At 43.6% G+C, this 144,179-nt stretch overlaps 3 protein-coding genes and 1 long non-coding RNA gene across 5 annotated transcripts in view; 3 read left to right on the forward strand and 1 right to left on the reverse strand.

Moving 5' to 3' along the window:
* LOC106573218 (alpha-parvin) overlaps positions 1–16,814 on the forward strand; it is a 21,021-nt gene extending 4,207 nt beyond the window's left edge. The window contains exons 2-12 of the mRNA XM_014148057.3: positions 2,349–2,438; positions 2,539–2,712; positions 2,912–3,052; positions 5,709–5,824; positions 6,151–6,209; positions 9,827–9,846; positions 10,023–10,084; positions 10,165–10,233; positions 11,914–12,015; positions 13,046–13,118; positions 13,794–16,814. Coding sequence (XP_014003532.1) covers positions 2,349–2,438; positions 2,539–2,712; positions 2,912–3,052; positions 5,709–5,824; positions 6,151–6,209; positions 9,827–9,846; positions 10,023–10,084; positions 10,165–10,233; positions 11,914–12,015; positions 13,046–13,118; positions 13,794–13,870 — 983 coding nt within the window. The 3' untranslated portion in view covers positions 13,871–16,814. The remainder of the gene's footprint in view (positions 1–2,348; positions 2,439–2,538; positions 2,713–2,911; positions 3,053–5,708; positions 5,825–6,150; positions 6,210–9,826; positions 9,847–10,022; positions 10,085–10,164; positions 10,234–11,913; positions 12,016–13,045; positions 13,119–13,793) is intronic.
* Positions 16,815–21,580: 4,766 nt separating this feature from the next.
* On the forward strand, positions 21,581–64,596 carry LOC106573217 (transcriptional enhancer factor TEF-1). 2 transcript variants are annotated; one of them, XM_014148054.3, is made up of 14 exons: positions 21,581–21,747; positions 22,172–22,278; positions 36,720–36,974; positions 49,986–50,050; positions 50,414–50,476; positions 51,292–51,303; positions 53,611–53,745; positions 53,853–53,899; positions 55,236–55,297; positions 55,530–55,654; positions 56,365–56,538; positions 57,890–58,030; positions 59,311–59,463; positions 59,610–64,596. In XM_014148054.3, exons 3-14 carry the CDS (start codon positions 36,752–36,754, stop codon positions 59,721–59,723), a joined length of 1,314 nt encoding a protein of 437 aa, XP_014003529.2. In that variant the 5' UTR covers positions 21,581–21,747; positions 22,172–22,278; positions 36,720–36,751; the 3' UTR covers positions 59,724–64,596. The 2 variants fall into 2 exon arrangements, with proteins under 2 accessions (XP_014003529.2, XP_014003530.2); XM_014148055.3 differs by lacking the exon at positions 51,292–51,303.
* Positions 64,597–65,821: 1,225 nt separating this feature from the next.
* On the forward strand, positions 65,822–68,034 carry LOC106573216 (ras association domain-containing protein 10). Its single transcript, XM_014148053.3, has one exon. It carries the CDS (start codon positions 66,214–66,216, stop codon positions 67,609–67,611), a length of 1,398 nt encoding a protein of 465 aa, XP_014003528.1. The 5' UTR covers positions 65,822–66,213; the 3' UTR covers positions 67,612–68,034.
* Positions 68,035–89,609: 21,575 nt separating this feature from the next.
* On the reverse strand, positions 89,610–105,192 carry LOC145861064 (uncharacterized). The gene is made up of 4 exons (XR_014380816.1): positions 104,675–105,192; positions 100,002–100,170; positions 89,994–90,199; positions 89,610–89,815 (listed from the first exon to the last, which is right to left on the reverse strand). It is a non-coding gene; the product is annotated as an uncharacterized LOC145861064 (long non-coding RNA).
* Between the last annotated feature and the right edge of the window lie 38,987 nt (positions 105,193–144,179).

Genomic DNA, 144,179 nt, shown 5'->3' on the forward strand with positions numbered 1-144,179 from the left:
TACGTTCGTTCAAACATGTCAAACGTTGTATAGCATAAATCATTAGGGCCTTTTTTAACCAGAACATGAATAATATTCAAGGTGGACGAATGCATTCTCTTTTAAAACGTTTTGGAACGAGGGTACCCAACATGACCTCGCGCGCCAGAGTCTAATCGGCCATCACCGTTCCAAGGCTCTTGTTCGGTCAGATCTCATAGTAGAAGATTCAAAACACTTTGTAAAGGCTGGTGACATCTAGTGGAAGCAATAGGAAAACAAGCAAAACATTAATCAGCCCCTGTGTGTTTCAATGGCATAGGCTTAAAGGTAATTCAACACATCAGGTATCCACTTCCTGTCAGAAAATGTCTCAGGGTTTTGCCTGCCAAATGAGTTCTGTTATACTCACAGACACCATTCAAACAGTTTTAGAAACTTTTTAGGGTGTTTTCTATCCATATATAATAAGTATATGCATATTCTAGTTACTGGGTAGGATTAGTAACCAGATTAAATCGGGTACGTTTTTTTATCCAGCCGTGAAAATACTGCCCCCTAGCCCCAACAGGTTAAGTACTTTACACCACTGTTCAAAAATATGGAGAGTGGTACTCAGTAATGTTATATTGGATTTGCCCCAAACATAACACTTTGTATTCAGGAAAAAAAGTGAATTGCTTTGCCACATTTTTTGCAGTATTACTTTAGTGCCTTGTTGCAGACAGGTTAACTGTTTTGGAATATTTGTATTCTGTACAGGCTTCCTTCTTTTCACTCTGTCAATTAGGTTAATATTGCAGAGTAACTAAAATGTTGATCCATCCTCAGTTTTCTCCCTTCACAGCCATTAAACTCTCACGGGTTTTAAAGTCTCCATTGGCCTCATTGTGAAATCCCTTAGCGGTTTCCTTCCTCTCCAGCAACTGAATTGGGAAGGACGTCTGTATCATTGTAGTGACTGGGTGAATTGATATACTATCCAAAGTGTAATGAATAACTTCAACATGCTCAAAGGGATATTCCATGTCTGCTTTTTTTTTTCTCTTCCCCCCATCTACTGATGGGTGCCCTTCTTTGCGAGGCATTGGAAAACCTCCCTGGTCTTTGTTGTTGAATCTGTTTTTGAAAATCAAGCCTCGACTGATGGACCTTACAGATAATTGTATGTCCATTAATCAATTTTAAATTCAGGCTGTAACACAATAAAATCTGGAAAGAGTGAATACTTTCTGAAGGCACTGTATGTCGTGCTGTCAAGACACAGGATATTCTCCTTAGTCTTGATATGATGCTACACAGGCGGTCAGAATTAGGGCTGCTGATGGTGTTGATTAAGAGGATGTCATCCTCGCTGGGAAGGAAGGCTGAGAAATCTAGCACAGGATGTTCACACCACTACAGGTGTCACTGAAACTGACACGAAGCAGTATAGTGAAACGCATGCTTGGGCAGGGCAGGGGTTGATGGGGAAACCAGGAAGTTCTGTGTGATAAATAGGCTACTAACTGGTGGGGAAAGTATATTGTCTTGGTTAACTGAGAAAAGTGTCAGATCAGATAAGCTGATTTAGGAACGGTGACACAGAAAGCTGAGGTGGTGCAGTGATCTAAGGAGAAAACGTGATATTGATTAAGAATCAATTGTAGCTGCTGCTATTGATTTAAGAATCATCCCCTTTAGAACACGTCTTCTCTGTTGTGAGATATAGCCTAGGGAGGAGGAGTGTACGGATGAGGGCCAATAAGTAGTAGACTATGAGGAAATGTCTGTCCGGAGGACAGAAGGCCATTACCTGGACTTGAGATAAAATTGCTGTGTTTTTCCAATGAGCAGCAGCTTCTAAGAAAATATTCCTTGCCGAGTGAAACCACTTACAGAAATAACCGCTACACCTCAATAATATACCATATTAGACATGATAAAGAAGGCAAAGCCCGGCGCTGTGTTAGCGCTAGGCTATTTTGACCAAATAGCTGTGGTAGTAGTTAGCTAGTGTGTGAGTGGTGTGGGAACACTATTACAGTGCTATCATGTGCTGGTCCCAATCCTAGTAGTTGACCCCCGCCTTAACAACAACCTCTCATTTCCCCTGACCGTCCGTGCTTATATCTGCTGGATTGGCCATACTGGCAAAGCTTAACTGATGCTAAGAGCAGCAAAGTACTGAGCAACAAGAAACGTGTAGTAGCCTAAATTGTAGAAAGCGTTTTTTTGTTGTTGAATTATCACAGTTAAAAAGGAGGCACAAACAGTAAGCCACTTACAACCTACGTGAATTTATAGCTGTTGCACTGAAAGATGGCAGTTTGAGAGGAGGCCTTGTGAGTGACGTGAAGTGCTCTCTCTTGCGTCTTCCCTCCCTACAGTGTCTGAGCTCCAGGAAGAAGGGATGAACGCCATCAACCTGCCCTTGAGCCCCACCCAATACGAACTGGACCCAGAAGACACCATGCTAGGTAAGTGCAGTACAGTACTGTCCCCATCTGAGATCCCTGGCCATAGAAGATGAGACGCCTTGACACTGGCTATACCTAATCTAGCTTTCTGTTCCTACAGAGGAGAATGAGGTCCGCACCATGGTCGACCCCAACTCCAAGAACGACCTGAAACTACAGGAACTCCAGAAGGTGTTGATTGACTGGATCAATGATGTGTTGGTGGGGGAGAGGATCATCGTGAAGGACCTGGCTGAGGATCTATACGACGGGCAGGTTCTGCAGAAACTCTTTGGTGAGGAACAAGTCCATTTAATAGTTTTCCATCAAACTTAAGGGATCACTACTACCAATCACCTTCTCCCTCTGACCATTTTCTCTCAGGCCTTTCTCTCATTGACAGGAATGGCTCTTGTGCAAATGCCTGTATTTATGCTAAAGAAGACCCCTGACCAAATTTAACACATGCCGTTTTCTTTATATATGTGTTTCAGAGAAGCTGGAGGGGGAGAAGCTAAATGTAGCTGAGGTGACCCAGTCGGAGATTGCCCAGAAACAGAAACTGCAGACGGTGCTGGAGAGGATCAACGACTCCATCAAGGTCTCTGCCAGGAGCATCAAATGGAACGTGGACTGTAAGTAGAGGCTGAGAACTTGGTCGTATTAATTAGGCACACCGTAGCAGGACATTACGCAATGAAAAATGATAACAAGCGTTCTTATTGGACAGTCCCTCCATGTTTCAGTCCATTTTCCTCTTTGGTGAGAGAGACTCAGCATACAATAGTTGAGTGAGCCGAGTGGTCAGACAGGTGGAATACATACAGTGAGGGAAAAAAGTAATTGATCCCCTGCTGATTTTGTACGTTTTCCCACTGACAAAGAAATGATCAGTCTATAATTTTAATGGTAGGTTTATTTGAACAGTGAGAGACAGAATAACAACAAAAAAATCCAGAAAAACACATGTCAAAAATGTTATAAATTGATTTGCATTTTAATGAGGGAAATAAGTATTTGACCCCTCTGCAAAACATGACTTAGTACTTGGTGGCAAAACCCTTGTTAGCAATCAGAGGTCAGACGTTTCTTGTAGTTGGCCACCAGGTTTGCACACATCTCAGGAGGGATTTTGTCTCACTCGTCATTGCAGATCTTCTCCGTCATTAAGGTTTCGAGGCTGACGTTTGGCAACTTGAACCTTCAGCTCCCTCCACAGATTTTCTATGGGATTAAGGTCTGGAGACTGGCTAGGCCACTCCAGGACCTTAATGTGCTTCTTCTTGAGCCACTCCTTTGTTGCCTTGGCTGTGTTTTGGGTCATTGTCATGCTGGAATACCCATCCACGACCCATTTTCAATGCCCTGGCTGAGGGAATGAGGTTCTCACCCAAGATTTGACAGTAGATGGCCCCGTCCATCATCCTTTTGATGCTGTGAAATTGTCCTGTCCCCTTAGCAGAAAAACACCCCCAAAGCATAATGTTTCCACCTCCATGTTTGACGGTGGGGATGGTGTTCTTGGGGTCATAGGCAGCATTCCTCCTCCTCCAAACATGGCGAGTTGAGTTAATGCCAAAGAGCTCCATTTTGGTATCATCTGACCACAACACTTTCACCCAGTTGTCCTCTGAATCCTTCAGATGTTCATTGGCAAACTTCAGACGGGCATGTATATGTGCTTTCTTGAGCAGGGGGACGTTGCGGGCGCTGCAGGATTTCAGTCCTTCACGGCGTAGTGTGTTACCAATTGTTTTCTTGGTGACTATGGTCCCAGCTGCCTTGAGATCATTGACCCGTGTAGTTCTTGGCTGATTCCTTTCACCGTTCTCATGATCATTGCAACTCCACGAGGTGAGATCTTGCATGGAGCCCCAGGCCGACGGAGATTGACAGTTCTTTTGTGTTTCTTCCATTTGCGAATAATCGCACCAACTGTTGTCACCTTCTCACCAAGCTGCTTGGCGATGGTCTTGTAGCCCATTCCAGCCTTGTGTAGGTCTACAATCTTGTCCCTGACATCCTTGGAGAGCTCTTTGGTCTTGGCCATGGTGGAGAGTTTGGAATCTGATTGATTGATTGCTTCTGTGGACAGGTGTCTTTTATACAGGTAACAAACTGAGATTAGGAGCACTCCCTTTAAGAGTGTGCTCCTAATCTCAGCCCGTTACCTGTATAAAAGACACCTGGGAGCCATAAATCTTTCTGATTGAGAGGGGGTCAAATACTTATTTCCCTCATTAAAATGCAAATCAATTTATAACATTTTTGACATGCGTTTTTCTGGATTTTTTTGTTGTTATTCTGTCTCTCACTGTTCAAATAAACCTTCCATTAAAATTATAGACTGATCATTTCTTTGTCAGTGGGCAAACGTACAAAATCAGCAGGGGATCAAATACTTTTTTCCCTCACTGTAGGGGCTTCAGCTTGATACGAGTCCGTCCACTGGTCGTCGAGTTCTCTGCTTCCCATTGATCCGTCTCTAATGGAGAAGGAATGTCTGTCCATACAGTACATTTCAGTAAAAGCACTTTAGGTTTGCCTTGATGTCTCTATTTTATGAGGCTTTTAACAAGAATATGATAAACTGGTGATGGCATTCTAACTTGGGTTGTATGAGAAAAGGAAAGGGAGTTGTAGCAATGAATTGATTTGAGGGAAGTAGTCCAGAAATAGACATATTCATTAAAGTTGGAATCTGTAGCGGTGAAACTGCCACGTCTGTTTGCAATATTCCAAACATAAAAATACGTGACTTAAAACGACAAGCACTGTTTTAATCAGGGCACATCGTGGCACGTGATAGAACAGCAGAGTATGTACACTGTATTATTTTAGAATTTTTTTGTATTACTTTGCTTTCCAAAAACCATAACAAATGGGCCTGGGGCAGCCAGTGGCGCTAATGTGGATCTCTGCTTACGGTAAGAGGTATATTAATGACTACATCACGAGAGAGGAACACTTGAATGATATGGTGTTTTTTGATTGAATTTACTTCAGATTTCTGTCACCCAAGCGTTAACCAAATCAATGCGTTGTTCCCTGCTTTCAACCTTTTTTCTTTTTAAGCTGAAGAAAACACCTAAGGGAGATGTAACGCACACTTCTGTTCTGATCCTCTTAGGCTAAGAGGATCAGGCCGATATCAGAGGGCTTTTAGATACCTCTCCTTTAATTTAGCTTATTTTTATTAGGCAGGAATCAAAACATTCTTTCCTTCATTGATTGTTCTTCCAACCAATGAAAACTAAAGCAAATCCCCATTTCTGTCGGTCTCTTGCCCAGCGGTCCATGCTAAGAGTATAGTGGCCATTCTTCACCTCTTGGTGGCGCTGTCTCAGCACTTCAGAGCACCAATCAGACTTCCTGATCACGTGTCCATCCAAGTAGTGGTGGTTCAGGTACTGTAAATCCTCTTATTTTGCTTGGTGCATAGTACACATGAATGAAACTTGATATAAGTCTCTGAGGTCATATACATGTTTTGTTACATGTTATAATAACTTCGTTATACATGCTTATAAATGCTGTTTTACGATAAATTGCAGTACTACATTACTTTATGTCAAATTATACAATGGGTGGGTCTAATCCTGAATGCTGATTGGTTAAAAGCGCATTCCAGCCGGTGTCTATTCCACAAGTTACCACCGGCTAAATCTATGACGTTAAAATGCCTATTTACTCTGTTCCTTTTCCTGTTTCTTTTTTCTTTATTTTCTCTCAGAAAAGGGAGGGGATTCTGCAATCTCGCCAGATCCAGGAGGAGATCACGGGCAATACAGAGTAGGTCGCTTTTTCTCTGATGGGATGAACCAGTCATTGAGAGAACACACTCCTCCTCACTCCGTGTTAGAGCTCTGTTATGCCAGAAACAGGGATAGGTTCACCACAGCAGTAAACCACATACCACTGTCTTCCCCAAAACACAATGCAATCTCCTATTTACAATATGAAGTACTTTAATATAGATTTGTATCTCTCAGATGCAATCCCCTCTGTAGCCTTTATGAAATAACTGCATCCTATGAATAGGTTTTCAAGCACAATTATTTCACCAGTGTGTATGAGCACAGTCGACCATTGTATAAACAGGGATGTGATGGTTCCTTGCCAGTGTAGCGTTGCTGAGGTTGGAGCGGTCCAGCAGGTCCAGAGTAGCTGGGGAGATTAGTGGGTGAGCGAAGCCCTCATATCATGGTCACGGTCACAGGGCTGTTATCATATGACCAGGACCGTTGCCCTGCCACTGCCATCAGGGATTACATCACGAAGAGAACGGGTGCCGTATGGCCATTCCTTGTTGGCCCTCTTGTGTGTGATAGCTGATGGGATGTGGCAGCAGCCCCTTGACTCAACGTGTGACAATGCCTAGTGGCCCATTTTGTTCATGTTCAGTAAGGTTAATCGCTTGTGTACTCCAACAATATTACCGTATTCACCACCAACATTCCTCTGCATCAGGTTGATATGAATGTATCAATAGTATTTTTATTTATTTTTTATTTAACCTTTATTTAACTAGGCAAGTCAGTTAAGAGCAAATTCTTATTTACAATGACGGCCTGCCAAAAGGCCTCCTACGGGGGCCTGGGATTAAAAATAAGTACACATAAATATAGGACAAGAGAGACAACACTATGTAAAGAGAGACCTAAGACGACAACATAGTAAGGCAACAACACATAACAACACAGCACGGTAGCAACACAACATAACAACAACATGGTAGCAGCACAAAACATGGTACAAACATTATTGGGCACAGACAACAGCACAAAGGGCAAGAAGGTAGAGACAACAATACATCGCACAAAGCAGCCACAACTGTCAGTAAGAGTGTCCATGATTGAGTCTTTAAATGAAGATATTGAGATAAAACTGTCCAGTTTGAGTGTTAGTTGCAGCTCGTTCCAGTCGCTAGCTGCAGCGAACTGAAAAGACCAGCGACCCAGGGATGTGTGTGCTTTGGGGACCTTAACAGAATGTGACTGGCAGAATGGGTGTTGTATGTGGAGGATGAGGGCTGCAGTAGGGGGAGTGAGGCCTAAGAGGGTTTTATAAATGAGCATCAACCAGTGGGTCTTGCGACAGTTATACAGAGATGACCCGTTTACAGAGGAGTATAGAGTGCAGTGATGTGTCCTATAAGGAGCATTGGTGGCAAATCTGATGGCCGAATGGTAAAGAACATCTAGCCGCTCGAGAGCACCCTTACCTGTCGATCTATCTATTATGTCTCTGTAAAATAGCATGGGTAGGATGGTCATCTGAATCAGGGTTAGTTTGGCAGCTGGGGTGAAAGAGGAGCGATTACGATAGAGGAAACCAAGTCTAGATTTAACCTTAGCCTTTGATATGTGGTGAGAGAAGGACAGTGTACCGTGTAGCAATACTCCCAAATACTTGTATGATGTGACTACCTCAAGCTCTAAACCCTCAGAGGTAGTAATCACACCTGTGGGAAGAGGGGCGTTCTTCTTAACAAACTAGATGACCTTTGTTTAGGAGGTGTTCAGAACAAGGTTAAAGGTAGTGAAAGCTTGTTGGACACTAAGAAAGCTTTGTTTTAGAGCTTTTAACACAAAATCCGGGGATGGGCCAGCTGAGTAGAAGACTGTACCATCTGTATATAAATGGATGAGAGCACTTCCTACTGCCTGAGCTATGTTGATGTAAATTGAGAAGTGCGGGGTCCTAGGATCAGGCCTTGGGGTACTCTTGGTGACAGGCAGTGGCTGAGACAGCAGAATTTGACTTTATGCACTGCACTCTTTGAGAGGTAGTTGGCAAACCAGGCCAAAGACCCATCAGAGACGCCAATACTCCTTAGCCGGCCCACAAGAATGGAATGGTCTACCGTATCAAAAGCTTAGGCCAAGTCAATAAAAATAGCAGCACAACATTGCTTAGAATCAAGGGCAATGGTGACATCATTGAGGACCTTTAAGGTTGCAGTTACACATCCATAACCTGAGCGGAAACCAGATTGCATACATGAAAGAATACTGTCGACATCAAGAAAGCCAGTCAGTTGATTATTGACAAGTTTTTCCAACACTTTTGATAAACAGGGCAAAATAGAAATAGGCCTATAACAGTTAGGATCAGCTTGATCTCCCCCCTTTTAAATAAAGGATGAACTGTGGCTGCCTTCCAAGCAATGGGAACCTCCCCAGAAAGGAGAGACAGGCTTGGCAATGATAGGGGCAGCAACGTTAAAGAATAAAGAGGCTAAACCATCTGACCCAGATGTTTTTTGGGGGTCAAGTTTAAGGTGCTCCTTCAGCACCTCTGACTCAGTGACTGCCTGCAGGGAGAAACTTTGTAGCGGGGCAGGGGAAAAAGAGGGAGAAGCATCGGGGATAGTCGCATTAGAAGGGGTGGGAGATGAGGAAATGATGGACGGGCAAGGAGGCATGGCTGAGTCAAATACGAATCCTGACTTAATGAAGTGGTGATTTAAAGAGCTCAGCCATATGCTTCTTGTCAGTAACAACCACATTAACATTAAGGGACATGGGCAACTGTGAGGAGGAGGGTTTATTCTCCAGGTCTTTAACCATTTTCCAGATTTTCTTGGGGTTACAGAGAGAGCGAGAGAGAGAGTTACTTTAAGGAACAGTTAACTTTGGCCTTCCGGATAGCCTAAGTGCACTTATTTCTCATTTGCCTGAATGAGAAAAAGTCAGCCGGAGTATGCGCGAGCCGAGCCTGTTGCCAAATGCAATTCTTGAGGTGGAGTAACTCTGCAAGATCCCAGTCGAACCAGGGGCTGAACCTGTTTTTAATTCTCATTTTCTATATGTTTGCGTGTTTGTTAACAATACCACTGAAAATATCAAGAAAAGAAGGTCCAAATGTCTTCGACAGAGCTGATTCTATACCCTTTTAGAGGCCAGTTTATGAAGGAAGTCTTGCGCATTTAAAGTTTTTTTAGCAAGTGTCTATGACAATCAGGACAGGTTGTTTCACTGAGCAGCCATTACAAACACAGTCTGTAAAACAGTGATCACGAAGGTCATTACAGAAAACACCAGACTGATGCCTATCAAGAATATTTGTGAGGATTACATTCAGGAGAGTTGCCTTTTCTAGATGTTTGGAGTCATAACTTGTAGGCTTGGTAATAATTTGAGAAAGACTTAGTAGTTGTAGAATAGCTCACTTCGTAAAGCAAGGCGCTTGCAACGCCAGGGTTGTGGGTTCGATTCCCATGGGGGACCAGTATGAAAATGTACTCACTCAGTACTGTAATTCGCTCTGGACAAGAGCGTCAGTCTGCTAAATTACTAAAATGTAAAGTAGGCTAATATGGACATTTTAATTAAGTTCTTTGTGAGTTGTCCTTGTAGACCAAATGGCGCTTTTATATCTTGTTTTGTCTTTCTCTTTTCCCTCAGGGCTTTATCTGGAAGACATGGTATGTGTTCTACTGGGTTTGTTCTCTCCATTTTGTTAATCAGTCGCAGTAAATTTCACAGTTTTAAAAATATATATATTTTTAAATGTAATAGCTGTTTTCAGTATATGACAACCTTGATGCTTTTTACCTCGTTTCTGTGAGTAACGGTATGACTGTTCTCTCCGTCCATTAAGAGCGAGATGCTTTCGACACCCTGTTTGATCATGCTCCAGACAAGCTCAATGTGGTAAAAAAGGTAGTGTGTGTTAATACTAGTAGTAGAGTTTTCTGTTGTACTGTTGGCGTGCCTCACAGAAATGACTGCTTTTGCCACAGACTCTCATCACCTTTGTGAACAAACACTTGAACAAGCTCAATCTGGAGGTGGCTGAACTGGACACACAGGTACAGTATGAACTAGAATTACAGTTGAAGTCGGAAGTTTACATACACCTTAGCGAAATACATTTAAACTCAGTCTTTCACAATTCCTGACATTTAATCCTAGTAAACATTCCCTGTATTATGTCAGTTAGGATCACCACTTTATTTAAAAAATGTGAAATGTCAGAATAATAGTAGACAGAATGATTTATTTCAGCTTGTATTTCTTTCATCACATTCCCAGTGGGTCAGAAGTTTACATACACTCAGTAAGTATTTGGTAGCATTGCCTTTAAATTATTTAACTTGGGTCAAACATTTCGGGAAGCCTTCCCACCATAAGTTGGGTGAATTTTGGCCCATTCCTCCTGACAGAGCTGGTGTAACTGAGTCAGGTTTGTGGGCCTCCTTGCTCGCACACACTTTTTCAGTTCTGCCCACAAGTGTTCTATAGGATTGAGGTCAGGGCTTTGTGATGGCCACTCCAATACCTTGACTTTGTTGTCCTTAAGCCATGTTGCCACAACTTTGGAGGTATGCTTGGGGTCGTTGTCCATTTGGAAAACACATTTGCGACCAAGATTTAACTTCCTGACTAATGTCTTGAGATGTTGCTTCAATATATCCACATAGTTTTCCTACCTCATGATGCCATCTAATTTGTGAAGTGCACCAGTCCCTCCTGTAGCAAAGCACCCCCACAACATGATGCTGCCACCCCCATGCTTCACGGTTGAGATGGTGTTCTTCGGCTTGCAAGCCTCCCCCTTTTTCCTCCAAACACAACGGTGATCATTATGGCCAAACAGTTCTATTTTTGTTTCATCAGACCAGAGGACTTTTCTCCAAAAAGTATGATCTTTGTCCCCATGTGTAGTTGCAAACCATAGTCTGGCTTTTTTTATGGCGGTTTTGGAGCAGTGGCTTCTTCCTTGCTGAGCGGCCTTTCAGGTTATGTCGATATAGGACTCGTTTTACTGTGGATATAGATACTTTTGTACCTGTTTCCTCCAGCATCTTCACAAGGCCCTTTGCTGTTGTTCTGGGATTGATTTTCACTTTTCGCACCAAAGTAGGTTCATCTCTAGGAGATAGAACGCGTCTCCTTCCTGAGCGGTATGACGGCTGTGTGGTCCTATGGTGTTTATACTTGCGTACTATTGTTTGTACACATGAACGTGGTACCTTCAGGCGTTTGGAAATTGCTCCCAAGGATGAATCAGACTTGTGGAGGTCTACAATTGATTTATTTTGATTTTCCGATGATGTCAAGCAGAGGCACTGAGTTTGAATGTAGGCCTTGAAATACATCCACAGGTACACCTCCAATTGACTCAAATGATGTCAATTAGCCTATCAGAAGCTTCTAAAGCCATGACATCCTTTTCTGGAATTTTCCAAGCTGTTTAAAGGCACAGTCAAGTTAGTGTATGTAAACTTCTGACCCACTGGAATTGAGATTAAGTGAAATAATCTGTCTGTAAACAATTGTTGGAAAAATTACTTGTCATGCACAAAGTAGATGTCATAACCAACTTGCCAAAACTCTAGTTTGTTAATAAGAAATTTGTGGAGTGGTTGAAAAACGAGTTTTAATGACTCCAACCTAAGTGTATGTAAACTTCCGACTTCAACTGTATCTAATTACAATCATACGTCTTGAATATTGATATGAATAAGCATGGTTTTTTTATTCTTTAGTTTGCAGACGGTGTGTACCTTGTTCTGCTGATGGGATTGCTGGAGGGCTACTTTGTTCCACTCTATAATTTCTTCCTGACTCCTGAGAACTTTGAACAACAGGTATGTTGACATTTACTCTCCATTTTTCCAAATTCTATCTTTGCTTTGTGTGGTACACTTTAATGACAGTGAACACACTAGTCTTTGTTTTGTTCCGTTTCATACATTTCCAGCAAATTATTGTATTTTCAGGCCCTAATTGTTAAATTCAATCATTTGCATCATTGTTAAATTCAAGATGGCTAATCCCTCGGTGATTATCTATATTTGCTGATATTAGTATTTATCATGAAGATTATTCCATATTGTCAAACAGACAATGTGCAACCCAAAGCCTCTTGACGGCTATTCTTAGCAGGCTTTCTAACGGGACGCCCTGTCAGGCCTGAGACTGGGTCCTCTCCAGCAGGCTGTGCTGTGCCAGGCAGTGGGCACCCGGCAGGCAGCATCTGTAATCTGCTCCTGCACAGAAAATCAATAAGTGGCCAGGAGATTAGCGCTAATGCAGGGAGAGGAGGGGGGGGGGGGGGGGGACGACAAGGGGTATTTTCAGGGACAGCTGCTATATAGGAGTCCCTGGTACTCGCCTGAAGGAATCCTCCAATGGTCAGTCTCGGTATTGCTTGATTTTTAACTCTCTTGTTCTTCCTTCCCTTTCGCTCTCTCACTCTTTCTTCTCTGTCTCAAGCTCTCTCTTTCTCTTAAGCTTTGGCTACTAATTATCCACTCCATATTTCCTAAATTGCCTTCACCTCCTAGCTGATCTGTTCTAAGGCTTCCCACATTCTGTACTGACACTCGGTACCACACTTTTACATAAACCAAAACCACAACCAAATTCTGATAGAACCCCCCTCCTCCTCCTTTTTGCCTGGTGCCGAGTGACTGTTTGTCCAGCTGTAAAGAGCTTATGGGTTTATTGAGCTGATGTTTACACACCTAGGAACCTGTGGTAGGGGAACTGTAATGACTTGTGTGAATTGTATAGGTGTGATATGGTTTGGGAGCTGTTTCCTCATACTCTTGGCCTACCTGTGTGTGGCTTGCTCTTCTGCTGTGTAATGTTGCTGTCATTGACTTTCTCATGCAGGTGCACAACGTGTCCTTCTCTTTTGAGCTGATGCAAGACGGAGGTTTGGAGAGACCAAAACCTAGACCTGAAGGTAGGTGTTCTCGTTCAGGATGCTGTTTATATAGTTCCCATGGACAATTATGTTTTGTATTACTTTTACTTTTTTGTTGTTGTCCTTTTTCTTATCTTTAAGAAAACTGATTCTGGAAATTTGGTGCAAAACCATGATGGCGCAATACATTTGCCTCCTAATTTAAAGTCAGTATTTTTTGGGTGAAAATTCCATCAGGCAATAAGCCCTGACAGCAACATTCTCACATAAAGCAAAACTTATCTTCCATTCGAACTGTTCCAAGATAATTGTCTATATGCTCTTCTACTGTACAAATCCATTCAGTGAATCTTAAATGCCACACTTTGCTAAAGTAAAAGCACTACACACCAAGCCCCTTTGTGGATATGTTTACTTGTTGGGGTTTGTGTGTGTTTACGTGACGTCTTTGTTAGTTTGTCCTTAGTATTATGTAGTAGTGTGTCTGTGAATGCGTGTTGCAACACATTCATGGTCGGTGTACCTTTTTCATTGGCGGTGTTGTACCTGAATCATTTCTCATGGTCAAAACATTTCCTTTATACCGCATATCCTGCTAGAATTTAATAAAAAAATAATATTTTTTACTGGTATTGACTCTATCAAAACATTTCTTTTTTTGGAGAGATTGCTGTCTGTGTTTATTCAAACGTTATTAATTCCCTTGTTTCCCAGATATCGTGAACTGTGACCTCAAGTCAACCCTGAGGGTGCTGTACAACCTCTTCACCAGGTACAGAAATGTGGAGTGAATATGCAGTGTTGGGGGTGACTCATTTTATTGGGTACCACATTCAAGTTTCAAGCATTTTTTTTCCCCCAATTACATGCTTCAAAGGAAGTTGTCCCTTGCAAAGAACAGTACGAACCAATTCAGGACATTCAGCATTGGTATTATCAATATTTTTTTATAGATTCCATTATTCCAAATATTTTATGTGCTATAATAATAACTTCTACTATTGTTTGCCATTTTAAAATACACTACATACTGTATCTATTTTTGTTTCTTAAATGAATGCATATTAGTCTAAGTAAAAACAGTCATTGTATGATTGGTATTTGAATGAGATTTTTTTTATTGATGATAAATTCAAAAAAAATTCTTCTTAATGTCATATTTCAAAAGGTTGATTATAGTGATGACATTTCTTCATGTTTCCATCGCTAAAGCTCGTTTCATTTATTTACTAAACAAATGTTTGTTAACCTATATTTCTAGTGCTTTTGTGTACACCTGACCTTCTTATTCACTTAGCTGTTTTCTACTTTCACTAGTAGATGAGTGCCTTTTTAAATAAAAATACTGTACTGCATGCCGTCATTAGGAAGACACCACTTAAAGTGCTGACTGTGATTTGAATATGCTCTTTTACTTTATTCTCAAAAATGCTTTGCATGTATCATATATGTTAAATGTTTTAATAACCCCCGAACTGAAATTCCTAAAATGTTGGAACGTTAAAACAATCTTGTAAAGAAACGGAAGGTCTCCCTCATGGTAACACTTTGTTTGGATAGTCCATCTGTAGATGCTCTAGCAGTGGTCACCAACCTTTTTTGGAGTCCATCAGTTTCTGAGTCAAAATGCAAGCCGTTTTACATAACTTAAACGTAAGCCTATGCAACATGACCCTATTAAAAACAGCACTGTATTAATGAGGTTTGTACAGAACATGATCACTGCATATTGGCTTTGCTTGAATTGCCCTGCCAATGCATTGTTATTCTTCTCAGACCATTAAAGAACAATATATATATATAATGTAGGCTACAGGATCACACCAATAAAAGCTCAGTTGTTGTATTACTTGTGAAGCACAGCTGAGTGAGTGTACATTTTAAATAATTCACATTTTTTCTGTTTACTGGTCTGACGGTGCCTGCATCTGATGGTCAGTCTCAGCGGAGGGAGAGAGCAGCAGACTGAGGGTCCGTCTCTCAACATCCCTCTGCTCTCCCTTTCCACCACTGACACTGACCAAAAAGGGCCACCGTCTTCCAGCTGATGGCGAAACTCGAGTCGCACCACATTATTTCTGCCTCATGCACAAATTCATGTTGTAACTCCTATGAACAGAGAAAGTGAAATATTCCTTGATATCCACTAATAATAACGCAAGCCTATCGATACACTTTCCTTCTCGTTCATTGCAGCTGTTTGGCGATAGACTAGGAATGCCTTGGAGATCACTGCTCTATAGACTATCAGTAGCATTTCCACTACAGTGCATTCGGAAAGTATTCAGACCCCTTGACTTTTTCCACATTTTGATATGTTACAGCCTTATTCCGAAAATGGATTAAATAATTTTTCCCCCTCATCAATCTATACACAATACCCCATAATGACAAAGAAAAAACAGGTTTTTAGAATTATCACATTTACATAAGTATTCAGAACCTTTACTCAGTATTTTGTTGAAGCACCTTTTGCAGCGATCACAGACTCAAGTCTTCTTGGATATGATGCTACAAGCTTGGCACACTTGTATTTCGGGACTTTCTACCATTCTATGCAGATCCTCTCAAGCGCTGTCAGGGTGGAGGGTAGTGTCACTGCACAGCTATTTTCAGGTCTACAGAGATGTTCGATCGTGTTCAAGTCCGGGCTCTGTCTGGGCCACTCAAGGACATTCAGAGACTTGTCCCGAAGCCACTCTTGCGTTGTCATGGCTGTGTGCTTAGGTTGTTGTCCTGTTGGAAGGTGAACCTTTGCCCCCAGTCTGAGGTCCTGAGCGCTCTGGGGCAGGTTTTCATCAAGGATCTCTTTTGTACTTTGCTCCGTTCATCTTTCCCTTGATCCTGACTAGTCTCCCAGTCCCTGCCGCTGAAAAACATCCCCAGAGCATGACGCTGACACCACCATAATTCACCGTAGGGATGGTACCAGGTGAATGATGGAGTCCACTTTGTTCTTGGGGACCTTCAATGCTGCAGACTTTTTTTGTTCTACCCTTCCCCAGATGTGTGCCTCGACACAATCCTGTCTCGGAGCTCTACGGACAATTTCTTCAACCTCATGCATGACTTGGTTTTGCTCTGACATGCATTGTCAACTGTGGGACCTTACATAGACAGGTGTGTACCTTTCCAAATCATGTTCAATCAATTGAATTTACCACACGTGGACTCCAATTTCAATCTTGAGGATGATAAATGGAAACAGGATGCACCTGAGCTCAATTTCGAGTCTCATAGTAAAGGGTCTGAATAGTTATGTAAATAAGGGATTACTGTTTTATTTTTAATACATTTGCAAAAATGTCTAAACCTGTTTTCGCTTTGTCATTATGGAGTATTGTGTGTAGATTGAGGGAACAAATGTAATCCATTTTTAGAAAAAGGCTAACATAACAAAATGTGAAAAAAGGGAAGGGGTCTGAATCCTTCCCGAATGCACTGTACCTACTAATTATATCCTTAACCCTGACACTTATTCTTAACCGTAACCTTATCAACAAATAGTCATACTATCTGTAGAGCATCTACAGATGGATAATCCGGACTATCCAAATAAAGTGTGACCTCGCTCACTAATGCAGAGGTCTTAAAGATTTGTAAAATGTGTGAGAATTGGGGTCTGTGCAAACACTTTCAAATGATATACACTATAAGCTTTTTGTATTTTGAGTTAATTCATCCGTAGTTTGTAGTACTCATCTGTTAATTCTGAAATAAAACATTGTCTGTGGATATTATAGTGATTGAATGTTATTCCATTACTGCGATGTTACCAGTGGCCTCACTTCCCTCTTCAGAATAGGATATGATATTTTGGAACGCTGAGGTTTGGATCAGAGCAGTATTTGTAGCGGGTCTCAGCCTTTCCTGTCATATATTTCTACAATAGAGCTGAGTGACCTCTACAATACTATTAAAGATTGTCAGCTCTGCAATACTATCAAAGATTGGGAGGAGGTGGTCACTGTTGGGAAAACGGCAGAAAAACAAGGTTCTTTCTGTATTTGATCATTTAAAGGTTAAAGTAAACCAATGTACTAGGTCATGTCTGTTAGTGTAACCTATATGATATTTGGTTGTCCCTGTAAAGAATAGGGTAGAGCTGTGCTTTATTTCTCAGTTGAAGCGAGATGGCAGTCCGGCTAGTATGAAGCCACCATAATAACGTTAGTTTCCAATTGCTCTGCCTCTGACACATTCACTACTGACCTATTATCACTAAAGCTAAGGGAGAGAGCTTTCAGTACATTTGAGTACACTTCCACCCTATAGAGAGAAAATAACAGAAAACGACAGCAGAGTAATTGACTGGTCGTGCAAGGTGCCCTGACTGCTGAATACTAGTGTTATCCCCATTAGAGGGTAATTACCCCTATCTCTCTCCCTCTACATCCCTCTCCCCTTTATTCCTTTCATTACTTTTCCTCACAGCAGAGCTAGTGTTTGTGCATCTGCCGAGTCTGCCTCTCGTACCTCACCTTTTAGCGGGCGTAAGAGTGTAGAGAGTACGGCAGAGAAGGGACCATTGGCAGAGATGTGAAGAAGATAATTTGATACCTTTGGCCTCCTTTATTTGCATGTGAGGATTGATCATTCATTTTTGGAAAAAGTTGAACACATGTAGGCTAAACACCATAATAACTCCATAGAAACACACACAATGTCTGCTCTGTTAAGCCCGTTTCGCTAGGGGTCATGTAACCTGGCTGCCCTCTCTCCAAGTGTTGGGATTTTCACATGCTGCTAAGAAAGCAGGGCCACATCAAAGGCTGAGGCATTCACCCGTAACATCACAAGCAGCCCTGTGGACTATGAATCTGAGAGACGATTGGTGCACAAACATTCATGTATTTACTGTGCATTTGGAAAGTATTCAGACCCCTTGACTTTTTCCACATTTTGATATGTTACAGCCTTTTTCTAAAATGGATAAAAACATTTTCCTCAGCAATCTACACACAATACCCTATAATGACAAAGCGAAAACTGTTTTTAATTTATTAAAAATAAAAAGTACCTTACATAAATATTCAGACCCATTGCTATGAGACTTGAAATTGAACTCCTGTTTCCATTGATCATCCTTGATGTTTCTACAACTTGATTGGAGCCCAACTGTGGTAAATTCAATTGATTGGATATGATTTGGAAAGGCCCACACCTGTCTATATAAGAACCCCCAGTTGACAGTGCATGTCAGAGCAAAAACCAAGCCATGAGGTTGAAGGAATTGTCTGTAGAGCTCCGAGACAGGATTGTGTCAAGGCACAGATTGGGGGAAGGGTACCAGAAAATTTCAGCAGCATTAGAGGTCCCCAAGAACACAGTAGCCTCCATCGTTCTTAAATGGAAGTCGTTTGGAACCACCAACACTCTTCTTAGAGCTGGCCGCCCGGCCAAACTGAGCAATCGGGAGAAGGGCCTTGGTCAGGGAGGTGACCAAGAACCCGATGGTCACTCTGACAGAGTTTCTCTGTGGAGATGGGAGAACCTTCCAGAAGGAAAGCCATCTCTGCAGCACTCCACCGCTCAGGCCTTAATGGCAAGACGGAAGCCACTCCTCAGTAAAAGGCACACGACCACCTGCTTGGAGTTTTCCAAAAGTCACCTAAAGGACTCAGACCATGAGAAATGAGATTCTCTGGTCTGATGAAACCAAGATTGAATGCTTTGGCCTGGAGGAAACCTGGCACCATCCTTACGGTGAAATGTGGTGGCAGCATCATGCTGTGGGGATGTTTTCTCAGTGGCAGGGACTGGGAGACTAGTCAGGATTGAGGGGAAAGACGAACAGAGCAAAGTACAGAGAGATCCTTGACGAAAACCTGCTCCAGAGCTCTCAGGACCTCTGACTGGGGTGAAGGTTCACCTTACAACAATACGACGACTCTAAGCACACATCGAAAACAACACAGGAGTGGCTTCGGGACAAGTCTCTGAATGTCCTTGAGTGGCCAGCCAGAGCCTGGACTTGAACCCGATTTAACATCTCTGGAGAGACCTGAAAATAGCTGTGCAGTGACGCTCCCCATCCAACCTGACAAAGCATGAGAGGATCTGCAGAGAAGAATGGAAGAAACACCCGAAATACAGGTGTGCCAAGCTTGTAGCGTCATACCCAAGAATACTTGAGTCTGTAATTGCTGCCAAAGGTGCTTCAACAAAGTACTGAGTAAAGGGTCTGAATAAGTATGTAAATATGATATTTCATACATTTTCTTGCAAAAAAAATACTAAAACGGTTTTTGCTTTGTCATTATGGGGTATTGTCTGTAGATTAATGAGGGGGGGACAAATTAATCAATTTTAGTGAATAAGCCTTTAACGTAACAACGTGGAAAAAGTTAAGGGGTCTCAATACATTCCGAATGCACTGTATGTGTATAGTGACATCAACCCCTTGAAATGTCCCATTGAAAAGGCCTGCATCTAACCAGTTATTCTGTAACACAATCCACTAGAAGAACCACAGTCATCCAGTGAATGTACATACCCTTCAATGAGGTACACTTAATTTATCAGACCATTTGATATACATGGATGTGAATCGTGAATGCAGGTGCCATCTAAGTTCTAGGACGAGTGGATTATATGATCAATTTAAAACAATTAACCTGAAGTCCTGTTTAGTCCACACTGAGCTTTAAATGTCATCAAATCTGCTCCCGTTGACAACTGTCATATGTTTGTCCCGTCAGATGACCTTGTGGTATAACGACAGTGATGAAGTGAATTTATGCTGCCTGGAAAAAATAAGAAGTTAAACTATGCTCAATCACTGTATTGTTCAAATTCAAATGACTGTCCCAGAGGCTCAATTGCCAATGACCTGAAAGCATTTGGATGCTCAGGCATCGCCGCATCCCTTCCTGGCATTCTATTTACCCCGATCAACACTGCTTTCTTCTGACCACAAGATGGCGACTGCTCACATGCTGAGATCTAATCTACCAGCTCTTCTGTCGAAGGAAAATGATGTTCAAAACAAGTAGCCAGTTCATGATACTGCAGCCAAGGGACTGTCACGGGCTGAGGCAGAGAAGACGAAATGAAGGCAGAGCACCTTAGCATTTTTATTTTATACAATATAACGTTTATTATACAATGTATAATGTTCTCCATGTGTTTCTTCCCCTGTCCGTCCCCCTAAGTATTAAACTCCCAGGATCTATTATATTGGTGGCTGTTCTGGGAGATGGATTAGGAGAGATCATACGTCACCGGTATAGGGTAGTAAATCAGGCCAATTTAACCTCTGACCTCAGGGTGAGAGGGGTCGATTTAAGCCAGCAGAGACATTAAACATCAACACACTTATGATGGAGAGGCAAGCGTTTCTCTACTTAATCATGACAGTTTTTAGTCATGTTTCTGGTTTCCGTGAAAATTGCTCTGCATGTGTATTATATTGACAATGCAGCGTCCTATCCTCTGTGCCCGTGTGTGTGTGTCCGTGCGGCGCGTTTCTATTTGCGTGTGTGTGTGAGCGTGATTGTGTGCATGCGTGTATTGCTGAGCGATTTGAGAAATGGGGAGGACAATCTTATCTGTCCCCTGCTGTGGATAAAGAGACTGGCTCTGAGAGGGGTCAGGATGCCCTGGTGTCAGGTTGTGGCTGCTGACTCAGGTCATGACCCAGAAATACCTCTTGGCTTTGTGCCAAGACCCTCCTCATCTGAAGACATGGCTTAAGAGCCCCAGGGCTGAAACCTGAGCTGGGATGAGTTTCAAAAAAACAACTCCTTAAAAGTCCGTGGCAGTGCTGCAAGGGTGCCTATTCATTCATAAATGTTGGTATGATTAGATAGAGGTATAAACGTTTAACTATTAAAACATGTCCTTCATCTATTGTGATGACTTATCTCCTTGAAAGATGAGTTGGCTTTTACACGTTTGCAAACAAGTGGTTGTGAAACACTCCCTCTCTGTTTATGACCTTACAGCTTTTTGTAATGGTCAAAAGTAACGATTTGGTCATCAGGTCAGCTGTAGGTACAGTTCCATCCACATGCTGCAGGATGGAAGGTTATAGACTTGACACCAACAGACAATTCAGGTGCATTGCTGGGCAGCTTGAAAATCAGCTTTTGATGGGAACATTCTCTTTTCTGCTACATAATAAATACCTACAGCTGTTTTTTTTTGTTAAAGTTTTTTTTATAATGTATATTTGGAAAGAAAGTTATCCTATTGATCGTATAAAGCCAACCGACAGTCTTATTAGTTCGTGGATCATTCTTGGAATCTATGTTGTGTTTTTTGTTGTTGTTTTCTAAACAGAAATATCAAAGAAAGTTAGTGGATAGTCTACGTATAATATGCACAGATTTTTCGTTTTGTCTTTGAAGGAAGTTTGGGCGCACTACTGTTCTTTTGTTGAGTGTGTACAGTCCCTCCCACCCGTCTGGCTCAATGGCTTCAGAGTTTACAATGACGCCACTCACGCCCCGCCCCGAAAACTCAATCTTTGCGTTCATTTCATTCCTGCTCCCATTCCGCGCATACTTCGCATCCCTGTAGATACGCGGCGAATTTTACGCACTAGCCGGCTGGTCTGGAGGAAAAAAAACCTTGTCAGTTCTGAAAAAAAAAACATCTCAGTTCTTACAGCAAAATCGTAAAACAGCGTAAATTGTGACAATTAACCATAATAGAGGTGTTTAAGGTAAGTTTCCAACTACTTTGTATGATAACTTATTGTGATGCGTTAGTAGGCAACTGGAAAATCGGTGGTCAGATTTAATTGGAAAATATTTCAGGATGACTATAGTATATATATAAAAATGTGTAGCCTATCAAATAGAAGTAGGCCACTGGTGAAATAGATTGTAGAAACTGCAAGCGTGTTATATTGGCTGGATGAACTAGCATACATCGGAGATCCGTCGCTTTCACTTTGTGCATAGACGTCGTCCGACGTTGCATGAAAACCTTTGACATTTAAAAATAAAAAGAATCATCTGAAGACTCCTTTGTATACTGCGACGGCGCCACAGTACATCGTCGTATAATTACTGTAGAACACATATTGTTGCTTTTCCATGATATAAGTTATTCAGACACTTTTGATTGTGTTTTCCCCCCAACAGGGAGGGAGTTGCCGTCAAGGATATTTTGTTTTCCTAGCGCAAAAAAAAAGCATACAAGTCAAGAGGACTTGTTGCATTTCGGGTTTTCATTTGGCCCTTTGACATCTGTAAGTACACATTTTATTCGTACAATATAACATGTCGATGATGTAATATTGTATCCTAATCAGTAACTTATTACCAGGGGGAATTATTGTTGTGTGATATCTTTCTGTTTACAGTAGTGTTTGGATGTGTATCACCGAATGATTTTTCCTTAGAAGTTATTTTGAGATTTTCATATAAAAAAACATATATTTTCATAATTTTAACTATCTGGTACATTATGTGTGAAGGAGAAAGTCTATATTACAGAGGGCCTTTGCCTTTGTTAATGATTCATTCGACTAGGTACAAGTGTGTAATACAGTCTCTAACCCTCCTGTGATTTCATGAGTCCAAGAAGCAAATGAAAATCTTTTGTAATTTGGTTTATGAATGCTATGATAAGTACAGTGTTTCATTTAATTTAATCACCATTCTCTCATCAAAGAAAATATGCCTGCAATTATTCCATGAGCCCATGGATTAGATTAGAAGTTTGTTTTGATCATGCGTAATCACATTTTAATAACCTGCTAATTTTGAAAGAATAATGTGAAACATCTAATCGCAATTAGATAATTAACAGATATCTTTAGTGAAATACTGACTTGAGTCAAATGTTCAAGTATTCAGCTTTACTTGTCTTGATTTTTTTTCCACATGATATGTTATGAAACTGTTTTTCAATCTGACCATTGCTATGTCACTAAAGTTAATGTTGTTATCACTTTCCTAAAAGTGGGCTTAGTTATTAGATTGAAAATAAAGCTTGAAATAAATATTTTGTCTAGCCAAGAGGGACTTCAACCCGCTTCTGAAATCAGAGGGGTGGGGGGAGGTGCAAAACTCACCAGTTACTTCTGGGAGTGGAGGACTGTGGGTAACTTTGAAAGAGGGGAGGGATGGATGGAGGGAAATAGGGTATTTTATTATCTTTGCTGGGTTCAGGCTGTGAGTATATGAACAGTGGCGTAGCGCAGTTTCGCGGGGCCCCCGGAAGGTTGGAGCAACACATTTTTATTTTTTATTTTTGCCATGTGGCAGAGACAAACATTTGCAGTTTAATAGCTAATCTCATGTTATTTTACACATTTTTCCATGCGTCTGTAATTCTAAATATTTTTTGGGGGGCCCCAACCCCAAAGGCTCGTGGGCCCCCCGTCTTGTGTGGGCTGCAGGGATTGTGTGCTACGCCTGTGCGTATGAAACTGTTGAATCCCCATGGGCAAACAGTCCTACTCTCCTACTCCGTTGACATCTGGTTTAGTACTTCATGCACCTGTAGAGAAAAAAAAAAATGCAAATCCAGACGTTTGGTTTTACCCCTCCCTGCTGTGGAAATGTGGACTAACGACCATTTGTTCGGCTGTGTTTGCCCCTCACTGTCTAGGCCAGCCTATTGTTATGCCTGCAACAGGCAGTAGAGGCACCATATGGCTCCTGTGTGCCTAGTCGGTGCTATCTGCTTAATTTAGCTTATAAATGGCATTACAATATGGTAGATTTTTGGAGTCGCCAGCTATTTTCTCCTTGTTATTCTGTCTTTGTATGGGGAAAAGGGGAAGGCCTGAAACACCGAAGCATCCACAGCCTTAGAAAGTCACTTGGATAACCTGGCTCCGTAAATTACAGTAGCCTATGTTAAATACCTGGACTTTATTCCAAACAACAACATATTAAATTGACATGTCTTTTAAGAACCATTGGTCTCGTCAACATGTTATAAAATCAACAGGTGATTTACCTTCTGAATGTGGGAATGATAGGCCTACACTGCTTTGTGTAACAACAATCTCTCACGATTTCATCTGATTGCAAATCATCATCCCTCTACTATTCTAAAATAGATTTTGTCTAAAATGGCCATTTTAAACATTAGAAGTGACCATCTTAACTAAAAGCCATGGAAACTAAATAAGTTGTCAGTGGAAACAGTGTATCATTTGGTCCCTTTCTGTCATTCCCGTGTCTTATTCTCAGAGTAGTGAAAATTAATGCTGAGACAGATTGCCTGAGAGAAATATGTCTCATTTCTCTGGCCTGATAAGTTACCTTGTTATCTGATACTCGCAGGACACAAAATGTGAGGCGGCCACAGAGAAAGGCTGTATTTTGGGAGGGATAGCCAATTCAACAGAAAGTAAATGGAGTGTAAAAGAGAAGAAAGAAAATTCATATGTAATGACATTTGGGAGTGGGTTTGTTAGAGCAACAATGCATGGTGCGGTGGGCTGGTGTGTCACAGCACTGGGGCAGAGGCACGGGGGGCAGGCTTTGTTTGGTGAGCAGGGGAACAATGGGCGTCCTCCAGGGGCATGGCTGCCTGGCTGCAGGAGGGCTGGCCGCTCTGCTGGCCTGTTCCCCGGGCCTCCCTCCGTGCCCTGAGGTAAACCCTGTGTCACAAAGGGAGCGTTTCAGCACGGTCTGCTGCGCTGCACTTTCAGCCGCGCACGACCCCACAAAGCAGACGGTGGGTGCCACCAAAACCGTACAGCTGGCACTCAGCCAGTGACGTCATGGCAGTGCTAGCTGCAGCCGCGGGGAATCTCTGCCTGCCAGCTTCTTCTGGCTGCACTTTGGCCCTGTCCACCAACCATGGGACCACTGTAACTCTATGGTTAGGACACACAAGACCATAGGGTTAGGAATGTAAAGAGGGTGACAGACAAGGGTTCTTTCATTATCCCTTCGAAATTAGTACCAACAGCCCTCACAACAACAAAAGTTGTCCAAATGTAACAAGTTGAGGCGTGCCATCTATTTAATCAATGGGATTAAATATATTGCCCCATAAAGCTTTTTAAAAAATGTATACCATGTTATACCACTTAAATTACTTAAATATACAATCGCTGCATCAGCGATTAACAGCTTCGTAATTCAAACCATCTGACAGCTGAAATGCTATCTTCCTTTTTGTTTTAAGTCTCTCTTTTCCAAAATAAAAATCCTGATAGCTGTTTAGGCTACAGATGATGGGTCCTACAACGAATGTGTCATGACCGCAATATGCAACCCATCCGTCATTACATGAGTCAGAACCTGAAGCTCAAACAAACCTCCTCAGAGTTCTTGGCCTCAGCTGAAACAGGAAATTCAGGCTCCAACTACTTCCTTTCCCTGGACTGACTACAATACAGTAGTAGTGGCAACATGTACTGATTATACCACAAGAAAATAGAAATACCTTATTATAGCAGATTAATTGAGTACATTTGTTGGTTCTTACAATGTTATTTAGCATTTGGCACAATGCTACTACTTTACTTGGATTACTGTGATCTACTGCATCATTGGTTAAGTACTAACAGATATGTAGCCTAGTGGTTATTAGCGTTGGTCCAGTACCCGAAAGGCCGCTGGTTTGGATCCCTGAGCCGACTACGTGTCCTTGAGCAAGGCACTTTACCCTAGTTGCTCCTGAATGTCTCTGAATAAGAGCATCTGCTAAAATGAGAAATTTAACAGCTATAATACTTCAGTGAATATCTAGGCTCTTTTGACAAAAATATACTTTGCAAGAGGATTTAAATAAAAAATTCCCCCCATCACACTAGGTTACACTTTTGTCTGTAAATAAAAGGTGTCTGACTATTTCAATAGAAGAGAAGGAAAACACAATTTGGGCTAAATTGAGTTTGTACATTTCGTTAGGTGGAGCTGAAACGGCCTCTTTGTTGCGTCCTGAGCACCGTGACTGTTTTCTAACAGAGGTTGTATCAGTGGTTAGCCTAGGGACACACAGGGTTCACATCCCCCCTTTGAAACCACATGCTCCTATCCTGCGGAGAGTCAAGGAAGGATTATACACTTACACGCAGAAGGCTGCTCTGGAGTTCACACTTCTTGGAGCATGTTGATATTACTCCAACCCAGGCCTGTCTTTCCTGGTAGAGCCTGTTGTTGAGGGAGAGAGTGACGCCCCAGGAAGATGACAGATAACAGAGGGGTCTGACTCAGCAATATAGCCGCCTAAAAGGAAGAATAGGAGTTGCGCTTATAGGAAACACACCAGCAACACAATACCTGGAGGAAGTGGGCCTGCTCACAGATATATGGACAATACATGGGGGAAGTGGGCCTGCTCACAGATATATGGACAATACCTGGAGGAAGTGGACCTGCTCACAGATATATGGACAATACATGGGGGAAGTGGGCCTGCTCACAGATATATGGACAATACATGGGGGAAGTGGGCCTGCTCACAGATATATGGACAATACCTGGAGGAAGTGGGCCTGCTCACAGATATATGGACAATACATGGGGAAGTGGGCCTGCTCACAGATATATGGAAAATACCTGGGGGAAGTGGGCCTGCTCACAGATATATGGACAATACCTGGAGGAAGTGGGCCTGCTCACAGATATATGGACAATACATGGGGGAAGCGGAGTCTTTTTGGCTGCTACTACCATGTGTTGCTTAAAGCTGAAAATTGCAGGAGATAGTTTGGAATTCTCTGACAGAACATTAACTGTTCAGCATATATACGGGGTGACAGGTAGCCTAGTGGTTAGTGCGTTGGGCCAGTAACCGAAACAAAACCGTTTCCAGAGGGTTGCGTTTCACCTCCATGCCAGTAGCACTTAGGTGGGAGGGGACGACACTGCTGGAGGGGAGACAGACAAACAACAAGCGCTCTCCTGTCTTCCTCATGTAGTGGGACTAGTGAAGTGTCCCAGTACTGTAGCTGTCTATCGGGGCCTGAACGCTAACAGAGTTACGCTGCTGCCAGGTTAGCTTGGGTTTACTGATTACTCTTCCTCCAGAGCCCGATAGCTGGACATTGTCAACAGTTCAGAACTGTAGAAGGAGGCCAGAAGAACTGGATGGCTAGTGTAGGCACGAGTGGGGTATTTACATCTGAATTCGTATCTTATTTTCCCCCAACAAAATATTCTGGTTTTTACATAATTCTTTCATGAACCATTCATCAATTAAGTTGTTGCCTGGAAACAGCTACATGTTATTGCTTTAATGCAGTCAAAATTGATTTCCAATTTGTGTGTTGGGTTTGTTTTTATGAAAGATGCAGCACCCCAGTGTTTTGTATCATGATGTAGCAATAAGTAGGCCATTCAAATTGCTGGGTTTCCCTACTACATGTTTACATTATATTGCATCGCGAACAACAATTATTACATTTTTGTGGCATCCGTTTCATCCATTAAAGTAAAATGGTTCAGCACTGTGTGTTTGTTGGAAAATACAACATGTACATTTTTGAATCAATCTTTATATTGAGCACAAAATGAACACAGGATTTCTATTTGATATTTCTGTTCCCAGTTTTCCAGCGTACAATGAATGTATCTGAAGTTCTCACTTTTGTGCAGGCCACCTTGAACTGCATTGACTGAACTTGAACTGCATGACTCATCAGGGTAGAATTCAATTTAGCTCTATACAATGATAGACATCAGACTCCAAAAAGAAGCTACATGCTGTGACTAATATTTGTGAAATTCACTTAAATGGATTCGTCTTCAGAGTGACTGTCAATAGGTTGTGCATCCTTGCCTTATACTATGTTGGATCCTATATCATGCAGGGTCATAGCTTGAGCCCTTTCTAAACCCTGGGTCTCTCTATCTTTATGTCGCTAATAAGAGCATTTCCATGGCGTTCAGTCAGGGCTTGTGGTATGTAGTAATCTGCTCAGACTTGACTGTTGAATTGACGCTGGCATTTCCCCCTCTCACAGCCTGTGATAATTAGCTAGCGTGTTTTTGTATTCAATAGAAACCTCGGAGCACCACTCAGTGACTCTGTGAATAGCCTGGGTCTCAGCCTGTGTCTCTTATTAACAAGTGTGGCAACAGTCCACTGACACATCAATGACCATGTTACTGCTGTCTTGTTACTGCTGTCTTACAGGACAGAGCCACCTGGTTAGGACTGGGGTTGGTTGGTGCTCTCGGTGGTGTTGAGGCAAAAGCCGAGAGCTGCACCTCTGAGGATGGTGTTGTCATTTGTCATGTAATTTGGAGCTGTGATTGGACTGGAGTCTCATCCAGCCATTCTCACTAAGGACCAGTCTCTTCTGGTAATGAGGATGTCTCTCTCTGTCTGGTGTTGGGAGAAGGAGGGCATGCTCATTATGGTTCAATATTTTCCCCGGTATTTTCCAAATGTTCCATCCCGAGAATTTATCACTTTTCTCCCCGGTAACCCGGTTTTTCCCGCCAAAACCGGAAGTGTCGTTCAAAAGCATTATAAAGCATATAAATGTCTGGATTTGATAAGAGCTTTGATCAGCATGAAAATTCAAACCTGATGCTACCTGAGCCTGATGAGCCATATACAGGGCCTTCGGAAAGTATTCAGACCCCTTGACTTTTTCCACATTTTGTTACATTACAGGCTACAGCCTTATTCTAAAATTGATTAATCTACACAAAATACCCCATAATGACAAAGCGAAAACAGGGTTTTAAACAAAAATACCTTATTTACATAAGAATTCAGACCCTTTGCTATGAGACTCGAAATTGAGCTCAGGTGCATCCTGCTTCCATTGATCATCCTTGAGTTGTTTCTACAACTTGATTGGAGTCCACCAGTGGTAAATTCAATTGATTGGACATGATTTGGAAAGGCACACACCTGTCTATATAATGTCCCGCAGTTGACAGTGCATGTCAGAGCAAAAACCAAGCCATAAGGTCGAAGGAATTGTAGATCTGGGTAAGGGTACCAAAAAATGTCTGCAGCATTGAAGTTCCCCAAAAACACAATGGCCTCCATCATTATTTATTTTTATTTAACTAGGCAAGTCAGTTTTCAATGACGGCCTACCAGAAGGCCAAAGGCCTCCTGCGGGGACAGGAGCTGGGATTAAAAATACAAAATAAAAAGAGAGACCTAAGTTCGACAATATAGCATGGCAGCAACACATGAAAACAACATGGTAGCAACACAACATGGCAGCAGCACAACATGGTAGCAGCACAAAACATGGTACAAACATTATTGGGCACTGACAACAGCACAAATGGCAAGAAGGTAGAGACAACAATACATCACGCAAAGCAGCCACAACTGTCAGTAAGAGTGTCAATGATTGAGTCTTTGAATGAAGAGATGGAGATAAAACTGTCCAGTTTGAGTGTTTGTTGCAGCGAACTGAAAAGAAGAGCGACCCAGGGAAGTGTGTGCTTAGGGGACCTTTAACAGAATGTAACTGGCAGAATGGGTGTTGTATGTGGAGGATGAGGGCTTCTTAAATGGAAAAAGTTTGGAACCACCAAGACTCTCCCTACAGCTGGCCGCCCGGCCAAACTGAGCAATCAGGGGAGAAGGGCCTTGGTCACATGCGCCGAATACAACAGGTGAAATGCTTACTTACGAGCCCCTACCCAACAATGCAGTTAAAAAAATATAAGAATAAGAAATAAAAAGTAACAAGTAATTAAAGAGCAGCAGTAAAATAACAATAGCGAGACTATATACAGGGGGGTACCGGTACAGAGTCAATGTGCGGGGGCACCGGTTAGTCGAGGTAATTGAGGTAATATGTACATGTAGGGAGAGTTATTCAGAGAGGTGACCAAGAACCCGATGGTCACTCTGACAGAGCTCTAGAATTCCTCTGTGGAGATGGGAGAACCTTCCAGAAGAACAACCATCTCTGCAGCACTACACCAATCAGGCCTTTATGATAGAGTGGGCAGATGGAAGCCACTCCTCAGTTAAAGGCACATAACAGCCCGCCTGGAGTTTGTAAAAGGCACCTAAAGGAGTCAGACCATGAGAAACAAGATTCTCTGGTCTGATGAAACCAAGATCAAACTCTTTGGCCTGAATGCCAAGTGTCACTTCTGAAGGAAACCTGGCACCATCCCTAAGGTGAAGCATGGTGGTGTCAGCATCATGCTGTGGGGATGTTTTTCAGCAGCAAGGACTGGGAGTCTTGTCAGGATTGAGGGGAAGATGAACAGAGCAAAGTACAGAGAGATCCTTAATGAAAACCTGCTCCAGAGTGCTCAGGACCTCAGACTGGGGTGAAGGTTCACCTTCCAACAGGACAACGACCATAAGCACACAGCCAAGACAACGCAGGAGTGGCTTCGGGACAAGTCTCTGAATGTCCTTGAGTGGCCCAGCCAAAGCCCGGACTTGAACCCGATCAAACCTCTCTGGAGAGACCTGAAAATAGCTGTGCAGCAACACTCCCCATTCAACCTGACAGAGATTTAGAGGATCTGCATAGAATGGGAGAAACTCCCCAAATACAGGTGTGCCAAGCTTGTAGCGTCATACCCAAGAAGACTCGATGCTGTAATCGCTGCCAAAGGTGCTTCAACAAAGCACTGAGTAAAGGGTCTGAATAATTATCTAAATGTGATATTTCATTTTTTACATTTATTTTGTATTAGCAAAAATGTCTAAAAACCTGTTTTTGCTTATTCATTATGGGTTATTGTGTGCAGATTGATAAGGAGAAAAAAACGATTGAATCAATTTTAGAATAAGGCTGTTACGTAACAAAATGTGGAAAAAGTCAAGGGGTCTGAATACTTTCCCAAAGGCACTGTATTAAATTCATTTTATGAGCCCTACATTAACGACATTTAATGAGCCCAAGCCACAAAAAGCCCAAATGATTGTGCTGTTATCCATTACATATTGAATATAGGCACATTATGTACAACAGAATAACATAAAAGCCCATAGATGTAGCTAGCTATGCTCTCTTGGGTAAATAAATTAAACTAGCTCCAGTAGGCTAATCTATATTACTGTATTGTACTGTATTGTATTGTACTGGAATTACACACATCATTCAAACTATGATATAACAGAAGAGAGCATCCAATTTTGGTGCAGCACAAGTAGGCTATAGGCTAGCGAATTTGATTTTAATTTTGAAATATAATAGGGCCAATTTGTATAATTAGTAGGCTGACGCATATATACCTTAATATTTCCCCTAATGTTATTAGCCTACCTCCTCTGCCTCTCTCTATTGTTGCTTCATTCCTTCCTCGCTTTCAACAGTTAAGGACAACGAAACGTATTTCCATTTATCTTCATCGTTCTAATGACAACCTTGAATAATATAGCACTAGAATTAGATGCAGAAGGCTTTCACTTCTCTTCACGAGCATTGAATGGTTATGGGTCTGAATGAATAACTGCTATAACCTACCGCCATCGCGAGTTCGCTCTTCTTTCAAACTACCCGTGAGTTCTACTGGCTGCTGTATTTAACATTCAGCAACAAAGAGCTTGTGTCCCTCTTCCAATAGTCTATTGGTATAAGAAATGCAAAACAAATTATGTCCAGCAAGCTATTCTAGTCTAGCTTTTCCTGCATGGGACTCCAAGAGCTAAGGAGTGTTTTTAAAGGAGAGGCCAGCAGAACACAGATGTTTGCATATTGCGCAAGAGACAAGAGGCTATAAGTTAGAAGCTTATTATACATAACTTAGCTAAATGGAAGGCTTAATGGAAGGCTAATACTGTATTTAATGTATTACCTGAAAGAGGTAGGCTAGGGCATCTAAATATAGCGCTGTATATCAATCTAGAACAGGATGATCTATTTTTGGATACAATTTGAATGGAGTTGATGGAGAGAGAAAGACTGTGAGAGAGTGCTCGCGCATGCACTGATTTAAAGCAATGTGAGTGATCGGCTGTTTTAAAACTCTGCTGCTGCAATCAAAAGTTTTTGATTTACAATGAAAAAACAAGGTGGCCCCCGAAAGCCAGATGGAGATGGGTAAATTAGACGCGCATTCGGTCTTTATATTACTGTAGCGTAGGCTACGCTGCGGCAAATGCAGGCCTACCTGTCACAAGAAAAAAAAGTTACCATGATGGGTTAACAGTTCATATAAATCTTTTATTATAACTTACCGGTTTCTCTTAGTTATTTATCCCGGGAAAAGAGAGTGATTCTCTCGATAACCGTGTTCCTGCCATTCAACCCTAATGCTCAAATGTGTTTTTTTTTATGTTGTTGTATAGGATGAGGTCCCAAAACTTGCTATGAATGTATGTAATGTACATCTAATTACATCAACTCCACAGACTGCATAGCGAATTTAAATGTGGAGGCAGAAGTCAGCATTTCAGAAATATTCTAGATTTTTCCTCCTCTCCATTTTTACAATTATGACGGCGACAAAGGAGGTGCAAATGCTAATGCCGTAGTAGGGCAGTAAATAGACCCGTTCAGGTGGAGGGACTTTGAAATAATGTCATTATGCTGAGGCCCATCCAGAGAGATAAAGGAGCCATGTCTCACTTAGCCCAATGCTGAAATGACACACGGAAAAAAGATGGGCACACTCTTTCACTGATGCATCGTGCTATTGAAATGCAAAGAGATATCTGACAGAGACAGGCATGAAAGGAGGTGTTGTCAGCCTTTGAATTTGAATTTCCAGCCTTATAGACTCATAAACTAATAGCAGGGCTTAAGTAATTCATGTTATCAGTAGAAATGAACTGAACAGCAGGATAATAAAAGCCTTTTTTACTCAGCGATTTGCTTGTAAGATGTTGGGAAAGATCTAAGAGCATCATTTGATGGTTGCCTCTTGTAGATAATTAACCCTTTTGTATTAAATCTGTACTTATTCATACAGGTCTCATTTCATAATTACAAAATGCATAATTTTATTATGAATGGCCTTGTTAGTGCAGTTGTCAGAAATATGTTCAGGCTTTGTAACTGGCGTCTTTGTGTGCTTGTATGGTTACCTCCGAGTCCAGCTTTTGTTTAATGGTCAGGTTAATAGAGAAAAATCCCATGATACATCTCTCTCTCTTTGTAGGTTTCAGGCATGGCCATATCCATTTAGTAGTGTTGTGTAAAGGTGTTTTCACATTGCCCCTGTGGGGAACAGATTTCCTAGACATGGCAGAAGATTGGATGCCAGGGAGGTTCTGGTAAAACACAGTGTTTTGGCTGCATTTTAGACGGACGCAGCTTCCAAGAGAGAGAGAGAACATACCCACGAGGCAGAGGGGCAGAGGACCATGCCGCTGCTTGTGTTCACTGTTACCGTGATAACATGGTCAACCTCCTACCAACACAACCCCCTGGTGATGGAAGCGCTCATATATACATATCATTACATTTCAATACGACACACTGTCTGGTCGGCCTCCCTATTTCCCTCCCTGCAGCGATGCACATTGCAAACACAGAGGTAGCCCCAAAAGAGCTGGAATTAGAGCAGGGGAGAGAGAGAGCGGGAGAGAGAGAACGAGAGAGAGATATGCCTGGTGTGAATGTATGCCCCCTGTTTCTGTGGAATCGCATTCATGCCATGGCGTTTGTTTGGAAGGCTGTCCCTGCCTGGAGGATGAAGTGCAGTGTAAGTGTAGCCACAGTATATTGTTGCATGACTAATCTCCCTCTCCCATCTGCCACTGGGGCCTCGGACAAGCGGCCCCACTCCAGCATCTAGCACAGCCATATTGCACCAATCACAACATTCTGGCTTCCCTTGCCCCTCCCTCCTCCTCTACATTAGTACAGAATCAGTGGAGCAGAGAGGCTGCTTGAGCTGAGACATTGCCCCCGCATTGTACACAATCGCATAACATAACGGAGCAACCATGTCCAAACATCAGATCCAAATGAGTAAATCCAGATGATCTTCTTATTGTTTTTTGTTTTTTTTTTGTCGTTGAAAGAACTCAAGCATTTATACACTCGTCTACTATGTTATTGACAACTCCAAAAAAAAAGTACATTGACAAAATAAATGGATCAGGCTTATTATTAAAACTCACCCTCTTGTTGCTCATAAAAAGCATATTTGATGTATGCTAGAAATCAGGTTACCATTTTGATTAAATAGGGCCTAAGTATTGCTTCCGGATTCCTCTTTAATTTTGCAGCAGGTTTACATAATTGGGAAATGGGAATAAGGGTGGTGGTGGTGGGGGGGGGGGGGGGGGGGATGTATTTGTCTGCAAAGCCTTTTGTGATGTGGTTTGTATCGGGGTGCTTTAATCTTTCCCCGCGGCACACTCTAACAGGAAATAATCAAGGCTCTGGATGCAGATTAGGGAGGTGATACATTTAAACTCAACAGATGAGTTAATTATGCAGTTTTCACTGCAGTGGCTACGCTGATCGGATTCTGCTCTTTGCCAATTCAACACCACAATGCTAATCTGGAGGGATTTTCCTATTATCTCTACAGGGATACAGAAAACATCCCCGTGTTACACATGTCCCACGCTAATTCTCATTTTCCTCCTGAGTACCAAATGCATGCTGCTCATATGTTATACAAAACAGATTGAACAACATATAGGCAGTCATCACTGTCTGTGCCTAAATGTCTGTTTGTCGAACTTCGATGGACACTCTTAGTGCTGTAATATGTAGGTCTATGGTTGCCACACATGTCAGTACGGTTCAGTAAGTGCCACATATGCATGTGGCTGTGCCACAGGAAGAGCTTAATATTTCATCACGTTAGGTGCGGTGAGCCTCTTTCTACTTCCTAGAGAGATAGGTTCTGGGAACGCCACTTGTGGGAGTGTGGAGGAAAACCTCAGCGCCACAGATATCCTGCTGGGCAGTGGCAATTATAGTAGCTAGGCATCTCCAAAAACACTTCTGAGTGTCACTGTTGTCTTCGCTGTGAATCCATCTGCTGACAGATTCTGGATCGCCAAAGAGTCCCTTTTAGTAAACATAATTTTTTTTTTTGCCTTACTAGATCTGCCCCAATTATCTCTGCCATCTACTCCTCCAATCATGCTACTATGTCTCTAATAATGCTACTACTGTCTCTAATAATGCTAGTATGTCTCTAATAATGCTAGTATGTCTCTAATAATGCTACTATGTCTCTAATAATGCTAGTATGTCTCTAATAATGCTAGTATGTCTCTAATAATGCTACTATGTCTCTAATAATGCTAGTATGTCTCTAATAATGCTAGTATGTCTCTAATAATGCTAGTATGTCTCTAATAATGCTAGTATGTTTCTAATCATGCTACTATGTCTCTAATCATGCTACTATGTCTCTAATAATGCTACTATGTCTCTAATAATGCTACTATGTCGAAATAACTGAAGGAGAATGTATTTTACATGAAGATGCTGAATGAAGCCAAATTCATTCAAATTTGAATGACTCCTTTCTCCCTTCTGATAACCCACATTTATCAGCATGCTGTTAGTGATTACTAACTCAGTTCATAAATCAGTCGGGGGAGAGTCATTTAGTGGTTGGAATGGAACGTTTTCCCCCCTCCAATAGCAGTAGTTAGTTGTGCATTGTCAGCACTCAGCACACAAAAACCAAATTCAGTCAAAGCTACGCTTGCTCTGTGGCAGATTCTTTACCAGCAGCCCCCACCCCTGTCAACCACACACACACACACACACACACACACACACACACACACACACACACACACACACACACACACACACACACACACACACACACACACACACACACACAGACAGACAGATCCTCCAGTGTACTGACATTCTAGAGGAAACATATGCTGCTAGTCGCTCTTTACAACAAAGCGTGCTCCATGAATAGGATCTTGTTTGAGAGGAAGGAGTTGCTGCCCGGCAACTGGATGGGGAGGGGGGGAGGGGGAGGAGGGGGGGAGGGGGGGGGGCAGCTGTGCGGCCATCTCCACAAAGCCATGGGGAATAAAGTATATTCCAGCTGTACACTTTCTCTATAGGAAACGTTCTACTTGTTGGGGTGGGACGTCGTTTACCAAACTTAGACGACGAAGTAGCTGCATTTAGACGCGGAAGTGACAATGTCGTTTTTGAATGGGATATTGTGAACATAGACTCGTATTTCTGGAGCTCCACGAAGCCTTTGTACGCCGATCCCCCCCTATATGAACCCCAGCCATATTGAAGAGCTTGGTGACAGACTGCCTTTGAGTAGTGACTGACTATGATACTGGTTTCCAAGTAGATGGCAGCTGGTGTGGATGAATGCTACCCAAGGCCCCTCTTCTATTCGCTCTCGGCTTGTGGCTTCCTTCTACCATGTTCTTTTATAGCATTTGTATTGTATCTGGATGTTTGTTTTGGGATTGGATCACATTCTCTCACCAGGTGTATACAGCATTAACAATCTGTCCTGCTATATAATGTCTTGTTAAGCTGGGGAGAAATGTTGATAGGAATAATCCTCATGCCTAGGTCCTGGCGACAGTTTGAATGTTCTCAAACTTAGCACTTGTGTAAAAACGACAAGCAGGCATCGGCCTGCCAACTCTCTGGGCAAACATAGCAGTAGTTTCCCCTCGTTGTCTCGCTTGTGTTCGCTCCCTTCCCATGCTCTGCTGCTACCGCTGCTGCCCAGGCCAGAGTGAACCAGGTCTGCGCTTCTCTGTTTTGTGCTGCGCTCTGTGGTGGTGCTGGAGGCAGCTGGTTCACACTCTGCTCTGTAACTGACTAACTGACTGTTTGTTTATTCCTCTGCTGGTCTCCAGGTTTCTCCCCCTAGTGTGATCCGGGCCTGGGCATGGACGAGCGCACCGCCACTATGGACCCCAGCAGTTGGAGCGGCAGCGAGAGCCCCGCAGACGACATGGAGAGGATGAGCGACGGGGCCGAGAAGGGCATGGACGGGGACCCCGAGGGGGTGTGGAGCCCCGACATCGACCAGAGCTTCCAGGAGGCGCTGGCTATCTACCCGCCCTGTGGGCGGAGGAAGATCATCCTCTCAGACGAGGGCAAGATGTACGGTAAGTACAGAGGAAGGAGGAAGAGAAGAACTCCAAGAAAGGCTCCAGTTAGGTAGAACTGGGCTATTGTTCACAGAAGCGGACTATGTGGGAGGAATATTTATTTTGAATTATTAGAAACAACACATACTTCACAGTGGTGAGTTAGTGAGAGTGGTGAGTTAGTGAGAGTGGTGAGTTAGTGGTGAGTTAGTGAGAGTGGTGAGTTAGTGGTGAGATAGTGGTGAGATAGTGGTGAGTTAGTGAGAGTGTGAGAGTGGTGCGTTAGTGAGAGTGGTGAGATAGTGGTGAGTTAGTGAGAGTGGAAGAGTGGTGAGTTAGTCAGAGACATGACCAGTGAGGCTGCTGGAGGCCTGGAGTGCTGTGGGAGGGAGGGAGGGAGGCAGAGGTTTAGAACTAAAGCCAGTGTGAACCATTAGTGAGGAGCAGATGGTCGTGTGGCTGCCACCAGCTGCACCATACACTCTCCCCCCTCCCCCTTACCCTCTTTCTCACTCACACACACACACACACACACACTCCCTCACCCTCCCTCTCTTCTTGGGCTTGGCTGGTGATGTTGGGAGAGGGGGGACACCCTCCTCCTTCACTGAGTGTCATAGTTGCTCACAGCACACAACACAACATCCAATGAAAGTAGAGGTGAACCCCCCCCCCCTTCAAACATGACCAGTGTCTGCTCTCGTGCGACCTCACTACCCAAGCTGTGTAACAGTCTGTGTAAAAACTCAGGCCTCTTACCGAGTCAGAAAACTGATGTAAGAAAGATATTATATTCAGAAACTAGAAAAACATTTTTGAGTCGGATGCAACAGCACTGTGGCACTTTGGGAACTTATAGTGAACTTTTGCTGGTTATAAGTGTGTATATTTCTATATGTTGTTGTATGTCTTCAGGTTGTTTCTGAGACTCTTGACACACAAATAAGACCGTCTACAATGTTTGAGTTTATGTTTATTGAATATCGCCCTGACTAGATCAATCTCTGTCTGAGCGTGTTGACAGACGTGTTATCTCTGCTTGGTTGTGATGTATTGAGTGGGATCAGCACAGGGTCGGTCAGAGGTCCTCAGTATTTTAACAGTTTCCAGACTCAGCTGCTTGTTTCTTTACCTTCTCTAGAACATAGCAATGATCCCTCTGGGATTTTACTCAAAAACCACTTAAAGACCTGATTCTGTAGGTCTGACACTAACACACATCCATCGGCCAGAAACTGGCCTTGTGCATTTTTGTCATTGTAGTTTATTCGAATGTATTACACATCGCTACGCGTTACTCGTGGATGGGATCTGCATGTCAGCGTATCAGGTAGGGAGGACAAAAGAGGGGGGAGTGAGAGGCATGTGGAGTTGGAGTAATGAGCAGTGATTACTGGAACTGTGGAAAGATTCACTCCGACCTCTCTTCCCAGCCGTGGATCCACTGGGTCCTAGCGCTTGAACTGTGACTCACCGTGGACTCATGTAGCCTGTAGCACAACCTAATATCTCCCTTGTCTACAATTCATATCATCCGCATAGCAGACCATGGATTTGCCTTTACGAAACACTCAGATCCTGTTGGCCGCCACTGTGCTGTGGGCCCTCCCTCTCATCCCAAAGCTGATGAGAAACAGATAGAGAGGTGGTCCAGGCTGATTAAGTGGGCTGATTGCTAGAAATGCAATTGTTTGCATTAGTTAACACTGGAACCACACAGAGGGCCTGGATTCAATAACAACTTAATTTGCTGTCCGCCCGGGTCGCATCCTGACGAGACGACAGACAGTAGCTGAGCTTTCACGATGTGAGACAGACGTTTGACGAGGGACAGTGCGGTTTCCGCGTTGGGCGGCGTTGGCATCTGAGAGACTGGAGGAACGACGCAGAGCGACCTGGATTAGTCACTAGAGGAGGCGGAGTGAGGCAAGAGCAAGGCTCAGGTCCTCCTGAGTGGCCCTCTTCAGCCCTCTGCTCCCTCCACTCAATGCAGTTAATTAGCAACTGTCTCTATAGCAACTGCCTATTGCCTCTAAACAATGTCTATTTTTCCTGTTGCAGCGGAGCTTATCTCAGTGTTTACCTGTGGGGCTCTCGGGTGCTTTGAGTCTCAGTGGGGCCTGGCACGGTGCCCAGCCTGGCCTGGGGGGGATTGACTGGGGCTGGGGAGAGGCTCTTTCCTCTTTGTGGAGCGCCGGCTGCTCTACAGGAACTAGATTGAGCAGGTGGAAGGAAGGGACACGACCTCAGCCCGGCCCAAAAAAAGCCCACGTACTGACTGATCACAAAACATATAACTCCTCCACCACAACTTGTGCCATTGCTTGATGTTTCTCTCTAATGTCTCAATGTCTGCGAAGTTATCATCCACTTTGCACGTCTTTTATCCGAGCGATAAATTCTAGAGAGAAATCAGTGTTTTTTTTTTTAAATGGTATTGACAATCTCCATCTGGTTTTAGATGAGGAGCAGATAGGCCTCCGCGGTGGTTCCATTCTGCCACCATTTATCCTGTGAGTGGAGAGGCCTGTCATGATGCCTCATCATCATTAGACCGTAGCAATCTGCTGTCTCTCTGTTGGCCAGGCCAAATATCCCAGCGTGGCTTAGCTGGAGCAGAGACCAGAGCAGAGGCAGGCTAGAGTTTTGTAGCACCATTGCTAACATGGCCATTTCCCCTCTCTGCTTCAGGAGCAGGTAGTGACTGAGGTATAGGTAGTGGATCTTGGATCAGGTTTGGATTTGGCCCTTTGAAGTTCTATGATACATTGTCACTGTCACTAATGATTAGCCAACTTTCAATATTTTTTTTTTAAATGAAAGAAAAGGCTTTGTTAAATGAGTTATGGGAAGCTGTGTACCCGTGAGGATTGATTTGGTTTGCACGATATCTCGTCGCTGCCTTCTAGCTATTGTGGATAAGATCCTGTACATCCAAGCTGCCAACATGGCCGTATGAGATGAGACATATAGTCATCGTGCCCTCAGGGTAATGGTGAAGCATGCTGGGGTGGCTTGAGTCTGAGTCATCCTGGGGTCTGGGTCTCCCTCAGGCTGTCCTCCCTGTATGGTACATACAGTATCATGGAACGACAGTAATATGTGACAGTATGCTTCACTATATGACGGGTACAGTACAGAGCCTTGACTTCAGCTTCTAGCATTTATAGTTGTAGCCTCTATAGGTAATAATACAACTATAAATACTAGCTGCTGAAATTTACGAGTCTCGAAGAGATTGTTTAAAGTGACGTTACAAACCGCTAATGGACTACCTGTCTGTTAGTCAACGCTCCTACCAGCTCGCTCTCTACAGTACAGTACCGTGGTGTGGGCAGAGTTGGTATTGGCACTGAGCCACTGTCATTCTCCCTGGCGTGGACCTGTATGGCACCGTGGGAAAGACCCACCTCCTCCACAACTTGAGGAACAGCACCTCAGAGTTCTCCTCTGAACACTGTACGTTTTTCCCATCCATTGTATTGTGCCTCTTAGAGAGCAAAGATGATGCTTAGAGAGAGTTAAGAGTGTGACCTACACACGTTATCTTCAACGAAGGATGGAGACACACAGAAGTTGCACCTCTTCATTTTTTCAAACCATTCTGCTATGTATGGTTGCACAGGCTGTGGGTAAAAAAAAGGTATAGCCAGAAAACGTCATGTTCTTTGTATTTTCTGTATTAAGAGTAGTGGTCTTTTGTGGTGTGATTCTTTTTGGAAGGGTTTTTAGGTAGGTAGCTTTGATTTTACTACCTTAGAGTGGCGCGACATGACTTTGTCCTGTGAGGGAGGCCGGTTATAGACAATGCGTAACTGAGGTCTGGGAGTTTTTTTTTGAAGGTGTGTAAAGTAAATATGTAAAGTGCTCAGGAAATGTATGGAGAATTGTAAGGCAACAAAACTGTGTTGTTGTTTTTTACGTTTTCTTTTTTTCTTTATTTAACCTCTTACATCTAGACGTTCCGCTAGCGGAACACCTGCTCCAATATCCAATGATAGGCGTGGCGCGAATTACAAATTCCTCAAAAATCCCAAAAATTCCATTTTTCAAACATATGACTATTTTACACCATTTTAAAGACAAGACTCTCCTTTAACTAACCATACTGTCCGATTTCAAAAAGGCTTTACAGCGAAAGAAAAACATTAGATTATGTCAGCAGAGTACCCAGCCAGAAATAATCAGACACCCATTTTTCAAGCTAGCATATAATGTCACAAAAAACAAAACCACAGCTAAATGCAGCACTAACCTTTGATGATCTTCATCAGATGACAACCCTAGGACATTATGTTATACAATACATGCATGTTTTGTTCAATCAAGTTCATATTTATATCAAAAACCAGCTTTTTACATTAGCATGTGACGTTCAGAACTAGCATTCCCACCGAACACTTCCGGTGAATTTACTAAATTACTCACGATAAACGTTCACAAAAAATATAACAATTATTTTAAGAATTATAGATACAGAACTCCTTTATGCAATCGAGGTGTCCGATTTTAAAATAGCTTTTCGGTGAAAGCACATTTTGCAATATTCTGAGTAGATAGCTCGCCATCACAGGCTAGCTATTTTGACACCCACCAAGTTTGACCCTCACCAAAATCAGATTTACTATAAGAAAAATTGGATTACCTTTGTTGTTCTTCGTCAGAATGCACTCCCAGGACTTCTACTTCAATAACAAATGTTGGTTTGGTTCAAAATAATCCATAGTTATATCCAAATATTGGCGTTTTGTTTGTGCGTTCAAGACACTATCCAAGGGTAACGAAGGGTTACGCGCCCGACGCGTTTCGTGACAAAAAAAATCTAAATATTCCATTACCGTACTTCGAAGCATGTCAACCGCTGTTTAAAATCAATTTTTATGCTATTTTTCTCGTAAAAAAGCGATAATATTCCGACCGGGAGTCGTTGTTTTCGTTCAAAGACGAAAGAATAAAAACATGGGGTCGGCTCGTGCACGCACCTCAGTCTCATTGTACTCAGATCGACCACTATCAAAATGCGCTAATGTTTTTCAGCCAGGGGCTGCAAAGACATCATTCAGCTTTTTCCCGCCTTCTGAGAGCCTATGGGAGCCGTAGGAAGTGTCACGTTACAGCAGAGATCCTCAGTTTTCAATAAAGAGAGTCAAGAAGCCCAAGGAATGGTCAGAGAGGGCACTTCCTGTACAGAATCTTCTGTTATACTCACAGACACCATTCAAACAGTTTTAGAAACTTTGGAGTGTTTTCTATCCAAAGCTAATAATTATATGCATATTCTAGTTTCTGGGCAGGAGTAATAATCAGATTAAATCGGGTACGTTTTTTATCCGGCCGTGAAAATACTGCCCCCTATCCATAACAGGTTAAGCAGGGAATCACCATTGAGTCCAGGGTCTCTTTCACAAGGGAGCTCTGCATATCCAATTTCATAAGACAAAACTCTAAGTCAAATACAATATAAAACAAGTAAAATACAGCAAAACACAAATATTAAAGAAAAACAATTACATTCCTCAATAAGAAGGTCCCAAATCAATATTTGAAATTGCCCAAGCAACACCAGAACATCCAACTATAATTTATTTTGTAGTTGGTTCCAGCAATGAGGCGCTTTAAAAATACAGCGAATTCACCTAGTTCGGAGGAGACCCGAGGAACCTCAAGTTAACCAGCCTTGTGAACGAGTTTGGTATCTCACGTTTTTTAATATTTTTTACAGCGATGTTTAGGTAAGTGGGAAGCTTGTGTAGTAGAGCTTTGTAAACAAAGAGGGAATAGTGAAGTGATCTGCGGGACTTTAATGACGACCAGACAACGTTTTGACACACGATGCAGTGGCGAGTATCACAGCTGTCGCCTGTTATAAAGCGAAGGGTGCTACGGCAGACAGCATCCGAGGATTTAATAGTAGTAGCTGCTGTAACCTGATAAATGGTGTCACCATAGTGCGGAGCCCTGGAGAAGCATTATAACGGTCAGGATGTATTGTGGCAGTGGTTAAAACCTTTACCTTTCCAACCCTAATCAGAGAAACTCTTGACAGTCGAATTGCAGTTGCCAGTTGCTGTACTGTAACAAAGAATGTTCTTTTATAATGGATGTATTGCTGTTGTTGAATGAGGAATACGCTAAAGACCTCCGCTGTTTCTCGGTCTTCAAAACGAATGGCTATGGTGAAAGTGGGATGGTAGGAAATGTTCCAAGAGGATCGTTCCCCGGATGCTGCAGTAATGTGAGCCAGTGTGGCTCCAGAGGGGTGTGGGCATGCCTGTACCTGTCGTCACACACACACACACACACACACACACACACACACACACACACACACCACACACACACACACACACACACACACACACACAAAACAGAAATATCAATATCATGACATACAAAGACCTGCCATGTTTACATAACAGAATTAGAGATCTCCATACAATAACCATTGAAACAAAAGGCATAGAGATTATTATCCAGTGGTATTCCCTCTGTCTTCCTCTCAAGGTAAATGGGGTGAAAGAGGCTCTTGGCACATCTTTGTTTGTTAGTAATGACTCAGTGGCCTTCAGGGGTAGAACGTGTTCTTAACAGAGGCTCTCTCTTCGAGGGCATGTGTGTGTCTGGAGTGTTTGGTTCGTAACAGAGTACTAGGTGTTCATCTGTAGGTCGTTATGTTGCACTCCCTTCTGATGTCATTATTCCAGGAACAATTTGTTCCTTTGAAAGACATGATAGATTCATGGTGCTTTGTGTGAAGGCCCACACAGGGACAGAATGACAGAGGTAATGATGACCGAAAGTGTTGTCGAGATAGAAGGAGAATATGTGAGCGGTCACAACACTCAATGCTGTTTCTTTCTCTCTCGTTCTCTCTCTTTCTTTCTCTCTCACCATCACTGTACAGTATTTGTTTGGATTGACTAAACAATTCTGATGTACAGTACATTTTGCTTCACCCCATATTTTGGGGGACTAGGTTGAAGAAAATCTTGAAAGGTAAATACCTTCGTCAGGCAGCTTGAGGGCCTGTGGAGTTCAATTGAGGATATAAAAAAAATAAAGATTTCCAGCATGCTGGTGTAATGTCTCCATCCGGGCCTCTCTGTCAGAACTCTGAGAGGTCCGAACACACAGGTGAGCATGGCTAATTAGTCCCGTTAAAACCAACCAATGGCTGCAACCAACCAGCAACATTCACTCACACAGGCCGTGAGTATGCGTAGTGGGCCACAGTTTGGGATAGAGGGAATTGTGGTTCTTAGAGCGCCGTTCTGCTGTGTGTGTGTGTGTGTGTGTGTGTGTGTGTGTGTGTGTGTGTGTGTGTGTGTGTGTGTGTATGTATATATGTGTGTGTATATATATATATATATATATATATGTGTGTATGTATGAATGTATGTATGTATGTATATATATATATATATATATATATATATATATATATATATATATATATATATATACTTACACACACACACACACACTTAAACACACACACTGTGCCTTTTTAATTTCAAAAATTGCGATGAATGAATACAGTGGTCCTTTGCCAAACCGAGACGTGGTTGTTGTGGTCTGTGGACTCCTCGGTATACTCCAAGCTCATCAGAGACTGGGCTCAAGCTGATGTTTGGAGTCATTCTAAAACAACTGAAGTGCTTTGTGAGTCGAGGCAATCGGCATCGGGTATACATCAGCCTTCCATCCTGAACGTCATGCGTTGAGAAAATGTTTTTCTGACTTTGAAACCTTTGTGTTCTGGAAGTACCACTGAAATGGTTCTATAAACAAACTCAAAATCACTGCGGCATACTATGGGGTGCCTTAATCAAAATGTTGGATGTTTCTGCCGCTCATTTCACACGTGCATTACTGTGCAAAGATTTCCCCAAATTAGCAATTAGAGCAGCAAGTGATGTTTGATATTCCCTGATTGCTGTGTTTGGCTTTACCAGTGGCTCCTTTTGTATAATGAAGTGTGTTGTGATTGGTGGAGAGCTGGATACATCCATAGGGGAGGGCTGGAGGGGTATGTTGATAATGAGAAAAGCCATCGTCACGGCCTCAGACCATCTGACTTTGGCCTTGAAGTCTTTCTCTCTGGCCCATTCTCTAAATGGGAGTGGGGTGGGGAGGGGGGTCATAATGTACTGTGTTAAGCCATCTAGAATGGGCAGCTGGTCGGGGATGGAGTCAGATGTCAGCCTGCCAGGAGTGTGTACGTGTGAGTGTGTGAGGATTTATTTGTCAGGGGGAGTGACGGCCGCACCCATTGACTGCTCTGAGGGAAACACCTGCATTGGAGCTGTAGATCTTATCAGACTAAGCTCCCTATCTCCAAGCTAAGGGATGGGTCAGAACAGCACCATCTGGTTTAGGGACACAGGGCCAGGGCTAGATCTATTTCCATTCAACAGGTCCAGAAGTAATACAGTGTTTTTGTTTGTTTCTATCTGTGTGTTTTTATCTTGAAGTTTGTATGCCTGTGACATTGCAGCCTCTCTAGATACATTAAAGGTGCTACACGTGAATTTTTGCATTGAAATTTCAGAAAATGTCCATAATATACAGTATCTGCAGTAATAGTGGAATGATAATGTTTCATAGTATTTCTTACCCGCCAGTGTTGTGATTGGCTGTGATATTCGCCTATTGATTTCTCCCGCCGGAGCAGCATCTGTTGTCAAAATGGGAAAAGCTGTTTTGACTTTGTGGTTGTGTTATCTAGTGGAAATCGGGTCAAGTGGCCAATGTAGAAATCGTTATTTCCTGGTTGCTAAAATTCTACACTGTTCTCTCAATTTCAGTTTATGTGAGAAAACAAACACTGAATAGCGTAGGGAATCATTTTACCACCAAAATCTCTGTGAAATATCTTTTCAGTAACAAAAATCTAGGTTTTGGACCAAAGTAAAAGGCTCAAGCACGAGTCTCCACCATGTCACGGGGAAATGGGATGCGTGGGAGGAGGGAGTTTTGTTTTGAATACAGCCTAGTGCTGTTGCAATTCACCTAGCTTCCACATAGGGGCGAAATTCTAGGTGTAGTTGGTTTCTGGAGCTTTAAAGTTGGAATCCGAAGCGGTGAAACTGCCACGTCTGTTAACGATATTCCAACAACAAAGACATTACTTCAAACAACAAAAATCGTTTTTCCCCCTCTGACATCATGGCAAATCGTTGCACGCATGATAGAACAGCAGAGTGTGTCCTATGATATCATTATTTATTAAAACAAAAACAAATGCGCCTGGGGGCGACCAGTGGTGCTGTTTCACCAAATGCAGATCTCAGCTTTAAGGTTTAATCACTTGGATGGGGCTATTATTCCCATAACATACCCCAAGGTAGCCCTCTGTGTTTGTGTGGGACAATATGGAGGCTGGACCAGACAGAGCCCAGGGGAAGGAGCTGGAGTAAAGACACAGCAGCTCTAACCGTGGTAATGTTCCAGTGTGTAGTAGTTATAGGGCTTCTCTCCCGTCTCCCCAGCCAGCCAGGGGACCTCCCACTGAAAGGCTCCATATTGTTGGCTTAGGCCTTTGTGATGCTAATGTAGGCCTGAGACCCTTGAGTCATCCATCATGGCCGGCGGGACAGCCAGGCTATTGTCCAGAGGATTTGGGTCTCTCCTGCACTCACTCCGCTCCGCCGAGAGACAGGGGCTTGCCTGGGGCCCAGTGCATTCTGGGAAGGGGGAGTAAAGAGCGGAAAGGATTAGGGCGCCCGTCACAGTGTAAATATAAGCTAGTCAGAGGGCTATGAAAGGAGGGTGCCTGCGAAAAGTTTGAGCACTGGACCAAGAGACGAGGCATTTTGTTGTACGTGTGCATATTTTGTGAGATTTGTAATGTTGGGAGATGATACTTTTGATACGTTTTAAAGTTGCTAGCCTCACTACCTTGAACGCAACATGCAGGAAAATGAATAGAACTGTACAATACGGAGGGCAGCTTCTTTAACTGGTTCAAAATCATTTCATTGCCTATAAAGTGTTTGGTTTTTATTCCATTTCAGTGTTTCACAACTTTGGTAATGTCAAGAACAGGGCAAGTCACAGTTGTCTTTCCTTATGGCCGTGATTCACAATGACACTTGGAAATCATCTCTGAGAAAAGCCTTTAAATCCCTTGTTATGATGTTGGAAACAGCTCATATTGCCTGGCAATAGACATTTATTGGAGGAGCGTTTAATGGCAAAGCCACATGAAGAGTGCAGTGAGTGAGTGTATGAGTGATCCTCAGGTTGTCAGAATGCCAGAGTGTTCTCTAGGGTCTTCTGACATCACCCTGGATGCTGCAGTGCAGAGCCTTGTGGGGGTATGGTCAGTCCATCCTTAAAACGAGGGCCGGGAAAGGAAATGAGAGCTTTAAAAAGACCTCAGCTAAGAGACGTGCTGTTACACACACACACAACATTTCTTTTTAAAGCTGTTGTTACCAATACAAATCTTTCGACGTGTAACACGAAAACACTAACCTGCGTTCTCCTGGAATTTCAGTGTCAGTTGTCCGTTGGTGTCAGTGGAGGGTGCTAAACTACCTCTCTCACTGGTTATGTTGTGTGTACTGTGTGGTGTTGTGTCTCTGACCCCTGACCTCTAACCCCTGGCCTGGATCAGTAGGGCTGAGGGCCGGGTCACTGTGGGTCAGTGTCCTGCTCCATCCATCAGCCTGGTAAGTGGGAGCTGAAATGGGAACACAGAACTACCCACACACACTATCAGCTGTCAAGTAGCACTGTAGCAGTCTGCTGATCAGGCAAACCATAGCAATGAGAGCTCTAAGCACCAACTCTACATAGTCAGACATCTCCAACCCACTGAACTCTCAACTCCAATCTGTTCACCTTAACTCCGACCCTGCTCTAAACTCTGCTGTAGGCTGCATTATGTTCTCCATCATTTTTTATTATTTAAGGGACAGCCAATGAAAGGGGATATTGTTCAGTTTGCTTGAAGGATTTGCAAGGCATTTGAATAAGATGTTATTTCAGAGAGAACTCATTTGAATGTGTGTTTCTTGGCAAATGCAATAATGATATTAAAGAGTGACTGCTCCTAAAAAGAAACTTCGAATTTTGAAAACAGCCTATGTGGCATTGATGTTAGTCAGAAACATTTATTCTAGTGTCAAACTTGACTACAAAGTGTAAATAGGATAATTCTAGTCATAAAGTCAGTCTCATCCAAAACAGAGATTTGCGAGATGATAGGAAAAATGTCTATGTCATGGAATGAAGGGTGGTGTTACTACTGTAACAGTTTTCATTGGGTTTGGTTTATTTGAATCCTGCCCAAAGCTGGCAGCACCCAAGTAATCATCAATTCGGAGCGCAGCTGCAAGCGACCAGATCGTAATGCCCATGGTCAATTTGGTTTGACATTCCATACCCCTATGGGGTTAGATAGGGACCATCAGTAAATTACACAATGTAAACGATATTTTTTTAAATGTCAATAGCTCCAAATGTAACTCACTTAAAAACCTCAAACCAACTATAAATTATAGAAATGTATTTACAAATATTGAAAGCATTTATGAGCCAACTAAAAGATGTGCAACATGAAAATATTGTCCCATTTACATTGTATAATTTATTGATGGTCCCTAACTAGCCCCAGAGATAATCTATCCAATGTCAAACCAACTTTGCCACGGTTGCACACCAGCTGGCTGAAGCTAATTGGCGAAAGAAGTTGGCTAGCACTAGCTAGCCTCTGCAATTTCAAGACACAAGACCTGGTTAGACTGTTTCAAGTTTATCTAGAAGGGTGAGCAAATGTAACTGTGTACTGTTTTGGCAGAGTGAATGTACAAACGCTTGCCACGCGCTAACACACACAATCACAACACACTCTCGTTTGGCTTCAGTCATGGCCGCTGCATTTCTTAAAGACCAAGCTGAAAATGAGGCCAAATCAGGAAGTTCATCCCCCCTTAAATGGCTGGTTTTACAGAGACAACAAACAAAGCAGGAATCTGTGATGGAGCTGGTTTTAAATAAAAGTTAAGAAGAAATCTGAGGGAAATGGAGCAGTGTTACCTCTTTTGAAACTTAATGAGACATTTGACAATAATAATGTCCACCAGTGCAGAAACTTCTCTCTCTTGTCTCTCTTCTGGCAGTGCACTCTTTTTGTCTAGCTCTGGAAATAGATATTAGCTTACTCAACTCATAGTGGGCTAGTTTATGAGTATCATGGGGAGGGATTTCTTGGTTTGGTCTGTTAGGATGAGGGTCTTTAAACTTCTCTCTCTCTCGCTTTCTCTCTCCCTCACCCTCTCTCCCTCTCTTGCTCCATCCCTCCCTCTTTCAGTCTCTCCCTTTCTCTCTCTCACTCCCTCTCCCTCTTTCTTTCTCTCTGGCTCTCTCTCACCATCCCTCTTTCTGTCTCTCCCTTTCTCTCTCTCCCTCACCCCATCTCACTCCCTCCCTCCCTCACCCTCCCTCTCTCACCCTCCCTCTCTCTCTCTCCCTCACCCTCCCTCTCTCTCTCCCTTTCTCTCTTCCTCCCTCCCTCATCCTCCATCTCTCTCTCCCTCTCGCTCTGTAACTCTCCCTCTCGCTTGTTTAGTGCTCTTGCCAAGTCCCGCTGAGTGTGTTTGCAAGCTGGTGAAAATAATGAATTATTCAGCAGTAAGCATGCTTACAGCTGGCCGTTTGGGGGCCTTTGATCTGGGAATTGGGCGTCTGCATGAATGCCCGTATTGTCATGTTATGTGTACACAGTGTGTGAGTGATTGAGAGTAGGGAGGCCCCAGCATGGGCGGCGGGAGATTACAGTGCGGGCCTGCTGGGTGCAGGGTCACACCACTAAATCCCCCCAGATGCTGTTCTCTTCGGCCGAGGTCACATGTTATCCGCCAGTCCGTGTTGCCTTAACAAAATGGTCCCCTCCAAGTGAACAAGGGTTAGGGTTGGTATCACCCACCAGGCCCCCTCCACACACACACCTGTCTGGAGTGGACACGTAAGCCAGGAGGCCACTACCTTCCACAAACCTGAGTGATTTGTTTCTTCCCTCAGGTCGCAATGAGTTGATAGCGAGATACATCAAACTAAGAACGGGAAAGACAAGGACAAGAAAGCAGGTAAGAGGACTCATCAGATATGCTGTGCACTTGTAATGAAATCTAAACCACTCACGGGTCCAATCCCTAAGGTACACATATTGCCATTTTCTGGAGCCCTTAGAGGTTGCTGGAGGGCAGGTCCCCTGACACTACCGGCCAGGCGAAGACACTTTGACCTGTGTGGCCATGCGTAGGAGAATCAAAACAGGTCTCCTATTGCAGACCATTTTTGCATGATGCATAGCACTTTTCACTGTCAAACAGTGAAGGATACAAAGCGCTGGATGCAGTTGTCAAGGGAGGAGTGTGTGGCGGGCTTTAGGCCCTATTTCTTTTTCATCTCCATGGTAACCGTCTGTTCCCTTGTCTCCCTCCCAACAGGTCTCCAGTCACATTCAGGTTCTTGCCAGACGGAAATCTCGGGAGTTTCACACCAAGCTAAAGGTAAGAGCTACTGCCTTTTGGACCTCCAAGCGCTGTTTGTCTAGCTTCCTGTTTCTGTTGCGGTGGTTAATGGGTGGGATGCCTGATGCTGTGACTCCAGTATCCTAGATTCCACACATCCAATATTCCTGTTTAGCATTCGATGGGCTAGTCCCATGCTTCCCCCTGTTTGTTGCTCTGTTTCTTATTGCTTCCTGTGACTAACAAAAGTGTACACCCGCTCAGCGGAACTCGAATGGCTTTGCAAGGTGATAGTTCTACTCCCTCTTTCACTGATCAAGGATTGAATTGTATGTTCAGTTTCATAATATTTCATATTATATTTTACTCAAGAAAAATATCTTACATCAAACTTGCAAGAAAGCACTGTAACGTTTAAACGCTAATGTCATTTTTTTTTTTTAAATATCAATATCGATCCTGAAAGTAGATTGCACCTACAATATCTCCCTGCATGATGTTTGGACAGCAAGCCAATAAGAGAAGCATGCTGGCAAGACGTGTTCGCTGTTGATTGTATATGAGCAGCTTAGTGTTGGAGATAGCAGTCAGCCAGAAGCTATGACCTTATCATCGTTTAACACTGAAGCTGTTCTTTGTTTGTGTGTGTGTTTGTGTGTGTGCTCAACTTGCGGGGTTGGCTTGCATACAAAGTCATGTTTTACATACCACTGTCTATACCTCCCATGTCATCTCTAACAATCTGAACGTAATCATTCTATGTTGTAATACGGACAGTAGTTAGTTTTGTCCGGATAGCAAAGTGTGACGAGTGGGCTGTAAGAGTAAAACCACTCTCATCTCTTTGCATTCAGGTCACATGTATGGTAAGTACCACCCTCAAAATACTGTACTGTTGGCTGTGCTTCAGGCCCGTCTGTAAAGCTAGGTGTCCCTACTCTTAGATCCATAGTGTTGTGTCCTGCTGCTAAAGGCCCAAATACTGTGTAATGTACAGTACCAGTCAAACGTTTGGACACACCTACTCATTCAAGGGTTTTTCTTTATTTTGACTATGTTCTACATTGTAGAATAATAGTGAAGACGTCAAACTATGGAATAACACATATGGAATCATGTACTGTAGTAACCAAAAAAGTGTTCAACAAATCAAAACATATTTGAGGTTCTTCAAAGTAGCCACCCTTTGCCTTGATGACAGCTTTGCACACTCTTGGCATTCTCTCAACCAGCTTCATGATGTAGTGTCCTGCAATGCATTTCAATTAACAGGTGTGCCTTGTTAATTTGTGGAATTTCTTTCCTTCTTAATGCGTTTGAGCCAATCAGTTGGGTTGTGACAAGGTAGGTGTGGTATACAGAAGATAGGGCTATTTGGTAAAAGACCAAGTCCATATTATGGCAAGAACAGCTCAAATAAGCAAAGAGAAACAACAGTCCATCATTACTTTAAGACATGAAGGTCAGTCAATCCAAGGGCTCCCGAGTGGCGCAGCGGTCTAAGGCATTTCATCTCAGTGCTTGAGGCATCACTACAGACACCCTGGTTCTATTACAGGCTGTATCACAACCGGACATGATTGGGAGTCCCATACGGCGACACACAATTGACTCAGCGTCGTCCGGATTTGGCCGGTGTAGGCCGTCATTGTAAATAAGAATTTGTTCTGAACTGACTTGCCTAGTTAAATAAAGGTTAAATTAAAAAACCCGGAAAATGTTAAGAACTTTTATTCAAGTGCAGTCGCAAAAACCATCAAGCGCTATAATGACACTGTCTCTCATGAGGACCGCCACAGGAAAGGAAGACCCAGAGTTACCTCTGCTGCAGAGGATCAGTTCATTAGAGTTACCAGCCTCAGATTGCAGCCCAAATAAATGTTTCACAGGGTTCAAGTAACAGACACATCTCAACATCAACTGTTCAGAAGAGACTGAGTGAATCAGGTCATGGTTGAATTGCTGAAAAGAAACCACTACTAAAAGGCACCAATAATAATAAGAGCCTTGCTTGGGCCAAGAACCACGATCAATGGACATTATACTGGCGGAAAGCTGTCATCAAGGCAAAGGGTGCCTACTTTGAAGAATCTCAAATATAAAATATATTTTGATTTGTTTAACACTGTTTTGGTTACTACATGATTCCATATGTGTTATTTCATAGTTTTGATGTCTTCACTATTATTCTACAATGTAGAAAAATATATATATATATATTTTAAAAATGTGTAGGTGTGTCCAAACTTTTGACTGGTACTGTATGTCCTGTGTGTGTATCTATCACCAGCAACTACTGTGTATCCACTCCATCTCACTGTATCCACTCCATCACACTGTATCCACTCCATCTCACTGTATCCACTCCATCTCACTGTATCCACTCCATCTCACTGTATCCACTCCATCACACTGTATCCACTCCATCTCACTGTATCCACTCCATCTCAGTGTATTGTCTTTTCCAGCATGCTGGTCTTCTCCCAAGTCTTCTTTCACGCAAATGGCAGTGAGGCATTCCATTAACCCACGCTTGCACGAATTCACATGTTGTCCCGTGTGTCTCAGTCGGTAGAACATAGTGCTTGCAACACCCAAGGTTGTGGGTTCAATTCCCGCTGCGGCCACCCATAAGTAAAATGTATCATGACTGTCAGTCGCTTTGGGGAAAAAAACGTCTGCTAAATGGCATATATTACATATGCTTTTAAAATTGAACAGAAATGCTACTTAAATGACAGCATATCAGAGGATGACACTTAACAGAGAACTCAAGCACCAGAGTGTCTTTTTTTCCCCCAAAGTTCAGTGTACACTAGACTCTTGCCCTGATATCCTTGTTTGTTTTCATATAAGACAAACTCTGCCTTTAGAAGATAAATGCATGAAATGATCTGGTATTTAATTACAGGCTCAAAAACACCACAATGTGTATTCTGTGCTTGTATTCACCAGTCTGAGAGAGAAGTATGAAGAGCAATAGAAATCTGTACTCTTAATAGCACATTCCTTTCAGGTGTATAGGTGGTCTTGGTGTTCCTGTGGTCTTTTCAGATAATCCATGTCCTCGCCTGCTGGCATTGTAAAGAGTTCTGTTGTGTGTGTGTGTTTTTGGCTGTTGTTGTTTGGCCCACCACTCTCTGGCTTAGTCATTGTGTTTTTTTCTGCTGAAGGACCAGAGTGTGAAGGACAAGGCACTGCAGAGTATGGCCTCCATGTCCTCGGCTCAGATCGTCTCTGCCACCGCCATCCACAACAAGCTTGGCCTCCCAGGCTTCCAAAGACCCACCTTCCCTGGGGCGGCAGGGGTAAGACACCGTCACTAAACACACATCTCTCATAACAATTGACAAATGACTTTATGTGCGTTGTGCCATCCTGATTGTCCGTTCATTCATCTACTCCTTTTCCCTAGTTTTGGCAGGGTATGATATCCACTGGCCAGCCTGGATCCTCACAAGAGTAAGAAGTCCTAAGCTTGTCTTGTTATTCATAATAGAAGATGATTAAGTAATAACAAATGTGTTAGCTTGATGGTATAACTCAGTGGTCACCAACCGGTCGATCACGATCGACTTGTTGATCTCCAAGGCATTTCTAGTCGATCGTCGAACATTTCTGTAAAAAACCCAATGATAAAGCCTTGTGTTCCTATTTTTTTTTTTATTAGTCTCAGGCTGTTGGTGGTAGGTGCAGCCAATTCAGCTGCCCTGCACGCCGAGTAGGCAAACTGTTGCCATTTAATGTGTCTGAAGGTACAAACTCTGCCTTCCCGGTGGGCCTGGAGAGGAAATCAAGTGCACTATGCTACCGCTGGCCAATCAGATGGCTCATATTACCATGTCTGCAGTAACGTGGCAGGTATAAAAGAAAGCTACAGTAAAGTTGATACTGAGATATCAAAACATTTAAAACCATGACTAGAGAGAGACTGTCAACGAATACAGCAAAGAGCTGCTGTTTTTATGAGTGAGTTCATGTTTGTTTTTACTCAGCACTGTCAACACTTTGTATTCAACACTTTTATAACCCATCAAATGAGCATTCTTCCTATTTCCACCCAGCGCTACAACAAGCACTGCAGTAGTAATGAATGAGTAGGAAAGTGTATCTATAGGCTTGCGTTGTTGTTATTGTTAGCGGCTTGGGTCTCTTTTAATATCAAGGAATATTTCACTTCCTCTGTTCATAGGAGTTACAACATGAATTTGTGCGTGAGGCAGAAATAATGTGGTGCGACTCGAGTTTCACCATCAGCTGGAAGACGGTGGCCCTTTTTGGTCAGTGTCAGTGGTGGAAAGGGAGAGCGGAGGGACATTGAGAGGCGGACCCCCAGTCAGCTGCTCTCGCCCTCTGCTGAGACTGACCATCAGATGCAGGCACCGCCCAGTAAAATAAAAAGCAAATGATTTAAATGTATGCTCACTCAGCTGTGCCTCACAAGTAATACAACAATGGATCTATTACCTGTGTGATCATATAGCCTACCTCAAATTTTGAAATAGAATTAAAAAAAATGTCCTGAACAACACTGCATTGGCAGGTAAATTCAAGCAAAGCCAGTATGCGGTGATAATGTATTGGGCCTATAGCTTACTACACAACTCTCAATGCTACAGAGCTGTTTTTAATTGGTTAATGTTGCGTAGGCTTACATTTTTTTAAGTCATGTTAATAAAAAAATCAGAGCGATAGATGACCCAGAAAAAGGTTGGTGACCTGGTATGTAGCCAGTTCATTCTTTGTATTATTGCATTACCCAGGTCAACCTCCTGATTCTGTGTATTTTTGTCTTCAGCGTTAAGCCATTTGCCCAGCAGGCCTACCCCATCCAGACAGCTGTAACGACCACCATCTCAGGTGAGAGAACTTTTACCCTACCCACTCTATTTCTATCAGCTCATTTCAATTCCTCTCAGGCCAACGCTCAAAATAAACTCCAATGGCACCTATTTACCCGTACATTAATACTATTACATGGCCAATGCTACTATTGCTATAGCTAATGGCCATAACGTTAGTGAGGGGTGGGATGTTAGTGTCGGTAAACGGTGGATAGTGAATTGACGGTGTTGTATGTTACCCTGCTCAGCGTACGAGCCTCCCACAGCCCCCACGCCTACAGCCCCAGCCTGGCAGGGCCGCTCCATCGGGACCACCAAACTCAGACTGGTGGAGTTCTCTGCCTTCCTGGAGCAGCAGAGAGACCCTGACTCTGTGAGTACACACAGTAAAACACACCGGGGTAAACCAGTAGGTGTTTCTCAGACAGCATCCCAAAGCAGGTCAAACTAGTGCCAATTCCTGAGGTCAACCGTACTGCCTCAAACTGGGGCATGTCTTCACACACACTCACAGACAGAGAAGGTAAAACAAGGACAATAATGTCACAAGCAAAGCAGAATCCCTCCAAATACCAAAGTGACTCTGGAAAATCTATGTTTACCTTGGCACAGCCGATTTGTCATTTTGTCCCTATTTCTTAGCTATTGCTTTTTTTGCTTGTGTTTTATGACAGCATACATTTATCTTGGGATAGTGAGTTATCTGAGACCAGTATTTATGCTGCTATGCCTGTGCACATCTGTGACTTTAAAACAACCCTGAAAAGAAAACCGAATCTTCTGGAGAGGTTGTCAGATCATACATGACGCGATAAAATCATTTTGATATATTCATATAATCTTGATATGACGACCTTTGTCAAGAGATTGAGAATTTTTAGAGCCGGTTTCCCAGACATAGATTAACTCTAATCCTGGACTAAAATGCATTCTCAATGGAGATTAACTATTGAAAACATTTCTTAGTTCAGGACCAGGCTGAATCTGTGTCTGGGAATCTGGCCCTTAAGGTAATGGAGAAGTCATAAAAGAATGCCAATAGAAGGGACTTATTTAAACCTGTTGTTTTCTCTCTCTCCTCAGTACAACAAGCACCTGTTTGCCCACATCGGACAGACTAACTACTCGTACAGCGATGCCCTACTGGAGGCTGTGGACATCCGTCAGATCTACGATAAGTTCCCAGAGAAGAAGGGAGGACTGAAGGAGCTCTTTGGAAAGGGCCCTAACAACTCCTTTTTCCTGGTCAAGTTCTGGGTGAGTTTAATGGCACATGCACACGATGATGCTTTTTAAAAGGCGCAGTGTCGGCTGTCCAATGCGCTGCTCTATGTGTCTCCAATTGATTCCCGGCCTTTATTGTCCACACAATTTAGCGTCACAAAAAAACACCATTTGCATCTTAAAAACAGCTTTAATGATGCGTACATTCAAGTATATGCATCATGAGTGAAGCCGAGGATATGGTTTTGTGTTTGAGTGTGTGTGTGTGTGTGTGTGTGTGTGTGTGTGTGTGTGTGTGTGTGTGTGTGCGCGTTTCCCTAGGGTCTGATGTGGTAGCATTGAGGCTTTGTTTGAACACCTGCCTACCTCCTGACAGGTGTGAGAGATTGGGGCAAACTAAGGAGATTGCAGTAGCTCCCTACCAATGGAGTCTCTGTCTCTCATTTCTCTCTCTAAGCGCAAATATTTACTGGTACCATTCTCCACGGCTTTACTTACTATTACATCCTATATAGTCTATTGGCCCCAAGAAAGCTTTATTTGATTTACAATGTTACACCTGGAGTATAATGTCATCCTCAGCTCTGTTTCCTCTATGTTTGTTACATACATGCTGGTTCTCTATTAGCTTTGAGATACTCAGTAAAATCCCTTTATTTTGTTCAACACAAAAATATTTTCATAATCTATAACTAATAGGTTTTAAAACTTGACCATATTAATTCACGTCAACATGAATTCTATTCAGAATTCAAATGGGAAACGCAAACAAGACGGTGAGTCTCTCTTCAGACTTTAGTGAAGAGCCACTGCATCTGAATTTCAAACATGGACACTCACCCTCTAAACAATTGCCCTCCTCTGATCATTACAGGCCTTAATAACCAGCTGACTTAATGAAGGAGCTATTTATTCCTTTGTTCACATGATGAACTCGGTGTTCTCTGAAACAGACTGTCCCTTTCAGAGGATTCTATTTAAATAGTTTATTTTTACATCCATTCAGGCCATTTCTAATATCTGTCTTGTGCCATTTGGATATTTCGAAAGCCTCTTTCCGCCTCATTTGAGATGCAGAAGCACAAAATTATTGTACAACAGTGTTTACTGGTAGATAGCCGCCCAACTTATTCTCAGCATACAGACATGCCAAATACTATAATTGCAAGTATTGTCATGAGCCACTGGAGGGCCTCGCTGCCTTAGTAACCTTTACATCGAGTTGCTTTCCTCAAGTTAATCTTGACATTTTAAAGAAAATCCCTTTTTAATTTAAACATTTTCAGCATGTATTGTAAACATTTAGCTCATTGTTTTGCTGTTGTTAGTCAACATTTGCTTGACTATGTAGTTAAAACTCTGCTGTTATGTTGTCCTGATGCAGGCTGATCTGAACTGTAACATCCAGGATGACTCTGGGGCTTTCTACGGTGTGACCAGCCAGTATGAGAGCTCTGAGAACATGACCATCACCTGCTCCACCAAGGTGTGCTCCTTCGGCAAGCAGGTGGTTGAGAAGGTGGAGGTGAGTCCTAGTCCTGCACACACCACTGTGTGCTCGGTGGAGAAGCAACTATAAAACGACACAAATGACTCACAATTACCTACTTTTATATTTGTTTGTTTCTCACAATTGCATACATGTGTGTTTTAACACCTATTTGATCGTGGTGGACATGGTTTCCTCCTCATTTATACAGCGGGTGGGTCTAATCCTGAATGCTGATTGGTTAAAACCGCATTCCAGCCCGTGTCTATGACTTTAAAATGCCTATTTAATCTGTTCCATCTGACTGCATATTCCACTGTCTCATCAGCCCAGCCAGGCAATTTATAAACTTGATCTCCACTATAAAAAGCATCTAGACATTATCTCACATTTCTTTTAGGCTAACATGTAGTTTTCAACAGCAGAGATTTGTATCAACCTTGCTGTCTGCCTCTCCGATATTTGCAACATTGTTTCAATATTCAAATTGGATCTCCAACTGTCCCATAGTAATGAACAAGTAGGGGTCGGGAGTCGGGACGAGAGAGACAGGCAGGTAGCATTTCTCAACCTGTTGAAATTATGAGTCATTATAATTTTTATGGATATATACAAAGGTAAAACAAAACAAAGTGCAGCTAGTTTGCAGTCTTTCCAGCTTCAGTTTGAAGTGATGGTGTTAGCTGTGTTGTTGGCTAGCTCCTCTGAACAACAGTGTCCTGACGAGAGAGCACATTTTCTATGGCAGGCGAAATCATTAGCTCATTTTTATGGATGTATCCAAATAAATGTCACTAGAAAACAGCTTAAACAAATACAAATGCAGCTACTTTGTTGTTATTCTGGCTGCACTGTTTGATGTGACTGTGAGTTAGCTGTAGTTGGCTAGCCAGCAAGCAAGGGATAAGAACGTTGCAAGCCAGTATGACAAAAGAACATTTAGAACGAACGACTGGGTCGCATCCACAGATACAGAACAAAAAGACTTAACGACTGGGTCGCATCTCTGGCAACCGAACCGACCAGCCGGCTTGGGTAGCAACCCTAGATTTGTGTCGGGACTATGTCATGTAGAAGAATGAAATATAATGAATAAATTCAGCAAAGTAACCTTTTTTGTTGGTAACCCGTTGATTAACAGTGATACTGCCCGAGAAGCCGGAGTTTGGGGATATATTGGCACGGTTTGCCAGCCCTCGACGACACCCGTGCCAATATATACTTCAAATACCGGCTCCTTGGGCATTATCACTTAATTGTTTTCTTGTGAAGAGCTGCACTCAGTGATGTCTCTCTGCTCTCTTCCTCCCCCTCAGACGGAATATGCTCGCTTCGAGAACGGACGCTTTGTCTACAGGATAAGCCGCTCCCCCATGTGTGAATACATGATCAACTTCATCCACAAACTCAAACACCTGCCTGAGAAATACATGATGAACAGTGTCCTGGAGAACTTCACCATCCTATTGGTAAGGATGTCCTACTCAGAGTCATCAATCTGTTTGTATACTTATAACAAGTGTGTGTCTGTCTTGTCTGTCTTTCTCTCTGTGTATGTGTGTGTTTCCGCGCATGTGTTGTACGTGTCTCACATTGCATTTCTCTTGTGTTTCAGGTGGTGACCAACAGAGAGACACAGGAGACGCTGCTGTGCATGGCGTGTGTGTTTGAGGTGTCGAACAGCGACCACGGAGCTCAACATCACATCTACCGGCTAGTCAAGGAATAAGAGACTGAGGCCTAGATTCAATCAGATCGAACGTTAACCGACATCCACATAGCAGATGTTCTGGCGGTGTTGGAGGTGTAACTGCGGTATGAGCTGAAATATCGGTGAGCGGCTGCTCTTGTGTGGCACCAACCCTCCCTTCCTTAATATCCCTACCGCGTTGGGAGTTCAAGGAAGTGTAGACTCTATTGATGTTAGAAGTAATGACATTCAAATGTCAAACCATTTGGATGGGGGGGGATTTATACCTTATCAGTCTAATTCGAGTGTTTGAACTTGTAACGTGGCTGAATGAACTTCTAACGTGGCTGCATGGGATTTGTCAGATTATAGTCGGGTGTGATTTCGTTTCATCCAGTGGCGGTGTCCGCAATAATATAACGCAACGAGCCGCTTGTGGATTGGACAGCTCTCTGCAGTTCCACCTCCTGACACCGCCAAAACAACCGCTATGTGGATGTCAATCTGATTGAATCTAGCCCTGACACTCAGTGTAAACATGCTTCATTCAGAACTGGGACAAACTATCACATAGATCTCGCTAACCTGAAGGACATGTAGCTTATGAAGGATGGAGGGAAGACATTGAAGGACAGACCCTGAGTATTGTCAGGGTTGTGGGGGAGGACACGAGGGAACCGCCCAGTGAAACACACCTTCAGAATGACTTACTTGACAACCTTATGGAAAGTGGCTGTGCCTCTACACAAATCCCACCCACAATGTCCTTTGGTTACATTGTGGGTGAAGTCTATCTCGGATAATATTATCATTATATTTTTGTCTTTTTAATGTATATTTGTATGAGTGCAGCTGTCAATCTGTGGTATAGTTGTGTCATGTGCCATTTTTCCAGACTAGTTCAGGTCTGTAGTGTAGAAAGTGTACATATGAAGGGGCATTGCGTAACATAGGGAGATGTTCTGTGGATTACATTTGGAAACTACTATCAGTTTCCAGCTTTTTATACTGTAGTCATCACCAATGTCAACCAATTACAGATCATAATAGCCTTTCTTAATGAGATAAATAGAAAAACTATACAAACAGTTACTACATACACTATATATACAAATGTACGTAGACACCCCATCAAATTAGTGGATTTGGCTATTTCAGCCACACCCGTTGCCGACAGGTGTATAAAATCGAGCCCACCACCATGCAATCTCCATAGACAAACATTAGCAGTAGAATGGCCTTACCGAAGAGCTCAGTGACTTTCAACGTGGCACCGTCATAGGATACCACTTTTCCAACAAGTCAGTTAATCAAATTTCTGCCCAGGTCAACTGCAAGTGGTGTTATTGTGAAGTGGAAACGTCTAGAAGTACCAACTGCTCAGCCGCGAAGTGGTAGGCCACACAAGCTCACAGAACTGGACCGTAGCACGTAGCGCTTAACAATTGTCTGTCCTCGGTTGCAACACTCACTACCGAGTTCCAAACTGCCTCTGGAAGCAACGTCAGCACAATAACTGTTCATGGGGAGCTTCATGAAATGGGTTTCCATGGCCGAGCAGCCGCACACAAGCCTAAGATCACCATGCGCAATGCCAAGCGTCAGCTGGAGTGGTGTAAAGCTCGCTGCCATTTGACTATGGAGCAGTGGAAACATGTTCTCTGGAGGGATGAATTGTGCTTCACCTTCTGGCAGTCCGACGGATGAATCTGAGTTTGGCAGTTGCCAGGAGAACGATACCTGCCCCAATGTATAGTGCCAACTGTAAAGTTTGGTTGGTGGAGGAGGAATAATGGTCTGGGCTGTTTTTTGTGGTTCGGGCTAGGCCCCTTAGTTCCAGTGAGGGGAAATATTAACGCTGCAGCATGCAATGACATTCTAGAGTTATAGACGATTCTGTGCTTCCAACTTTGTGGCAACAGTTTGGGAAAGGCCCTTTTCCTGTTTCAGCATGACAAAAAGCGAGGTCCATACAGAATTTTTTTGTTGTGATTGGTGTGGAAAAATTTGACTGGCCTGGACAGAGCCCTGACCTCAACCCCATCGAACACCTTTAGGATGAATTGGAACACCGACTGCGAGCCAGGCCTAATCGCCCAACATCAGTGCCCGACCTCACTAATGCTCTTGTGGCTGAGTGGAAGCAAGTCCCTGCAGCAATGTTCCAACATCTAGTGGAAAGCCTTCCCAGAAGAGTGGAGTTATAGCAGCAAAGAGGGGGCCAACTCCATATTAATGCCCATGATTTTGGAATGAGATGTTCAACGAGCAGGTGTCCACATACTTTTGGTCATGTAGTGTACATGTAGCTGTGTGAACATCACTATCACACAAACATTTTCCAAAGAAAAAATATGTAGGTTTTACATTTTGTACATTTTGGATAACAAAGCAAATACTAAACTATAATGAAGACCAGTAATAGTTATAATTCCAGGGACACTTTGAAACTATAACACAAATATATGATGATTCAGGTACCACTTTGCAGCACAGCTCTCTCATATCTGCATCATATCTCCTGTGCCCAACTAAAAATAAACCTGTGTTGTTAGGTATTACTGCACTGTTGGAGCTAGGAACATAAGCATTTCGCTACACCTCCGATAACATCTGCAAGATATGGGTATGCGACCAATAAAACTTGATTTTATTCGAAGAGGAAAAGCACTGTGATAACACAGCAAGACAATGTGTACAGACCAGAGATTCCTCCTACGTTATCTTTTCTCTGAGCTGCTAAGGTTTTACCCCGTATGACAATGAAGCAAAGAAATCATAGAATACACATATTGAACATTCAAAATGGACACTCTACTACCATAGTCGCCCATCCCAAAGCACTTAGTTCCTCTGTATGGTTATTGCGGGGTGGAGTTAACATGTTGAATAAACCTGCTGTTTTTTAGTGACTGAGAAACACAGAAGTCAAAAAACACTCCCATATATTAATCTCTGTGTTTCCCTGGTTCTGAATGCTATTCAGCCTTATTTTGCTTGTCAATCTGTGACCTACGCTATTGGGCACATTAACCGTGGTGGTAGGGAATGGGATCCTTACAGATACTGTAACTCTACCACTCAAGCTGTGAGATCTTTCCTGAGCTGGAGGACAGCCTTGTAATTTCCATACATCCCAGTGTTATGTGTACAGTGCCTTAGTGAGTAACTTTCCACCAATGGCCCAATGGTTTGCTTGGATCGAAAATACATAACATGTGTGATGCGTCATGTCGGTCATTATAAATACACTGTTAACTATTAGTGGTTCTACGTGTACACCTATTTCACCTTGTTTTACAAAATAACTGGTAAATCACGCATAGATTATTACAATGAACAAGTTCCATGTGTAATAGCAGTAATAACTTTGCCTTGCCTATCAAAAACCAAAAAACTGGAGACATTTCAGACGTGCAATTGTCCCTTGCACTGTAGCATAAAGTGCCTTTGGTCATGACTTTCCAGCGAAGAAAAGGTTTAAAAGAAGCTAAACCAAAAAGTCTAAGAAAATGGTGGAAGAGATCACCAGAATGCCTTTTCCAATGCATTTCCCTGTAGAACTGTACTCATTACCACAACAATTTGACTATTGCTGGGCGGCAGGTAGCCCAGCGGTTAGAGCATTGGGCCAGTAACTGGAAGGTCGCTAGTTAAAATCCCTGAGCTGACAAGGTGAAAAATCTGTCAATTAACCCTACTTGCTCCAGGGTCACCGTTGATAATGGCAGACCCTGGCCGTGACCCCGCTCTCTGAGGGTGACTTGGGGAGTTGGGATAATGCAAAAAAAAAAAAAACATTTCCAATTCACACGTGCGTATGATCCACACTTTACAGTTTAGTCATTTAGCAGACGCTCTTATCCAGAGTGACTTACAGTTAGTGCATTCATCTTAAGATAACTAGGTGGGACAACCACATATCTCAGTCATAGTAAGTACATTTTTCCTCAATAAGGGAGTCAAGTGCGAGTGTTAGTTTACTTGTACATGTGTCAAATAGGACAAATATAAGAACCCACCTAATTATTATTATTTGGGAAATGATTGTACCCTTAGATGCATGTTCAGTTCACAGTGATCTCCCTGTGGAGGTTTCTATCATCATATCATTGTCACAGTAGATCAATTGTGTTATTATGATATCATATGCACACTAACTTATTAAAGTCCAGAAAACATAATGCTGTATAGTTGTATGTTACACTGTGGCTAAAGACAATGGATCAGGGTTTATGTCATGTTTGGAAGACCTTTGACCTGTCTTCTAACTTAGTAATAATTGTGACTAGATTCTGGAGTGTCTGTTTGAATGTCTCTGTTTGAATGTGCTGTATGTAGGCTATACTTTACAATGCTTTTGTGACGACTCCAGTTTAACCAGAGCCAAGCCTGTTGGTTTCACTGCTGGGCTCTGTGTCTCTGTTCTGTCAACCTGGAATATAGATTTCACACATTTCACACGAGTCTTTTGAAGATATTATTTTAAAACGGGCACAAGGAGATTTTTGACGCAAACATCAGCAGCAAAGCTCTGAGCCATGTGCTCTTTGTCTACGGTACTGGTAACCTTCATCTAGTGTTTTCAACACTGGCTTTCATTTTTCTCAGTTTGGATGGCATCCTCAGAACATTGTGTGCAGATCATTTTTAAAAGGTGATTCGTATAAAGAAGAATGTATTCTGAGATGTCCCGGTACACATGTTTAATGTTATCTTTCATTTTCTTAAAGATTGTGAATTTTTCCGACAAGAATATAAAAAGAGAAACTGACAATATGTGTGTTGTTACTGCAGGGTCAGGTCTTTGCTTTTGTAACCTTTTCTTCATTGCTAAAGTGTTAGATATTTTATAGCTTTCTAGAAACTTTGTATGCATATAATATCCAATAAAACTAAATGGTCAATTCTGTTTCTGATGTGATGATGAATCATAATTTCTCACAAACATCAATGAATTTCTCTCAAATTAAGTATTGGTATTTCATTACTAGCCTACCTTTTGATATTGCTGTAACGATACAATACTCTTAATGCACAACAGGGGGCGCTATATCCAAAAGAATCAGGCCTCGCGAGCAGTGATACTGTGCAACGGTTCACCCACATGAGAATAAATATTATTTTTTCCCTTGAGCCCGGATATGACAATCCTCTTTGAATACATCTCCTGGCCATGTTGATGTTGGAGAATAACCTGCCTGACATTATGTTTACCTCCAGCCTGGGGTGTTATGTAGTATTTGGTGTGGCAGTTAGCATCGAGGTTAGAGCGTTGGGCCAGCATCCGAAAGGTTGACGTACCGGAGCCGACAAGGTGCACAAAATATATGTCACGGTGCCCTTGAGCAAGGCACTTAACTCTAATTGCTCCAGGGGTGCTGTACAATGGCGACCCTGGTCGTGACCCCACACCATGCGAGTGTCTCAGGGGGAGTTGGGATATGCATATATATATATATATATTTTAATCCATTACACATATGTAACAGGACAAATATAAGTATTATTATTTTAATCAACAAACTTCGCCTGTTAGCAACTGTCAGGGTCAGGAGGATAAACCAGGCGGGACCAATGACAACCTGTGATTCTGGCCAGATCATTAACATATTACACCACCACAACAATCCCCATGCACCAAAGACCTCTGCAATAATTAGACAATTTTTTTTGTTTTATGAAAATATGGTCTTTGTTCACATTCACATGTCTTTCGGTGGAGTGGTTTGGTTGGCAGGGTCAGTTTGGCCTAAAGATTGTAGACACATGGGATGAATGGTAAGTGTGCTGCGTGTTATTGAGGGCAGAGAACTTATATTCTGAGCAGTTAATAGATGGATTTTTATTTTGCTTGATTTGTTTCTATAGAATACCAGATCAGAAGTAATCAAGATGTGAAATAATGGAGTGAAACAAGGCGGCCCCTGACTGACGCTTGCCGGAATTAATTTAATATTACATATATAAACACTCACTTTAAAATGTGTTAACTTTTTAAAATGTTCAGGTCTGAATGATGGTATTTTTGACCAAAGTACAGTAAGCAAATTGGTGCGTAAAATTCGCCCAAAGTGAGCGGGTAATGTTACATAAAAAAACTTCTGGAGTGTGGCAGTGTAGTGTTTTGATCAACAGACACTGGTGAGTCCCTGTTGAGAGCGGAGGGCGTATACTTTAGTGTTTGCATAGAAATGTACCCACAGCAGTGCGTGGCGACCGAGAGGAAGGACGTCCGTTCCTCCTCTGCGCACAGTATTTCTAGAGGAAGTCTGCGGAGATAATAATGCCCCCTTGCTGAACAACTTCCCAGCGTGCCTCTTCTGTCTGCTACGGGAATAATCCTACATACAGGGAAGTACTGAACTGATTATTTCACGAGAATGATGACATGCCTACATAAGAATAAGGACAGCTCCAAACGAAGGTGTGTGACACACTTTTCTCTTAACGTCTGAAAACTGGGACGGAGGAGTCGAGAGGGGAGCAGAAACTTTGATAAGCAATTCGGTTGGAGGTTTTTTCCAGAATGGAGCAGGAAGAATGCAAGGTATCAGTATGGGTCTGCCGGGAGGAGAAGCTGGTCTCGGGGCTGTCCAAACGCACCACCTGCGCGGATGTTCTAAAAGTTCTACTGGAGGACCAAAACTTGCAGCAAGGTGCGTCAGCGGCGATGCAGTCCGGGACCCCCCAGTCTTACTGCATAGTGGAGAAATGGAGAGGCTTTGAGAGGATTTTACCCAATAAAACCAAAATCCTGCGTCTCTGGAGCGCCTGGGGAGATGAGCAGGAAAACGTGAGGTTTGTTTTGGTGAAGAATGAGGCATCGTTACCAAACAACGGACCCAGGAGCGCCGAGGCGCGAGTCGTTCAGAGCAAAGACAATCCGTGCGTATTCAAGGGAGCAGCCAAGACCACAATGGCTTTCTCGCAAGAAAAGCAGCGGAGGATTGTTAGAAAAGCTTTTAGAAAGTTGGACAAAATTAACAAAAAGAGAGAAGAGACTTTTCCTAAGGATAAATCCTCAGTGGAGAAATTGGAAACGTTGGTGCACTTAGTTATCTCGCAAGATCACACCATCCGCCAGCAGATCCAAAGGATCAAAGAGTTGGATAGGGATATAGAAAGGTATGAGGCAAAAGTGCACTTTGACAGAATTAAGAGACATGGTATCAATTATGTGCAGGACACATACATGGTGGAATCGAGCGTGGAGGCTGATCCAATAGAGGACGTCCCACGTTCAGCGGAGGCTATTGCGCAGTTTGAGGAGTACGCGCGTAGGTGCGAGGAGGTCCTGCGACTTCAGGAGGAGTTGACAGAGCGCGAGGCTCTCATGGAATGCATCACAGGTGAAATTCAGGAGGAGCTCAACCAAAGGTGGATGAAAAGACGGCAAGATGAGCTGTCGGGCAAAGACACAGAAAGTATTGGGGAGTCTGTGGACATCCCCGTAGCTGCAGTGGCTCCACAGCCGGCAGCACAGTCAGGCGCCGCCGCCCCAGAACCAGATGTGAACAGTCTATCAGAGAACGACTTGGTTTTAGAGGGGAAGATAATCAAAACAAAGCTGGATACCAGTTTATATATTGGTCTTCGTTTAAACACGGATTTAGAGGCTGTTAAGGGTGATTTGGACTTAAGCCAGGAGCTATGGGACGCGAAAGAAAAAGAACTAACGGATTTGCTCGCAAAAATGCACTCTATGAATTTAAATAAGGAAAAGTTACCCGAGGCTGATAAAGAACACTCTGGTGTCACTGAGACTGACATGTTGCCTTCCTTGGAGAAGAGCAGTGGGTGGGTGGAGCAGACCAGAGGTCTGTCCAAGACCTGCGACATGAACGACGAAGATTCAGACACGGGGCTGAGCTCCATGCATAGCCAGGACTCTGACAATACACCTGTGTGCGAATCACTGGTGTAGCTAACTCTATTGAACTGTTGAAAATATGCAACGCAAACTCAGGGACAGTGGAATTCTCTACACTAAACAATATGTTTTCTCCGTTTCCTTCAAAAGGCATCAGCATGGACACGTATATATATGATAGTCAACTCACTCCACAATAGTTCGTCTTTAAATAGGCCACTCTCAGATATTCAGTCAGTATAGACAAGCAATAGAATTTAAGATCATATTATGCCAATTGTGCTGAAATCCTGACAAAAGTCATGGAAAGTGGATATAGCTTGCTATGCTGTTTCTGTGTGTCATAAGAATTATTTATCCCAAAAATGTTTAGAATTAGGGACAACAACAACTGCATTGAACTGCAAAGACCCACATCATTATGAACATTCAACTATAAGCATACAGGTTACTGTGGAAATAAAGTATTAAAACATATTATGATCAGTTTGATTTACTACTTGCATAAGTAGGACAAATGATTTAAGAGTTGGCCATGCCAATCACACATTTCATTTGCATTGGAATTCGTCCTACCTCATGAGAAAGTTGAACGTTGTAGATAGATGTTTTGCATTCTTTAGGAGCCATGCCTTGGGGCGTGTGATGTGTGCTTGTCATGTTCTGCTGTTTTTAATTGGAGTCTGTGGAGCAGCAGAGCATGAACTTCTGTATTAATGATGATTACTGTAAATGTAAACCTTTCACTAAACCGTTTTACTAACAGAGCAAACTGTTCACTATTAACCAAGCGAGGGAATTCCAGACATTTTTACTGTTCCGTTTGTAATTTTCATGCCAAACTTTTCACTGTACTCTGAGGTGGGTGTTCAAAAAGTTGGATAGATGCCAGTGCATTAAACTGCAACTGTATTCGATCCATCTGGAGGCAGTATCTGCTGGCAATCTTTAGACCTACAGATTTCTGTTGTTGTTTTTATGACACTATCTGCCTAGGAGAGCCAGGCTCAAACCTGCCAAGTTGTAGCATTTCCCAGAGGGTAACTTCTAGAAATATCAGAAGACATTCTCCAGAGGGAGGTTTTGTTAATTGATCATGTTGTTTAAGCATTACTAACCTTTCGTATTCAGATGCCAGGCTGCTGATGCAAATTCAATGCAAATTGGCCAGACTAGCTGTCACCTTACCCAGTAATTGTTTAATTCATCCATGTAGTTGATCCTCACTTTCTCTCCGGTTGCTTGACAGCATGATACCAATACCCTACTGATGGCAATGCCCTGTTCAGTTACAGTACAATTTGTTGTGCCAATCAACCTCATAGATCGGTAGTTCTCAGCATGGTTTACATCAGGACAACCACTTGAGAGCTCTAATCTAATCAGTTTATCAGGAGTCAGTACAAGTAATAGAAACTGCAGTGTATATCAACCCTAGGAAAGCTAAGACAGACAACATACAACATCCCAAAATCAAAACCCAGACTGTTTCTGTTTATGCAACCCGGTCTGCTTTTGTGTCTGAGCGTTGTGGGTTGTTGTGCCCCCCCCCCCCCCCTGTGTGCTCACTGGGCTGTGTTTGGCACAGGGCAGCAGGGCTGTATGAAAGCAGCCAGAGAGCAGCTGCCTAGCCAGGCTCACTCTGTTGAAAACAGTGGAGTTTACATAAGTCAGGGATGAAGGCCGGGCCAGACCTTATGTTCTACTGTTTTGGGGTGCGCTGGGACTGGGACTGTGTGAGTAGGGATGTCTGTGTTTCAGATCCAGAGGATTTCAGTCCCCAACAGCCTAGTGCCACATGATGCTTTAAATATGACTTTTGACAACAGAGGGGGAGACTCCTCTTACGGAATATGGCCTTCAAATGGTTGTTATTCATATCCATGCATTTCTGTCTAAAACATTCATGTCTGGGATTGACAATTTGTAGGTGTCAGATGTGACACTAATACTCTGTTAGTTCTCTATACCACTGAGATTAGTTAGCCATATGTATGAAATTGATCCCAGTGAGAGAGAGAGAGACAGGCAGGCAGGCAGACAGACAGTTTAAGTGGATAGCACCCTGGCAACCATCAGTCAGCGATAGCACTGAAATACTGAAACACAACCTTGTTGCATTGTCCTCAAACAGCATTTCACCTCAAACATATCCATACACTGTATACAGTACTTAACCCACTTTAAAAACAACCTGCATGCATTAACATTTCATTTTTTTATTCAATTTAGGCATAACCATCTGTGCCAGGGATTTCCTGTACAATTTCTGCTACTTTTTTTGTACATTTTTACATTACATTTTAGTCATTTAGCAGACGCTCTTATCCAGAGCGACTTACAGTACATTTCATTTCATGCATTTTTTTTTTGTACTGGCCCCCCATGGGAATCGAACCCACAACCCTGGCGTTGCACACACCATGCTGGCGTTGCAAACACCATGCTCTACCAACTGAGCCACAGGGAAGGCCTTGTACTAATACCCCCTTTTTCTCCCCAATTTCGTGACATCCAATTGGTAGTTACAGTCTTGTCTCATTGCTGTAACTCCCCTACGGACTCGGGAGAGGCGAAGGTCGAGAGCCATGCGTCCTCCGAAACATGACGCTGCCAAGCCACACTGCTTCTTGACACACTGCTCGCTTAACCCGGAAGCCAGTCGTACCAATGTGTCAGAGAAAACACCGTCCAGCTGATGACCGAAGTCAGCTTGCAGGCGCCCGGCCTGCCACATGGAGTCACTAGAGCACGATGGAAATCCCAGCCGGCCAAACACGCCCCTAACTCGGCCAACTGGGCCAATTGTGCGCCGCCTCATGGGTTTCCCGGTCACGGCCGGCTGTGACACAGCCTGGGATCGAACCCAGGTCTGTAGTGACACCTTAGACCGCTGCGCCACTCGGGAGGCCGTCATTTCTGCTACTTTTGTATGATAACGTTATCAGGACGGTTTTATCATAATGGAATTGCATAATGCAGACATAAGGGAAAAAACCTCTCGGAGAGACCTGCCCTCTTCAACCCCCTATTTCACTCATGCAGTGCACCCTTAGTAATGAATGGGACCCTGCCCTGGCGATGTTCTCATGGGTCATCAACCTCAGGAGATAGTGGACCTATAAATAGTTAAAGAGCAGCAGCCTGTAAGGCCGAGGTCATTCTTACGCCATGTCGAGCTGAATAGAACCAGCCCTATAAAACATTTAGGGCAGAATCCTCACTTCCACTTCATCTGAATTGTTCATTAGTCTCCCATTGACATCAATGCGTGACAAAGTGAAAGAGAATCGCCCCATACAGAAATATTTATAAATAGTCAAATTTAAGAGACTTGTGTGATATTCAAATGTATGCCATGCATGCATGGTGCAAAACCAATCAGATGAGATGACCCAGGCTCATAATGTGTTGGCTGGAATGAGCCCAGCAGTTAATATCCGTATGGGATCCAATAGGCCCTGGTGGCTGTCATTAGAAAATACTACTGTCAGGAAAACAATCTGTGCAATATAATAAAACCACCATATATTCCGTCAGACGGACAGACAGACCGAACATAACACATCTCAAAGGGCTTACTGCCAACCACTCTCATCCCTGTCCAGACCATTAGAGAGGATCATCTATGTACCAGATAGGCTAGTATGGGATTATTCTACTCTGGAGCTAGGTGTTCCACAAGTGGCCTGTCAGATGGAGGGGCTGAGCCTCTAGTCATACCAAACTCTGGTGCATGTTCAGCAGGGCACAACATTGAGGAACATTCAGGTAGAAATATGTTATGGAGAACATGCCTCTCGGACATGTAGAATAAGGAATCATGTTGTCTCTGCTCATGACATTTCTATCTGCAAAGTTTGACAATGTTTTCCTACTGAATGTGGCCCTGAAAGAGTGATATAGAAGAGCATAGAGACAAAGAGAGAGAAGGGGGGGGGGGGGGGGGGTTCTGTCAGAGCTCATAGCAAAGTGTCTAATTAACTTGATGAGCCTGTCTGCTCTGTTCTCTGTTTATCAGTCAGTCTGGCTGGATGAACATGGAACATCCAGACTAAGGCGTGGACTTATGAATATTTGATGACGACAACTCAGCCAGGCTGTGTGGTGCCATCTGACAGAGTAATTACACACAGACAGAGCCACTCACAAGCCCTGCCATAACTCACTTACAACCTGAAGAGCCACTCAGCCATATTGATTTATAGGCCTATTATAGAGGGATGGGTTCGTTTGTCTTGCTCCATTCCTAGCTCTAAAGCATAGTAGTTCAACTGGGTTGCTCTAACACAGGACCAATAGGACCAATTAATGCTATGTAAATATTAAGTAAGTACCAGTCTGCTATTTACATTTTTTGTTGTTGCGCTGATCATATTCATCGGCAGGACATAACGTCAGCGTCGGGTAAACTCTAGGGGTTGGTGTGTGTCTCTTTGTTAACAGCTGATGCATGATCTCTAATGTTAAGGAAGTCTTGAGGTTCTGCTCGCCTGAGTTAGAATAGCTCATGACAAGATGTAGACCATACTATTTACCAAGAGAGTTTTTGTCTGTACTTTTCGCTATCTATTTACCACCATAAACCGATGCTGGCACTAAGACCGCACTCAACGAGCTGTATAGGGCCATAATCAAACAAGAAAATGCTCATCCAGAAGCAGAGTTCCAAGTGGCTGGTGATTTTAATGCAGGAAAACTGAAATCCTGAAATTTCTACCAGCATGTCACCTGTGAAACTAAAGTATAAAAAACTCTAGATAACCTTTACTCCACACACAGAGATGCATAAAAAGCTATCCCTCGCCCTCCATTTGGCAAATCTGACCATAACTCTATCTTCCTGATTCCTGCTTACAAGCAGAAACTCAAACAGGAATTACAAGTGATCCGCCCAATACGGAATTGGTCCGATGAAGCGGATGCTAAGCTACAGAACTGTTTTGCTAGCAAAGACTAGAATATGTTCTGGGACTCATACGATAGCATTGAGGAGTTTACCACATCAGTCATTGGCTTCATTAATAAATGCATCGATGATGTCCTCCCAACAGTGACCATACATACAGTGGGTATAGAAAGTCACCACCCTCTTTCAAAATGTTCACCTTTTGTTGCCTTACAGTCTGAAATGAAAACACATAAAATCAGTCTTTTTCCGGCTTTATTTACACACAGTAACCCACAATATCCAAGTGAAGAAACATTTCTAAAAAACTCTGAACATTTATTACATTTAAACAGTAAAATACCCTATTTGGATAAGTGAACACCCCCCTGAGTTAATACTTGGTGGAACCACCTTTTGCTTGAATTACAGCCATGAGTCTCTTTGAATACGTCTCTACTAACTTTGCACACCTAGACTGCATTATTTGCCCATTCTTCCTTGCAGAATTGTTCAACCTCAGTCAAATTGCATGGTGACTGCTCATGGACTGCACTCTTCAAGTCATTCCACAGATTCTCAGATTCTTATGTCAGGGCTCTGACTACTGTAGGCCACTCAAGGACATTCACCTTATTGTCCTTCAGCCACTGTACGGTTGCTTTGGCTGGGTGCTTTGGGTCATTGTCATGTTATAATATGAACTGTCTTCACATTTTCAACTTCCTGGCAGAGGGCTGCAGGTTCTCCTCAATAATCTTTCGGTATTTTGCGCTGTCCATTTTCCCTTCAATCCTGACAAGTGCTCCAGTCCCTGCTGAAGAGAAACACCGCCACAACAGGATGCTGCCACTGCCGTACTTTACTGTAGGCTTGGTGTTCTTTGGGTGGAAAGATATATTATTGGGTTTTCCCCAGACATATCGTTTTGTGTTCAGGACAAAAAGTAAAATTTTGGCCTCATCTGACCACAGCATCTTTTGCAAGTTGGCCTCGGAGTCTACAATGTGCTTTTTGGCAAAGCTCAAACGAGACTTGATGTGGCTTTTTTTGAGGAGTAGTTTTTTTCTTGCCACCCTCCCATAGAGACCAGATTTGTGGAGCACTTGTGATATTGTGGTCACATGCACACATTGACCAGTCTTTGCCATAAAGGCCTGAAGCTCCTTCAAAGTTGCCATTGGCTTCTTGGGTAGCCTTTCTGATCAGTCTCCTTCTTGCCCGGTCATCCAGTTTGGGGGGACGGCCTGATCTATGCAGGGTCTGGGTAGTGCCATACGCCTTCCACTTCTTAATAATGGTCTTAACTGTTCTCCGAGGGATAGACAAAGCCTTTGAAATCTTTTTATATCCATCCCTAGTGCCTTTCATGACTTGTGCCTTTCCACAACTTCCTCTCGTAGATCTTTTGAAAGTACCTTTCCGATTCTTTGCTTTGAATTGCACTACTAAGCAGTGGAGTCCTCTATGAACAACTTATTTTATTCTGAACTAATCAAAGTCACAACAGTTGGTCACAGATAGAAGCCAATTAGCTTGATTTGTGATCTGGAAGGTGGTTGGTTACACCTCAGCAAGTTGGCAATTGCTGAAAAATATCCAAATAGAGTATTTTACTGTTTTACTTTTAATAAATTTTCCAAAAAAAATTCTCCACTTGGATATTATGGGTTACTGTGTGTAAATAATGCCGTAAAAAGTCAGATTTTATGTGTTTTCATTTCAGGCTGAAAGGCAACAAAAGGTGAACATTTTGAAAGGGGGTGATGACTTTCTACTGAACATATGCCAACCAGAAGCCATGAATTACAGGCAATATTTGCACTGAACTAAAGACTAGAGCTGCAGCTTTCAAGAACGCTTATAACAAATCCCGCTACGCCCTCCAACGAACCATCAAACAGGGATAGCGTCAATACAGGACTAAGATTGAATCCTACTACATTGGCTCTGATGCTTGTTGGATGTGGCAGGGTTTTCAAACTATCACGGATTGCAAAGGGAAACCCAGCCATGAGCTGCCCAGTGATGTGAGACTACTAGACAAGCTAAATGCCTTCTATTCTCGCTTCGAGACAAGCAACACTAAACCAGGCGTAAGAGCACCAGTTGTTCCAGATGACTGTGTGATCACGCTCTCCGTAGCCGATGTGAGTAAGACCTTTAAACAGGTTAACATTCACAAAGCCACAGGGCCAGACGGATAACCAGGACCCGTACTCAGAACATGCGCTGACCAGCTGTCAAGTGTCTTCACTGACATTTTCACCTCTTCCTGACCCATTCTGTAATACCTACATGTTTCAAGCAGACCACCATAGTTCCTGTGCCCAAGAACACCAAGGTAACTTGTCTAAATAACCATCTCCGCTTAACACTCACATCTGTAGCCATGAAATGCTTTGAAAGGATGGTCATGGCTCACATCAGCACCATTATCCCAGACACACTGGACCCACTCCAGCCTGAACCCACTCCTCAGGGGTGCATGCTTAGTCCCCTCCTGTGCTCCCTGCTCACACACGACTGCGTGGCAGTGCATGACTCTAACGCCATCATTAAGTTTGTCAACCACATGACAGTGGTAGGCCTGATCACTGATGACGATGAGACAGCCTATAGGGAGGAGCTCAGAGACCTGACAGTGTGATGCTAGGACAACAACCTCTCCCTCAACATCAGCAAGACAAAGGAGGCGATCGTGGACTATAGGAAACGGAGGGCCGAGCACACCCCTATTCACACCAACAGGGCTGTAGTGGAGCGGGTCGAGAGCTTCAAGTTCCTCTGTGTCCACACCACTAAGGATCTATCATGGTCCAAGCACACCAACACAGTCATGAAGAGGGCACAACAACGCCTCTTCCCCCACAGGACCCTGAACAGCTTCTACCCCTAAGCCATAAGACTGCTAAATAGTTTGTTATATAGTTAACCAAATAGCTACCCAGACTATCTATTTTCTTTCTCACTGCATTGTTGGGAAGGGCCATTAAGTAAGCATTTCACTGTTAGTATACACCTGTTGTTTACAAAGCATGCAACAAATAAAATTTGAATTGATTTGTCTGTAAAATAAAATGTTACCTTGGATTCTAACACAACCAAACAGCAGACAACAAATATATCAGATGTTTTTGAGGTCAGTGATGATGCAGAGAACCCGATCAAACATCTCTGGAGAGACCTGAAAATAGCTGCACAGCGACACTCTCCATCCAACCTGACAGAGCTTGAGAGGATCTGCAGAGAAGAATGGGAGAATCTCCCCAAATATAGGTGTACCAAGCTTGTAACGTCATACCCAAGAAGACTCGAGGCTGTAATCGCTGCCAAAGGTGCTTCAACAAAGTACTGAGTAAAGGGTCTGAATACTAATGTAAATATAATATTTAAGTTTTGTATTTTTAATAATACATTTGCAAACATGTCTAAAAAGCTGTTTTTACTTTGTCATGATGAGGTAATGTGTGTAGATTGATGAGGGGGAAAAACAATTTAATCCATTTTAGAATTAGGTTATAACGTAACAAAATGTGTAAAAAGTCAAGGGGTCTGAATACTTTCGGAATGAACTGTATGTTTGTCCAGTTTTAACATGGGAGTAGATCTTCACACAGGATTTGGACTGAGGGCTACATTGGACCAGGAAACAAAGAGCTGCATGGGACTGGGAAACACAGAGCTGCAGACAAACAGGGGTCCAGCTAGTGTGGAAAGGCTCGATGGATTAAACATTTACCAGAGTAAGTACATCCAGCAGGTTTCCTTGACCTCACGTTCCACGGGCCTGTCAAAGACAAACACGCCCGTGTGTGGCAACCCGTTACAATGACTCACTCAGCGCAGGACACGCCGTTCCTGTACATACCTATGTGTGTGTGTGTACACTTCCACACCAACTGGCATAACTTTCCCACACATCATCCATGCAAGGGAGCAGGTGTCATGCACTGACGTAGATAAAGCAAAAAAATGATATAATAATGCAACAGTTTGATAGGCCAGTTAATAGTGAACTTTTGCTTTTATGATATAATACCAACAGCCGTATGCTCTAGTCCTACTACTTCTAATATTCCCATGCAGCGATCAGAGCTATCAGTGTGAACAGGTTGGAGCTGGCACGTGTGTCTGTAAGGAGGAGAGGGGGAAGTAAAGAACAGGCTCACAGCACATAAACTGGTTCTCACAGGAGCCAGTCACGTCACTTACGTTGAAAAGGGAGTTGTGCTAGTGCCACACCACAAAAGTCATCCATTATGCAAGTCTTAAATTAGAGCCTGCGCTAATGTTAGCCTCTGCACAACCCAGCTCCCAACAGGCATGGTGCAAATAAATCAAATCAAAATTGTATTGGTCACATGCGCCAAATACAACAGCCGAATACAACAGCCGAATACAACAGTGTAGACTTTACAGGGAAATGCTTACTTACGAGATTGTTCCCAACAATGAAGAGTTAAAAAGTAAGACAAATATTTGCTAAATAAAAAAGGAAATAGTAACACAATAAAAACAATAACGAGGCTATATACATGGAGTACCAGTGCCGAGTCAATGTGCAGTGGTACGAGGTAATACAGTATGTATATGTAGGTAGAGGTTAAAGTGACTAGGCAATCAGGATAGATAATAAACAGAGTAGCAGCAGCGTATGTGAAGAGTGTGAAAGTGTGTCTGTGTGAGTGTGTGTGTTTTGTGTGTGTGAGCTTATGTAGCGTGTGTGTTGGAGTGTCAGTACAGTATGTGTGAGTGAGTGGATAAAGTGAGTGTGCAAGAGAGTGCATGCATTTCTTTTAACGATAAATAAAGGGGGTTCAATGTAAATAGTCCGGGTAGCCATTTAATTAACTGTTCGGCAGTCTAATGGCTTGGGGGTAGAAGCTATTCAGGAGCCTTTTGGTCCCAGACTTGGCGCTCCGGTACCGCTTGCCGTGACGTAGCAGAAAGAACAGGCTATGAATTATGTGGCTGGAGTCTTCCCCAATTTTTTGGGCCTTCTTCTGACATCGCCTGGTATAGAGGCCTTGGATGGCTGGAAGTTCGGCCTCCATGATGTACTGGGCCGTATGCACTATCCTCTGTAGCTCCTTGCGGTCGGATGCCGAGTAATTGCGAATGGGGGGGGGGGGTGTTCAAGCCTCCGTTTCCTGTAATCAACGACAATCTCTTTTGTCTTGCCCACGTTGAGGGAGAGGTTGTTTTCCTCACACCACACTGCCAGGTCTATGACCTTCTCCGTTTAGGCTGTCTCATTGTCGTCGGTGATCAGGCCTACCACCATCGTGTCGTCGGCAAACTTAAGGATGGTGTTGGTGTTGTGGGCGGCCATGGAGTCATGGGTGAACAGGGAGTACAGGACGGGACTGAGCACGCACAGCTGAGGAGCCCCCGTGTTGCTGGTCAGCATGGCGGATGTGTTGTTGCCTACCCTCACCACCTGGGGATGGCCCATTAAGAAGTTCAGATTGTGGATGGAGGTTTCAGTCCGATGGTCCTAAGCTTAGTGATGAGCTTGGAGGGCACTATGGTGTTAAACGCTGCGGTGTAGTCAATGAAAAGCATTCTCACGTACAGTACCAGGCAAAAGTTTGGACACACCTACTCATTCAAAGGTTTTTCTTTATTCTTACAAATGTTCTACATTATAGAATAATAGTGAAGACATCAAAACCATGAAATAACACCTATGGAATCATGTAGTAACCCAAAAAGTGTTAGATTTTATATTTGAGATTCTTCAAAGCAGCCACCCTTTGCCTTGATGACAGCTTTGCACACTCTTGGCATTCTCTCAACCAGCTTCATGAGGTAGTCAACTGGAATGCTTTTCCAACAGACTTGAAAGAGTTCCCACATATGCTGAGCACTTGTTGGCTGCTTTCATTCACTCTGCGGTCCAACTCATCCCAACCCATCTCAATTGGGTTGAGGTCGGGTGACTGTTGAGGCCAGGAAATCTGATGCAGCACTCCATCACTCTTTCTTGGTCAAATAGCCCTTACACAGCCTGGAGGTGTGTTTTGGGTCATTGTCCTGTTGAAAAACAAATGATAGTCCCACTAAGTGCAAACCAGATGGGATGGTGTATTGCTCCAGAATGCTGTGGTGGCCATGCTGGTTAAGCGTGCCTTGAATTCTAAATAAATCACAGACAGTGTCACCAGCAAAGCACCCCCACACCATCACACCTCCTCCTCCATGCTTCACAGTGGGAACCGCACGTGCAGAGATCATCCGTTCACCTACTCTGCGTCTCACAAAGACACGGCGGTTGGAACAAAAAATCTCACATTTGGACTCATCAGACCAAAGGACAGTTTTCTACTGGTCTAATGTCCATTGCTCGTGTTTCTCTGCCCAAGCAAGTCTCTTATTTTTATTGGTGTCCTTTAGTAGTGGTTTCTTTGCAGCAATTCGACCATGAAGACCTGATTCAAGCAATCTCCTCTGAGCAGTTGATGTTGAGATGTGTTTGTTACTTGAACTCTGTGAAACATTTATTTGGGCTTCAATCTGAGGTGCAGTTAATTGCTGATTTCTGAGGCTGAACTTGTCCTCTGCAGCAGAGGAAACTCTGGGTCTTCCTTTCCTGTGGCAGTCCTCATGAGAGCCAGTTTCATCATATGTAATGCTTAGGCGTAGTGGAGGAGGAATCAGACGCAGGAAGCAGCGATACGGGTGATGGCTTTTAATGAGCGACACAGCAAAAACACCTGCCACCCCAAATAGCGAACTCAGTGCACACAAAAATCAAACTGCCCCAAACACAGGGGACAAAACACAGTGAGCATAAACCCACGCACTAGCGCTAAATACAATACAGCGCGTAACAAAGCAACGAACAGACAAACAATCCCGCACAAAGAGCAGGCGGGTCAACTAGCTAATATAGCCCCGCTAATCAACCCAACTAAGGACAGGTGCAAACAATAACAGAAAGGGGAAAACAAAAAGGAATCAGTGGCAGCTAGTAGGCCGGTGACGACGACCGCCGAGCGCCACCCGAGCAGTAGGGGGCGCTAACTTCGGTGGGAGTCGTGACAGTACCCCCCCCTGATGCGCGGCTCCTGCAGCGCGCCAACACCGGCCTCGAGGGCGACCCGGAGGGCGAGGCGCAGGGCGATCCGGGCGGAGGTGATGGAAATCCTTCAACATGGATGGGTCCAAGACATCCTCCACTGGCACCCGGCACCTCTCCTCCAGACTGTACCCCTCCCAGTCCACGAGGTACTGCAGGCCCCTCACCCAGCGTCTCGAGTCCAGAATGGCCCGTATGCTGTACACCAGGGACCCCCCGATGTCCAGCGGTGGCGGAGGGACCTCCGGCATCTCACCTTCCTGTAGCGGACCAGCTACCACCGGCCTGAGGAGAGACACATGAAACGAGGGGTTAATACGGTAATAGGAAGGGAGTTGTAACCGATAACATACCTCGTTTATCCTCCTCAGGACTTTGAAGGGCCCCACACACTGCGGCCCCAGCTTCCGGCAGGGCAAGCGGAGGGGCAGGTTCCGGGTCGAGAGCCAGACCCTGTCCCCCGGTACGAACACGGGTGCCTCACTGCGGTGGCGGTCAGCACTCCTCTTCTGCCGTCCACTGGCTTCCTTCAGGGATTCCTGAACGGCTCTCCAGGTCTCCTTGGAGCGCTGTACCCATTCCTCCACCGCAGGAGCCTCGGTCTGGCTCTGGTGCCAAGGTGCCAGGACTGGCTGGTAACCCAAAACACACTGAAAGGGTGACAGGTTAGTAGAGGAGTGACGAAGTGAGTTCTGGGCTAACTCCGCCCAAGGAATGTACCTCTCCCACTCCCCTGGCCGGTCCTGGCAATACGACCTCAGAGACCTGCCCACCTCCTGGTTCACCCTCTCCGCCTGCCCATTACTCTCAGGGTGATAACCGGAGGTCAAACTGACCGAGACCCCCAGCCTCTCCATAAACGCCTTCCAGATCCTGGATGTGAACTGGGAACCTCGATCAGAGACAATGTCCTCCGGCACCCCATAGTGCCGGAAGACGTGGGTAAATAGGGCCACCACAGTCTGCAGGGCCGTAGGGAGACCGGGCAACGGGAGGAGACGGCAGGACTTTGAAAACCTATCCACAACCACCAGGATCGTAGTGCTCCCCTGAGACGGGGGGAGATCTGTCAGGAAGTGTACTGACAGGTGCGACCATGGCCGTTGTGGAACGGGGAGGGGCTGTAACTTCCCTCTAGGGAGATGTCTAGGAGCCTTACTCTGGGCGCACACCGAACAGGAAGAGACATAGAACCTCACGTCCTTAGCCAAGGTGGTCCACCAGTACTTCCCCCTGAGACTCCGCACTGTCCTCGCCACACCAAGATGACCCAAAGAGGGTAGAGTGTGCGCCCACCGAATCAATTGATCACGGACACCGAGCGGCACGTACATGCGACCCACGGGACACTGTGAAGGCGCAGGTTCCAATACTAACGCCCGCTCAATGTCCGAGTCCACCTCCCATACCACCGGTGCCACCAGCCTAGACGCTGGAATGATGGGAGTCGGATTGATGGGCTGGTCCTCAGTGTCATAAAGAAGGGACAGCGCGTCGGCCCTCGTGTTCAGGGTGCCTGGTCTATAGGAAATCGTGAACCTAAACCGGGCGAAGAACATGGCCCACCTTGCCTGATGCGGATTCAGTCTCCTAGCAGATTCCGATGGTCGGTCCAGATGAGAAAGGGGTGCTCAGCCCCCTCAAGCCAGTGTCGCCACACCCTCAAGGCTTTTACCACTGCTAGCAACTCCCTGTCCCCCACATCATAGTTACGCTCCGCCGAACTGAGCTTCTTCGAAAAGAAAGCGCAGGGGCGGAGTTTCAGTGGTGTACCCGAGTGCTGTGATAGCACTGCACCCACCCCAGCCTCAGATGCGTCCACCTCCACTATGAATGCTAGAGACGGGTCCGCCAACACGGGTGCTTCGGTGAACAGCACCTTCAACCTCTTAAAGGCTCCGTCCGCCTCAGTCGACCACCGCAAACGCACCGGCCCCCCCTTCAGCAGTGAGGTAATGGGAGCCACTACCTGGCCAAAACCCCGGATAAACCTCCGGTAGTAATTGGCAAACCCTAAGAACCGCTGCACCTCCTTCACCGTGGTTGGAGTTGACCAATTACGCACGGCTTTAACGCGGTCACACTCCATCACCACCCCCGTGGTGGAAATGCGATAACCCAGGAAGGAGACGGCTCGTTTGGAGAACACACACTTCTCAGCCTTGACGTATAGGTCATGCTCCAGCAGTCTCCCAAGCACCTTGCGTACCAGGGACACATGCGCGGCACGTGTGGCGGAATATATCAGAATATCATCGATATAAACAATCACGCCCTGCCCGTGCAGGTCCCTGAGAATCTCGTCTACAAAGGATTGAAAGACGGCTGGAGCATTCTTTAACCCATACGGCATGACGAGGTACTCATAATGGCCCGATGTGGTACTAAATGCGGTTTTCCACTCGTCTCCATCCTTAATACGCACCAGGTTATACGCGCTCCTGAGATCCAGTTTTGTGAAGAATTTTGCTCCGTGAAATGATTCCACCGCCGTAGCGATGAGAGGTAGCGGGTAACTAAACCCCACCATGATAGCATTTAGACCTCTGTAATCAATGCACGGACGCAGACCTCCCTCCTTTTTCTTCACAAAAAAGAAACTCGAGGAGGCGGGTGAGATGGAGGGCCGAATGTACCCTTGTCCCAGAGATTCCGTGACATATGTCTCCATAGCCACTGTCTCCTCCTATGACAAGGGGTACACATGACTCTTGGGAAGCGCAGCGTTAACCTAGAGATCTATTGCACAATCCCTCTGTCGATGAGGTGGTAATGTGGTTGCCCTCTTTTTACAAAAAGCGATTGCCAAATCGGCGTATTCAGGGGGAATGCGCACGGTGGACACCTGGTCTGGACTCTCCACCGACGTGGCACCTATGGAAACTCCTAGACACCTCCCTGAACACTCCTCGGACCACCCCTGGAGAAACCCCTGTTTCCATGATCAGCCAGCCAGGGGACCCCCAGCACCACCGGAAACGCAGGCAAATCGATAAGAAAGAAACTAATTCATTCCTTATTATTCCCCTGCGTTACCATGTCCAGTGGAACCGTAGACTCCCTAACTAGCCCTGACCCTAATGGCCAGCTATCTAGGGAGTGCATGGGGAAGGGGGGAATCTATCAGCACTCGCGGAATGCCCAGCTTAATGGCGAGTCCGCGATCCATAAAGTTCCCAGCTGCGCCTGAATCGACTAGCGCCCTATGCTGGGAAGAGGGAGAAAAATCAGAAAACAAAATGAATAAGAACATGTGACCAACAGGGGGTTCTGGGTGAGTTTGGTGCTGACTCACCTGGGGTGACCGAGAAGTGTTCTGCCTGCCCTCTCGACTCCCAGACTGACTCCTCCAGCACCGGTTGACCATGTGTCCTCTTCGACCACAGCTGGTGCAGGAGGAGCCACATCCTCCGGTGCCTCTTGGCACAGCCCCCCCCCCTAACTCCATAAGAGTAGGGGCGGGGGTGCACGGAGGTGGAATGGACAGGACCCTTTCCGAACGCCCGCGGGCAGCCAGCAGATTGTCCAGTTGGATAGACATGTCGATGAGCTCATCGAGAGAAAGAGCGGTGTCCCGACAGGCTAGCTCCCTGCGGACGTCCGCCCGGAGACTACACCGGTAATGGTCTATCAGGGCCCTGTTGTTCCACCCCGCCCCAGCAGCCAAGGTCCTGAACTCCAGCGCGAAGTCCTGCGCGCTCCTCGTCTCCTGCCTGAGGTGGAACAGCCACTCACCCGCCGCTCTTCCTTCCGGAGGGTGGTCGAACAAGGCGGGTCCGGGATGCGAAAGGTATAGTGGTCCCTCGCCGAGTCCGGACCATTCCAGACTGCATTGGCCCACTCCAGAGCTCGGCCCGTCAGGCAGGAAACGAGGGCACTCACGCTCTCCTCTCCCGAGGGAGCAGGTCTGACGGTGGCCAGGTACAGCTCGAGCTGGAGCAGAAATCCCTGGCACCCAGCCGCCGCTCCATCATACTCCCTCGGGAGCGCCAGACGCAGTGGGAGGCGGAGGTGGCTGCGTCAGAGGAGCCGGAGGTGGAGAGAGGAGACCACTCCTCTCCCATCGGTCCATCCTCTCCATCATTTGATCCATCGCGGATCCGATTTGGTGGAGGACTGATGTATGATGGAGCACGCGTTCCTCCATCGAGGGAAGGGGGTTGGCAGCTGCTCCTGCTGACTCCATAGGTGGTGCGGGATTCTGTAATGCTTAGGCGTAGTGGAGGAGGAATTAGACGCAGGAAGCAGCGATACGGGTGATGGCTTTTAATGAGCGACACAGCAAAAACACCTGCCACCCCAAATAGCGAACTCAGCGCACACAAAAATCAAAGTGCCCCAAACACAGAGGACAAAACACAGTGAGCGTAAACTCACGCACTAGCGCTAAATACAAAGAGCAGGCGGGTCAACTAGCTAATATAGCCCCGCTAATCAACCCAAATAAGGACAGGTGCAAACAATAACAGAAAGGGGAAAACAAAAAGGAATCAGTGGCAGCTAGTAGGCCGGTGACGACGACCGCCGAGCGCCACCCGAGCAGGAGGGGGCGCCACCTTCGGTGGGAGTCGTGACATCATAGCACTTGATGGTTTTTGCGACTGCACTTCAAGAAATGTTAAAAGTTCTTGAAATGTTCCGTATTGACTGACCTTCATGTCTTAAAGTGATGTTGGACTGTCGTTTCTCTTTGCTTATTTGAGCTGTTCTTGCCATAATATGAACTTGGTCTTTTACCAAATAGGTCTATCTTCTGTATACCAACCCTACCTTGTCACAACACAACTGAGAAGCTCAAACTGATTGGCTCATTAAGAAGGAAAGAAATTCCACAAATGAACTTTTACCAATGTACACCTGTTAATTGAAATGCATTCCAGGTCACTACCTCTTGAAGCTGGTTGAGAGAATGCCAAGTGTGCAAAGCTGTCATCAAGGCAAAGGGTGGTTGAAGAATCTCAAATATAAAATGTATTTTGATTTGTTTAACACTTTTTTGGTTACTACATGATTCCATGTGTGTTATTTAATAGTTTTGATGTCTTCACTATTATTCTACAATGTACATGCTGGTAGAAATGAGGTAAAACAGATTTAAGCTTTCCTGCACTAAAATCACTGTCCACTATAAGTGCCGCTTTGCCTGGATGAGCATTTTCTTGTTTGCTTATGGCCCTCTACAGCTCATTGAGTGTGGTCTTAGTGCCAACATCGGTTTGTGGTGGTAAATAGACAGCTACGAAAAATACTGATGAAAATATCTTGGTAAATAGCATGGTCTACAGCTTATCATGAGGTATTCTAACTCAGGCATGTAGAACCTCAAGACTTCTTAAATTCTAGAGATCGCGCACCATCTTAATTTGATCACTGTTGGCCCAGATCATTTTCCTGTGCAGCAGGAAATGCAAACTTGTAGTGTATTCAATGTTTAAAAATACTTTGTTTTTAATTTCCACTTTCCACATAATAATTCATATTTCATATTGCTGCTGGATTATTTTCCTGCTCTGAGAAACTGTTTAAATTAAGGTAGTACGTCTTTAAAAACCTAACAGTACAGTAACTGAGAATAACTACAGTCCAGTCAATGTTTTCATTAGTTGTTACATGGATGAGAAAGCTACTGTAGGTCATCATTACTGTGTCCCTGTGGACACACTGGGCAGGTCAGAAGGGACAAAGAGAGTGTCTTAAACTCCTTTTAATGGATTATTGGATAGGTTAATGACATCATACATTATTCAATTGGAACAAGAGCAGAGCTTATCTCTGAAGGGTGGAACAGCCTGCAGAGGTCTAATGGCCAAGTGGATTTCTTGCATCTGTCAGGGTTTCCACATAGTGACATGGCTATTAGTACAGAAACATTAATATTGATTTGTACTCAACTCTTCTCATAAATTTAGAGATAATAAACTGTTACTGTTTTTCAAATTCTGTTTTTTTCCAGAGAATAAACTGAGGAAAAACACAACTGCACATCTGTGTGTGTGTGTGTGTGTGTGTGTGTGTGTGTGTGTGTGTGTGTGTGTGTGTGTGTGTGTGTGTGTGTGTGTGTGTGTGTGTGAGGTCTGTTCAGTTTAGATGTGCCGGATGTTCATTTTGATTTTAGTCCCACTCATCCCAACAAATTAATGCCTGGAAGCAGATGGTACCTTTCCCTTTCCTGCTCACCACTTCCCATTACAGTAATATTGCAATAAGGTCATTCTTGTGCTTTGCTGTGTAACATTTTGTAGTAGCAGAGATTTTCTTATAATGTTAATACAGGTTTTGACTATAGTTCTATTTCTGAGAAACTCTCTCCTCCAAAGGGATTGTAGATTACCTTTTTTTCTGTTTATTTGTTAGGGACCATGTACAACATGCCATTGCACCAGATTTAGCTAGATAGCTCATTTTCATCAGTAGTCCCTTGACTAGGGGAGCTTGTGAAAGAGTGTGCTGTCAATAATTAAACCGTGTGTGCCTCCTTGTCCAGCTCATGCAGATGTAAACATGTCTTTAACAAGAGCTGACAGAGCTTCCCAGAACAACTGTAAGACAAATTGCATCCTGTGGGTGGATATACCTTCCTAAAGGTATCTGCTCTATCGATCCATGAGGTGGAGTGATCCCACGTAAGGATATAAGGACGATTGAAACCAAAACGCAGCATAGGAGACTAGATTAGGGAGTTCCAGACGACTTCTGGGTAACAAGACAGAAATAACTCTAGTTTCTATGTTAGTGTTTTATTCCAATTGGTTGGTTCTACTTGAGGGTGAGAAAAGTAATTTTTGGGGGGGGTGGGTTTTGTATTCAGTTTCACAAAACATATTTCAAAAGTTTAAACTCACCTAAAGGCCCTGCTACACTAAAGCCATTGGGCGTCCGGCTTTGCCGTCAAGCCCAATTCAAACGAAAAGCGTTTGAGTTAGAATGGACAGGAGTGAATGGGGGAAAACAGACAGGCTAAGAGCGTCAATGCCGTCAACGGCGTCGTAGTCCGTCAAATTCGAAAGCAGGTCTATATTTCTCGCATTTACGCAAAGCAATGCTGGTAAAATTAGCGGATACATTGCCAGAAAATAGACATTTGTGCATTGTTACATCTGGAATTGTGTCTGTGTTGATAAGTTTATCTGCCAATGCCAATAATACATATTTGACAACCATAGCGTTATGCCTACCTGTGTTGATTTCGATCACAGGCATATAGCCTAGGCAGGCTACGGCCGGGAAACTCAAGGAATACTGTTAAGTAGAAAGAACGAGACTAGCTAAATTCTTTTTAAGCCGCTCTGTGTATTAGCCACAACTCTCCTCACGTTCGTGAGCAAGCAAACAACTGTTTAGCGCAGGCAGGTACAATGGCTCCCGTAGGACATATAAGGTGAGTCACTAGAAACACAAACTATTTTGTGAATTAAAATACAATTAAAATAATGGGAAATAAAGTTGCTTTTGGTTACATACGGCCTCCACTAGACACCACTGGTTATTTTACTAAGATTTATGAAGTCACAATGTGAACAAAAGCAACGTGTAATTAGAGAAAAAATAGAATAAAGACGCTCTTCTCCTCTGCTCTTCTCTGCTCTCAAAACAACGCGCTCTGTGTAGCAGGTAGAACATTGCATTAACAAGACGCTGATGGCAAAGCAACTCAACGCTCCCAGTGGAGCTGAAGTGTAACGCACCAACTAAGGCCTCATACTGTTTCAGTTGATCTGAAAATGATGCTATAACATAAAACCATGTCCTTTTTGAGAACAGGTAAGAGGGGAGATATTCTTGGAAAGTAAACAGAGTCGCTGACTGCTGTGACCTCACATGTCCAAACTTCCACCCTGCCTTAGGTAAGGGAAAGTATGTGTGCCTCCCACCTCTCCCTCGGTCATGGCCAGGTTCTGAGAATCACATTTGATCCTGAACTACCGGGTCAGAGCCATTACAAGGTCAGAGGGTCCACTCAAAGAATTTCTGAGCTTTTAATGAAACATACTCTTCAACCCATTTTGCCTGGTGGGCGGTATTATACATTGTGACGGTAGCCTTGGTTTTCAAAGTGCAAGGACTGTCCGATACGCGTCCACGTTCAACCAAGAACACTCCGCCTGAGACCTCATTTATAACTTCTTAACCGACATCACTATGGTGGGTTTATACTTTGATATTAGTACATCATTTTGCTTTACTTGAACTAACGATAGTCAGCTACCAAGTGGCTGGACCGGTTTTCCCAAAAGTGAACGATGTGTAACGTCAAGTTTTGCTTGCCAGCCAGTGGAGGCTCCTCAGAGGAGGACGGGGAAGACCATCCTCCTCAGTGAATTTCATACAAATTTAAATAGTAAAACATTAAAAATCTATCCTTTTTAGATAAAAACTATACTAAATATAATCATGTCACCAAACAATTGATTAAAACACACTATTTTGCAAAGAAGGTCTACAGTAGCCTCAACAGCACTCTGTAGGGTAGCACCCTGGTGTTGCCGGAGGACAGCTAGCTTCCGTCCTCCTCTGGGTACAGTTGACTTCAATATAAAACGTAGGAGGCTCATGGTTCCCACGCCATTCCATAGACTTACACAGCAATTATGACAACTTCCGGAGGACGTCCTCCAGCCTACATGTCAGCATGAACTGACATGTCCACCCAATCAAAGGATCAGATAATTAATCTAGTACTGAAAGCATAAGATACAGATAACTAGCACTGCAGTGCATAAAATGTGGTGAGTAGTTGACTCAAAGAGAGAGAAAGACAATAGTTGAACATTTTTGAACACATTTCTTCCAAAGTGAAGGAGAAGCAAGAGACAAATGGAGAGAGAGAGAGAGAGAGTCTTTTTTTTCACTTTCAGTTTCACTTACTTAGCTAGCAAATGCAGCTAGCTAGTTTAGCCTACTGAAACACCCTCCTCAAACAGAGGGATGCTATGTTAGATAGCTGGCTATGACTATCCAACACAACACTGGAACTCTTCCAAGGTAAGCTTTTGGTATAACTAATTTATTGTACCGGGGCTCACCGGTGTAACTGCTTACTGACTGTACACTAACGTTACTGCATGATTGTAACGGGTTAATTAATGCGTTAGTTCTATTAGCAATGCTGACTATGACGTTACTTTAGCTACTATGGTGACAACGATGTAGGCTGTGTGTAGCGGTTTGGCTTGGGAAGGTTTTTTCACCTGGTCACATACAGCTGTTTTGCATTGAAGTCCACAAGCAAAGGAACAAGGTGAGAGGAGGAGAGCACATTGAAGGAATACAATGTTGCTGCTATGAAAGTGAACTGTTTCTATGCGTGATCAGGGGTGTATTCTTTCCACCGATTCTGTTGAAAAACGTTTCTTAAACAGAAGCAAATGGAACAAAATGGGGATAAACATACCTGAATTTGTCCAATAAAACTATAGTTTGCAACTGTGGGACTAATGATTACACCCTATATCAGCTAGATGCAGTCATAAGTGTGCAAGGCAGTATTGAATGTCACTGTCTGTCCATGTTTCACTGTCTGTCGCCTCATTTTGTCTCCCGACCTGTGTGTACCTACGTTGTAAACTTTCATTCATAGGCTAGGTTGTAAACCTATAGCTGTTACATTGTACCAGGTGAACGGAATATGAATGAGAGTCATCCAATATGCTGTAATAGAAATAAGGCCATGCTCATAAAAATAAAAATAATCGTCCTCCTTCATCTTAAATGGCACTGACTGCCACTGTTGCCAGCCAATCAACGCTGCTATTAAGCCAATCTTGCTACTACACTTAGGCTATTGAATTAAATATATAAGTCTGATGACTAGATTTAATCAAATTTCACTGCGATTGGTTAGTCAACATGCAATAATACCTGTATACTGACAATCCATGAGATTAATTATTTCCATTTAGATTAACTGAGCCTCCCTTTTCAGTGACTGTGATGTGATCATGTGAACTGCTGATTATGTTGTAAATGTTTCACACTTAGCATTTTTTATTTTACTGGTGTTCTAAGCAATCTCAAAGTTGCTGAGGCACTCTCTTTATAACGATAAGGATGAGACACAAATGCAGACACAGGAGGCAGATGGTTAGAGTCTCTGATATTTACTAATAGACAAGGGGCAGGCAAGAGGCAGGATGAGGACAGGCAGAAGTTCCTAAACCAGGTCAGAGTCAGATGGGTACAGGACGGCAGGCAGGCTCAAGGTCAGGGCAGGCAGAATGGTATGGCAGGCGGGCTCAGGGTCAGGGCAGGCAGAAAAGGTTAGGACTGGGAGGACTAGAAAACAGGGACTAGAAAAACAAGATTATGGAAAAACACACTGGTAGATACACAGGGGATAATGGGAACAAATGTAAGACACCTGGTGGGGAGTGGAGACAAGCACAAGACCGGTAAAACAGATCAACGTGTGACAGTACCCCTCCTCCCCTCTAGGTGCGGCACCTGGCATCCTACCCGGGAGCATACCTGGTTGATCGGAATGCTGGCGGTGAAAGTCAGTGATGAGGGCCGGGTCCAGGATGTTCTTAGCGGGGACAGAGCACCTCTCCTCCGGGCCATAACCCTCCCAGTCAACCAGGTACTGGAAACCCCTGCCCCGAGGTCGAACACTCAGGAGGCGTCTCACTGTGTATGCAAGATGGCCATCGATGAGATGAGGGAGAGGGGTGGGCCTGAAAACAGGAGACAAAGGGCTGTGAGACAAAGGTTTAATCTTAGACACATGAAACGTGGTATGTATACGGAGGGTGCGGGGCAACAGAAGACGAACAACTGTGGGACTAAGGATTTTGGAGATGGGAAAGGGGCTGATAAAGCGGGGGTAAAGTTGACAGGATTCCACCCTGAGGGGCAGATCCTGAGTGGAGAGCCACACCCTCTGCCCGAGATGATAGTTGGGAGCTGGGGTCCGGTGGCGGTCCGCCTGTCGCCGATACCTCGAGGGGGTCTTAAGAAGAGCGGACCGGGCTCTCTTCCAGGTACACCGACAACGATGGAAGAACATCTGGGCTAAGGGTATGCTGACCTCTTCTTCTTGGTCTGGGAAGAGCAGAGGCTGGTAACCCAGGGAACACTCGAAATGCGAGAGCCCACTGGCTGAGAAGGGAAGGGTGTTCCGGGCGTACTCCACCCACACAAGTTTCTGGCTCCGGGTGGTGGGATTGGCCGAGACGAGGCACTGAAGAGTCGTCTCCAGATCCTGACTGGCACGCTCCGATTGGCAGTTGGACTGAGGATGAAACCCGGAGGACAGGCTGGCCCGACGACCCAATGAGGGTGCAGAACGCCTTCCAGAATCGGGATGAGAACTGAGGACCACAATTGAAGACCATGTTGACAGGAAGTCCATGGATTCGGAAGACGTGCTGCACCAAGAGCTGGGCCGTCTCCTTGGCTGAAGGTAACTTGGGGAGGGGAATGAAATGGGTAGCTTCAGAAAAACTTTGTAAGGATGGTGGTGTTGCCATCAGACGGAGGGAGACCAGTGACAAAGTCAAGGAATATATTGGACCAGGGAAGATGAGGCACAGGGAGTGGTTGAAGGAGGCCAGTCGGAGCTTGCCGCTGAGTCTTCTTCGGAGTGCACACAGTGCAGGCGGCGACAAATGTGGAGACATCAGAAACCATAGTGGGCCATCAAAAATGTTGTTGGATGATAGCCAGGGTCCGGCGGGAGCTGGAATGACAGGTAAGCTTTGAGGAATGGGCCCATTCCAGGACCGGGGAGGGGACCGAATCAGCAACAAACATCTGGTTATCCGGTCTGTTATCCGTGTTGAAGCCTGTCTTCCACTCGTCTCCTTCCCGTATCCGAACTAGGTGGTAAGCATTCCGAAGGTCCAACTTAGAAAAAATGGTTGCCGCCTGGAGTTTGAAAACCGAAGAGAGGAGTGGTAGAGGGTAATGATTCTTTACAATGTCATTGAGGCCCCGGTAGTTGATACATGGACGCAGGGTCTTGTCCTTCTTTTCCACAAAGAAGAAACCTGTGCCAGCAGGAGGGGCAGAAGGACAGATGCTCCCAGCAGCCAGAGAGTTCTCAATGTACTCCTCCATGACCTTGGTCTCAGGGCCAGACAGGGAATATAGCTGCCTACGAGGCGGTGTGGTGCCCGGGAGGAGGTCAATAGTGCAATCGTAGAGACAATATAGAGGAAGGGAGGTGGCGAGAGCCTTGCTGAAAACCTCCAGGAGATCCTGGTACTCCACGGGAAACGGTGGAGAAATCCGAGGCTTTTCCAGAGCCCACAGGAGGACGTCCTGGGGCAGGCCGTCTCACCTTAAGGCAATGTGAGTGGCAGAACAGGCTCCAACAAATGATAGAACCAGTAGTCCAGTCAATCAGAGCTTTTGTGCCACTGGAGCCATGAAAATCCCAAAACAACAGGAACATGGGGAGATTCAATAGCATCACTACTCTGGACGGTTCTGACTTAGAATATGTGGACAACCACAAATACCTAGGTGTCTGGTTAGACTGTAAACTCTCCTTCCAGACTCACATCAAACATATCCAATCCAAAGTTAAATCTAGAATTGGCTTCCTATTTCTCAACAAAGCATCCTTCACTCATGCTGCCAAACATACCCTCGTAAAACTGACCATCCTACCGATCCTCGACTTCGGCGATGTCGTTTACAAAATAGCCTCCAATACCCTACTCAATAAATTGGATGCAGTCTATCACAGTGCCATCCGTTTTGTCACCAAAGCCCCATATACTACCCACCACTGTGACCTGTACGCTCTCGTTGGCTGGCCCTCACTTCATACTTGTCGCCAAACCCACTGGCTCCAGGTCATGTACAAGACCCTGCTAGGTGAAGTCCCCCCTTATCTCAGCTCGCTATAGCAGCACCCACCTGTAGCACGCACTCCAGCAGGTATATCTCACTGGTCACCCCCAAAGCCAATTCCTCCTTTGGCCGCCTCTCCTTCCAGTTCTCTGCTGCCAATGACTGGAACGAACTACAAAAATCTCTGAAACTGGAAACACTTCTCACTCACTAGCTTTAAGCACCAGCTGTCAGAGCAGCTCACAGATTACTGCACCTGTACATAACCCATCTATAATTTAGCCCAAACAACTACCTCTTCCCCTACTGTATTTATTTATTTATATATTTCTGCTCCTTTGCACCCCATTATTTCTATTTCTACTTTGCACTTTCTTCCACTGCAAATCTACCATTCCAGTGTTTTACTTGCTATATTGTATGTACTTCGCCACCATGGCCTTTTTTTGCCTTTACCTCCCTTATCTCACCTCATTTGCTCACATTGTATATAGACTTATTTTTCTACTGTATTATTGACTGTATGTTTGTTTTACTCCATGTGTAACTCTGTGTTGTTGTATGTGTCAAACTGCTTTGCTTTATTTTGGCCAGGTTGCAATTGTAAATGAGAACTTGTTCTCAACTTGCCTACCTGGTTAAATAAAGGTGAAATAAAAAAATAAAATAAAAAAAATAGGAACCGTACTGTGAGTGACCCTGCCAATGGAGCGTCCATCCAGTGCTCTGGCATCCATCGGAACAGAGAGGAGTTGTGTGGAGATACCCAGCTCAGATACTAGAGTAGCAGCCCCATCAGCCCCAGAGTCAATGAGCACCCGGAGAGATTTAGATCGGTCACCCCACAGCAGGATAACATGGAAAGGGATACAAGTAATAGGAGTTGGAAGACTCCCAGTATGGTCCACCAGTGTACTCGTACCAACTGATGAGCCTGGTCTTTTACTGGACAGGTGGATATGTAATGCCCTGTAGCACCATAATACAGGCAACTGTTGGATCTTAGCCTGCGTAATCGTTCCTTAGGTGACAATTTAGCCCTGCCCAGTTGCATAGGCTCTGAAGTAAACGAGTCGCCCATCCCCGATGATTCCCGAGGGGGCTCGGGTGACTTCAGATCCTCTCGGAAATTGGGGAATTCCGGGGTTCTTCGGAGGCAAGAAAGCAGCCGTGGACGAGCGAGAGTGGCCGAGAACAGAACTCCTCTCCCTCCTGCGTTCCCGTAGGCGCCCATCGTTCCTTATGGTTAAGGCTATGAGGGAGCTGAGGTCCAAGGCTAACTCCCGAGCTGCGAGCTCGTCTTTAATCTCATTTGATAATCCATGAAGGAAGGTGTCGAACAGGGACTCTGGGTTCCAGGCACTCTCGGCAGACAACGTGCGAAAGTTTACCGCCTAGTCTGCCACGCTACAGTAGTCTTGACGGAGTAGAATTAACTTTCGGGGGGGGGGCACTCTCCCGGACACTGGAGAATCTAACACCTTCCTCACCTCCGCCACGAAATCCTCCAGATGATGGAAAATGGCGGATTGTTGCTTCCAAACTGCCACAGCCCAGGTGAGTGCCCTTCCAGACATCAGCGTTATGAGATACGCTATCTTTGAACGATCCAAAGGAAACGAAGAGGGCTGCAGCTCAAAGATGATAGAGCACTGAGAAAGAAATGCCCAGCAGGTTCAAGGATCCCCAGCACAGCGCTCCAGAGGTGGTAAGTGGGGTTCTCGGGAAGCCGGGGTAGGCTGGACAAAATGACCACTCCATCTTGTTGAGCAGGTAATTAGTAGAATCAGGTGTGTTAAATTAGGGTTGGGCTGAAAACCCACAGGACGGTAGATCTCCAGGAAGTGGGCAGCCCTGACTTACAGGGTGTTCAATCAAAAATGGATCTTTTGACCAATGGGTAAAATAATATGTTAATTTTGTAGTTAATTGTTAAAATAAAATACAATTACATGTGTCTAATTTGCATCAATACAATGTGTGTATTTGCATATATGAAATCATTAACATAAAGGGTTGTGACAGGGCTGCAACCACAAAAACGTATTCTGTCTAGGCATACCTGCACTCACATGTGCTGTCTAGACTGCCTCATTAATTACTGTTGTTGTCACATTCTGTTGCATAATTCAACAAGTGTGTCAATGTCAGGATACCCTCAGATTAAAAATCACACTTGGCTCTAGATTACACCTATCTATACATACCTCAAATCAAATCAAATTTTATTAGTCACATGCGCCTCGAATACAACAGGTGTAGACCTTACAGTGAAATGGTTACTTTTGAGCCCCTAACCAACAATGTAGTTAAAAAAAATACAGATAAGAATAAGAAATAACAGTAAGTAATTAAAGAGCAGCAATAAAATAACAATAGCGAGACTATATACAGGGGGGTACTGGTACAGAGTCAACGTGTGGGGGCACCGGTTAGTTTAGGTAATATGTACATGTAGGTAGAGTTATTAAAGTGACTATGCATAGATGATAACAAGAGAGAGTAGCAGCGGTGTAAAAGAGGGGGAGGGGCAGGGGGCAAGGCAAATAGTCTGGGTAACCATTTGATTAGATGTTCAGGAGTCTTATGGCTTGGGGGTAGAAGATATTTAGAAGCCTCTTGGACCTAGACTTGGCGCTCCGGTTCCGCTTGCGGTGCGGTAGCAGAGAGAACAGTCTATGACTAGGTTGTTTGAAGTCTTTGACAATTTTTAGGGCCTTCCTCTGACACCGCTTGATACAGAGGTCCTGGATGGCAGGAAGCTTGGCCCCAGTGATGTACTGGGCTGTTCGCACAACCCTTTGTAGTGCCTTGCGGTCGGAGGCCGAGCAGTTGCCATACCAGGCAGTGATGCAACCAGTCAGGATGCTCTCGATGGTGCAGCTGTAGAACCTTTTGAGGATCTGAGGACCCATGCCAAATCATTTCAGTCTCCTGAGGGGAATAGGTCTTGCCGTGCCCTCTTCACGACTGTCTTGGTGTGCTTGGACCCTGTTAGTTTGTTGGTGATGTGGACACCAAGGAACTTGAAGCTCTCAACCTGCTCTGCTACAGCCCCGTCGATGAGAATGGGGGCGTGCTCGGTCCTCTTTTTCCCGTAGTCCACAATCATCTCCTTTGTCTTGATCACGTTGAGGGAGAGGTTGTTTACCTGGCACCACACGGCCAGGTCTCTGACCTCTTCCCTATAGGCTGTCTCATCGTTGTTGGTGATCAGGCCTACCACTGTTGTGTCATCGGCAAACTTAATGATGGTGTTGGAGTCGTGCTTGGCCGTGCAGTCATGAGTGAACAGGGAGTACAGCAGGGTACTGAGCACGCACCCCTGAGGGTCACCCGTGTTGAGGATCAGCGTGGCAGATGGGTTGTTACCTACCCTTACCACCCAGGGGCGGCTCGTCAGGAAGTTCAGGATCCAGTTGCAGAGGGAGGTGTTTAGTCCCAGGGTCTTTGGCTTATTGATGAGATTTGAAGGCACTATGGTGTTGAACGTTGAGCTGTAGTCAATAAATAGCATTCTCACATAGGTGTTTCTTTTGTCCAGGTGGGAAAGGGCAGTGTTGAGTGCAATAGAGATTGCATCATCTGTGGATCTGTTGGGGCGGTATGCAAATTAATGTGGGTCTGGGGTTTTTGGCATAATGGTGTTGATGTGAGCCATGACCAGCCTTTCAAAGCACTTCATGGCTACAGACATGAGTGCTACGGGTCGGTAGTCATTTAGGCAGGTTACCTTCGCTTTCTTGGGCACAGGGACTATGGTGGTCTGCATAAAACATGTTGGTATTACAGACTCGGACAGGGAGAGGTTGAAAATGTCAGTGAAGACACTTGCCATTTGGTCAGCGCATGCTCGCAGTACATGTCCTGGTAATCCGTCTGGCCCAGCCTCCTTGTGAATGTTGACCTGTTTAAAGGTCTTGCTCACATCAGCTGCAGAGAGCGTGATCACACAGTCTTCCGAAACAGCTGGTGCTCTCAAATCATGTTTCAGTGTTATTTGCCTCAAAGCGAGCATAGAAGTAGTTTAGCTCATCTGGTAGGCTCGTGTCACTGGGCAGCTCTCGGCTGTTCTTCCCTTTGTAGTCTGTAATGGTTTGCAAGCTCTGCCACATCCGACGAGTGTCAGAGATGGTGTAGTACGATTTGATCTTATTCCTGTATTGACGCTTTGCCTGTTTGATGGTTAATCGGAGGGCATAGCGGGATTTCTTATAAGCTTCCAGGTTAGAGTCCCGCTCCTTGAAAGCAGCAGCTCTAGCCGTTATAGGCAACATCAGTGCAGATGTTGCCTATAATCTATGGCTTCTGGTTGGGGCATGTATGTATGGTCACTGTGGTGTCGACGTCATCAATGCACTTTTTGATGAAGCCAGTGACTGATGTGATGTACTCCTCAATGCCATCGGAGGAATCCCAGAACATATTCCAGTCTGTGCTAGAAAACCGGCCTGATGCTTAGCATCTACTTCATCTGACCACTTTTTTATTGATTGAGTCACTGGTGCTTCCTGCATACATTTTAGCTTGTAAGCAGGAATCAGGAGGATAGAAATATGGTCAGATATGCTAAATGGAGGGCGAGGGAGAGCTTTGTATGCGTCTCTGTGTGTGGAGTAAAGGTGGTCCAGTGTTTTTTCCCCTCTGGTTGCACATTTAACATGCTGATAGAAATTTGGTAAAACAGATTTAAGTTTCCCTGCATTAAAGTCCCCGGCTAGTAGGAGCGCCGCTTCTGGGTGAGCGTTTTCTTGTTTGCTTATGGCGGAATACAGCTCATTCAATGAGGTCTTAGTGCCAGCCTCAGTCTATGGTGGTATGTAAACAGCTACGAAAATTACAGATGAAAACTCTAAGTAGATAGTGTGGTCTACAGCTTATCATGAGATACTCTACCTCGGGCGAGCAATAGCTCGAGACTTCCTTAGATATCGTGCACCAGCTGTTATTTACAAAAATTCATTGTCCGCCGCCCTTTGACTTACCAGACGCCTCTGTTCTATCCTGCTTTTACAGCGTATAACCAGCCAGCTGTATGTTGATAGTGTCGTCGTTCAGGCACGACTCCGTGAAGCATAAGATATTACAGTTTTGAATGTCCCGTTGGTAGTTTAAATGCCAGGTAGGTCGTCTATTTTATTTTCCAAAGATTTCACGTTTGCTAGCAGAATGGAAGGAGTGGGGGTTTATTCGATTGCCTACGAAATCTCAGAAGGCAGCCCGCCCTTTGGTCCTTTTTTCTCCGCATTCTCTTCACGCAAATCATGGGGATCTAGGCCTGTTCCCGGGAGAGCAGTATATCATTCAGGTCGAACTCATCAGACTCATTACTTTTACATTGTTTTGGAGATCAGACATAATATCACTATACTCCGAGTGTTCATTTTCAGAAGTTAAATTCATTTCAGCGCATCAAATTTGTAAACATATCAACTGTATCAAATTATTACTATTTTTCAATTCCACGCATCAAAATAAAGTATCGAGATGAAGTGTTAAACCCCCAACAAAACTTTAGCATTCTTATAGATGCAACGGAAAGATAATGTATTGCATTGAGCCCATTTCAGCCATTACCGGGGTGTGTTTGACAGGTCATTACAAACATTTCCGTGTTCGTAACGTTAATGAAAAAAACGACACGCACAAGCAAGAGTATGAAAGAGTCACAAGAGTAAAATGAAAGCAATCAATCCAGCGAGATTTAAGTGACACTCTGGGCGACACCCTACAACTTAATACTTTTTTAACTAATTAGCTAACCCTTTAAATACTTAGCTACCGTGTTACCTAACCATAATCCCTAACACTAACCCCTTACCCCTAGCTAATGTTAGCCACCTAGCTAGCTTAGCTTACGTTAGCCACAACAAATTATAATTTGTGTAATGTACACAAATGTGACCCAATTCAGGAAACTATGCGTATGTCGCAAGTCACGACTTCACAGGAGAGCTGTTTGAAAGTAAAACATATGTCAATATCTAAAATTCGTTTATTGGCAGAAACGCCTTATCGAACATGTAAACTTTCATGTGCCTTAATATCAAACTTGTATGCCATCTGTAAATACAAACAAAATTGTTAAATTACGAGCCTAGTTGGTTTAGCCACAGAAAAATAGAGCAACCTTCCTGCTAGGCATGACTGGCTGAGATAATGAGTGGGCTGGGCATGCCGAGAATCTGTGAAATCCAACAAAGTGGCCCTTTCACCACATTTCAGCATAAGAAAACATTTTTCCCTCTCTATGTGTAGAGATTTTCCATTTCTAATCTCATGTATTGTTGTATTGAGTTGAGCTATAGAGGAGAATCCTCCTCATAAGAAATGCAAACCACAGATAGAAGAGCAGCTGGTGACTTCACATGTGCCCACCCTCAGATCGAGACATCCTAGTGAATAAATTATGACTGACCATTAGTGGGGTTATTAATGTTTTATTACTTCAAACAGCTATAAAATATATATATATATATATATATATATATATATATCACACAATAAAAACATATGTCTCTACAAGAACGAAGACAAGAGACACAAAAATAACAAACGACTCCACTGGAGCGACATCAATGAAATCCAGCAGTAGGATTAGCACTAAATACACACTCCCACATGCAGTACTCAGATATATGATGGATGTGTGTTTGCGAATATGGGGCACAGAAAATCCCACCTACTGTCGCCTTGTTATTACACCAGAGGGCTGATTGATAAAAACTCATTGCCCTATTACCCAGAGAGTGCTGAATCGCTGGGTAGCAGTGGTGGAACAAACAACATGGGGTAGGGGATATGGAGCAGTGAAGTCCCCCATATCAGAATGGCCTTCCTAGGACATTGATATTTAGAACTATGAGCAGTGATTAGGTGATTACGTTGGATATTGTATGTGCCGTTAAAAAGTTTTCATGGGATATACACTATATGTGCAAAAGTATGTGGAAACCCCTTCAAATGAGTGGGTTCGGCTATTTCAGCCACACCCGTTGCTGACAGGTGTACAAAATCGTGCACACTGCCATGCGATCTCCATAGACAAACATTGCCAGTAGAATGGCCTTACAGAAGAGCTCAGTGACTTTCATAGGATGCCACCTTTCCAACAAGTCAGTTCGTAACATTTCTGCCCTGCTAGAGCATCCCCAGTCAACTGTAAGTGCTGCTATGTGAAGTGGAAACGTCTAGGAGCCAAGTGGTAGGCCACACAAGCTCACAGAACGGGACCGCCGAGTGCTGAAGTGCATAGTGCGTAAAAATAGTTTGTCTCGGTCGCAACACTTACTACCAAGTTCCAAACTGCCTCTGGAAGCAAAGTCAGCACAAGAACTGTTCGTCGGGAGCTTCATGGTTTGGGTTGGCCCCTTAGATCCAGTGAAGGGAAATCTTAACGCTACAGCATACAATGACATTCTAGACGATTCTGTGCTTCCAACTTTGTGGCAACAGATTAGGGAAGGGCCTTTCCTGTTTCCCATGACAATGCCCCTGTGCACAGAAATTGTTTGTCGAGATTGGTGTGGAAGAACTTGACTGGCCTGCACAGAGCCCTGACCTCAACCCCATCGAACACCTGTGGGATGAATGGGAACGCCAACTGCGAGTCAGGCCTAATCTCCCAACATATTAATGCCCATGATTGAGATGTTTGACGAGAAGGTGTCCACATACCTTTGGTCATGTAGTGTTCATCTGTAGTAGTCTGTGTTGGGTTTGGGGGGCATAGTGATAAACAACAGTACCATCAAATGCAGGTCCTCCCTTTCTCAGATGAGAGTCCCGAGTGTTCCTGAAGGGATTTGTAGTCTCTTTCAGGCCGTGATATTTTGTTGACAGCTCCCTATGACACAAGAGGAAAGTGAGTGATCAGTAACAAAGACATTCTCAACTGGTGAGTAAATGGGGCTGACAGGACTGGGTGTTGTGGCGCTGCCCTTCTACCCTTTCAAACTACAATCAACAGAAGCTAGCCGGCAAAACAATTCTAAGTCTAGATAAAGAGAGACTGAAAGAGGAAAGAGATGTGTATTGTCGAGCAACAAGTTATTCTAACAACGTCCTTCAAAAATGTTCACAGAGTACTAACGTAGATACATGGACAAAACACACACAATGACGTCGCCGAATCAAAACCGACTGAAAAGATTTGCACAGAGTGATGTGTCTATTTGTGTAGCCTAATGCTAAAATAAAATGCAAAAGATATCGCCCTTCCACAGAGGAAGAATTCGAAAAAACAAACCAGAAGAGAGCACCAAAAGCACTGAGTCGCCTGCTGCTGAAGCTCTCTCCCTCCTCGTCCTCGGGCTCTAAGAGCACTTTGAATTTCTCACGCAAAAGACTTCTGAATGCCAAAACACTGAAGGGCACACTCCATTTGCGAGGCACAAAGCATCAGAGAGCGGAGGGGGAATGAGACACTCGTGTCAGATAGCAACACAATGCCCCCCAGTCCCCAAGAGTCTTCTAAAAGAAGAACACAATGGCTGTGCGACGTTAGTTATTACGAAGGTTTAATGCTGCTGCATCGGGGACATTGGGGACAATCAGTGGAGCTGGAGCCTGTGACGCTGTAGGGGTTTTGGTTGGCATGTGGTGGTCCGGAGGGGGCCTGGAGATGAGGCTTGGTGATGGGGCCTTGAGCTGCTCTCAACAAGTCTCAGGTGAAACCATGCTGTGGGAGCTGGATTACAGAACATCACAGGGCCCCAAGTACTGCTACTAACTAAATACGGCAACTCTGCCTCAAAGGAATCCTCAGTCTCCTCCACGTTAATGAACATAGACATGGACAACTGTATCATACTGAAGCTTCAATTAAAAGCACCTAATGAAAAGCATAGCCTGATATGGCTCCGCTCATGCTATATTTAGAGCTCGTCATCCGATAGATGATTAAGGATGGAGAGACACACATCTATGTCAATGGTATATTCAGCAAAACAACCCCAGAGTGGTAGAGACATACACACATGGCCTTCAGAAGTATTCACATTTTGTTGTGTTAAAAGTGGGATTACACAAAATACTCTGTAATGTCAAAGTGGAAGAAATATTCTAACATTTTGTAAAAATGTATGGAAAATACAACACTAATATATCTTGATTAGATGAGTATTCAACCCCCTGAGTCAATACATGTTAGAATCACCTTTGGTAGTGATTACAGCTGTGATTCTTTCTAAGTAAGTCTCTAAAATCTTTGCACACCTGGATTGTACAATATTTACACATTATTCTTAAAAAAAAACATTCAAGCTCTGTCAAATTGGTTGTTGATCATTGCTAGACAGCCATTTTCATGTCTTGTCATAGGTTTTCAAGCCGATTTAAGTCAAAACTATAACTAGGCCACTCAGAAACATTCAATGTTGTCTTGGTAAACAACTCCAGTGTATATTTGGCCTTGTGTTCTAAGTAATTGTCCTTCTGAAAGTCGAATTTGTCTTCAATGATTTTGCCTGTGCTTAGCTCTATTCCGTTTTTGTTTTTCTCCTAAAAACGACCTAGTCCTTGCCGATGACAAGCATACCCTTAACATGATGCAGCCACCACCATACTTGAAAATATTAAGAGTGCTACTCAGTGATGTGCTGTGTTTGCCCCAAACAACCTTTGTATTCATGACAAAAAGTTCATTTCTTTGCCACATTTTTTGCAGTATTACTTTAGTGCCTTATTGCAAACAGGATGCATGTGTGGAATATTTTTTAGTCTGTACAGGCTTCCTTTTCACTCTGTTATTTATGTTAGTATTGTGGAGTACCTACAATGTTGTTGATCCTCATTTATCTCCAGTCACAGCCATTAAACTCTAACTGTTTTAAAGTCACCATTGGCCTAATGGTGAAATCCTTCCTCTCTGGCAACTGAGCTTGGAAGGCTGCCTGTATCTTTGTAGTGATCGGGTGCATTGATACGCCATCCAAGGTGTAATTAATAACTGCACCATGATCAGAGGGATATTCAATTATATTTATTTTTACCCATTTACCAATAGGTGCCCTTCTTTGCGAACCATTGGAAAACCTCCCTGGTCTTTGAAATTCACTCCTCAACTGAAGGACCTCACAGATAATTGTGCTTGGGATACAGAGATGGAGTAGTCATTTAAAAATCATGTTAAGCACTATTATTGCACACAGAGTGAGTCAATGCAACTTATTATGTGACTTGTTAAGCACTTTTTTTTTTACTCCTGAACTTATTTAGACTTGCCATAACAAAAGGGTTGAATACCTATTGACTCAAGACATTTCAACTTTTCATTTTTAATTAATTCCACTTTGACATTATGGGGTATTGTGTGTAGATCAGTGACACAAATGTGAAGCTTTGAAATGTGGAAGTCACATAGGGCTATTAGTTTTCTACTGTAGGTTTTTAGATTCATTTAAAATTCAGGCTGGAACACAACACAATGGTGAAAAAGTCAAGGGGTGTGAATACTTTCTGAAGGCACTGTACATGACACTAACAGCACATGCATCAAGCTCCATACACATTGGGATTAAATCTTCATGTCACAATGCCTTTTTCAAGCTCTGTCACCCCAATATGTAGCCCTGGCTTTCCCCTGCATGTCATTAATACCTCTTTATTTGAGGGGATAAAAAGTAGGGTTTTGATGTGCGGCCTGCAGCGTGCTAAACAGCTGCTGCACATCGCGTTAGGCTAGCTCCCATTGTCAGAGCTGATCCATTTGGGTGGAGAGGAGAGCGGACTGAGGAGAGATTACCCTGAACAGTTTAGCCACGCTGGATTTAGCTAGCCATGTGATGGCGCTAATAAGTGATAAGAGCGGGCTAGTGCCATTGAGTCGGTCTGGCCCGGCAGACAATGGAGGCCCAACCAGCACTGACCTCAGTGGAGACAGCAGGTTGGTCCAGTCTGGTAGAACGGAGAGACCAGGGGCCCTACACATGTCTGATCTGACAGCTAATCCTGAATGGCAGGGGCCCTGGCCCGCCTCGCTCCATAGAGCACTACATAAGATGCAAGAGGAGAAATACACTGCTCCAGAGATCCTCTGGGGCTGACAGACATGAGATGAGAGAAAGTCTAACAGTGTTTGACAGCGACACTACCTCCTGAGAACGAGGAGGGAAACAGGAGTGTTGTTGTGCTCTCTTCCTCGTCCCTATGCAAGCCCTGTAAGAACCAACGCTGGAGTAGAGAAACAAGTACGGGGAGTAAACATTTAATATTGCATGGACATGGAACAGGACAGGAACAACGTCAGAACCGGGTAACACAACGACATACGACAATTAATGCTGAAGCGGGGAACAGAGCTGGGGAACAGACAGATATAGGGGAGGTAATGACACAGGTGATTGAGTCCAGGTGAGTGGAATGAATCGCTGATGCAAGTGACGAGGGAAGCAGGTGTGCGGAATGATGGTGGCAGGAGTGTGTAGTGCTGGGCAGCCTGGCACCCTCGAGCACCAGGGAGGGAGAGCGGGAGCTGGCGTGACAAGCCCCTTGTGTTTATGACACATGTGAGGGGGTTGACAATACAGGACATGCTCCAGCACAAAGTCCTACATGCGTCAAGGAGACCTGAGGACTTGAAAGAGTCTGCCACACAGAGGACCAAATATTGCATCTTGCTGTGAACAAAGACACCTTTGTGAGTGATACTGAGAAGCCTTTTCTAGCGCAACGCTGGCCTTGTGTAACCTGGATGTGAAAGCCTGTGAATGGCTGGGTGAGAGTGCAGTGGAGCGAATGCAGGACAGGGCAGAACTGCAGGTGGAACAGACCTGTGGGGATGAGATGCAATTTTCACTCCCATATTACATTTCAGCTCCTGGGACAACTATGAAGGATTACCAGAGCTGAATCTATGCTTTGTTGTATGTGATACTCTAGTACTCTAACATTACGGCAGCATCTGAGTTAACTACAACACCAAGGGCGAGAAATTCCTTTACCAAGAAAATACTGGCCATAAATCCATATAATATGACTGACATTCACAAGCTCAATTCACAATGGCTGAATGTGGCTACTTGATCTACTTAAACATTTAGGCTATGTAGGAGCATAATGGTGGTTGCTAGAGTTTTCCTATAGCCTTGAGAGGAGCACATCACCACATTGGACAAAGGAGGTAATTATTGCCTGCTCAAAAAGACACTCGGCATGCATCATTTAAATTCAGTTGCACTGCAGCAGAAACCCCGAAATGTGAGAGGGAGGGGATTTGGACTCAGCAGCAGGACTTTCCCAAAATAGCTGAAGTTAGACCAAGTAAACGGATACAAATAAAAATTACATTTACACTATCTAGCAGTTGATAAGAAACATTATCCCTTTTCTGGGAAGGGGATAGTAGTCACCATGAGTTAGCTGAGCTCTGAAGAGGTGGATGGTCAAGTCCAATATTTTTCCTCTGACATGTGGTATGTAACAGCACCTAGGGGACAGAGGTGGGTCTTTTCTCATCCTGTTTACAGGGCTTTGTTGAGGAGGTGAGAATACAGGTGTGCTGGGAAGAGGGTCTAGGCAGGTCTGAGGACCTTTGAGAGGGGCTCTACCTTTACCGCTGCAGTGACGAGCCTGGAGGTCGTTGACACTGATCATGTTCTGGATAAACAAGTGGGTGTGATAGTCAACTTGCCCTTCCATTGGCAGATATTTACTCTTTGCTCTCTTCAATTGGAGCCTTCCAAAGTATCGGTAAGTTGTCCATTTCATTGACTATTCTCTCTTTTCCCACCTGAATCTAAAAACCTACAGCAGAAAACGAATTGCATTACTTAACTCAATGCGACTCCCACATTTTAAAGCTTCACATGGAATCATGTTGTTTTCCAAGAATGTGCGCTGTCTGAATTTCCCTCTGTTCCTAGTCTTCAAAGAGACGGTAGCCTGTCTGAACAGCAGGCCAATACTGGGAAATCAGGAGTGATGTCATAAAAAATTAAGGTAACTGTTGTATAGGGTGTCATGGGAGCGCAGAGGTAGACACTTATAAATGTCCATAAAATGCTATCTGTGTGTTCCCTCATGACTTTTACTCTTGGCAAACAGCTCTGGTTGTCCTGTGCAGTTTGTATCATCTCAATAAACAAATATTCCCATCGAGCTCCACTGCTCCTTTGTTGCAATAAAGAGATAAAATAGCTATCTCTCTGATCACGGATCCTATCCCCCATTTCCCTATGTTGCTGTCTTCCCCTTTATTGTTGTTGTGTGTTGGTTACATAAGCCTTACACCTGAACACGTTAGGAATTCCCTAAATAACTACGGCTCGGATGAGTGTGCTACCGAACCACACACACACATGGTGAGTGATCAGGTTCCAGAGTTAAAGCGTGTTCAGCATATCATCACTGCTAGCCATGTCCTAATCTGGTCCCAGTGGACCCAGTGGACCTGTACTGTACATCTCCTCCCTCGGTGCTCAGAGGGGAGTGAGAACAGGAGAGGAGACAGGCTCCCACCTCTCTGAACACACAGCAGTGCTGTATCATATGACATGCTTGTTGAACATACAAACACAGTCTCTTCTTCCCATGCATCGACTCTCTGTGCCTCTCTAATGGGTTAGTCTACCGTATGTTTCATAATAATCCCCCTCTCATGCGTACAGTTAAGGGGGGGGGGGTGATTGTGGGGCTGGCAAAGTAATCAGTAAGGCAAACAAGTGTGCTAGTCTCTTTGGCGCCTGTGTCTTTGTTAGTTGTGAATTTAAAATGGCGGTTATAGCTGTCACACATATTTCATGAATAAAGTTAGTCTTAAATACAGTCATCTGTATCTGTAATTACATTGCCTTTGTTGGAGAGAGATGGTTGACTTGTCTTATTTGCACACCTGTTAAGTAACGAACCACAGAACAATGCGAATGAACCAGAAGCACAACTTGTTCAGTCCTTGTTCAGTCCTGAGACACATGGTGGTGAACAGAAGCAGCCTGGCATGAAACACTTTCTCACATAGCGCAGAGTGAAAACAACCAACAGTCATGTAAATAGTTATTACATAGAATGCTGAAATGAGCTTCACACTATTCAATTCTCCCCTCCCTATTTATCTGCTCAGTATACAAAGAATGGGTGATAAAAAAAACAACCTGTCGAGCTAGTTAGCCACTTAAGTAGCAGTCAGGTTGTCCCTGGCAAGCTGTCAAATCTTGTTATCGATGTGATTTCCATCTCCAAAACATGTTTGTCTGTCAGTCAGGTTGGCTTGGATCACATGGAAAGTACATGCTTGCAGACTAACGCATGACAGCACCAATCATCCCACGGAGCAGTATCCACCATCAGGTTACAACACCCAAACAAAGTGGATTTCTATACACAAGGCTTGAACGGCCACCTCTGCAGTAGGCTGCATTTTTTAAATTGTATTTAATTGAACCTTTATTTAACTAGGCAAGTCAGTTAAGAACAAATTCTTATTTATAATGCCGGCCTACACCGGCCAAACCCGGACTACGCTGCGCTAATTGTGCGCCGCCCTATGGGACTCCCAATCACAGCCGGTTGTGATACAGCCTGGAATGAAACCAGGGTGTCTGTAGTGATGCCTCTAGCACTGAGATGCAGTGGCTTAGACCACTGCGCCACTCGGGGGCCCCAGGACGTGTCTCTCTATGGCACTTATACGCTATGCAAAAAAAGACCACAGTTCAAACTGTTCACTCCAACAGTTTTGGGCATTGAAACAAAAGGCTAATCAAGTGTTTTCCTAGATACAATGCAGTGCCAACACAGAAAACCTCTCCCTCAAAGTCTGTAAGACCAAGGAGCTGAACATGGAGTACAGGAAACGGCACAGCAACGTTGAAACAGATCAACATTGACGTCAATAAATACATTTTTCTTCCACTTTGACATTAGAGTATTTTGTGTAGATTGCTTACAAAACAATTACAATTAACTCAATTGTAATCCCACTTTGTAACACAATAGAAAAGCGAGGCTGCAGTCGTGCAGGTCAAGTGTTTCAAGTTACTCCGTTTCCAAATCACTAAGGACTTTAAATGGTCCACACACACACCAACAGTCTTGAAGGCACGACAACACCTCTCCCCACTCAGGAGGTTGAAAAGATTTGGCATGGGCCCTCAAATCCTCAAAAAGTTATAGAGCCGCACCATTAAGAGCACCTTGACTGGCTGCATTACTGCTTGGTATGGCAACTCCACTGCCCTCGATCGCATGGTGCTACAGAGGGTGGTGCAGACAGCACAGTACATCACTGGGGCCGTACTCTCTGCCACCCAGGACCTCTATCAGGCGGTGTGAAAGGAAGGCCCGGAAAAGGTTAAAGACTCCAGCCACCCAAGTCATAGACTGTTATTTCTGCTGCTGCTACTCCATTTCTCATATATCCTGATGCCTAGTCACCTTACCCCTATACATTTGTAACTACCACTCCAGTATCCCTGCACATTGTAAATATGGTATTGGGGTTGGTTGGTGTGTCAGAGGGCAGAGCTCTGCGGGGCTGCCAGGGATATGCCTGATTATAAATACATCTCCTCTGTAGTGCTGAGCAGGGTTTGTGAGTAGGGAGGGGGCTGACACTGTCCTGGTCTGCATGCAGAGAAAGAGGCACTGTCATTTTCCTCCACACATGCTCAGGGCTTCTGGATTTCCCAAGCTGCCCACAGACACAGAATTAATTCCCTGGGACAGAGTAGGCACTATAGGCAGACAGCTCTCTGGTTTATTTGTGTTCCATTAAGTGGTCCAGTCTTGCCTACGGCACAGCAACATTGAATCAGATCAACACTGATGTTAAGTCACTCAGGGCAGGTCAATGCACTGAACACAGGTGGGCCGGATGGAAGCATATTATGGGCTACAGTTGTGGACTGGTTGCTTGGTGTGTAAAAACATTTTTACAGGCAATAAATATGTCACTGCGAACAACAACACATTCAAATCGAGTGGGGCTGTGAGGGTTATCAGTTCAGGAGGTGTTGTTACAGTTGATTGCACAACAAGAAGAGATTACTGTTCAATGTTCAATAGTTTCTCTCTTCATTACAAAATATTCATTGGACCCATTTGATTTGGGATGTACAGTACCAGTCAAATGTTCGGACACACCTACTCATTCAAGGGTTTTTCTTTATTTTACGTCAAAACTATGAAATAACATATATGGAATCAGGTAGTAAAAAAAAAAAAAAATACCTGACTGACCTTCATGTCTTAAAGTAACGATGGACTGTCGTTTCTCTTTGCTTATTTGAGCTGTTCTTGCCATAATATGGACTTGGTCTTTTACCAAATAGGGCTATCTTCTGTATACCACTCCTACCTTGTCACAACACAACTGATTGGCTGAAATACATTAAATTAAAGGAATGATGGACTGTTGTTTCTCTTTGCTTATTTGAGCTGTTCTTGCCATAATATGGACTTGGTCTTTTACCAAATAGGGCTGTCTTCTGTATACCACTCCTACCTTGTCACAACATAACTGATTGGCTCAAACACATTAAGAAGGAAAGAAATTCCACAAATGAACTTTTAACAATGCACACGTGTTAATTGAAATGCATTCCAGCTGACTACCTCATGAAGCTGGTTGAGAGAATGCCAAGAGTGTGCAAAGTTGTCAACAAGGCAAAGGGTGGCTACTTTAAAGAATCTCAAATATAAAATATATTTTGCTTTGTTTAACACTTTTTTGGTTACTACATGATTCCATATGCATTATTTCGTAGTTTTGATGTCTTCACTATTATTCTACAATGTAGAAAATAGTAAAAATAAAGAAAAACCCTTGAATGAGTAAGTGTCCAAACGTTTGACTGGTACTGTACATTTACGCTTTCCTTTGTTTGTCATCCTGGAAGCAGAGGTAACCTGTCATTATATCATGATGACTAAATATGAGTGGTGATCCCTGTAACTAAAAATAACAAGACAACCACACTTCTGTCAGCAGGTATCAAATCTATCAACCAAAAGCAAATAGAGCAAGGATCTGATTTCATCCCCTTCAGATAAATTCAAGTCAGGAAGACACTTTGGAATGAGAAGCCCAGTTACTGGAACTCAAAGCCTTGATTTGAAGGGACCATTCGTTTTTTTTATATATATATATTTTTAACAATTTTGCGACTGTATATACCGATCTATAACGACGCATAACTCTGGGATGTTTTAGGCTAGAAATAAGCGGTAAAATACAAGAGGAAGACGCAACACTGATGCACATTCAGAAGCTGAGATACGACCTTCCAAAGGCGAGGAGTCAAAAGAATTGGACTTTTCTTGGGAACCCCTGATCTATATGACCATGTAGACAGTAGGTTCTAGCTTACCTGAGTATGGGCTCTGAGGGGTCTGTGTCTGGGCTGAGCAGGAGGAGGGTCTGGGGGAGGTGAGGGATGATGTGGAGAGGGGTGACAGGGACTGCGGGGTCCTGGTCCGGAGCAGGCGAAGGGACTTGACTCTGAGGGGCTGGCTGCTGCTGCTATTAGTGTGCTGCTGCATCTACGGGTCACCCTGCCCACGGGACTAGAACTCATCCTCCTAATGCTGCTGGCTCTGGCCTGTGGGGAACACAACAGAAACATAATGGTTATTCCCTTTTCACCTTTGACGACACAGCTATCCCCGATCTGAGATGCACAAGTGCTAATAGATCAATTCAACTCAGCTGTACACTGTTCAATGTAGTCCAACGTTGTTGACATGATCATTGTATATCACCACACAGAATACAAATGAACAACTTTTGATTGATTTAGACTAGCTACGTCTAATAATAGAAAAGGCTCCAAAGATGCAAAGGTAAGTAAAGGTACCCTGCTCAGGCTGAGCCAGAAGTCAAAAGCCAAGGACTCTGATAACAGTGTGTCCCCTCAGAGTGAAACTTGACTGACACACAGGGCCTACACAAAAACACGTACGGTATGTTGGCACTGTCTCTCTCCCTCTCTCTTCCCACTCTCTCGCTGGCTCATAAAGATGTGAGTGTCATAAAACATCAGTGGTTTGACTTATCCACAGGTGTAGGGCATTAACAGAGAAAGCGCCTGCAGGGCTGCAGGGGGTGGGGGGGGTGAGATATCCTCCCTGTGCCATATACCCGGTTTATCAAATAGCACCGTGGGTGGGGGTGGTGCTCAGAGCCAGCCAGTCACCCACCAAATAGGATTTTTAGATAAGAGCAAACTGCAACGTACAAACTAGCACTAACACAAACAACTTACAACAAAATAATAGTATTTTTCTTTGGGTTGATATACACGAGGACTATGAAATAATATACCTTATGTATGCATGTTATGGTTTTAAACCTGTTTAAGCTTAATAATGGATTCTAAATGTGAGCTCTACAAACCCAAACAAGGATCAAATTACCCATATTCTTGGGTGAAATTGGTAAATGTATCATGGTATTTAGTGGGATGACCTGGGACATCCATCAGACTGGGCCTGACCCCTGACCTACACCTTCTATACAGGTCAACCTCCGCCAGGCATACAACCCATAACCTCTATGGAACAACACAGCATAACCACCACACGTCTTTAGCAGCTCAAAAGAAAAGCCAATCTATTGACTAAGCTACGAATTAGTACAGTTAACTGTTTTCCCTCATAAGCTTTAACATTTCACACAATCTGAAATCAAAACTCGATATGAATCTAGATATGATACAGCGATATTACAATCTCCTGCTCATGAGTGATTGGACTCTACTGGTGGGAGTTGCAGCCTGCTGTGACTATTTGATTTGACTCTCAGATCAGAGGAACAGAGCTGATCAACAGAGTTGGAGACTCTATACATAAACCAGTGTCAGCTACAGTCAAAGCAGCTGTAGTACCCCAGGCCCCTACTGACCCTTAGCTTCTGGGTGACTAGCCTAGTCAGTGCTGAAAAGCTGACGTGCCTTTTCAGCAACTCGTTGAAAGAGGAGTCAAATCTGCCCCCTGTCCTCCCTGTCCTCCCTGTCCCCCCTCTGTAATCTCGTGTCAAATTAGCATAATCCCTTCATTGACCCCAGGCGACCCACTCCTTGTTTCAGCCAGGGGCGAAAATCTGATATCAACTGGAGGGGACAATTACATGAAATTTACTCAAGAGCAATTCCTGAGGGGGACACCAAAAGTAGTGCTGTAACACATAGCCTACATTGTAATATGGTAAATGTATATTGAGGAACCAAAGAAATAAGGTGTTTGCCGTACTCCTAACCCAAAACTACACAACTAATCACAACAGCAATACCATTGCCTTTAACAAATCTTAGTTCAGTCACCAGTTTAAGTTGAGAGTGGGGGTATCCATGGCATTTTCCAATTATGTTCCTATTTTACAAGTAAAAAAAATTGAGAACCTTTCATAATGTTGCCAAACAGACTCAACAAACTTACCTGAGACTCCCTGTCTCTGCCAGTCTGTCCCTGCATATCTGTCCCCAACTCTGCTGTCTGTGTGCCATCTGTTGCCTGCTCTGCCTAATGACATCATTGTGAAACATTTCCATTAGAAATTCATTTCTTTCTTATGAACATTTTATCAACTAGTCTTTCAGATATTAGGTTACTAGGGTTCTTACTTTGCGTTTTGGTGTACTGAAAAATACTCTGATGTCCGTCTTTTATTTTTCTGCCATTTTTCTACCTGGCTGGCTACACACACACACAGTGTGTAGGTTATTTACAGTAGGAGATGGGCTTCTATCATCTTATCTTTTATCATTCTATTTGGGCTTCGATCTAAAAGGTAGCTAGCAAATGTGAAACGGATTAAAATGACAAGAGTTGACAGCTGTATGAGTTCACCATTTACACAACATATGCTGCAACCTTTTGTAATTTTAATAGTTTGTTTCATATTGGTTGGCTTCCAACAATAGCTGAATTTGCAAAGCTAGCGAGCACCAATTCCGTTTCAGTGGTGTTTGCTATAATCTTTGCTGCTTGGGTTAAATAAAGGTGCAATAAAATAAATAAATAAAAGTTCCCTTGTGACAATTTAGCTTTTGCAACGAGACCATTAAATATATTTAAGACAATGGTAGAAGAGAGTGTAGTTCTGTTCAGTTTGGACTTCAGTTTATTGCTAACCTTATCACAGGGACTTTGAAGCACTAACTTACATCATCTGCATGCTGATCTTGGAATAAATTGACGATAGCAAAGATTCCATATTTGACGAGGCCACATAAATGGAATAGGTACTAGCTAGCTTAATAGTTAATATTTGCGCGCTAGCTCTGCATATTCAGCTAGTGTGTGTGTGCGAATGACTGGATTAACCTCACGTCAGTTACGTTCATTGAGTGCCTTTCAGACAGTAGACACGACCCCTCCGTTACCTTGCCAACTAAGGAACTGGCAGTGGATCAAACCATTGTGAGGCAAAGGGTGGGGGGGGGGTCGCAATCTTTTGAAACTTAAAAACGCACTATTAAGTGTCTATAATCAGCACAATTGCTTTCATTGCGTATTATTAATATTATTTAAATTACATAGTTATGTTTCAGGGATATATTGGGGGGGACAAATCATATTTCTCCCAGGATGGGGGGGGTCGTCCCCCCCCCCGTCCCCCCCGGGATTCCCGCCCCTGGTTTCAGCCACTTGCCACTAATACGGGACCTGTGAGGAATTACAGGTATGCACACAGACCAACTGGCAAGTGTCTTCACTGACATTTTCAACCTATCCCTGACTGAGTCTGTAATACCAACATGTTTTAAGCAGACCACCATAGTCCCTGTGCCCAAGACAGCGAAGGTAACCTGCCTAAATGACTACTGACCCATCGCACTCACGTCTGTAGCCATGAAGTGCTTTGAAAGGCTGGTCATGGTCACATCACACCATTATTCCAGAAACCCTAGACCCACTCCAATTTGCATACCGCCCCAACAGATCCACAGATGATGCAAATCTCAATCGCACTCAACACTGCCCTTTCCCACCTGGACAAAAGGAACACCTATGTGAGAATGCTATTCATTGACTACAGCTCAACGTTCAACACCATAGTGCCCTCAAAGCTCATCACTATGCTAAGGACCCTGGGACTAAACACCTCCCTCTGCAACTGGATCCTGGACTTCCTGACGGGCCGTCCCCAGGTGGTAAGGGTAGGGAACAACCCATCCGCCACGCTGATCCTCAACACGGGTGCCCCTCAGGGGTGCGTGCTCAGTCCCCTGTACTCCCTGTTCACTCATGACAGCATGGCCAGGCACGACTCCAACACCATCATCAAGTTTGCCAATGACACAACACTGGTAGGCCTGATCACTGACAACGAGAAGACAGCCTATAGGGAGGTGGTCAGAGAACTGGTCGTGTGGTGCCAGGACAAAAACCTCTCCCTCAACGTGATGAAGACAAAGAAGATGATTGTGGACTACAGGAACAGGAGGACCAAGCACACCCCCATTCTCATCAATGGGGCTGTAGTGGAACAGGTTGAGAGCTTCAAGTTCCTTGGTGTCCACATCACCAACAAACTATCATGGTCCAAAGGCACAACAGAGGGTAGTGCGAACAGCCCAGTACATCACTGGGGCCAAGCTTCCTGCCATCCAGGACCTATATATCAGGCGGTGTCAGAGAAAGGCCCTAAAAATTGTCAAAGACTCCAGCCACCCTAGTCATAGACTGTTCTCTCTGCGATACCGTAGCACCAAGTCAAGGTCCAAAAGGCTTCTTAACAGCTTGAACAGCTTCAACCCACAAGCCATAAGACTCCTGAACAGCTAATCAAAGGGCTACCCAGTCCCCTCTTTTACATCTCTGCTACTCTCTGTTTATAATCTATCCATAGTCACTTTAACTCTACCTACATGTACATATTACCTCAACTAACCGGTGCCCCGCACATTGACTCTGTACTGGTACGCCCTGTATATAGCCTCACTTGTTATTTTTCTGCTGCTGTTTAATTATTTGTTACATTTATTTTCAATTTTTTACTTACCTATTTTTTACTTAACACTTATTTGTATTTTTTAAAGCATTGTTGGTTAAGGGCTTGTAAGTAAGCATTTCACTGTAAGGTCTACATCTGTTGTATTCTGCGCATGCGACAAATAACATTTGATTTAATTTGATTTGAGACCTCTGGGCCCAGCTCAACGATGTGTGACATGCTTTTGTTATGAGAGGGAGGCTGAGGCCTGTTTGCCTGCCAGGGAGACATGACATAGAACAGCGTGTCAATAGAACACTATACTACAATGAACAGATATATAAACGCAACATGCAACAATTTCTAAGATTTGATTGAATTACAGTTAATATAAGGAAATCAGTCCATTGAAATGGATTCATTAGTCCCTAATCTATGGATTTTACTTGACTGGGAATACAGATATGCATCTGTTGGTCACAGATACTTTAAAAATAAAAGATAGGGGAGTGGATCAGAAAACCAGTCAGTATCTGGTGTTACCACCATTTGCCTCATGCAGTGCGGCACATCTCCTTCGCATAGAGTTGATCAGGCTGTTGATTGTGGCCTGTGGAATGTTGTCCCACTCCTCTTCAATGGCTGTGAGAAGTTTCTGGATATTGGCAGGAACTGAACAGTGTCGTACACATTGATCCAGAGCATCCCAAACATGCTCAATGGGTGACATATCTGGTTGGTATGTAGGCCACAGAAGAACTAGGCCATTTTCAGCTTCCAGGAATTGTGACATGGGGCTGTGCATTATCATGCTGAAACAGGAGGTGATGGCGGCGGATGAATGGCATGACAATGGGCCTCAGGATCTCGCCATGGTATCTCTGTGCATTCAAATTGTCATCGATAAAATGTAATCGTGTTTGTTGTCCGTAGCTTATGCCTGCCCATACCATAACCTCACCGCCACCATGGGGCACTATGTTCACAACGTTGACATCAGCAAACCGCCCGCCCATCTGCCCGGTACAGTTGAAACCAGCATTCATCCGTGAAGAGCACACTTCTCCAGTGTGCCAGTGACCATCGAAGGTGAGCATTTGCCCAGTGAAGTTGGTTACGATGCCGAACTGCAGTCAGGTCGAGGACGACAAGCATGCAGATGAGCTTCCCTGAGACGGTTTCTGACAGTTTGTGCAGAAATTCTTCGGTTATGCAAACCTACAGTTACATCAATTGTCCAGGTGGCTGGTCTCAGACGATTCCGCAGGTGAAAAAGATTGATGTGGAGGTCCTGGGCTGGCGTGTTTTTTAGTTGTTTTTTTAGGTTTTTTGTTGTACTTTTTCCCCTTTTTCTCTCCAATTTTGTGACATCCAATTGGTAGTTACTCTTGTCCATCCCTGCAACTCCCTTACGGACTCGGGAGAGGCGAAGGTCGAGGGCCATACGTCCTCTGAAACATGTCGCTGCCAAGCCCCACTGCTTCTTGACACACTGCTTGCCTAACCCGGAAGCCAGCCGCACCAATGTGTCAGAGGAACTCGGACGACGCTGGGCCATTTGTGCGCCACCTCATGGGTCTCCCTGTCACGGGCCAGCTGTGACACAGCCTGGGATCGAACCCGGGTCTGTAGTGACACAATAGACCACTGCGCCACTCCGGAGGCCAGGCTGGCATGGTTACATGTGGTCTGTGATTGTGATGCCGGTTGGATGTACTGCCAAATTTTCTAAAATGGCGTTGGAGGTGTTTAACATGCCAATTGCACACTCCCTCAAAACAACACCTTATTGTGTTACAAAACTGCACATTTTACAGTGGCTTTTTATTGTCCCCAGCGCAAGGTGCACCTGTGTAATGATCATGCTGTTATGTTTTTTATTTATTATTATTTTATTTGTTGTACTTTTTACCCCTTTTTCTCAGGAGGGCCATGATCATGCTGTTTAATCAGTTTCTTGGAATGCCACACCTGTCAGGTGGAGAAATGCTCACTAATGGGGATGTAAACAAATTTGTGCACAAAATTTGAGAGAAAGAAGCTTTTTGTGCATATGGAACATTTCTGGAATCTTTTATTTCAGCGCATGAAACATGGGACCAACACTTTACATGTTGTGTTTATATTTTTGTTCAGTATATATTATAGTACTTTTCTGCATATGCTTCTGTTTTTAAACGTCAAACCCACCACTGGGGTGCCTGGCCAAAGTGCTCTATTTTCATGGTCAGATGACATATATGTAAATAGAGCTCTTTGGCCACGCACACCAGTGGTGAGTTTGGCGTTGAAAAACAGAAGCATATGCAGAAAAGTACCTCATACTTATGGTAATATTTGGTGGTGGACCTTGGATGTTATGGGGCTATTTTGCGTCCAATGGTCCTGGGGCCCTTGTTATGGTCATTGGTATCATGAACTTTACCTAGTGCCAGGACATTTTAGCCAAAAGCCTGGTTGCCTCTGCCAGGAAGCTGACACTTGGCCGCAAGTGGATCTTCCAGCAAGTCAATAACCCCAAGCACTAATCAAAATCCACAAAGAAAATTAACATTTTGCAATCTGTCTCCGGACTTCAACTTACTTCAACCCCATTGAAAACCTGTGGTTTGAATTGAAGAGGGAAGTAAATAAGAGCAGACGAAGGATATCAAGGATTTGGAAAGATTCTGTATGGAGGAATGGTCTAAGATCCCTCCCAACGTGTTCTCCAATCTCATTAAAGATTTTAGAAAAAGACTCATTATCAGTGTCATTATCCGCACAAGGGGAGGATGCGAGAGTATTGAAAACAGGGGTGCCAATAATTTTGACTCCTATCTTTTAGAGATGTATTTTTTTACTTGTTAAACTAAATCTTTCTGACCAATTGTATTAGAGTAAAGTAATTGAATTACCCAATTTTTTTGGAGCATACAACATAGCTCAGTATTTGTATTATTTATTTTATATTGTATTTTTATTTTATTTTATATAGTATCTTTATCAAGGGTGCCAATAATTATGGCCCTAACTGTACAAGTTGATAAAGGTTCCCATATGTGACAGCAGTCTGTGTGGGAAATTCTCTCTGCTGGCTGGGAGCCAACTCCTCTGGCAAGCAGATGACAGATAAACTTATGAAGTAGTAAAATCTCTTGAGCCCTCTCAGAGAAATGTACAGAGCCGTAAATTGTATTGCTGAGTGAAAACAACCACATGTATAAAGTAACCTCAAATTGAATGTGGTTACCTCAAATCAGATCATATTCCAAATAAAAATGGTCTATAATTAATCAGTAGTTGAAGCTTTGAATTGCACTATGGAGAATAAGTTACTCTTGCTGTGCATTTTACAGTTCAACGATACAGATGTGTCTAAAAGGAGATTTTTGACCAACCTGTTTCTGCCCCATCTGAATCCGGGGTGGGAAGGGTCCCACCTTTGGTCCGACTCACACATCCCTGCTGGGACACGCCCTTCTGACTCCTCCACTTGGCTCAGATCCGGAGGGGGCAGAGACCACATCAATAACCTAAAACCACTGAACGAGGCTAATTGAGACTGTATATAGAGACAATATTGATCATCTTAAAGAGAGTCTTAAATGGCCACCAAGTATTTGGTTGAAAGGGAATGTTTCAGTTCTTATTCAGATTTTGCCCCTTCATGAAAGTCTAACTGTAAGCCTGAAGGGCAGTTTGAAAAACCTGCTTCCTATATGAATTCTCCAGGGAATGGGTAAAATCCCTACTTCTGTAATTTGTGACCTATTTTCTGAAAGGAGAATGGCAACTGCACCCAAAAGAGAACAGGACTCATGCATGTGTGTGAAACACAAAGGTCAAACTAAAGCCCAAGATCCTCCTAATACTGTAAGCCCTGGGAAAACAGCCACTGGCCTGTCTCATATAGCAGTGTCAGGCATCAGGCTTCGTGTTCTCTCTGGGCAGGCACACTGACTGAATGAGTCCAAATGGGTCTTGAGGCTGTGTAAATCCAGCCCGTCATAAACACTTAGCCCTTTGTTAGGGTTTACAGTTTATAGGGGTTTATAACTGCTAAAGAAAATTCACAATGGTTGAAAAGTTATGTTCTGAAAATCTGCTGGTGTAACTGAGTCAGGTTTGTAGGCCTCCTTGCTCACACACGCTTTTTCAGTTCTTCCCACAAATTTTCTATAGGATTGAGGTCAGGGCTTTGTGATGACCACTCCAATTCCATGACTTTGTTGCCCTTAAGTCATTTTGCCACAACTTTGGAAGTATGCTTGAGGTCATTGTCCATTTGGAAGACCGATTTGCGACCAAGCTTTAACTTCCTGACTGATGTCTTGAGAAGTTGCTTCAATATATCCACATCACTTTCCCTCCCTATGATGTCATCTATTTTGTGAAGTGAACCAGTCCCTCCTGCAGCAAAGCACCCCCACAACATGATGCTGCCACCCCCATGCGTCACGGTTGGGATGGTATTCTATGGCTTGCAAGCCTTCCCCTTTTTCCTCCAAACAAAACAATGGTCATTATTGCCAAACAGTTCTATTTTTGTATCATCAGACCAGAGGACATTTCTCCAAAAAGTACAATCTTTGTCCCCATGTGCAGTAGCAAACCGTAGTCTGGCTTTTTTATGGCAGTTTTGGAGCAGTGGCTTCTTCCTTGCTGAGCGGCCTTTTTAATGTGTCGATATATGACTCGTTTTACTGTGGATATAAATAACTTTTGTACCTGTTTCCTTCAGCATCTTCACAAGGTCCTTTGCTGTTGTTCTGGGATTGATTTGCACTTTTCGCACCAAAGTACGTTCATCTCTAGGAGACAGAACGCGTCTCCTTCATGAGCGGTATGACAGCTGCGTGGTCCCATGGTGTTTATACTTGCGTACTATTGTTTGTACAGATGAACGTGGTACCTTCAGGCATTTGGAAATTGCTCCCAATGATGAACCAGACTTGTGGAGGTCTGCAATTTTTTTCTGAGGTCTTGGCTGATTTCTTTTGATTTTCCAATGATGTCAAGCAAAGAGGCACTGAGTTTGAAGGTAGGCCTTGAAATACCTCCAATTGACTCAAATTATGTCAATTAGCCTATCAGAAACCTCTAAAGCCATGACATCATTTTCTGGAATTTTCCAAGCTGATTAAAGGCACAGTCAACTTAGTGCATGTGAACTTCTGACCCACTGGAATTGGAGATACAATAATAAGTGAACTAATCTGTCTGTAAACAATTGTTGGAAGAATTACTTGTGTCATGCACAAAGTAGATGTACTAACCGACTTGCCAAAACTATAGTTTGTTAACAAGACATTTCTGGAGTGTTTGAAAACCAAGTTTTAATGACTCCAACCTAAGTGTATGTAAACTTCCGACTTCAACTGTATGTGCAGATGAGGATGTGCAAGTAGAAATACTGGTGTGCAAAAGAGCAGAAAAACAAAAAGAAATATGGGGATGAGGTAGGTAGTTGGTTGGATGGGCTATTTACAGATGGGTTGTGTACAGCTGCACATGATCGGGAAGCTGCTCTGACAGCTGATGCTTAAAGTTAGTGAGGGAGATATGTCTCCAACTTGAGTGATTTTTGCAATTTGTTCCAGTCATTGGCAGCAGAGAACTGGAAGGAAAAGAGTTGTTGGCTTTGGGGATGACCAGTGAAATATACCTGCTGGAGTGCGTGCTACGGGTGGATGTTGCTATGGTGACCTGTGAGCTGAGATAAGGAGGACCTTTACCTAGCAAAGACTTGTAGATGCCCTGGAGCCAGTGGGTTTGGCAACGAATATGTAGCAAGGACCAGCCAACGAGAGCATACAAGTCACAGTGGTGGGTTGTACAGTGAGGGAAAAAGTATTTGATCCCCTGCTGATTTTGTACGTTTGCCCACTGACAAAGAAATGATCAGTCTATCATTTTAATGGTAGGTTTATTTGAACAGTGTGGAAAAAGTCAAGGGGTGTGAATACTTTCTGAAGGCACCGTATGTATTTCTGTCTGTTTCTTTAGCTGTTGTTGTCCATTGTCACAGAAATCTTTTGGCGTTTAGCCTGGGAGAACACAAACAGGAATCTGCCATTTCATCTTTTACAGGTAAATATTTTAAGGCCCTTATATTTAGCTAATAAACTGTAGATTAATATGCATGCATTTCTAACCTAGCCTGCTAGCGATGTGTAGTTTATCTGTCTTCAGACAAAATAACTAGTGGGGAGTCTGAAAGGAGAGAAAGTGCAATTGGTGTGATCACATTGGCTGGTTATGGTAAAATGTACTTCAGTATTAGGCTTAATATTTAGCCAATGAATGATGGATTAATACAAATGAGCTTCTTCAGCTACAATGCACATAGCTTCTCTTTTCCAGATGAGACCATGTGCAATTACGCAAGCCGGTCCGCTAATCCTCTTCTCCTGGAGGGACAAGAAGCTATAGGCTACAATATCTGGTTGGACATTTATGTTTTGCTACGATTAATCCTATTTAGATAACTGTATTCTGCTACTATTACAAAATCAGTTGACGAGGACATTTGCTAGCAAGGTAATGATGTGCATGATATCTAACAAAGCGAAGTCAGGATAGGAATTAAAAGATGAAACTTGGATCAAAAAAGTAACTTTTTCATATCATCCAGGTCAGATTTGTATTATTTCTTTACATGAGCAGATTCTAAAGGTTTTCTAAACTACATACAAGCAAAATAAGGGCATGGGCTCTGTTTCAAAATATCCCCCATGTTCCTATGACACTCAAGTTCTGTGGGGGAAATATTTTCCTCTATTTTATTCTGTCATATTCTTACTATAAAATATATATGTGTGTTGACTGTGATCAGGGCAGGGGGTGTACGTGTGTCTTGTCTGTTTAATTAACAAAGTAATTAACTATTGATTTCATTTGGATGGTGCAGCGATGTAGTCTATAGGCTGCATAGGACATGAGTAAAAGTCCATGACATGATGGATGTACTGTATGTTTAGGTTGTTGTAACATAACAGACATGTGTCTTCGCGTTACAAAATGAACATGGGCATACACCTACAGTGCATGTCGTCCCTTATGTCCCGCACAAATGAATGTTATCAGCATCCTGTCACAATGACTCAGGTGGTACATTCTATCTGCTGTAAACTAGGCACACACACAGTGGGGAAATCCCTATGCCAACCACATATATGCAGCCCTGGGATCTAGATAGCTGACAGATTATCTGACTCTGCCATCTCAATAACAGGACAAGAGTCTATGGGGCTGTGTGCTGCTTTCACAGATAATACTGGTCTAATTTACACAGCTGCCTTGGTGGGGGGTGGGACTCCATTTCACTGCTCGTCAAAGTATTGTTCATTTTATAATACATCTGCCTGTGATATACCACGACTTGACAGGCTAAAGTCTTAGGTTTAGCACTGGGGAATTTTTCATTCATTTCTAGGCTTTTTGCCAAACACACAAAAAAGGTTGACCACATCAATCGCTGTATCAATCTAAAACTCCCATGCAGTAATGTTTTCTGCCGACTTGCAATCTTGGCACATTTTGACAATATCAATATGCTTATTTGATTTAATGTGGTCTAGGGTTTATGGGGGCATTAGTTATCACAGTACATCCATCTCCCTTTTATGAGGCTGTATATAGTGTGTGCCCTGTGCCAGTATTGTAGAGAGACTAGTGAGGCTTACCTCGTTGTACTGGATAGTTCCTGTGATTTACCGGCTCATGAAGGGGAGGATGTGTGAGGCCCAGACCTGCCTGCCTTGTTATACAGTAGTTCCCCATAAGCACCCTGGTAAACTGAACTCCCACACCCTTCTTGGCTTCTTGGCCTCCAATATAGGTCCATCCACACTGTCCTCCTGCTCCTTCACCTTAGTGGGCAGCGGTGGTGGTGGTTTAGGCCACTCTGTTTTTGCCGGCAACGAGAGGAATACTCACTTAATATGAAGCGAATTACTTTCGAATGTTGCACTTTGTAACATTTGCAATTGTGCTATATTTTGGAGTTGTTTTATATTGATGGGGTTTTAACGTACAAGGCATGAAAGAGGTTAGCCATCTGCAGCTGACTGATGACCAACAAGACAACTTAGATTGATTTACTAGGAGCAAGAAAGTACATGTCATCAACTAAGACCACAGCTCTGTCATACATGTACTGTCGGGCGAAGTGAACAAAGCCATCTCTGAGGTTTTGGCCTTCCATTGAGTCATCTTTGATGTTAAATCTCCATTCCCCTGACAAACCCCTTCGATTCATAGCCTTTAGGCCCTCATTTCATCACCTGTTTCAATCAATGTCAGTGGTGGGTTAGAAGTGCTCTTCTGCAGTGAACTTCAAACAATAACAAGCATTGACATGCGGGTTAACTATCCTCTGGAACTCTGCATTAGCCTGTCCTGTTAAAAAAGGAAGACTTTCCCACTTGACTTTGCGTTCTGAACTTTGCCTAATGAGATTTATTACAGTCTCATTTCAATGCTGTGGATTTTCTCTAGGAGCTGATCAGCTAAGTAGGCCAGACCGAGGGAGGCCTAACTACAGTATTTGGAGAGCTGTGGCATAATTTGCTCTTGGAGAGAGATGTTAATAGAGCAGAAAACCACAGAAAGATCCCACAGGCATTCTCTTCAAAGGGCAGGAGCCAAACAGATTAGCAGATGATGCAAAATAAAGGTTTAGCCCCACAGACTAATTCTATAATGACAGAGCTGCAATACTGAGGGCAGGCTGTGTAATCCACTGATGATAGTTAATATTTTCTGTGCCATTTCAGAGGAAGCCTTTTATTCACCACCCTCTACACAGGAAGAGTGAGCGCAGAGTGACCGCTCAGTTCACAAAATCAGGAAGTCACAGCTGAAGGTTGTCACCATAGCCACGGGCAATAGTTTGGGGGTGGGGATGCTGTAACTTTTTCGCGATGGGTGGATGCTGAGATTTTCTTTTTCGTGCTACAGATGGATATATTAGTCCGTTAATACAGGTCTAGTAAAGGCCCAGTGCACTACATTTGTGAAAAAATATTTTAAAATAATTATTAATAATTTTGTTAAATTCATATTTCAGGCACCCCTACTTCCCGCGGCAATGGTTTTCATTTCCTGTTGACCTTGGACACACCCTCTCGTGTCTTTACAGTGGACAAGTGTTGGAACTGTCTGGAAAAAGAGTGTGTGCTATGAATAATGGTACAGTACTTGATGTACGTAACCCAGATATATGTGGTAGGCCATCATTGTAAATAATAATTTAATAATTGAAATTTAATCATTGAAATAAATAAATAAAATCAAATGTTTTCCAGTACACATTGTCTTTGTCTGCTGGACATAAAATCCATGTTTTTGCAGTCTCACATAAGAGGAGGGAGCTGGAGCAGAGCATGTATAATGTAAGGTTGTTTGGCTTAGCACTGTGATTTTAGAGACCTCGTCTGCCCTCAGGTCCTTTGCTGACACACGGCTGAAATTATATACACACGCACACACACACACACACACGCACACACACACAATGTGAGATGGTGCTGCAGTGGATAGCAGCCGTTTTACGAGCTCCTGACAAATTCTGAATTTTCTTTGGTACAGAATGTCTCCGCCATCATTTCCTATGACCGAAAACAGCTTCTGGACAGAACAAATCAAATCGAATTGTATTTGTCACATGCGCCGAATACAACAGGTGTAGACGTTACCGTGAAATGCTTACTTACAAGCCCTTAACCAACAATGCAGTTTTAAGAAAATGGAGTTAAGAAAATATTTACTAAATAAACTAAAGTAAAAAAAAGAACAATAAAGAGGCTATATACAGGGGGTACCGGTACTGAGTCAATGTGCGGGGGTACATGTTAGTCGAGGTAATTTGTACCTGTAGATAGGGGTAAAGTCAGCAGGTAGCAGCAGGTAACCTAGTGGTTAGAGCGTTGGACTAGTAACCAAAAGGTTGCAAGATCGAATCCCAGAGCTGACAAGGTACAAATCTGTTGTTCTGCCCCTGAACACGGTAGTTAACCCTCTGTTCATAGGCTGTCATTGAAAATAAGAATTTGTTCTAAACTGACATGCCTAGTTAAATAAAGGTTAAAAAAAGTGACTATGCATAGATAATAAACAGTGAGTAGCAGCAGTGTAAAAATAAAGGGTGGGGGGGTCAATGCAAATAGTTAGGGCGGCCATTTGATTAATTGTTCAGAGGTCTTATGGCTTGGGGGTAGAAGCTGTCAAGGAGCCTTTTGGACCTAGACTTGGCGTTCCAGCACAGCTTGCCATGCAGTAGCAGAGAGAACAGTCTATGACTTGGAAGACTGGAGTCTTTGACAATGTTTTGGGCCTTCCTCTGATACCGCCTAGTATATAGGTCCTGGATGGCAAGAAGCTTGGCCCCAGTGATGTACTAGGCCGTAGGCACTACCGTCTGTAACGCCTTACAGTCGGATGCCGAGCAGTTGCCATACCAGGCAGTGATTCTACCGGTCAGGATGCTCTCGATGGTGCAGCTGTAGAACTTTGAGGATCTGGAGACCCATGCCAAATCCTGAGCGGGAAAAGGTGTTGTCGTACCCTCTTCACAACTTTCTTGGTGTGTCTGGACCATAATAGTTTGTTGGTGATGTGGACACAAGAGAACTTGAAACGATCAACCCGCTACACTACAGCCCCATTGGCGTGAATGGGGGCGTGTTTGGCCCTCCTTTTTCTGTGGTCCACGATCATGTTGAGGGAGAGGGTTTTGTCCTGGCACCGCACTGACAGATTTCTGACCTCCTCCCTATATGCTGTCTCATCGTTATCTGTGATCAGGCCTACCACCGTTGTGTCATCAGCAAACTTAATGATGGTGTTTGAGTCGTGCTTGGCCATGCAGAGTGGGTGAACAGGGAGTACAGGATGGGACTAAGCATGCACCCCTGAGGGGTCCCTGTGTTGAGAATTGGTGTGGCAGATATGTGGTTGCCTACCCTTACCAACTGGGGGTGGCCTGTCAGGAAGTCCAGGATCCAGTTACAGAGGGAGGTGTTTAGTCCCAGGGTCCTTAGCTTAGTGATGAGCTTTGTGGGCACTATGGTGTTGAACGCTGAGCTGTAGTCAATGAACAGCATTCTCACATAGCTGTTCATTTTGTCCAGGTGGGGAAGGGCAGTGTGGAGTGCGATTGAGATTGCATCATCTGTGGATCTGTTGGGGCGGTATGCGAATTGGAGTGGGTCTAGGGTTTCAGGGATGATGGTGTTGATGTGAGCCATGACCAGCCTTTCAAAGCACTTCATGGCTACCGACATGAGTGCTACGGGGCGGTAGTCATTTAACCTGTTAGGGCTAGGGGGCAGTATTTACACGGCCGGATAAAAAACGTACCCGATTTAATCTGGTTATTACTACTGCCCAGAAACTAGAATATGCATATAATTATTGGCTTTGGATAGAAAACACCCGAAAGTTTCTAAAACTGTTTGAATGGTGTCTGTGAGTATAACAGAACTCATATGGCAGGCAAAAACCTGAGAAGATTCTGGACAGGAAGTGCCCTCTCTGACCATTCCTTGGGCTTCTTGACTCTCTTTATTGAAAATTGAGGATCTTTGCTGTAACGTGACACTTCCTACTGCTCCCATCGGCTCTCAGAACCCGGGAAAAAGCTGAATGATGTCGAGGCAGCCCCTGGCTGAAAAACATTAGCGCCTTTGGTAAGTGGTCTATCAGAGGACAATGAGACTGAGGCGTGTGCACGTGGCGACCCCATGTTTTTATTTTCTCTCTCTTTGAACTAAAACACGGTTTCCCGGTCGGAATATTATCGCTTTTTTACGAGAAAAATGGCATAAAAAATTATTTGAAACAGCGGTTGACATGCTTCGTAGTACGGTAATGGAATATTTAGAAATGTTTTGTCACGAAACGCGTCGGGTGCGTCACCCTTCTTTACCCTTTCGGATAGTGTCTTGAACGCACGAACAAAACAGAGGATATTTTAACATAACTATGGATTATTTTGAACCAAACCAACATTTGTTATTGAAGTAGAAGTCCTGGGAGTGCATTCTGACGAAGAACAGCAAAGGTAATAACATTTTTCTTATAGTAAATCTGACTTTGGTGAGGGCTAAACTTAGTGGGTGTCTAAATAGCTAGCCCTGTGATGCCGGGCTATCTACTCAGAATATTGTGTGCTATCACCGAAAAGCTATTTTAAAATCGGACATAGCGAGTGCATAAAGGAGTTCTGTATCTATAATTCTTAAAATAATTGTTATGTTTTTTGTGAATGTTTATCGTGAGTAATTTAGTAAATTCGGGGGGTATGCTAGTTCTGAACGTCACATGCTAATGTAAAAAGCTGGTTTTTGATATAAATATGAACTTGATTGAACAAAACATGCATGTATTGTATAACATAATGTCCTATGATTGTCCTAGGATTGTCATCTGATGAAGATCATCAAAGGTTAGTGCTGCATTTAGCTGTGGTTTGGGTTTATGTGACATTATATGCTAGCTTGAAAAATGGGTGTCTGATTATTTCTGGCTGGGTACTCTGCTGACATAATCTAATGTTTTGCTTTCGTTGTAAAGCCTTTTTGAAATCGGACAGTGTGGTTAGATTAACGAGAGTCTTGTCTTTAAAATGGTGTAAAATAGTCATATGTTTGAGAAATTGAAAAATTGAAGTAATAGCATTTCTAAGGTATTTGAACATCGCGCCACGGGATTACACTCTAGCCCAGAGAGGTTAAGCAGGTTACCTTCGCTTTCTTGGGCACAGGGACTATGGTGGTCTGCTTGAAACATGTAGGTATTACAGACTCAGTCAGTCAGTCAGGGAGAGGTTGAAAATGTCAGTGAAGACACTTGCCAGTTGGTCCGCACATGCTCGGAATACACGTCCTGGTAATCCGTCTAGTCTCGCGGCTTTGTGAATGTTGACCTGTTTAAAGTTCTTGCTCACATCGGCTACAGAGAGTGATTACACAGTCGTCCGGAACAGCTGGTGCTCTCATGCATGCTTCAGAGTTGCTTGCCTCGAAGCGAGCATTAAAGGCATTTAGCCCATCTGGTAGTCTCGCGTCACTTGGCAGCTCGCACTGGGTTTCCCTTTGTAGTCCGTAAGTGTTTGCAAGCCTTGCCACATCCGATGAGCATCAGAGCCAGTGTAGAATAATTCGATCTTAGTCCTGTGTTGACACTTTGCCTGTTTGATGGTTCGTCTAAGGGCATAGCGGGATTTCTTATAAGCGTCCGGATTAGTGTCCCGCTCCTTGAAAGTTGCAGCTCTAACTTTTAGCTTGGTGTAGATGTTGCCTGCAATCCATGGCTTCTGGTTGGGATATGTACGGTCACTGTGGGGACGACGTCGTCGATACGCTTATTGATGAAGCCGGTGACTGAGGTGGTATACTCCTCAATGCCATTGGATGAATCTCGGAACATATTCCAGTCTGTGCTAGCAAAACAGTCCTGTAGTGTAGTATCCGCGTCATCTGACCACTTCTGTATTGAGCGAGTTTCTGGTACTTCCTGCTTTAGTTTTTGCTTGTAAGCAGGAATGATCAGGAGGATAAAATTATGATCAGATTTGCCAAATGGACGATGAGCTTTGTACGTGTCTCTATGTGTGGAGTAAATGTGGTCTAGAGTTTTTTTTTGACATGCTGGTAGAAATGAGGTAAAACGTATTTAAGTTTGCCTGCATTAAATTCCCAGGTCACTAGGAGCTCCGCTTTTGGATGAGCAATTTCTTGTTTGCTTATGACCTTATACAGCTTGTTGAGTGCTGTCTTAGTGCCAGCATCGGTTTGTGGTGGTAAATACTGTAGACGGCTATGAAAAATATAGATTCAAACTCTCTTGGTAGATATTTTGGTCTACAGCTTATCATGAGGTACTCTACCTCAGGCGAGCAATATCTCGAGACTACCATAATATTAGACATCGCACACCAGCTGTTATTGAAAAATAGACACACACCCCAACCCTTGTGCAAAACTCTAGATCACCTTTATTCCACAGACAGAAACGGATACAAGGCTCTCACTCGCCCTCTTTTTGGCAAATCTGACCATAAATCTATCGATTCCTGTTTACAAGAAAAAAGTCAAACAGGAAGTACCAGAGACATGCTCAATACGGAAGTGGTCTGATGAAGTGGATGCTATAAGAGGCTAAGCTACAGGACTGCCATGCCAGCAATGACTGGAATAAGTTCTGGGATTCATCTAATAACATTGAGGAGTTTACCACATCAGTCACTGGTAAGTGCATCAACGACATCGTCCCCACAGAGACCATACCTCAGAGATGACTTGGACTCAATAAAAAATGTAATAACTTGACTTCGACTTGGAGCCTCAAGACTTGGGACTCGACTTTGACTTGAGACTGATGATTTGAAATTATCTGGCCAGGTTTTGTCACTTATCTTGTGGCACAGAGTCTCCATAGATTAGACTATTCTCCACGCAGCCAGAGGCAGTATCGCAAAAAAATAAAATTGGCACACTCTGCCCTCTGATTGGACTAGCAAACTGTCAATCAACACAGGTCGAGTGAACTAGCCAGTGAGAAGGCATATGGAATCATGTAGTAACCCCAAAAAATTGTTAAACAAATCAAAATATATTTTATATTTGAGATTCTTCAAAGTAACCACCCTTTGCCTTGATGACAGCTTTGCACACTCTTGGCATTCTCTCAACCAGCTTCATGAGGAATGATTTTCCAACAGTCTTGAAGGAGTTCCGACATATGCTGAGCACTTGTTGGCTGCTTTTCCTTCACTCTGCGGTCCAACTCATCCCAAACCATCTCAAGTGGGTTGAGGTCGGGTGATTGTGGAAGCCAGGTCTTCTGATGCAGCACTCCATCACGCTCCTTCTCCACAACCATCTTTTCCACCCAACCTGAAACCACCCATGGATCAGCCAAAAGGCCTGGTTCCACCCTCTTCAAAAATGTCACTCCCACTGGACCAAACGTAGCTTTATCATAACCATGTCCATCAATGCAAGGCTTGGGCTCCAAGCTCCTCACAACACCATATACCCCTTGCATTTCACCTCCAGAACTCGAACAGTTTAGCAATCTGCTACAGACACATATTTGCCAGAACAGTAGGATACCTGGTGACAACGTGACATAACCCTAGTTGATATCGACCGCTAACATGAATGACTTTCAGCTCAAAATACAGGTGTGAAACGCATTTTATTTCTGCATCTTAATTATTATAACAATAATGATATTATTCGCCTCTCCCCAATTGGTAGTTACAGTCTTGTCCCATCGCTGTAACTACCGTAGGGACTCGGGATTGGCGAAGGTCGAGAGCCACGACCCTGCTAAGCCGCACTGCTTCTTGACACACTGCTCGGAAGCCATCCGCACCAATGTGTTAGCGTGCTGGCTCAGCACAAGGAGTCGCTAGAGCGCGATGGGACAAGGACATCCCAGCCGGCCAAACCCTCCCCTAACCTGGATGACGCTGGGCCAATTGTACGTTGCCTCATGGGTCTCTCGGTCACAGTCACATGACACAGCCTGGGATCGAACCCGGGTCTGTAGTGATGCCTCAAGCACTGCGATGCAGTGCCTTAGCATGCTTCGCCACTTGGGAGGCCCTTATTGCTGTATCTTGCATTTTGAAAATGCATCACCGTTTATGGCTGTAATGACAGGCTACATTTTTGCGAAGCGATTGCATGCGCGTGTTCTCCCTGTGTGTGCGTGCATGTGCTTGTGCAGGGGTCGCAAGCTTTGAACCACTTTTTAGGGGTCGCGGGTCAAAAAGTTTGAGAACCACTGAGCTACTCAACAGATTGCTGATTTGCTGTACAGCTATAGGATAGAATGCAGTGCAAACATCAATTTTTAGGGAGAGAGGATACCCATAAATAAATATGCAGCTTCCAAAAAATGTTGGTCGACGCATCATAATTCTTATAGTAACTACAACCTAAAACTTCTTAACTGGGAATATTGAAGACTCATGTTAAAAGTAACCACCAGCTTTCATATGTTCTCATGTTCTCATGTTCTGAGCAAGGAACTTAATCATTAGCTTTTTTTCATGGCACACATTGCACTTTTACTTTCTTCTCCAACATTGTGTTTTTGCATTATTTAAACCAAATTGAACATGTTTCATTATTTATTTGAGACTAAATAGATTTTATTTATGTATTATATTAAGTTAAAATAAAAGTGTTCATTGTTCATTCAGTATTGTTGTAATTGTCATTATTACAAATATATATATAAAAATCTGCCAATTATTCGGTATCTGCTTTTTTTGGTCCTCCAATAAATCGGTATCGGCATTGAAAAATCATAAATCGGTCGACCTCTATAGCCAACTACGGTTAACTTACATTTGTGTCAAAAAGTGCAGCCAGAATAACAGCAAAGTAGCTGCATTTGCATTTGTTTAAGCTGTTTTCTAGTGACATTTATTTGTAGACATCCATAACAATGAGTTAATGAGGCGCGATTTCGTCTGGCATAGAAATTGTGCTTACTGGTCAGGACTCTGTTGTTCAGAGGAGCTAGCCAACAACACCGCTAACACAATCACTTCAAACTGAAGCTGGAAAGACTGCAAACTAGCTGCACTTTGTTTTGTTTTACCTTTTTTCATTAGAAATGTATTTGTATTTATCCATAAAAATGATGACAGCTGATTCATGATTTCGACTGGCTAAGAAACGCTGCCTGACTATTTGTCTCGTCCCGACTCCCAACACGTTTATTACTATGGGACAGCTGGAGATTTGAATATTGAAACAATGTTGCAAATGTTGGTGAGACAGACAGCAAGGTCACCCCCAAAGCCAACTCCTCCTTTGGCCGCCTTTCCTTCCAGTTCAATGACTGGAACGAATTTTTAAAAAAAATCACTGAAGCTGGAGACTCATATCTCCCTCACTAACTTTAAGCATCAGCTGTCAGAGGAGCTTACAGATCATTGCACCTGTACATAGCCCATCTGTAAATAGCCCACCCAACTACCTCATGCCCATATTGTTATATTTTTTTTTGCTCCTTTGCACCCCAGTATCTCTACATGCACATATGTCTTCTGCACATCTATCACTCCAGTGTTTAATTGCTAAATTGTAATTATTTCGCCACTATGGCATATTTATTGACTTACCTCCCTAATCTTACTTCATTTGCACACACTGTATATAGACTTTTCTATTGTGTTATTGACTGTATGTTTGTTTATTCCATGTGTAACTCTGTGTTGTTTGTGTTGCACTGCTTTGCCTTATCTTGGCCAGGTCGCAGTTGTAAATGAGAACTTGTTCTCAACTGGCCTACATGGTTAAATAAAGGTGAAATAAATAACAAATAAATAAAAACAAATCTCCGCTGTTGAAAAGTAAATGTTAAAATAAATGTGAGATAATGTCTAGATGCTTTTTATAGTGGAGATTAAGTATAAATTGCCTGGCTAGGCTGATGAGACAGTGGATTGCACAGTCAGATGGAAAAGAGTAAATAGGCATTTTAACGTCAAAGATTTACCCGGTGGTAACTTGTAGAATAGACAATGACTGGAATGCAGTTTTAACCAATCAGCATTCAGGATTAGACCCAGTCGTGGTATAAATGTACATATCTACCTCAATTACATCGCACCCCTGCAAATTGATTCGGTACCCTGTGTATATAGCCAAGTTATCGTTACTCATTGTGTATTTATTCCTTGTGTTGTTATTATTATTTGTTTTTGTACTTTTCTCTCTGCATTATTGGGAAGGGCCCGTAAGTAAGCATTTCACTGTTAGTCTACTCTTGTTTACAAAGCATGTGACAAATGAAATGTGATTTATGTGGTCAATGAGTTCACCCCCGGATGACTTTGACGAGCAGGGTTTTCTATGACTCCGGACCTAATGGGAAACTATATGGATGACGGTGTGTTTGTCTACTTTCAGTTTCGATTGGCATCCTCCTGTGAGTTGGTCGATTCGTAATTGCCCTAGAATTAGCGATGCCATACAGTTTTCAAGGTTGTGTTATTACGGAAGTGCTTCCCTCAGGAATGTGGCACAAAATCAGCAGTCCTCCTCATCAGATTCATCTGATGTTGCTCAAAAGGGCTTTTTCCTGCTGATCAACTTCAAACCCGCAGCTATAAACAGAATAAAGGAGAGTGTGCATTAATCAATAGGAACACACTGATAAAACTCCTCTTCATTAATCTGAGAGAGCTGTGTTGAACTGAATTTATGCCAGGACAAGCCATTACAGGACTCTAGCCTTCCCCAGGCACCCAGGACTACTTCATCCCAATTCATCTAGCACATAACATTCTATAAGTACTGTGCCATATTTTATTTTTTATTTAACCTTTATTTAACTAGGCAAGTCAGTTAAGAACAAATTGTTATTTACAATGACAGCCTCAGAACAGTGAGTTAACTGCCTTGTTCAGGGGCAGAATGACAGATTTTTTACTTGTCAGCTCGGGGATTTGATCTAGCAACCTTTCAGTTACTGGCCCAATACTCTAACCACTTGGCTTCCTGCTGCCTCAAAATCTGGTCACTGGCCTAATGGTGGCTTCATTTACTTTGACATTTTAGTCATTTAGCAGACGCTCTTGTACAGAGCGACTTACAGTTCATCCATTCATCTTAAGATAACTAGGTGGGATAACCACATACCACAGTCATAGTAAGTACAGTTTTCCTCAGTAAAGTAGCTAACAGCAAAGACCGAGCTAGTACATTTTTACTAGTAAGGGGGAAAAAAGTCAAGTGCGAGTATTAGTTCACGAAAGGCTGTTCTTTTTTATTTATTTTACTGTACATTACTGTATGTGTCTTAGGGCAGAATGTTGGTGGTTGAATAGTACTGTACAAGATGGCAGCAGGTAATCCACAGGGAAAAAGCTTTAGCTCTTCTGTTTGGAATCACGGCATTGTGTCTGTCCACTTACATGGCAGAGCCGAGACAATAGAGAAGTCAAGCGTCAAACCGATAGGCCCACATTTCTGAGCTACTATAAGGAAAACCAGTGTTAATTGTATAATTTTAAGCTGCTTGGTCATCGCCACAAACCAGCAGTGAAAGCACATTCTTGCCCTGAAACTCAATTCACTTTCTCTCTGACGCACCTTGAAATACAATGTTGGCCTGGCAACCTGTTGCCACAGCACCTGGACACAGATTAAACCGGAGGCCTGTCTGCCCTGATGCATGTCCAGCAGCTCCACCTACACTGTCAGCACTAACAGTTGACTACTCAAAGTAGTTACTGAACGTTCAGGTGACACCAGAACTTTAAGGAGCTTTTGCTGTAAAGAAGGGGTAATTTGGAGTTCATTCTTCTCACGGTTAACAGCAACATTTGTGTGGATTAGGAAAAACGCCAATGTATAGCGAAGCCTAGTGCGTGACACCGAGTAAACCTAACCAGTATTGTGAATTTATATTATGCAAAAGCATGTACCGTAGAGGTCAATTGGCTTTGTTGGGTTGTCTAAAACGGGAGTGCCTCGAGGCCAAAGCAGTTTACTGAACTGAACTTGCTGGTGTCATCTCGCTTTACATCACCAATATAGAGCAACTTAAGGGGTAGAGCTATATTCATCAACTCCAACCGATACATACGATCCCACGACAGCCAAGTAGGCACCACATTTGACAAGCAGGATATCCTTCATATAACGCAAAACAAAAAAGCGAAATAAAACATGAATTGCCTTTTAAACAGGGTGCAGTGGGCATGAAGAGACAAGGACATTTGTAGCACAGTATAACTAGCCTGATCATGGAAGAAACCCAGTTCATTAAAAGGTAGCATGACAATAGATGGGTTAGCTGACAACGTCACAAAACGATGAACACGCTTCAGTGGGGCAGGAGTCTGTGATTTGTTATTCTGGATGGCCAGAAAGCTACCAACAATGACAAGGAACTGTCATGTGGGGAATCGTAAGTAACTAGTTTCATCTTGTTCTTGGTACCATATCTTGTTTTGAGGTGTTTTGACTGATTTCATGTCAATGCTAATATGGCAAAAATTCACTGGCTAGCTAACCAACAACTGTAACAATATATTTGAGAGACAACAAGTGCTCATTGTGCAAATGTATTTATGTTTTCAATAAACATTAGAGAAGAAATATAGTTTACATGTTCTCAATAATCTAAGCCAACCCTGTCTGCTTTTCCCCGTAGTTGCGCACCAGTCAGTTTTGTTTCTACACAACCAACCCATCCATATAGAGAGAATGAGATTTGGTTTCACTAGCCTATATTCCAGAGTACACGAAGGGCAGTCAAATAACGCTTCCAACACACCGACAGTGCATTTGCATTTTGGTACACCAGAATTACATTCATTTCCAATGAAACGTTACGTTTGCCTTGCAGCATTGCAGAGGCAGTTGCAGTGTGTTCGGGGTGGTGCATATGTTGGATTTATCGAACGCATGTGTCAAACTGTATGATTCGATGGCTTGACAGAAGTGTTAGCAGAAGGTGAATGTTGAACTGTTGAACTTTTGTTGCATACATATCCAGATGATGCTGCGTACTATTTTGCGCAATTACGCTGCCGGTGTGTTCGAAGCGTAAATCATTGTGTGTGCAATGGCAATAGTCTAGCACAGTATGAGTCATAATACCCATAAAATCTAGCAATCAAACATGGAAATGGTTACAATTGTTTTTCCACCATTCATTTTATCCATTGTGGATTTTAGAAACACTTCAAATAATGTCTGTTTCGTGTAGGCTTACCCTGGCATAATGTTTTGCTAACCATCTGAATCTCTCTTGGACTAGGTGACTTTAATCAATATATTCACCTGTATTTCACCCCCAAAAATGAAATGCTAATGTGGCTATCATACAGAACTAAAAAAGCCTGTCTCAAGCTTCACATTACTCACCAGGGCATGATGATCTGGATGAGACTGACGAATTGAGGCAAAGGTAAGAATCTCTGGATTAACTAATGTTAGCTAAATTTAGTAATTAATAAGTTGTTTAAATTGACAATTCTATGAACTGTCTTGGGCAAGTTTTAAATTTAAAATGCCTGCTAGCTAGCTCATGGTTAGCTAGTTAGAAACATTAGCCTGGCTAGATGGCTACATAAAACTTAAAACTTGCTCAATTTAAAACTTGCCCAAGACAGTTCACAGAATTTCACAGATTTTCTAGCCATTTAAATGCATGACAAATTCATAAAAACAAGTATCTTTCTTTGGCTTTTCTAAACCAACAGTCCAGCTTGCTAGTTAACTAGCTAGCTAACTTTGATGGTAAAGCTAGGGCTAGGCGTTCTTGATAATGTTTGTTTGTGTCTGTGGGTGAGGGGTGGGTAGCCTACTTCCTGTACTACTTGACTTGTAGCTACCATAGCTAGCTGTATTATTTTAGTCTGTCTTTTTGAGTGGTTCCAGAGAGGACTGATAATAATCCTCTCTTGAGTCAACAGTGTGCTTACTTTACTGCAGCAAAACATGAATATGTTTGCTGTTACCCTCTGGACAGCAGATCTTTAGTATAGCTAGTAGGCAAGGTTATGTAATAAATAAATATGCTTATTCATTCATGATTATGGATACATTCTGCAATGAGTTAATCTGGCTTTAAATCTGCAACAGAACATGTCAACAAGTTAGTTCTGAATTGCTTTAATACCGCAGTGCATTCTGACACCATGAAATTAAATCACCTTGTTCACATACAGTGCATTTGGGAAATATTTAGACCGATTGACTTTTTCCACATTTTGTTACGTTACAGTTTCATTCTAAAATGGATCAAATAAAAAATGTTCCTCATCAATCTACACACAATACTCCACAATGACAAAGCAAAAACAGGTTTTTATAACAGATTTTCAGACTCGAAATTGAGCTCAGGTACATCCTGTTTCCATTGATCATCATTGAGATGTTTCTACAACATGATTGGAGTCCACCTGTGGTAAATTAAATTGACTGGACATGATTTGGAAAGGCACACACCTGTCTATATAAAGGTCCCACAGATGACAGTGAATGCCAGAGCAAAAACCAAGCCATGAGATCAAAGGAATTGTCCGTAGAGCGCCGAGACTGGATTGTGTCGATTCCCAGATCTGGGGAAGTGTACCAAAGCCTTTCTGCAGCATTGAAGGTTCCCAGAAACACAGAGGCCTCCATCATTCTTAAATTGAATAACCAAGACTCTTCCTAGAGCTGGCCACCCGGCCAAACTGATCAATCGGGGGAGAAGGGCCTTAGTCAGGGAGGTGACCAAGTACCCGATGGTCACTCGGACAGAGCTTCAAAGTTCCTCTGTGGAGATGGGAGGACCTTCCAGAAGGACAACCATCTCTGCAGCCCTCCACCAATCACGCCAGACGGACACCACTCCTCAGTAAAAGGCACAGGAAAGCCACTTGGAGTTTGCCAAAAGGCAACTAAAGTACTCTCAGACCATGAGAAACAAGATTCTCTGGTCTGATGAAACCAAGATTAAACTCTTTGGCTTGAATGCCAAGCGTCATGTCTGGAGGAAACCTGGCACCATCCCTACGGTGAAGCATGGTGGTGGCAGCATCATGCTGTGGGGATGTTTTTCAGCGCCAGGGACTGGGAGATTAGTCAGGCTCAAGGGGAAGATGAACGGAGCAAAGTACAAAGAAATCCTTGATGAAAACCAACTCAAGAGCGCTCAGGACCTTAGACTGGGGCGAAGGTTCACCTTCCAACAGGAAAACGACCCTACGCACACACCCAAGACAACACAGGAGTGGCTTCGGGACAAGTCTCTGAATGTACTTGAGTGGTTCAGCCAGAGCCCGGACTTGAACCCGATCGAACATCTCTGGAGAGACTTGAAAATAGCTTTGTAGTGACGCTCCCCATCCAAACTGACAGAGCTTGAGAGGATCTGCAGAGAAGAATGGGAGAAACTCTCTAAATACAGATGTGCCAAGCTTGTAGCATCATACCCAAGAAGACTCGAGGCTGTAATCGCTGCCAAAGGTGCTTTAACAAAGTACTTAGTAAAGGGTCTGAATACTTTTGTAAATGTGATATTACAGGTTTTTATGTTTAATAAATTAGCAAAAATGTCTAAACTTGTTTCTGATTTGTATTCATGGGGTATTTTGTGTAGATTAATGAGGGAAGAAAATAATTTAATCCATTTTAGAATAAGGCTGTAATGTAACAAAATGTGGAAAAAAATCAAGGGGTCTGAATACTTTCCAAATGCACTGTAGTTAGCAGAAATTATAGGGGATTAAATAAAGAGCTCCACCTGATCAAGGAGAAGATCTGGTCAAATAATTGTATGTTGCTAATATTAGCTTCTTTGCAAAAAAAAAATTGCCTAGTATTCATGGCACATTATAAATCTGACTGCTTCCAGGATAATATTCTGTACAAGACACAAGAGCAGATGCAGAAATAAGACAATATTAGTTAAATAAAATATGGAACAGTAAATTAAAATGTTCAGTATATCTTTCATTTTGTATCAAGGTAGTTAGTAGCTAGCTAGCTGACAGCAAAAGTGTCAGCAAGAGATGACGTGCAGGAGCCTGCAGGGATTTGTAGTCTTGCATGATGTCTTCTTTGATGATATTTAGCATTTTCGAATCTGAGAGTAAATAGAGCTGAATATATTGATAAAAGTCACCTTGTCTGAAAGATATTTACATGTAATCAAAACTTCACGCCAGGGTAAGACTACACCAAACACAACTCTTTTTTGAAGTGTTGCTAAAATCCACAATGGATAAAATGAATGGTGAACAAATTATTGGAACCATTTCCGTGGTTGACCGCTAGGTTTTATGGGCATTATGACATGTCCACTTTGGGACACAATAGTCACAGTGCTTCAAGATTAGATCAATTTTAGGGAATGGACTAGTGTCATCTCAGTCAATTGTGTTCCGAATGATCCTAGAAAGACCAAAGACCACGAGCGAAACATTTAAAGATGGGCGTCATAGTTGAGGATGTGAATATACAAGGGAACACAGCCTGTATTTATGCACTGGGTCAGTCTGGGTTAACTACACACACGTAGAGGAGCTGTGGGGACTTGCAATCATCTTATCAGTCTAGCTCATCTCTCTCTAACATCAAAGATTTATCTTCTAAAGAACCTGCCCACCTTCACGTCAGAGGAGAACAGACAGAGGCCTATATTGCTTTGGCCTGTGGGGAAACAATGGAGTCGGAGATATTCAGGCCTAAACCCCCTCAATGAACAGATACAGCAGATTGTTCATGTCATACTGATATTACTCTCTCATTTCTACAGGTTTCCTGACAGCCGGCAGGTTAACACAAAATCAGTTAGAAAAGTGATCCAGTAACACAGAAAAAAAACACAGCAATCAGGTTATCAGGGTCATTAATAAAAAAATGACACACCACAAAAGCTCACCAAAACAAGAGACGTTAGCACTTTGCAGAGGTCAGCCAAACATTAGAGTGGTTCTAAGGTTGGATAGTGAAGAGTATAGACAAACGGGCTGTTGAGGTGTTGAAGTCTTCTAGCAGGACTAGGTGAAGTGATGATGTGGAAAAGAGGGCAGAGGTCCACAGTAGCAGGAAACCTGATACAGGGTAGAAGGAGCTCTGAAAACAGGACAGTGTGTATGGCTTAAAAACTGCCTGGGACGGAGCCAAGGAACACACACTAGACTGACCAGAGTAATGTAAAAGCAGAAGAAGAACAATGCAAAAGACCTACGTACCTAGCTGCATAACAACATGTCTGTTTTCATAAGCAACATGGTCAATTTTTGACCCTTGAAAGACGTCACAGAATTTAGCCATTTGGGAAGGACTGGTTAAGTGAGGCGTAATAGTGATTATATGAAGATCTGTTGAGCTCTGATTTACTGTACTGTTTTGCATCCCAGTTACTCCAAGTTACATAAAGTTATAGTGGACCTACAATATAAAAAAATTGGTAGTTATGTCAACACATCTTACAGCATGTCACATCATTTCTTATTTCCTTTCGTTACGCAATCCACAGCTTCAGTGACTGATTAAGAATGACGGATTGAATAATCCCATCTCATCCTTCCATCTGGATAGCCTTTCTGGTTAAACTCCACGAATCCAAAGAAAACAAAGGGATTTTGGTATCCCACATGCCAAGATCTAAACAGTGTTATAACTGAAACACAAATACAAAACAGGCTGCTTCCTCCCTGTGGACAGCAGGACTGTAAGCTTTTTTTTTAGGAATCTCTTTAAATAAAACTCTCAGGAATACGAGACAGGTTGTACGTTGTGAGATTATACAGTTCATTCAAGAAGAGTTACGCAACAACTGATATGATAAAGCATAGCAGATGACCCGCCAATGCATCCACTCCTTCCCTCGGTTCAGGGTAAGCTCAGGTAGGCTGCCATCTTGCAGGTGTGCCATTTCACAGATGGGTGTTCATTCAGTGTGTGACATGTGTGAACACTAATCTTAGACCTAACTAAAATACATGATTACCGTCCCTTTGCTCTACCCGGGCATTAACTGGTAATTGTACACACTGGTCCTAAATTGCAGCAGAGGATGATTCCCCTGCTTTTCAATACGTGTTACAACAGGAATCTCTGAACAGACCACACAGGGGCCAGTGTCAGAAAGACAGTATATCAGATGCCTATCACCTTGTTAAAGCTTCTTCTAAAAGAGTGAGAGAACTTCAATGCATTGACTCTATTGTGTTTTTTACTCCATGAATTCAATGAATGGCATGTATTCACTCATTCCTCAGAATTACTATCAACTATCTGGAGCACTAACAAACCCATAGGGTCACACCATTACATTCTCACACAATCAATCAAATGTTGATACGTTATCTTTCATTTAAGTAATAGTCTGACGCTTGTTATCATAAAGTCATGAAGTTCAGGGCCCTGTCTTTCAAAGATGATTCGTAAAAATCCAAATAACTTAACACCCTTCACAATGAAGATCTGTGAACACTGTTTCCCCATGCTTGTTCAATGAACCATAAACAATTAATGAACGTGCACCTGTGAAACGGTGGCTAAGACACTAACAGCTTACAGAGGATAGGCAATTAAGGTTACAGTTATGAAAATGTAAGACACTAAAGAGGCCTTTCTACTGACTCTGAAAAACACCAAAAAGAAGATGCCCAGGGTCCCTGCTCATCTGTGTGAACGTGCCTTAGGCATGCTGTGAGGAGGCATGAGGACTGCAGATGTGGCCAGGGCAATAAATTGCAATGTCCGTACTGTGAGACGCCTAAGACAGCGCTACAAGGAGATAGGATGGACAGTTGATCGTCCTCACAATGGCAGACCACGTGTAACAACACCTGCACAGGATCGGTACATCCGAACATCACACCTGCGGGACAGGTACGGGATGGCAACAACAACTGCCCGAGTTACACCAGGAACATACAATCCCTCCATCAGTGCTCAGACTGTCCGCAATAGGCTGAGAGAGGCTGGACTGAGGGCTTGTAGGCCTGTTGTAAGGAAGCTCCTCACCAGACATCACTGGCAACAACGTCACCTATGGGCACAAACCCACTGTTGCTGGACCAGACAGGACTGGCAAAAAGTGCTCTTTACTGACGTGTCGCGGTTTTGTCTCACCAGGGGTGATGGTCGGATTCGCGTTTATCGTCGAAGGAATGAGCGTTACACCAAGGCCTGTACTCTGGAGCTGGATCAATTTGAAGGTGGAGGGTCTGTCATGGTCTGGCGCGGTGTGTCACAGCATCATCGGACTGAGCTTGTTGTCATTGTAGGCAATCTCAACGCTGTGTGTTACAGGGAAGACATCCTCCTCCCTCATGTGGTACCCTTCCTGCAGGCTCATCCTGACATGACCCTCCAGCAGGACAATGCCACCAGCCATACTGATCGTTCTGTGCATGATTTCCTGCAAGACAGGAATGTCAGTATTGCTGCCATGGCCAGCAACGAGCCCAGATCTCAATCCCATTGAGCACGTCTGGGACCTGTTGGATTGGAGGGTGAGGGTGAGGGCTAGGGCCATTACCAGGAACTTGCAGGTGCCTTGGTGGAAGAGTGGGGTAACATCTCACAGCAAGAACTGGCAAATCTGGTGCAGTCCATGAGGAGGAGATGCACTGCAGTACTTAATACAGCTGGTGGCCACACCAGATACTGACTGTTATTTTTGACCCCCCCCCCCCCACACACACATTATTCAATTTCTGTTAGTCACATGTCTGTGGAACTTGTACAGTTCATGTCTCAGTTGTTGAATCTTGTTATGTTCACACAAATATTTACACATATTAAGTTTGCTGAAAATAAACGCAGTTGACAGTGAGAGGACGTTTCTTTTTTTGCTGAGATTACATTACCTAAGGGTAGATCCCCATTGTGTATTAGTTTGCTGCTCATTAATTACTTTCCTGGCAGCTGACTGACTGTTTGTCAAGCAAATATCAACTGGCACGAGCTGTTGCGCCTGATGTAATCTAGCCTAAATCCACTGAACAGGTGTCTGGTGACAAAGAAAACCTCATAAGGAAAAGATTCAATTAGAATTTCAGCACAATACAAGCTAAGTTAATCTCCATCAGGGAACCAAACATTCTATGGGCTCTTATTATTCATTTTATGACAAAACAAATATTCTATGCCAAACGTTGAGTTACAATCTGCTTCAAAATGCTCTTGTATTCCTATACAGCAACTTGTCAATATTTGAGCAACTAGGTCTGTGCCTTTCCTATTTCTGTTCATTTGAACTGTAGGCTCTGGCTCGTACTCCTGGTGGGGCAAGGATCTCCCAGAGCAACAGGTGCATCACGAGGAGATTAGGCCATGGTGCTCTAACCGTAGCCTAAGCGGAGAGCTTCTGTACATTTCGTAAATATTTTCTTAATTCATTTTTATGGCATTTTTTCTTTTTTTTACCTACAATCTTTTTGGTTTAGGAATGAACAATTAATATAGATGTTTTCTTGATTGGCTAGCTAGCTAACGTTAGCTGGCTAGCCGTTTTGATTCGAATGCCAGCCAGTATGCGGAGGTTGAGGATGGAGGAGAAGCAGAAAGCAAGAGGGCAGAGGTGTGCAGCGATGAGGATCGTAGGGAGGACAAAGTTACAAGGCTGATTTTGAATTGTTATTGAAATGTGGTGGGCTTTCTGGTGCCATGTAACTACCCTAGCATCATCCAAGTGGGTGCATCGTTTTGGTAGTAGTGAACTAGTAACTAGTTAGCTACCTACTACGGAGTCCATTGACTGCAGTGGCTTAGCCCGAACTTCATCTGACTGAGATCTACTATGGGAAAACTAGAGACAGTGAGACACCTTAATGAGACTGCTCTTCCTGCCTGCCTCCAGACGTTCTATCCCTGTTTGAACACCTCCCTCAGATGACCACTCAAGCCATGAACGTTCTAATGACTGTCCATCTAATGATGTTGTTTTTCTAAATTATGTCTTTTTTTTTTGTTGCTTTGAGATTCTTTGAAATGCGCTACAAGCATTTAATCAATTATTATTATGAGGACACAATGGAGGTCCAATGAAGGCCATTCAGTCCACCATTGTGTACATTGGGAGTCTGCTTTCTTCATCTATCAGTCAGTCGTTGCTCATCTCTGCTTGATAGCCATCGATCAGCTCCCTAGAGAAGACCAATCATAGAGGTCAGGTTACAAAGGCTCCTCAGACACCCAAAACTGCCCACTTCCCAGGGTGCTAAATAACTCCCTGTGAGCTGTCCTCCGCACAGAAATAAGAACATTCAAGTATAAACCAACATTGCTATCTGTAGCCAACTGGAGTGTCGTCACAGACTTCCCGTGAACGGATAACAATTGGGTAATTGTTCAGTGTAAGGAAATAAGTACAGACATATCACTTATACCAGTAACAAATCAATACTAATACACACAGAATGAAACTGATAATGATATTTCTCAATACATTTTTGCTATCTGTTATTTCCAGATTAGGGTAACACAAATGTTGTGAGAGGGAAAAACATTCCTTTTAACCTCAAACTGCAAAAGCAGAGTTCTCTAAACCCCAGAATTCGAATCACAAATAAGTAATTATATTTCCATGCTTTAAACAAACTCCCTTGTCCTTATTTTTCTCCCCTCCACCAGCAGCCTATTCTACTCCCATGATTGTTCAGTCATTGTGGGCATTTCTAATCAGTCAAGAGGCCAATATTGGCCACAAAGAGGTAGAGTGTGGAGGGCATTACTCGAAGAATAAGAGGGAGAGGTGAGGGCCAATCTCTGTGACCCTGAGGTTTGAACCGACCGCACCCTCTGATTCAGGCCCTCTGTCTTGATAGGGCTCTAAGCTTGCTGCAAAGTCAAGGGTCAGCCTGGGGTGCAGAGGTCAAACAAGGATCCTGAGAAGAGTCAGTGGAGACCAAGCAGGGATCAAGGAGGAGGGGCAGCTACTTTACAACCATTCTCTCTATTCTAAGAGGCATTTTAAAAAGTCATCACATAATTATGACTGTCAAAACAAGAATTATGAGCAATCTGAAGGATCTGGTCTATAATTTTACCTCTTTACCAGCTTTTTCATTTCATAATTTATCATGCCAAAATACTGACAGAAGCCTGAAATAAGGCGTCTCCAACTCCAAATTTGAGAGAAATGACAGGCTGCAGCACATTCAGGTCTTATCCTCTCAATCTGAGGCTGCACAGCATGTCAGTGTGTGTGTGTGTGTGTGTGTGTGTGTGTGTGTGTGTGTGTGTGTGTGTGTGATATTGGGGGGGGGACATGTGAGGAAGCTTCATCCCCTCCAAGACAACGAGGCTCCATAAGAGGATCAGTCCCTGTCTTGAAAAGAACAGTTTCTCTTCTCCAGATGGCTGACACAGTTACTCAAGGATACCCTGCATCATACCTCTGCCCTTTGCATGTCACTTTTTAAAGAAGACTTTGTAGACAAAGTACAGATCCCAGCATAATGATCCCAGATCATTGTCAGTTAACCCCCTTTGGCTCTATAAACGGTAGAC

Source organism: Salmo salar, chromosome 16, assembly GCF_965601325.2.
Source record: "Salmo salar chromosome 16, fSalSal1, whole genome shotgun sequence".
NCBI lineage: Eukaryota > Metazoa > Chordata > Actinopteri > Salmoniformes > Salmonidae > Salmo > Salmo salar.

Bases quoted from the DNA above. Each gene is read 5' to 3' on its own strand.
- LOC106573217 (XM_014148054.3), top strand. From the start codon at position 36,752: ATGGACGAGCGCACCGCCACTATGGACCCCAGCAGTTGGAGCGGCAGC. The intron at 53,900-55,235 runs GTAAGAAGTCCT...TTTTGTCTTCAG, and splicing joins CAGCCTGGATCCTCACAAGA to CGTTAAGCCATTTGCCCAGC. The intron at 55,298-55,529 runs GTGAGAGAACTT...TACCCTGCTCAG, and splicing joins TGTAACGACCACCATCTCAG to CGTACGAGCCTCCCACAGCC.
- LOC106573216 (XM_014148053.3), top strand. From the start codon at position 66,214: ATGGAGCAGGAAGAATGCAAGGTATCAGTATGGGTCTGCCGGGAGGAG.